Raw genomic sequence first — 105,484 nt, 5'->3', positions numbered from 1 at the left:
GTTTAAAAATGTTAAAATGATGTATGTTCCTCCCCTACATGTTCCTCCATGTCCTCATGTGCAGAATGAGCTCAGACCTGTTCAACTGCCTCTACAATCCTGCACTGTCACTCAGGAAGTCATTTTGACCCGCTGCTACGACACCAGGGGGCGCCCTCAGACACCATGAGTGACAGTAACATGAGGCTAAACACAGTGAGCTCTTTGTTTGCAGTAAAAAGGCTGAGGCCTCATTGCTCTTCAGTCACAGACTGAGAAGTGAAGAAGGAAGTCATGGAGCTTCTGCTTTAGACAGAACTTCAGACTTCTGCTGCATGTGAGAGTCATATCATATTCTGAAACTCAAATATGTAGTAAAAACATAATGTATGGAAAATTATTATTACAATTACAAAAAGAAAAATATTAAAAAAAATGTTGTTTTATTTACTCTCATTCTAAAAACAAAACTAAAAAAAAACAGGTCATTTGTATCTGCTGTAAAGTCCCAGTTCCTCATGGTGGACCATGACAGATGTGGACCATGACAGATGTGGACCGTGACAGATGTGGACAGGACTGTGGTAGATCTATTTTACTTTGGAGAAAATAGTTACTATAGAAACTGTTGAAGAAATGAACCTCATGAGCGTCTTCTGTAACATCTGTCCACATCAGTCCTGCTGCTCCACGACTCAGAGGAACTGGGACAAACATGACTCTAAATCAGATACAAACGACCTGGGTTTGTTTGTTTTTTGTTTTGTTTTAGAATGAGAGTAAATAAAAAAAACATTTTTTTGGATCAGATACATGATTTTCAAATATTTTTCTTTTTGTAGTTGTAATAATAATTTTCCATATATTATGTTTTTACTACATATTTGAGTTTCAGAATATGATATGACTCTCGAATGCAGCAGAAGTCTGACGTTCTGTCTAAAGCAGAAGCTCCATGACTTCCTTCTTCACTTCTCAGTCTGTGACTGAAGAGCAATGAGACCTCAGCCTTTTTACTTGTTAACCCCCACCAGCCAATCAGAATCGAGTATTCACCCAGACCATGGTATAATAAACTTTCAGAAGCTGCTGTGGCTCTGACTCTGCAGGACCTGCTTCACAGCTCCTTTATCTCCTTCTTCTACTTTATCTCCTTTATCTCCTTTATCTCCTTTATCTCCTTTATCTCCTTTATCTCCTTCTTCTCCTTCTTCTCCTTCTTCTCCTTTATCTCCTTCTTCTCCTTTTTCTCGTCCTCACTGACTCTGAGACTCAAACTACTGCAGTAAAACAATCACTGATCCATCTTTACAGAAAAGGATTTATTGACAGTAGAAACATTTTTCCTTCCGGGTCGTAAATAAATAAATAAATAAATAATAAATATAAACATGTGGTGAGCTCAGTCCGAGTGCGGCCTCTTCTGCTCGTCTGCACGGCGCCCCCCGCTGGACACGGAGCGCAGCGCGGCTCGACACAGCAGGAAGAACCAGTGCAGCTGCAGCGGCCACAGCAGCGCCGCGCCCACGTTACACTGCCAGGGGGCGCCAAGGAGCACGGAGAGCAGCGGCAACGCCGAGAAGCTGAGGGAAGAAGAGCCGTTACTGCCAACGCTAAAGAGGTTTGGAGTATTTGTACAAGTGTCACATGAGTATTTGTAGTACCGGCTGTATGCGTAGTACAGAGAGTATGTGAAGTATTGTATGAGTATTTGTAGTACCGGCTGTATGCGTAGTACAGAGAGTATGTGAAGTATTGTATGAGCATTTGTAGTACCGGCTGTATGCGTAGTACAGAGAGTATGTGAAGTATTGTATGAGTATTTGTAGTACCGGCTGTATGCGTAGTACAGAGAGTATGTGAAGTATTGTATGAGCATTTGTAGTACCGGCTGTATGCGTAGTACAGAGAGTATGTGAAGTATTGCAGTAGTATTTGCAGTACCGGCTGTATGCGTAGTACAGAGAGTATGTGAAGTATTGCAGTAGTATTTGTAGTACCGGCTGTATGCGTAGTACAGAGGGTATCTGAAGTATTGCAGTAGTATTTGCAGTACCGGCTGTATGCGTAGTACAGAGAGTATGTGAAGTATTGCAGTAGTATTTGTAGTACCGGCTGTATGCGTAGTACAGAGAGTATGTGAAGTATTGTATGAGCATTTGTAGTACCGGCTGTATGCGTAGTACAGAGAGTATGTGAAGTATTGTATGAGCATTTGTAGTACCGGCTGTATGCGTAGTACAGAGAGTATGTGAAGTATTGCAGTAGTATTTGCAGTACCGGCTGTATGCGTAGTACAGAGAGTATGTGAAGTATTGCAGTAGTATTTGCAGTACCGGCTGTATGCGTAGTACAGAGAGTATGTGAAGTATTGCAGTAGTATTTGTAGTACCGGCTGTATGCGTAGTACAGAGGGTATCTGAAGTATTGCAGTAGTATTTGCAGTACCGGCTGTATGCGTAGTACAGAGAGTAAGTGAAGTATTGCAGTAGTATTTGTAGTACCGGCTGTATGCGTAGTACAGAGGGTATCTGAAGTATTGCAGTAGTATTTGCAGTACCGGCTGTATGCGTAGTACAGAGAGTATGTGAAGTATTGCAGTAGTATTTGCAGTACCGGCTGTATGCGTAGTACAGAGAGTATGTGAAGTATTGCAGTAGTATTTGTAGTACCGGCTGTATGCGTAGTACAGAGAGTATGTGAAGTATTGCAGTAGTATTTGTAGTACCGGCTGTATGCGTAGTACAGAGAGTATGTGAAGTATTGCAGTAGTATTTGTAGTACCGGCTGTATGCGTAGTACAGAGAGTATGTGAAGTATTGCAGTAGTATTTGCAGTACCGGCTGTATGCGTAGTACAGAGAGTATGTGAAGTATTGCAGTAGTATTTGCAGTACCGGCTGTATGCGTAGTACAAAGAGTATGTGAAGTATTGCAGTAGTATTTGTAGTACCGGCTGTATGCGTAGTACACGTATGGGAACAGCAGGACTCGGCAGCAGAAGAACGTGAGGATCATCACGACGCCGTTCACTTTGTGCAGCCGAGAATCCTGTCGCCCGAACTGAACAACAGAGACTTAACGTTATTTAACAAAAACTAAACAGAAACTAAACAGAAACTGAAGAGAAACTGAAGAGAAACTGAAGAGAAACTAAAGAGAAACTGAAGAGAAACTGAAGAGAAACTGAAGAGAAACTGAAGAGAAACTAAAGAGAAACTGAAGAGAAACTGAAGAGAAACTAAAGAGAAACTGAAGAGAAACTAAACAGAAACTGAAGAGAAACTAAAGAGAAACTGAAGAGAAACTAAAGAGAAACTGAAGAGAAACTAAACAGAAACTAACAAGAAACTAAAGAGAAACTGAAGAGAAACTGAAGAGAAACTGAAGAGAAACTAAAGAGAAACTGAAGAGAAACTGAAGAGAAACTGAAGAGAAACTGAAGAGAAACTGAAGAGAAACTAAACAGAAACTAAACAGAAACTAAACAGAAACTGAAGAGAAACTGAAGAGAAACTAAAGAGAAACTGAAGAGAAACTGAAGAGAAACTGAAGAGAAACTGAAGAGAAACTGAAGAGAAACTAAACAGAAACTAAACAGAAACTGAAGAGAAACTGAAGAGAAACTGAAGAGAAACTGAAGAGAAACTGAAGAGAAACTGAAGAGAAACTAAAGAGAAACTGAAGAGAAACTAAAGAGAAACTGAAGAGAAACTAAACAGAAACTGAAGAGAAACTAAACAGAAACTAAACAGAAACTGAAGAGAAACTGAAGAGAAACTTAAGAGAAACTGAAGAGAAACTGAAGAGAAACTGAAGAGAAACTGAAGAGAAACTGAAGAGAAACTAAAGAGAAACTGAAGAGAAACTAAAGAGAAACTGAAGAGAAACTAAACAGAAACTGAAGAGAAACTAAACAGAAACTAAAGAGAAACTGAAGAGAAACTGAAGAGAAACTAAAGAGAAACTGAAGAGAAACTAAAGAGAAACTGAAGAGAAACTAAACAGAAACTGAAGAGAAACTAAACAGAAACTGAAGAGAAACTAAAGAGATCGGGACATGTCTGAACAGAGGAACGAGGGAAAAGTCCAAAGATACAAAACAGGAAACTGTGGAGCAAAAACAGCTGGATGAGTTTTAGGCCAGTCATGATTTACCAAAAAGCGCAGATTCATGGCCAGTTTGGATCATATTTAAAGGGGGGGTATTCTGCAAAATTGACTTTTTCCAGCTTTCCATCATGTTATTCTGTCACTCCCTCATTAAAAACATGCCTGAAGTGTTGCCTTGGCACATTCACGTATTTTTGAGTAATCTGTAAAAACTCTGATGGCGGCCATTTTAGGGATAGGTTTGCCTGAGTCCTCCTAGGAACGCCCCCACCTCCTGGAGACGCCTCCGAGCTTTCGTCACCAGCCGAGTAACCAACCACTGCTCCTCAGCAGAACCCCCTCCCCACTGATGCCACAGACAGCGTGTGGAGGGGGCGTGTCTAAAGGCTCAGAGGTTCTTAAAGAGACAGAGGCCTATTTCAAGACATTCACTACAGCCATTTTGAGAGAGACATTTTATACAAGGCAGTTATCAGAGGTGGGAGTAAGTCACTAAATGCAAGTCTCGAGTCAAAGTCCAAGTCGTGAAGGTCCAAGTCCCAAGTGAGTCCAAGTCAATCGGTCATGGGGTCAAGTCACCTCAAGTCACAAACGCCAGCGTGTCGACTTTTCATGTGTTTAATCTTGAAAATACCAAGTGTTTTCTCAAGATACCGTAATTTTGAAAATTTAGGCTAAAATCAAACTTTTAAAAACTCATGGATTTGGATTTAAAGTCTAATTAATATTTAAACGCCACAACATTCAAAATATATGTGTTATAAATAAACAGTCTATGTACAACATTGCTGGGACAGCATTTTAAGGAAGGGGGCCCGGGGGGGGCGACTTAATAAATATGAAATATAGTATTTTAAATATGAGCTGCTTTTCCCTGCAGTCTGAAACATAAATATAAAATAATACTTTTATTTTTGTTAGTTTCTGGCAGTTTTTCTGTCAGTGGTTCCCCTGTACTGCCCCAGCCCCTGTATATTCGGATTCGCCCCTGCTCAAAATAGATTCCACGTGTTCTTCAGTCCCGCTGTCACTGGGCTGTGGCGGATGCAGAAAATAACCTCTAAATGCTGTAAACTTTGTGTGAACGAATTAAAACATGGAAAAGCCCCGAGATTCCTGTTGATGAATCAGCTCTGACATGGTGGTTCTGGAGGCCCCGTCTGCGCTGCAGGTCCAGAACATTGTTTCAAAGGTTTTCCTGTAAATCTCCTCCTCTTCACTGTCTTTAGAAAACTTTTAATGCACGTATTTCGACCTCGTATTTTCCTCCTGCCTTTTCGCGCTGTATTGATTAGAAGTGCTGTGTCGGGAAACCGAACGCACATGTGGATAATCACCATAATGTAAACAAAGATGCGCCGCTTTTGCAAAATTAATCCTGATCTTTCGACAGTTTCACTCAGATAAATAATAACTGTAAAGTCACAGCGAGTCATTGAGAGTCTTTGGCCTCAAGTCCAAGTTAAGTCTCGAGTCACAAACAGCAAGTCCCAAGTCAAGTCTTTTTGCAGCTTTGGTCAAATCAGTCTCAAGTCCCGAAAATTGCGACTCAAGTCAAGTCATGTGACTCGAGTCTCCCACCTCTGGCAGTTATTCTAATGTACTGCATTTACAGACCAACAGAAGGTTTGTCATCATTGTAGTGTGATATAGACTGGTGCTATGGGACTGACAAAAGCAGAATACCCCCTCTTTAAAGCCATAGTTTTGTCACAGTATTTATCGTAGTACGGAGCCCTGGAAGTGACATTAGACAAAACAAATTTGAGGGGTGAAAAAACTTTATTTTTTTTAAAGAAATATAAAAACTTTAAAAAAAAAAAATCACACCACAAATTACTTCAGGGGAACGTGATAATTATCTCGGGGTAAAAAAAAAAATCCCCCCAAAAAATGTTTTTGGGAAGAAATATGAAAATTATATATTTTTTTTTCCCAAAAAATGATCTCGGGAGAATGTGATAATTATCTATTATAGAAAACGCTATCTCAATGGCCGCCGCCTGGGCGCCGCCATGTTTATTTCCCATACCGACTTTGAAGCTAAGCAGGGAAGGGCCTGGTTAGGACTGGGATGGGAGACCGTTTGGGAACACCAGGAAGCCTGGCGACAGTACTGAGTGTGTGCGTGGTTGGCGGTGCTGCTGTCCCAGGACAACCCGCTGTCACAAAAACGCGAGTGCACGAGATCTGACTGCCGTGCGTGTGCGCGCATCCAAACAGGGCGATGTGCGCGCGCGTGTGTGTGTGTTCGTGCGTGTGTGTATGTATGTGTGCGCGTGCATCCAAACAGGGCGATGTGTGCGTGTGTGCGCGTGTGTGTATGTCTGTGCGTGTGCGTGCGTGTCCAAAACCTGCTCAAACACGAGCCTCTAATCACACGCGCTGCTCCGACTGATTTCTCCTCCGTGTGAGTAAAAGCGAAAATGACACTACAACTTAACGAGCGCATGGCCTGCACTGCGTAGTTTTTTTTCTTTTCTTTTACTTTGCTGCTGTAACATTTGTTTTCTATTTTGCTCTCACGTATTGTGAGCCCAGAGGTACATTTTATTCTAAAGCAGCTTTGAAAGCATTGCCAGTTTTATTGTAAGGTTATAAATACTGTCTAATAACGATCATTAGGCTATTTCAGTTCCAAACCTACTCATTCTTTTTTTTATTGTACACTACCGTGATGGACCAAACCACGGGTCCTGCACCGTGACCCGAACCGTTAGAGCTGAACCCCTAATATTTATCAATAATTATTCCACTGTCTCTTGAATCCTGTTCCCCGAGTTTAGCAAAAATATTGTCGTAGTTTATAAGACAGGAGCACGGGTGCATCAAACACTCCAATTGCAGTTTGTTTGAAATTGTTTTTTGCCTTCATTCTTTTGCTCATTTGTAGTGGCCATAGTTTTTGGAATGGGTTGGGAACCACTGGTCTACAGCTGAACTGTGTGCCGGGTTGGATATTTCTTTGTAATCCCTCACAATCTCAGAATATCAAATGTGGAGACTAGCGAGGCCCGGCCGAAGGCCGGGTCTCAGCTAGTAATATATATAATATATACACACTTTTTATATTTCTTCAAATTATTATTATTTTTTTACCCTGAGATAATTATCCCGTTCCCCCGAGATATTTTGTGGTGTGAATTAATTTTTTTTACGTTTATATATTTCTTAAAAAAAAAAATGTTTTTTTCACCCCTCAATTTTTTTTTGTCTATTGTCACTTCCAGGGCTCCGTACGGTATCATGCAGTTGTAATAAAGAAGAAAGATTTTTCTACTTCCTGACTTTAGCCCCGCCCCTCTGTCCGTCATACTCACCTGCAGACGTTAGCCCCGCCCCTCTGTCCGTCACTCACCTGCAGACTTTAGCCCCGCCCCTCTGTCCGTCACTCACCTGCAGACGTTAGCCCCGCCCCTCTGTCCGTCACTCACCTGCAGACTTTAGCCCCGCCCCTCTGTCCGTCACTCACCTGCAGACTTTAGCCCCGCCCCTCTGTCCGTCACTCACCTGCAGACGTTAGCCCCGCCCCTCTGTCCGTCACTCACCTGGATCAGGACTTTGCCCAGGCAGAGGAAGGGCGTGCTGAGCTCCGGCAGCAGCAGGACGCCCTGGAAGAAATCTCCTTTCCCTCCACGCCAGAACTGTCGACACAGAGACCAGACTGAGACCGGACTGAGACCAGACTGAGACCAGACTGAGACCGGACTGAGACCAGACTGAGACCGGACTGAGACCAGACTGAGGCCAGACTGAGACCAGACTGAGACCAGACTGAGACCGGACTGAGACCAGACTGAGACCAGACTGAGGCCAGACTGAGGCCAGACTGAGACCAGACTGAGACCAGACTGAGACCAGACTGAGACCGGACTGAGACCAGACTGAGACCAGACTGAGGCCAGACTGAGACCAGACTGAGACCGGACTGAGACCAGACTGAGGCCAGACTGAGACCAGACTGAGACCAGACTGAGACCGGACTGAGACCAGACTGAGACCAGACTGAGGCCAGACTGAGACCAGACTGAGACCGGACTGAGACCAGACTGAGGCCAGACTGAGACCAGACTGAGACCAGACTGAGACCGGACTGAGACCAGACTGAGACCAGACTGAGGCCAGACTGAGACCGGACTGAGACCAGACTGAGACCGGACTGAGACCAGACTGAGACCAGACTGAGACCGGACTGAGACCAGACTGAGACCAGACTGAGACCGGACTGAGACCAGACTGAGACCAGACTGAGACCAGACTGAGACCAGACTGAGACCGGACTGAGACCAGACTGAGACCGGACTGAGACCAGACTGAGACCAGACTGAGACCGGACTGAGACCAGACTGAGACCAGACTGAGACCGGACTGAGACCAGACTGAGACCAGACTGAGACCAGACTGAGACCGGACTGAGACCGGACTGAGACCAGACTGAGACCAGACTGAGACCAGACTGAGACCAGACTGAGACCAGACTGAGGCCAGACTGAGACCAGACTGAGACCAGACTGAGACCGGACTGAGACCAGACTGAGACCAGACTGAGGCCAGACTGAGACCAGACTGAGACTAGACTGAGACCAGACTGAGACTAGACTGAGACCAGACTGAGACCAGACTGAGACCAGACTGAGACCAGACTGAGGCCAGACTGAGACCAGACTGAGACCAGACTGAGACCAGACTGAGGCCAGACTGAGACCGGACTGAGACCGGACTGAGACCGGACTGAGACCAGACTGAGACCAGACTGAGACCAGACTGAGGCCAGACTGAGACCAGACTGAGACCAGACTGAGACCAGACTGAGACCAGACTGAGACCAGAATCAGACCAGACTCAGACCAGACTGAGACCAGACTGAGACCAGACTGAGACCAGACTGAGACCAGACTCAGACCAGACTCAGACCAGACTGAGGCCAGACTGAGACCAGACTGAGACCAGACTGAGACCAGACTGAGACCAGACTGAGACCAGAATCAGACCAGACTCAGACCAGACTGAGACCAGACTGAGACCAGACTGAGACCAGACTGAGACCAGACTCAGACCAGACTGAGACCAGACTGAGACCAGACTGAGACCAGACTCAGACCAGACTGAGACCGGACTCAGACCGGACTAAGACCGGACTCAGACCGGACTGAGACCAGACTGAGACCGGACTGAGACCAGACTGAGACCGGACTGAGACCAGACTGAGGCCAGACTGAGACCAGACTGAGACCAGACTGAGACCAGACTGAGACCAGACTGAGACCAGACTGAGACCAGACTGAGACCAGACTGAGGCCAGACTGAGACCAGACTCAGACCAGACTGAGACCAGACTCAGACCAGACTCAGACCAGACTGAGACCAGACTCAGACCAGACTGAGACCAGACTGAGACCAGACTGAGACCAGACCAGACTCAGACCAGACTCAGACCAGACTGAGACCAGACTCAGACCAGACTGAGACCAGACTGAGACCAGACACAGACCAGACTGAGGCCAGACTGAGACCAGACACAGACCAGACTGAGACCAGACTGAGACCAGACTGAGACCAGACTGAGACCAGACTGAGACCAGACTGAGACCGGACTGAGACCAGACTGAGACCGGACTGAGACCGGACTGAGACCGGACTGAGACCAGACTGAGACCAGACTGAGACCAGACTGAGACCAGACTGAGGCCAGACTGAGACCAGACTGAGACCGGACTGAGACCGGACTGAGACCGGACTGAGACCGGACTGAGACCGGACTGAGACCGGACTGAGACCAGACTGAGGCCAGACTGAGGCCAGACTGAGACCAGACTGAGACCAGACTGAGACCAGACTCAGACCGGACTGAGACCGGACTGAGACCGGACTGAGACCGGACTGAGACCGGACTGAGACCGGACTGAGACCGGACTGAGACCGGACTGAGACCAGACTGAGACCAGACTGAGACCAGACTGAGACCGGACTGAGACCGGACTGAGACCAGACTGAGGCCAGACTGAGACCAGACTGAGACCGGACTGAGACCGGACTGAGACCGGACTGAGACCAGACTGAGGCCAGACTGAGACCAGACACAGACCAGACTGAGACCAGACTGAGACCAGACTGAGACCAGACACAGACCAGACTGAGACCAGACTGAGACCAGACTGAGACCAGACTGAGACCAGACTCAGACCGGACTGAGACCGGACTCAGACCGGACTGAGACCGGACTGAGACCAGACTGAGACCAGACTGAGACCAGACTGAGACCAGACTGAGACCAGACTGAGACCAGACTGAGACCAGACTCAGACCAGACTCAGACCAGACTCAGACCAGACTCAGACCAGACTCAGACCAGACTCAGACTCAAACTGAGGCGAAAATATTAACCTCTTAACTCCCGCCTGAACCGAGAGGTTCTTTTTCCTCACGTCGTCAGATTTTTTGCCCATCATTTTTCTGTTGGGGATTCAACTCATATTTGTCACATTTTTGTCATTTTTTCGTCCATTTTTTGTATTTTGGTTTTCAAATTTTTATCACATTTTTGTCGTTTTTTTATCACATTTTTATAATTGTTTTGTTATTTTTTAATCACATTTTAATCAAATTTTTGTCATCTTTTTGCTGCATTCCCTCACAGACTGTCTGACACAGGTAAAGCAGTGGCTAAGCGACAACAGTCTTCAACCGAACTCTGACAAAACCGAGACACTTATCTTTGCCCCTGACAGTGACCCCCCCCCGCCATCAAACAACACTTAGGCAACTTGAGCCTCACGGCAAAAACAAAACTGAGAGATCTTGGCGTCATCCTTGATAAGAATATGTCTCTTGAACATCATGTCAGGCAGTTGGTCAAAAACTGCAACTTCCATCTGCGTAACATGGCTAAACTCAGACCCATGGTGTCCAGAGAAGAACTGGAAATGATCATCCATGCGTTTGTGTCCTCGCGATTGGATTATTACTGCAACAGCCTCTTAAGCGAGAAAGAGCTCGTCTGCAGTCGGTTCAAAACTCAGCTGCGAGACTTCTGACCAGGACAAACAGGAGAGCCCAGGACAAACAGGAGAGCCCAGGACAAACAGGAGAGCCCAGGACAAACAGGAGAGCCCAGGACAAACAGGAGAGCCCAGGACAAACAGGAGAACCCAGGACAAACAGGAGAGCCCACATCACACCTGTGTTGAAGTCCTTGCACTGGCTCCTGTTGAACATCGGGTTCAGTTTAAAATCTTGGTGCTGACCTTTCGAGCTCTACACGGTCAGGCGCCCACTTATATTGCTGACCTACTTAAACCCTACAGTACGTCTCGGAACCTGAGGTCCTCTGGGCAGAACCTGTTGATGGTTCCACGGACACACTTTAAAACTCGGGGAGAAACCGCTCCTTCAAAGCTGTCGCGCCCCGACTTTGGAATAAACTTCCTCTTGACTTGCGCTCACTGGAGTCAGCAGCTGCCTTTAAAAAGCACCTAAAAAACATCTGTTTGAGAAAGCATTTGAGTCCGGCTGATGCAATACTGACACCACTTGTATCATGAATGCTAAATTTTGAATTACTGCAGTGAATATGCTGTTTTATAAGTATGTTTTAACACTGTGAAGCGCTTTGTGACTCTGCACTGGAAAAAATGCCATCTTATCTTAGAAAAATAGCTTGATTTCTACTTGAACTAAGACTTTTGATGCTGAAGAAGAAGAATTAACTTGAACGCTTAAAATAAGACAAAAAAAACTGAAATGAGACAAAATGGTCAAAGACAAGAAAAATCTGTGTAGTTCCATTGGCAATCTTGTTTCAAGACAAGTCAAAACTGCATCAGAAGCAGCACTAAAAGTCTTATTTCAAGCACTTCTAAGTCATTTTGGTCTCAGAAAAGATTTCATTTTTTCCAGTGTGTGTCTGTGAAAGGTGCTATACAAATAAAGTTTACTTACTTTTTTGCCACATTTTTGTCATTTTTTTGTCACTTTTTTGTTGATGTTTTCTCACTTTTTTGTCACATTTCCATCATTGTTTTCGTCTCAGTTTTGTTGCTTTTTTCCAGAAGCTTTTGGATTGGGGTAAAGCCAAACTGGAGCAAATGCTCTCGGTTGAGGGCGGGGGTTAAGGGGTTAAGAACAGAGTTTACCACGGAGGCGGGGAAGCAGAAGACGACCATGAAGATGTGGTGCAGAACGAGCAGCGCCTCTTTCCTCAGGAAGCCAATCACGTCGCTGCGCACGCTCCCTGGCCCCGCCCCCTGCTGACCTTTGACCTTCAGCTTGTGGCGGTGACAGAGGAACATGGCCCCGACATCGTAGACGAAGTACGGCGTCGCGAAGAAAACGTACGCCTCAGCCAGCCAGTGCCTGCGGGAGAGACGAAGGTTAACACGACTGGACCGGGGTCTGAGGGAGAGACGAAGGTTAACACGACTGGACCGGGGTCTGAGTTGGGTATTCAACTCATTTTTGTAACATTTTTTGGTCATTTTTTTTGGTCATTTTTTTTGTCACATTTCCATCCTTGTTTTCGTCTCAGTTTTGTCGCTATTTTCTCACCTTTTTTCCAAAAGCTTTTGGATTGGGGTAAAGCCAAACTGGAGAGAATGTGCTCGGTTCAGGTGGGGGTTAAGGGGTTAAACCATGGGTGACCAAAGTGGGGCCGAAACAATTCTGTTGGCCCGCCAGAGAGTGACCTACTTTTGCGCTGTGGTTAATACTATCTCTCTCCCATTCATTCTCAATGGTAAATATGGATGCAGTACACTTTTTGACCACCAGCTTCAAATTGGGGGCGCTGTTTCACTCCTTTCACGTGTTGTAGCATCAACTTTCACAGTTTTCCAAATTTTATTGCAAAGGTTATCGGCATCAAAAATATATGTTAAAAACTGACTTATAAATGAGGTAAAGTCACTGTAGGTGCTGTAGATGCAGGTGTTTTGTTTTTTTGCACTAAATTGTTACAATGGTTGATTTTGTTTTACTAAAACCAGGCTTTTGCCACAGTTAACATTTGTTTTAATAGAGCATGTTGTTTTCATAGATAGAAAATAATGCAAATGTGGGCTCTCAAAAAAATAAAAAGTTAATAAAATAAAGTAACGTTATAATTTGCAGTTATGTGTTTTTCGTGCTTGACATCGCCGTGTTTGGCCGCGACTCACAGGCACTTTTTAATTTTGGCCTCGGAGACAAAAAGTTTGGGCCCCCCTGGGTTAAACAAACTGAATGATGCTTCAGTTTGCTCGTATGGACTGACACAGACTCAGACATGTTTTCTCTGTATGAGATAAATAAAGGAGGATGAGCTGGAGCAGCTCTAAAGAGAGCATTACAACAGTTCTGACTAAGATCAAGTGAAACAGATCAGTTTGAGCTTTTCATAATAAAGTCGGAGCTTTGTTTCCTCTGGTCGACAGTTCCTCTCGTGACAAATGCTGAGGATGAACATGAAGAGACTCAGACAAAAGTCACTTTAATACAGTTTATTGATGAAAACGTTTCTGCTTCAGACGCTGGTGATAAAACGTACGACTTGTTTTGTTTTGTGGAGACAGAAAAGGGAAAAGGCGACACTGGGGATCGACCAATGACTAAGAGATCGACCGATGACTAAGAGATCGACCGATGACTAAGAGATCGACCAATGACAACGAGATCGACCAATGACTAAGAGATCGACCGATGACTAAGAGATCGACCAATGACAACGAGATCGACCAATGACTAAGAGATCGACCAATGACAAAGAGATCGACCGATGACAAAGAGATCGACCAATGACAACGAGATCGACCAATGACTAAGAGATCGACCAATGACTAAGAGATCGACCAATGACTAAGAGATCGACCGATGACTAAGAGATCGACCAATGACAACGAGATCGACCAATGACTAAGAGATCGACCAATGACTAAGAGATCGACATTTCCAGTCAAGAAAACCAACACCTTCATAGTCCTGTACTTTCAGACACGACCGTCAGCTCCTGAAGCATCACTGAGAAGATCTGAAGCCCCTGCCTTGACTGGAGTCTGTTTGTCTGTAGTTAAAGTCTGACACTTAAACTGTCTGCAGTTTAAGTGTCAGACTTTAACTACAGATGAAGACTCTCGAACCTTTATCTGTGTCTGTAGTTAAAGTCTGACACTTAAACTGCAGAGTACAGATGAAGACTCTCGAACCTTTATCTGTGTCTGTAGTTAAAGTCTGACACTTAAACTGCAGAGTACAGATGAAGACTCTCGAACCTTTATCTGTGTCTGTAGTTAAAGTCTGACTCTTAAACTGCAGAGTACAGATGAAGACTCTCGAACCTTTACCTGCGTCTGTAGTTAAAGTCTGACACTTAAACTGCAGAGTACAGATGAAGACTCTCGTGGCTTCAGATCTTCTCACTGATGCTTCAGGAGCTGCACAGTCGTGTCTGAAGCTCCAGGACGATGAATGTGTTGCTTTTCTTGACTGGAAATGTCTGGTCAGTGTCAGCTTTCAGCCTGTGACACCGACAAACCATCTTCCTACTTCCTTCTCCCAAAAGCCCTGGAGAAGAAGCCTTCACTCTCCGTCCTTGTCTGGTTCAAGTCCTTGGTGTCTTTCAGAGACTCGATCTGATGCAAAAGCCTCTCCTTTGCTTCTCTCCACAGTTCTTCCCTCGCCCACAGGTCCAGGTATTTCTCACCAGCCTCTTCCAGCACCGTTTCCAGTTGTTCCTTGGTTTCCGTCATCTCCGATATCTGGTGGAGAGCTTCTGCTTCATCTCTTCCACCTGCTCCTCCAGTTGCCATGTCTTTTCTCTCTCGGCCGTCAACTTCGCACTGAGGCGAGTCGCCCCATCAGAAAACATTTCCACTCTCCTCTCCAGCTGTTTCTTCTCCTCCTCCAAACGTTCTTGTTGGGCCATCAAAGACTTCTCTCTCTCCCACTGAAACCACCTTATCGTGAGTTCATTCTGTAACTTCCCCCTGAGCTCCAAAACCAGCGCCTCATTGGCTCCACTCGTCTCCTCATTTTCCTCCAGTTCACGTTGTTGCTCTTTCAGATCCTCCACAGTCGTCTTTAGATCTACGTTGTCCTTCTGCTGATCATACAGAAGTGTCTCCATTTCCTGAACCATGTCCCGTTCTTCTTCTAAGGCCTTTTCCATTCGAGCCGCGTCGCCCAGCGCTTTTCCGAGCTGCACTTCAGCTTCGGCGGCTCTCCTTTCAAACTCTTTCCTTTCCTCCTCCAATCTGACCTCGTTCCTCTCGCGTTCCTCCAGTTTTACGCTCAGCGTTTGGAGAGCGTCGTCTTCCCTCTGCTTCATCTCTTCCGCCTGCTTCTCCAGTTGCCACGTCTTTTCTCTCTCAGCCGTCAACTTCGCACTGAGGCGAGTCGCCCCATCAGAAAACATTTCCACTCTCCTCTCCAGCTGTTTCTTCTCCTCCTCCAAACGTTCTTGTTGGGCCATCAAACATTTCTCTCTCTCCGCCTGAAACCACCTTATCGAGAGTTCATTCTGTAACTTCCCCCTGAGCTCCAAAACCAGCGCCTCATTGGCTCCACTCGTCTCCTCATTTTCCTCCAGTTCACGTTGTTGCTCTTTCAGATCCTCCACAGTCGTCTTCAGATCTACGTTGTCCTTCTGCTGATCATACAGAAGTGTCTCCATTTCCTGAACCATGTCCCGTTCTTCTTCTAAGGCCTTTTCCATTTGAGCCGCGTCGCCCAGCGCTTTTCTGAGCTGCACTTCAGCTTCGGCGGCTCTCCTTTCAAACTCTTTCCTTTCCTCCTCCAATCTGACCTCGTTCCTCTCGCGTTCCTCCAGTTTTACGCTCAGCGTTTGGACAATGTGACTCAATCTTTGGCCTTCTTCTTCCAAAGCGTCTGCTCTTTGACCACAGTGTGAATGTAATCTGTGCACGAGCGCTCTCACCCTCAACATCTCCATCTCATCCAGCTGCTGTTTTGTGATCAAGTCGAAATCGCCTGTTGCGGCTCCAGTTTCAGACGTAGATGCTTTGTCCTGTTGTCTTCGTGCGGCTTCATCCTTTTGGGTCGACTCTTCCTTCAAAAGAGCCACCGTTTTCTCCAGACTGTCCCGTTCCTTCTCCAGGACAATGAGCTTTTGCTCCATGGCGTGGTACTTCACCAGGTGCTCCTCAGAGACGGTCGCTCTTTCCTCCAGCCTCTGTCGCTCTTCCCTCCACTCTGCTCTTTCCTTGTTGAAGGTGAGTTTTTCGCTCTGAAGTCGATGGACTAAATATTTAAACTCTTCCTCCACCTCGTGCTCCATATTGTCGATCGTCTGAACCTCCATCTCTTTGGTGCACGGTTTGTCCACGGTTTCTCTTTGAGGACAATCTTCCCGAGCCTCTTCTCGAAGCTCTGTTACCTGACTTTCCAAAAGCTGAATCTTAGTTTCCAGCTCCTTCTCTCGAGCACTAGACGCTTCATCCTTTTGGGTTAACTCTTCTTTCAAAAGTGCCACAGTTTTCTCAAGACTTTCACGGTCCTTCTCCAGAACAGTAAACTTTTGTGCCATGGCCAAACATTGCTTCAAAGTCTCCTGGTGTTGTTTGAGGTCCTCGCACTCTTTCTGCTCGGATTTCTCCTTTTCGAGTGACCGCTCTTCACGCTCTTTCTCCAGCGCCTCCTCTCTCTCGGCCAGACTCTCCTCGGCTTCTTTCAGCTTGGATTCAGAGACGGCCACTCTCTCCTCCAGCTCCTGTCGCTCTTCTCTCCACTCCGCTCTTTCCTTATTAAAGGTGAGCTGTTCGCTCTGAAGGCTCTGGACTAAATGTTTAAACTCTTCTTGCACGTCCTCCACCTCCTGCTCCATGTCTTTGATCGCCTGAACCTCCATCTCTTTGGTGCACGGTTTGTCCACGGTTTCTCTTTGAGGACAATCTTTCTGAGCCTCTTCTTGAAGCTCTGTTACCTGACTTTCCAAAAGATGTATTTTCAGCTCCAGCTCCTTCTCGCGAGCACTAAACGCTTCATCCTTTTGGGTCAACACTCGCTTCAGAAGTGCCACAGTTTTATCCAGAGTTTCACAGTCCTTCTCCAGAATAATCAGCTTTTGTCCCATGGCCAAACATTGCTCCAAAGTCTCCTGGTGTTCTTTGAGTTCTTCGCACTCTTTCTGCGCGGATTTCTCCTTTTCAAGTAACCACTCTTCACGCTCTTTCTCCAGCGCCTCCGCTCTCTTGGCCAAATGCTCCTCCTTCATCTCCAGCTCCTTCTCCTTTTTGAAGTCGTGCTCTTTGCTCTTGTTGGGCGTGAGTTGTTTGTTGGCCTGGCTGTCGTCTGCACAGAGCTCTGACTGAGTCTCTGTCGTGGCTGCTGTTTCAGACGTTGACAATTTCTCCCATTTTCTTTGTGCGGCTTCATCCTTTTGGGTCAACTCTTCCTTCAGACGTGCCACAGTTTTCTCAAGACTTTCACGGTCCTTCTCCAGAACAGTCACCTTTTCTCCCATGGCCAAACATTGCTTCAGAGTCTCCTGGTATTCTTTGAGGTCCTCACACTTTTTTTGCATGAACTCCTCCTGTTCGAGTACCCACTCTTCACACAGTTTCTCCATCGCCTCCTCTTTCTCGGCCAGACTCTCCTCGGCTGCTTTCAGCTTGGATTCAGAGACGGCCACTCTCTCCTCCAGCTCCTGTCGCTCTTCCCTCCACTCCGCTCTTTCCTTATTAAAGGTGAGCTGTTCTTCTTGCACGTCCTCCACCTCCTGCTCCATGTTGTCGATCGTCTGAACCTCCATCTCTTTGGTGCACGGTTTGTCCACGGTTTCTCTTTGAGGACAATCTTTCTGAGCCTCTTCTTGAAGCTCTGTTACCTGACTTTCCAAAAGCTGAATCTTCGTCTCCAGCTCCTTCTCGCGAGCACTAAACCTCGCCCTCTCCTTCTCGAAGTCGTTGCTCTTGTTGGGCGTGAGTCGTGTTTTGGCCTGGCTGTCGTCTGCACAGAGCTCTGACTCAGTCTCTGTCGTGGCTGCAGTTCCAGACATCGACACTTTCTCCCATTTTCTTAGTAAAGCTTTGAAGGGAGAGTTCGGGGTCGACTCGTTCTTCAAAAGCGTTTTCTCTTGACTTTCTTTCTCCTGAACGCGAACCTTTCCACCCATCGCCAGGGTCTCCTTCAAACTCTCCTCCTTGAGTTTGTCACACTCTTTCTGCCTGGATTTCTCCTTTTCCAATGACAATTCTTCACGCACTTTCTCTAACTCTTTCTCTCTCGCGGCCAAACTCTCCTCGGCCTCTTTCAGCTTGGATTCAGAGACGGTCACTCTCTCCTCCAGCTCCTGACGCACAGATTGATCTGGGACTCGGCCGGACTGTTCCGTCCACCGTTCGCTCTCAGCGCTGGATTCTTTGACGACCCCTTCACTGGATTTGATTTCCACGCCGTCTCCTCGCTCTGTGTTCATCTGCTTTTGGTAATTCATAAGCTTTACCTCCAGAAACCTCTCCCGCTCCCTCCACTTGCACTGTCTGACCTCAAACCTCACCAGTTCCTGTTTGCAGTCCTGGAGTCGTGTGGTCAGCGTTTCGATGGAGCCGTTCGTGTCTGCGACTCCTCCCCGGAGGTGGGTGGGTTCCTGCTCCCTCTGGTGGACGGTCTGTGACGTCTCCTCTGTGAGCGACTCTGTGGACCGTCCGACGCTTCCCACTGTTTGACGTTTCCCCGCGTTCATCTCGTACGCTGCCGACTCGCTCTCCACAAACGTCTCTTTCTCAAACGTTAACTTTGCCCGAACATCGTCCACTTTGAGATCTTGTTTCTGTTGCTCCTGCATCGTCTGGGACGTCTTTGTCGAGTCTTTCTGCTTCTCAATCAGTCTGAGTCCAGCTCCTGTCCTGAGAAGCTCTGTCTCTCCAGCGGATCTGAAGAAACTCTGATATAAGTGCTGTCCGAGAAATCCTCGTCTGTGTTTGACTCTGAACGCCAGGCTGGGATAGAATGCTGTTGTTTGAACGTCGCCGTGGAAACCTACCACTCTACAGGAAATGAGAAACATGACGTCATCTTCGGAATCGCCCAAATATGGTCATGTTTTAGTCGAGCAGTTGAAACGAGGAAAAACACTGAACTTTCTCCCTTTACTCACGAACAAACGCTGAATTATGAACATTTTTTATACTAAAGATACAGAGACAACAGCCCCAAAACACATGCTAACCAGGAAACCACGTTAGCTTCAAGCTACATATGCTAATGTTAGCTTTATGCTACATATGCTAATGTTAGCTTCAAGCTACATATGCTAATGTTAGCTTCAAGCTACATATGCTAATGTTAGCTTTATGCTACATATGCTAATGTTAGCTTTATGCTACATATGCTAATGTTAGCTTCAAGCTACATATGCTAATGTTAGCTTTATGCTACATATGCTAATGTTAGCTTCAAGCTACATATGCTAATGTTAGCTTTATGCTACATATGCTAATGTTATCTTTACGCTACATATGCTAATGTTATCTTTGTTATATATGCTAATGTTAGCTTGAAGCTACATATGCTAATGTTATCTTTATGCTACATATGCTAATGTTATCTTTATGCTACATATGGTAATGTTATCTTTATGCTACATATGCTAATGTTATCTTTATGTTACATATGCTAATGTTAGCTTGAAGCTACATATGCTAACGTTATCTTTATGCTACATATGCTAATGTTATCTTTATGCTACATATGGTAATGTTATCTTTATGCTACATATGCTAATGTTATCTTTATGCTACATATGCTAATGTTATCTTTATGTTACATATGCTAATGTTATCTTTATGTTACATATGCTAATGTTATCTTTATGTTACATATGCTAATGTTAGCTTGAAGCTACATATGCTAACGTTATCTTTATGCTACATATGCTAATGTTATCTTTATGCTACATATGCTAATGTTATCTTTATGCTACATATGCTAATGTTAGCTTGAAGCTACATATGCTAATGTTAGCTTCAAGCTATATATGCTAATGTTAGCTTTATGTTACATATGCTAATGTTAGCTTTATGCTACATATTCTAATGTTAGCTTCATGATAAAAATGCTAAATATTTTTTCCTGAATGTTTTTTCTTTTTCTTTGAGTAAAAGTGTCTCTGAGTTAAAGGTTGAATGAAATCCCTGAAGTCGAGTCTCAAACAAAACGACACTTTGACTTTCAAATGAGGCATTTCCCACAATGCACCGGGGCCTCGCCCACAATGCACCGGGGCCTCGCCCACAATGCACCGGGGCCTCACCCACAATGCACCGGGGCCTCACCGGTCGTGGACGAGGTCGGAGCAGGAGGCGACGATGACGAGTCCGGCGGCGGACGCCATGATGGACTGAAGCGACGACACCAGCCTGAACACACCAGAAACACACAGAATATACTATATACATATATACAAATAAAATTTGATTGATTGATTGAGAATGAACCAGAAACAGTAGTTTTACAGTGATGGGTTAGTTTTACAGTGATGGTTAGTTTTACAGTGATGGTTAGTTTTACAGTGATGGTTAGTTTTACAGTGTGTGTTAGTTTTACAGTGTGTGTTAGTTTTACAGTGATGGTTAGTTTTACAGTGATGGTTAGTTTTACAGTGTGTGTTAGTTTTACAGTGTGTGTTAGTTTTACAGTGATGGTTAGTTTTACAGTGAGGGTTAGTTTTACAGTCAGGGTTAGTTTTACAGTGAGGGTTAGTTTTACAGTGAGGGTTAGTTTTACAGTCAGGGTTAGTTTTACAGTGAGGGTTAGTTTTACAGTGATGGGTTAGTTTTACAGTGATGGTTAGTTTTACAGTGATGGGTTAGTTTTACAGTGAGGTTTAGTCAGACTGTTTTAGACTTTAGAGAAAACAGGAAGTAGAGAGCGACCGGTCTTTGCTAATTGGTCAAATGGCACAGAGGCGGTATCTGTGATGTCGGTGCTCTCCTCTGATTGGCTGAGTGAGGACCACATGCTTCTTTACCTGATGCTGATGAGCAGTTCCCCATAACTCACCGTGTGGCGGCGATGAGAGCGTCTGATTGGCTGCAGCCGAGCGTCCGGTGCAGCAGGAGTTTGGAGACGAACAGGAGGGCGGGGAAGAAGGCGGAGCCGGCCAGAAGCAGCGACCTCATCTCTGCCGGGGCTCACCAGGCTCACCGCAGTTAGAGCTGGACCAAACGGCAAAGATAAACATTCTTTTTCTTGTATAGGCCATCGGCTCGCTCTCAGAAAGGGCTTAAAAATTGATTTTTGTTCCAGGAAATAGGAAATACTTTTGATTTTGATTTTTATCAAGTACAATAGTTAAACTTCTTCCACAAAAAGTTCCACACGCAGACTCCCTGCAGGTAATGAGAAATTGGTTGTTGATGTCGTCTACATAACAATAAATAAACACGTGTGGGGAACGTGAAGCTCCACCAATCAAAAGCCTCGTAGTAGATCATGGGACTCCCGAGCATCCTGGGTAATGTAGTTCTAGGACAAAAGCTCGCAGTTAAACTAGATGGATCTCAGACGTGCTTTCTTCACCTGCGTCTGACTCTGCGGTCGCTTTAGAACCACAGAGCTGGATTCAGCCCGAGAGTTAAAGACTTTATTCCAAATCAATACGGCCTCAAAGCAAGGGGGGGTTTACTACCGGACCGGAGAGGAGGCGGGACTGTGGAGAGGAGGCGGGACTGTGGAGAGGAGGCGGGACTGTGGAGAGGAGGCGGGACTGTGGAGAGGAGGCGGGACTGTGGAGAGGAGGCGGGACTGTGGAGCTCTATAGAGTTCAAGACTGTGATGTCATATCGCTAAGCCTCATGGGACTTGTTTGTTTGTTTAGGCTGTGTCTGGAACCATCAGATTATCGCCTCTAAACTCTAACACCAGCAACTAACTCCTCATAGTTAGCATCAGAGGTCCCTATGCTAAAGTGGCTATGATAGTTAGCATCAGAGGTCCCTATGCTAAAGTGGCTATGATAGTTAGCATCAGAGGTCCCTATGCTAAAGTGGCTATGATAGTTAGCATCAGAGGTCCCTATGCTAAAGTGGCTATGATAGTTAGCATCAGAGGTCCCTATGCTAAAGTGGCTATGATAGTTAGCACCAGAGGTCCCTATGCTAAAGTGGCTATGATAGTTAGCACCAGAGGTCCCTATGCTAAAGTGGCTATGATAGTTAGCACCAGAGGTCCCTATGCTAAAGTGGCTATGATAGTTAGCACCAGAGGTGCCTATGCTAAAGTGGCTATGATAGTTAGCATCAGAGGTCCCTATGCTAAAGTGGCTATGATAGTTAGCACCAGAGGTCTCTATGCTAAAGTGGCTATGATAGTTAGCATCAGAGGTCCCTATGCTAAAGTTTTTTATTGCTTCGTAAATTTGGGTAAAGCCGACCTGGCGGGGTCAGAGGTTAAAGAGGGAGGAGCTTGAGTAAATGTTGATGAAAAGAGTAACTTTAACACTGAACATGATCATTGTAAACACGTGAATCCCGTCTCTGCCCAACACTGACCCTGTGGAAACACGTCATGATTATTTGAAAGCTCATGTAGCGGGGTCGGCCCTTCACTTTGCACGACCACCAGCTAGTTGAACTCTCTGCGTTGTGTCATAGATGGAGCCGTACACAGGGGTTTGCTGATGAGGGGGGGCTTTACTGTGTGAAACAAAACACAAACATCCAGTACAGCCTCTCCACTACTGCGTCTCCCCTCCGTCCTCCTCATCGCAACTCACATAAATACAAATTACAAATTACAATATAGCCTACAATGCACAATAATATACAATATACAATTTACAATTCTTTACATAGTGACCGTATTACATTTCCATTTTAATCCATAAATTCCCCATCAAATGACATGTTTTAGATTTCTGATAAAAAATAGATTTGAGAAAAAAATAAATAAATACATTCAAGAAACAAAAATAAATAAATAAATAAATAAAATAAACATTGCCACATACCTGTGTGAAAGAAAAAACAAACATCCAGTAACTCTCCACAACTGCGTCTGTTGAACAGAGAAAACGCCGCACGCGCATGAGCAACGGTCGCTTCAGTTGATAAGTAACGTTTTCTTTAGAGAGATGTACTAAACATAAAAAAAAAACTCTGATTCACACATTAACTGGCAGGAAAACGTGCCAAAATACCTTTCCAACAAAGATCTAATCTATTTTTAACATAAATATAATTTTTAGTGACATTTCTTATATTAACTGATTAAGAGAAACTCCGGCGGCTCACCTCCCCTCCGTCCTCCTCATCGCAACTGAGGAGACGAGCGCAAAGGGACCGGAAGTAGCACGCGCTGCCGCTATCAAAATAAAAGTCTAGATTGGAAAACCTATGTACATTTTACAAAATAAAACCACAAAGGAAACAGAAAAGACAGACCAAGATTTTAACGAAATTGACAGACACTAAGACCACACGGGCTACACTCAGAACCTCCTGAAGCTGAGTTTATTTGGGGACAAAGCAGTGATGGAGAAACAGGGACTTCATCACAGTAAAACTACACACGCTGAAACAAACCAGAAACTCTGAAACTAAACTATAGCAGAAGTAAAAGTAAAGTAAAGACTCTCACCTCGACTCCTGGTTCAGATGAAGACTCTGGAGAGAGACCAGAGAGACTGCAGAGACCGGAGAGAGACCGGAGAGACCGGAGAGACTCGAGAGACTGGAGAGACAGGAGACTGGAGAGGGAGAGACTGCAGAGACTCCCCCCCCCCTGTGCGAGTCCAGCTCTGCTCCTGAAGCACAGATTTAACTTAAGTCGGATGAAGCCCTGGGGGCGGGGCTTAGGCCACCTGTCACGGTCCGAGCGCAGGCTGGGATTGGCTCATTTGAATTAATTTGCATAAAGTTTGAACCACAGCAGCTCCGGACGCACGAGGAGAGTTCAGGATCAGCTCCCTACATCCCATTGTAGAGACCTCCCACTACAGCCGGAGCCTTGTAGAGACCTCCCACCACAGCCGGAGCCTTGTAGAGACCTTCCACCACAGCCGGAGCGTTGTAGAGTAGAGACCTCCCACCACAGCCAGAGCCTTGTAGAGACCTTCCACCACAGCCGGAGCCTTGTAGAGTAGAGACCTCCCACACTCGTCGTGCTTAGGGAGGCGCCGATCCGATACCGGTATCGGATAAAGATCGAATAAATGAGCTCAGTCAGAGTTCGCTTTTTCAGACTCACTGCTGCAATGCTTCTTCACCACCAGATGGCGCCGATGAGACACTGCACGATACAGTGTGAGTTTCATCTACCCATCACTAATATCGGCCGATACTCAAACCCCAGTATCGGCATCGGAAGCAAAAAAGATGGCCGCCTTTGTGAGTCGGTGTTTTTAACCTCTTAACTCCCGCCTGAACCGAGAGGAGCTTTTTCCATCATTTTTTTGTTGGGGATTTAACTCATTTTTGTTATTTTGTCTTTTTTCTTTCTTCATTTTTTGGTCTAATTTTAATCAAATTTTTTTGTCACATTTTTAGAATTTTTTTGTCACTTTTTTATTTATTTATTTTTCGTCAATTTTTAATCAAATTTTGGTCATTTTTTTGTCAGTTTTGCAATTTTTTGGTCGAATTTTAATCACATTTTTTGTCACGCTTTTTTTTTTTCTTCATTTTTTCGTCAATTTTGTATCAAATTTTGGTCATTTTTTTGTCACATTTTTTTCACATTTTGTCACATTTTTGTAATTTTTTGTCACGTTTTTTTTTCATTTTTTCATAAATTTTTCATCAAATTTTGGTCATTTTTTTGTCACATTTTTGTCATTTTTTTTAATTTTCTTGTCATTTTTTCGTCATTTTTAATCACTTTTTTGTCACATTTCCATCATTGTTTTCGTCTCAGTTTTGTTGTTATTTTCACAGCTTTTTTCCAGAAGCTTTTGGATTGGGGTAAAGCCAAACTGGAGAAAATGTGCTCGGTTCAGGCGGGAGGGGTTAAAGTAGAGAAAGAAAAGATCTACCCATCACTAATATCGGCCGATACTCAAACCCCAGTATCGGAGGCAAAGAAGATGGCCGCCTTCGTGAGTTTTTAACGGAGAGAAAGAAAACCCGGAGTCCGGTTTCAGTCCAGTGTTTATTGTTTCTACTTTTGTCTAAAGTTTAAACAGTTTTTAAGAAATTCAAGTATCATCGAAGTCCAACAGCGTAACCGTGACGACCGGGGCCAGTGTTCACCAACTCCAAACCATTTACAAAAACAAACAAAAAATCCAAAAAGCAAAGTCCTAAACGCTGAAAAGGCCTAAAATAAACCCACATGCACATGTACACGGCGCCCCCTGGAGGCCCGGCCCGGCTCCGGCTGAGCTGCTGTTCGCCTCACGCTGCGTCGCACACGTTTCTCCCGTTTCTTTGTTGCTTCTTATTTTGTTTTTATTTTCTTTCTTTACAAAAACATGCAGGATGTGCGGAGCGCGGTCACATGCTTCAGGGGGCGGGGCCAAGACGAGACGCCGCAGAGAGGCAAGGGCTAATCGAGGAAACGTGAGGGAAACGAGCCACATCTGCTACGATACTTATTCGATACTTATTCGACAGCGATACTAAATTATTTGTCATAAAACCATAATAATGTTCCTTTTCCTTCCATTTCATTTTTTACATTTGTTTGAAGTGAAACGACCAAGAAAGTTCCTTTAACGACGAAACACTTCACAAGTTTTTCTTATTTTCAAGATTTGATTTTTTTCCCCTAAATTGTCCATTTTTTTTCCACTTTTTTAAAAAAATTTCTGCGTGTTTTCCCCCCAAATTGTATTTTATTTATTTCTTTGTTCACATTTTCCCCCCAGTTTTGCCCAAATTTATTCCATTTTTTTTTTTTCCTTGTTTTCTTTTACAAAACTTGAATATTAAGATTTCCGGTTCCTGCTTTTGCCGCTTGTAGAACCTAAACCTTTTTGTCGACACCAGACCAGGGTTTTAGCATAAAAATGTCCTAAATTTGCAGATATTTTCAGCGACAAAATGTAAATAAAGTTCAGATCCAGGTTTAAATGTGCAGTTTTGTTTTGTGATACAGTAATAAAGATTTGCTCATTTTGGATGTGGTTTAGTTTCTGAATAAAGTCGATCTGACAGTGATTATGATAAATCATACGTGACCTTAAAATGTGTTAAAAGAAAACAGTCGTGTGTTTAAAGTTTATAAACCAAAGCCCAGGTGAAGAAAAGCCCGAATGTAACTGTGACTGTGGGTGATAAAAAAGGTAAAGTTGTTAGTGAAAAAAATCTGTAAAATTCAAATTCATCCTTGTTTTTTTTGGGTTCAAAGCTCAATAAATCTGTAAAAATGTAAATAGTTTGTTTGTCGATGCAAATTTCTCCCGTGTTTAAGACCAGGGAGCAAACGATAATTAATGATAATTAATACATTAAACAATCAATGAGCGAAACTGTCAGACACAGTTTCACACAATTTCAAGACCAGGGAGTTTCAACATTTTCAAAACTTTTCCAAAATTTCTTAAACTTTTATAAAAAATCCCCCCAAAATCCAAAACATTTCAAATAAAATTCAAAAAAATGTAAAATTCCCCCAAAATTCAAAAAAAAAAAATCTCCCAAAAATGCAAAAAAAATCCAAAAATGTCCCACAAAATATCTACAAATTTACCCCAAAAATAAAAAACAAAAACAAACAAAAATATCTAAAAAATTCCCCCCAAAATTTCCAAACAATTAAAAAAAATGTCCCAAAAAAAATTCTAAAAAATTCCCTAAAAAATAAACAAAAATGTTCCAAACTTTCACAATCTTCAAAAAAATTCTAAACTTGTCCCAAATTTTTCAAACTTTCCCTAAATTTTCTAAACTTTTATAAAAAAAATCCCCCAAAAATCCAAACATTTCAAATAAAATTGAATAAAGAAAAATTTGTAAAATCCCCCCCCCCCCCCAAAAAAAAATTAAAAAAACAAAATCCCCCAAAAATGCAAATAAAAATCCCAAATCCAAAAATGTCCCACAAAATGTCTACAAATTTACCCCCAAAAAATAAAAAATAAATAAAAATAAAAATCTAGTAAATTAAAAAAAATGTCCCAAAAAAATTCTAAAAAACTCCCCAAAAAAATAAACTAAAATGTTCCAAACTTTCACATTCTTCAAAAAAATTCTAAACTTTTCCCAAATGTTTCAAACTTTTTCCAGACTAAATAAACCCGGGGAAGAGTCTGGGGGACGTTCAGGAGGAAACTCGTTCCACCTGCAGAGTGGAAGGTTTTTTCACAGGACAAATTTGACAGATTTTAAGACTAATTTATTCAAAATCTAAACCAGAGTAAATCTTTGGAACTAATAAATAAAACCCACACATTTAAATCTGAAACCTCTACATTTTCACTCCTCGCTCTGCTGCTGCGTCTCGTCTCACATTCACATCTAAGCTTCAGTTCTTCTCTCGCCGTGCGCTGCCGCCTCCCGCCACACGAGGCAGCGCTCACGCCTCAGACGCTTCTCTTTTCTTCATTCCCCTGTGATTTCCGAGCGGCGGGAGCTCAGCCCAGGCCTCCGTAAAAACCTCGAGGTAATGTTTCTTTTCTTAAATTCATTAAAAACCAAAAACACAAAAATCCGTCACATTCGCACTTTTCTCTCGCACTCACGCAATAAATTATACGAACACTGAGGTTTCCGCTAAACGACTCCGCCTCCAACACGTAAATAAAAAAAAAACAAGTGTAATCTTCAGCGAGACGTGGGAACGAACCCGGAAGTGTGTCGCCGCTACATCAGACACTGCAGTATCTTTACATTATTCAGAATATTCAGGTTACTATGACACAGTGAGAGGCTGAGGAGGGAAAACCTTGGCAACGTCGGGAAATCCTGAAGTTCATCCATGAGCCGCGTCCAAACTGAGGAGCCTCTGGGAAACCCACACTTACACGGGGGTCTTTCTGAGCAGAACAACGGAAATGCACTATTTTCAATGGATTTATGGCGTAAAAGGTGAAGCTGTTTTGTTAAATCGAGAGAAATGTGGATTTAACGCCTGCCGGAAACAAAGACATTTAAGGCCTTCGTGATTCATTAACCTCTGAACTCCCGCCTGAACCCAGAGGAGCTTTTTCCTCACGTCAGATTTTTTTCCATCATTTTTTTTGTTGGGTATTCAACTCATTTTGTAACTTTTTTGTCATTTTTTCGACATTTTAAAATAATTTTTGGGTCTTTTTTTGTCATATTTTTGGCATTTTTTTGTCCAATTTTTATCACATTTTTAAAAAAGTTTTGTCACGTTTTTTTTTTTTCTTCATTTTTTTGTCGAATTTTCATCACATTTTTGCAAATTTTTTTGACATTTTTTTAAATCATTTTTTGGTCTTTTTTGTCACATTTTTGCCACTTTTTTGTCACAAAAATTTTATGAAAATTGGACCAAAAAAATGCCAAAAAAGTGCCAAAAAAGTGCCAAAAATGTGACAAAAAAAGACAATTAAAATTATAAAATATTGTCAAAAAAATGCCAAAAATGTGATAAAAAATTGACAAAAAAGTTGCAAAAAATTTGATGAAAATTTGACCAAAAATGTGCCAAAAATGTGACAAAAAAGACAAAAAAAATTATAAAAAAATGTCGAAAAAATGACAAAAATATGACAAAAAAGTTAAAAAAAAATTGATGAAAATTTGACCAAAAAAATGACAAAAGTGTAATTTTTTTTGTCACATTTTGTCACTTTTTTTTTGTTTTGTTAATTTTGTTGTCAATTTCTTGTGACATTTTTGTGACATTTTGGCCACTTCTTCATCAATTTTTCGTCACTTTTTTGTCACATTTCCATCATTGTTTTCGTCTCAGTTTTCTTGCCATTTTCTCACATTTTTTCCAGAAGCTTTTGGATTGGGGTAAAGCCAAACTGGAGAAAATGTGCTCGGTTCAGGTGGGAGTTAAGTGGTTAAACGATGCTTTTCTGGCCCTGCAGCCGCTCTGCTCCGAGCTGGAGGAACTCTGTATCTGCGATCTTCAGGTGAGGAACGTAGATCAGCTCCTCCTTCACCACATCAGTCCGACACAGCGACCCCGAGACACTTGACCTCCTCTCCACTTGAGGCGAGGACTCCCCACCGCCCCGGAGAGGGTCCTGCAGAGAACCATGGCTGCAAACCCCCCCCAGGGCAGCTGAAGGTCTGACGGAACAACATCATCTACAAACAGCAGAGTTGATGAACAGAACCGGGGACAAAGGGCAGCCCTGGGGGACCCCGGTCTGACCGACTGCTCCCACAGCGTCACACGGGGTCTCATTTTTACATTTAGGGCAAAGTGACCCTGAAAAGTGAGTCGTGAAATGTGCAGATAAACTTTTCTCTGAGACTCATTTGGACAAAATATGTTTGGAATGTTTGGAACGACACAGTAAAAGTTTGTTTGCCTTTAACCTTAGCCTTATACAGAGGCCCCGAACCCCCAGAGATAACCTGTGTCTCTGTGGCTGAAATGCTCCAGAGTGGCTTTAATATATATATAAAAAAACATATATATATTGTATAATTGTAGATATTGTAGAAGATAATCTGTGTTTTCTGGATCCTCGTCAGTTCAGTCTCAGAGACAAAGAAATGATACTTTTGGAGCAGCTTTATCACACAGTACTTCTCCTCCTGAGTTACTGTCGCGGCTCCAGAGCTTCAGTTTGGACGCGGCATCGGTTTGTCGACGCGAGGACGAGGATGAGGAGGAGGAGGAAGATGAGGAGGATGAAGAGGAGGAGTATTGCACAGAACTGGAATGACTTCAAACTCAAACTAACCTAAAAACAAAACGTCCTAATGAAAAACCTCTTTTACAGAAAACATCGACACGTCCACGACTTTGTACCTGTTTCTTTAAACTTAAAACACAGAGTCCAAACCGGGCCAGGCCGGGGCCGGCGCGAGGCCTGGGGGGGGGGGGGGTCAGGGCGAGGGCTGTACATGTGGCCCCGCAGTGACCCGGGCCGGGCCAGCAGGAGGATCCTCATCTCTCCTCTTTCCGAGAGACTTTGGACGAGTGCCAGGCCGTCGACCTGAGGACAGAAACCAGAGTCAGCTGTGGTACGGGCCTGTGGTACCGCCTGGGCCCTGTGGTACAGTATGTGGTGGTACCTGATGAAGGTCTTGAAGGCGGCGCTCTGAGGGTTGATGCACAGCGGGACTCTCTTCCCCTGTTGATGCTCCGTGATGAAGCGGTGGATCAGCTCTGACAAAACAAACAGCACCAGGTCAGAAAACTGTTCTTTCACATGAAGGAAACGAGAAGAAGCTGCAGGTCAGGGTTTAAAGGAACAGAGATATGTTCTTACCTAACCTTAGCCGAGTTAATATATCCCCGTCTGGTCTTTGTCCGTGCGCTCACACATACGCAGCCTCTCCCACATGTCACATAGCTCCAAAAAAGCTCACGATAGAAGCTACCAAGCTCTTCCACGTGTTCCCTATTTAAATAAAGTTACGTGAAGTGTTTTCATGCGAAGTATATTTACACAGAAATGTAACGTGTCGATTTTATAAGCAGATAAAAAGGGGAACTATATTGTGAGGCGTAATGATACAGGAGCACAGCGTCCGCGCAGTAACTCCTAAAGACTTCCCCGCTCACTTCCGTCAATAGAAGCTGCGTGACTTGTAGAGCAGCAGAGAACAGTTGAAGAAGCGTGGATAACTTGTGAACGATGCCTTTTACGTGCATCGTGCCGGGCTGTGATAACAAGCAGAAAGTATATAGTGTAGTAATGTTTCACAGATTTACAACTCACCCTGGACGACGACACAGGACTCAGGAGCTCCACCATGAGGTAGGAATGCGAGAGCACTTTACGAAAATATATTTTCTGCTTGTTGTAAAAGGCTCTGTACAAGTCACGCAGCTTCTATTGACGGAAGTGAGCGGGGGAGTCTTTAGGAGTTACTGCACGGACGCTGTGCTCCTGTATCAATACGCCTCAAAATATAGTTCCCCTTTTTATCTGCTTATAAAATCGACATGTTACATTTCTGTGTAAATATACTTCGCATGAAAAGACTTCACGTAACTTTATTTAAATAGGGAACACGTGGAAGAGCTTGGTAGCTTCTATCGTGAGCTTTTTTGGAGCTATGTGACATGTGGGAGAGGCTGCGTATGTGCTCCGTTTGCGTGACAGAGCGCACGGACAAAGACCAGACGGGGATATATTAACACGTCAAAGGTTAGGTAAGAACATATCTCAGTATGTAAAAACGCTGGCCTATTCCTAGGTATAAGTTTCATCAAAAAGTAACTAAGTATTAATATTTCAAAGCATTAACTTGAGGTGAGTAAGAGAGGGTGAATAAGGTGGGGCCAAGACGAGACCCCTGAGGCACCCCGTTCATCTGCAGACTGTTCTCTCCTGTACCACAGACTGTTCTCTCCTGGACCACAGACTGTTCCCACCTTTGCCCTGCCACACGGACAGCAGGCTGTTCTCGTAGCTGTGGCTGAAGGGTCGCTCCGCCACAGGTTCGAAGTCTCGGGTGTAGACGCGCCCGCTGGGCACAGAGTAGCAGCACTGGCACATGCAGGTGTGGTACCGCAGGCGGCCCTCGTCCAGGTACGGGTGGGAGAGGGCGTCCGAGCCGGAGATACGCTTCGACTGGGGGGAGGAGAGGAGGCGTTAGAACCTCACAGAACATCCTGCCTGTATGACCTCATGAGGAGACACTGACCGGGTCGAACACCAGCATCCGGCACAGCAGGTGCACGGCCTCGTGAGTGGCTCCGTCCGACAGCATGTAGAGCACGGACAGAGACGGCTGCGGAACACAAGAACACACAGTGAGGAACGCGGGGGCCCCGAGCCACACAGGGCACTCCAGAGGGTCCGCCTACGGCCTGAGCTCCTGAAGAACCAACTGAATAACTCAGCTCTATCACACAGCGCCCCCTGCTGTCACAGTCCAACACTGACACATTTACTTTTAACCCCTTAACTCCCACCTGAACCGAGCACATTTTCTCCAGTTTGGCTTTACCCCAATCCAAAAGCTTCTGGAAAAAAGGTGAGAAAATAGGAACAAAACTGAGACGAAAACAATGATGGAAATGTGACTAAAAATGGATGAAAAAGTGGCAAAAATGTCACAAGAAATTGACAAAAAATTGACCAAAAATTGACAAAAATGTGACAAAAAATTGACAAAAAATTGACAAAAATGAGTTGAATACCCAAACAAAAAAATGTGACCAAAAAATGACAAAAATGGGATAAAAAATTGACAAAAAAGTGACGAAAAATTGACAAAAATGTGACAAAAATTGACAAATGACAAAAATGTGACAAAAATTTGACCAAAAAAAAAGGACAAAAATGAGTTGAATACCCAAACAAAAAATGATTGAAAATGTGACAAAAAAAATGACAAAAATGTGACAAAAAATTGACGAAAAAATGACAAAAAATTACAAAAATGAGTTGAATACCCAACAAAAAAATGATGGAAAAAAATGTGATGACGTGAGGAAAAAGATCCTCTGGGTTCAGGCGGGAGTTAAGAGGTTAAACATCAGCATCGGCTTTAGAAAAACCCATGAGTCGACCTGATAAAGAGAATGGACAGAGTCTAAGACCAACTGATACGGGAAAAGCTTTGTGTTTTTGAGACACAATTAAAGTGATAAAGTGAATCAGTATTTGGTGTGTTCTTAAAGAGGGGGTATTCTGCAAAATGGACTTTTTCAAGCTTTCCATCATGTTATTCTGTCACTCCCTCATTAAAAACATGGCTGAAGTGTTGCCTTGGCACATTCACGTATTTCTGAGTAATCTGTAAAAACTCTGATGGCGGCCATTTTAGGGATAGGTTTGCCTGAGTCCTCCTAGGAACGCCCCCACCTCCTGGAGACGCCTCCGAGCTTTGGTCACCAGCCGAGTAACCAACCACTGCTCCTCAGCAGAACCCCCTCCCCACTGATGCCACAGACAGCGTGTGGAGGGGGCGTGTCTAAAGGCTCAGAGGTTCTTAAAGAGACAGAGGCCTATTTCAAGACATTCACGGCAGCCATTTTGAGAGAGACATTTTATACAAGGCAGTTATTCTAATTTACTGCATTTACAGACCAACAGAAGGTTTGTCATCATTGAGTGAGATATAGACTGGTGCTATGGGACTGAAAAAAGCAGAATACCCCCTCTTTAAGTGCTTTGAGTAGATGTTTATGTCTGAATGTGAACGGTCCGGTCCACAGAGGGGAGGGCTCAGACCCTGTGGGGCCGTCACTCACCGGTTTGTGCGCCCCCCGGAGGATGTGGGCCCGCGCCCCTTCACAGGCGGCGGACAGAGCGGAGAGAGGAGGCGTCCCCAGCAGATCAGTGATGAGGTCCAACTGGAACAGCACATACAGGGTCAGGAGAGGGAGAGGAGGAGATGCTACAGATGTTCCAGATGCTACAGATGTTCCAGATGTTGGATACCTGCTGGATGGGGCTCTGCGCCTGGAAGAGGATCCTGCGGCCCAGCAGCTCGGCGAAGATGCAGCCCACAGACCACACGTCGATGGCGGAGCCGTAGTGCCTGCAGCCCATCAGCACCTCCGGGGCGCGGTAGTACTGCGTCACCACCTCCTGGGTCATGTGACGCGTGGGGTCGGGCTCCTCCACCCGCGCCAGCCCGAAGTCGCAGATCTGAGCGGGAAACACGGGACACGCTTAGAGGAGCTCACTGTGAGGACGGTAAAATCACTCACGCTTCTCCTGTGGGTCTAAACTCAGGCTTAAAAATACTTCAGTCGTTCTGCCGCCCACAGTGCACGAGTCCAGTGTGAGGCCGGTTTCTCTGCATCTGCCCCCCACTCGTCACGACTGACCGTTACTCACGTCCCGCATGACGGCAAACTGAGAAGGGCTTTCTGGTCCAAGGGGGAGGAGTTTACTTTCACATGTCACCCTATCTCCCCTCACTTTGCAAACTTACAGACCATCACTTTAAGTGCACAGATGTTCTGCCCTATGTAAAAGTGCTTCTTTAAAAAATGGTTAAAAATGCTTCTTAATAATTTAGGAATACATATGTTGTAATTCATCTGTTGTAATTCATGTTAAAAATAGTAATTTGGTTAAAAAGATCATTTCTACATTCACAGTCAGCATTGGTTTAGCTGAACTTTATTTTGAAGGCTCAGTCAGTGGATGCAATGCATTATGGGTAGCAGAAGCGATAGCCAGACGAGTAGAATGTGGTGCTAAAAAACCTCCTGTCTGTCCAGGCCCTAACCTGATCCTGAGTTCTTCATCTTTATTCACACCTTCGAAAGCCATGTCTGTAAGTTTGATGTGTTTAGTGAACTTTAGAAATGTCTGAGCTGAGAGGACTGTGCTAACGATCTAATTAGCAAAGAAAAAGATCGTGAAAAATGCTAGTTAGCAACAGCTATGCTAACTTTCTAGTTTGCTAGTTTCTGGCATTAGCCATTTTGTGGTGTATTTATTTTATTATGGTTTTGCATTGAAGTTGATGCTTATTTTATTTCTGTTTATTTCAGTTTCACTCGGGTTTTCAACGAGTTAAACACACTTGTAAAGCTGTATTAAAGGAGCGAGACGCTCAGTTCCTCCTGGCTCAAGGAAAAACGAGTTTGGCTTAGACCTGCGTTCACATACACACTGTATCAACACGTAGCGATAACAGTACAACAGATATTTTCGTCAACTAAAAAAAAATGAAAAGAGACTAAAATCATCTGAAAGAGCCTCAGATCCTTTAATCCTCTGCCAAAGGAACAGCTCTGAGCTTCATGTGGGGGAAGAAACATGAAGCAGAGGACCTGATTAAACATGATAATAACTATTATTAAAGGGCGGGTATTCTGCAAAATGGACTTTTTCAAGCTTTCCATCATGTTATTCTGTCACTCCCTCATTAAAAACATGGCTGAAGTGTTGCCTTGGCACGTTCACGTATTTCTGAGTAATCTGTAAAAACTCTGATGGCGGCCATTTTAGGGATAGGTTTGCCTGAGTCCTCCTAGGAACGCCCCCACCTCCTGGAGACGCCTCCGAGCTTTCGTCACCAGCCGAGTAACCAACCACTGCTCCTCAGCAGAACCCCCTCCCCACTGATGCCACAGACAGCGTGTGGAGGGGGCGTGTCTAAAGGCTCAGAGGTTCTTAAAGAGACAGAGGCCTATTTCAAGACATTCACTACAGCCATTTTGAGAGAGCAAAGTCGACAAAATGTGTCTTTAATTTTGTTGACTAAAGTTACTTGCAATTTTAGTCGACTGAAACTAGACTAAAACTAAATGAACACTGATCTCTGGTGTGTTTAATGTTTCCGGAATGTGTTTAGAACAAAATGTCTGCTCAATTCCCTTCTCAATAAAGACTTTTCATCCATCATGTTGTATCTAAATGAGGCGGGAGACCTCACCTGGACCTCACCTGAACCTCACGCGGGCCTCACCTTGAGCAGACAGTTGCTGTTGACCAGCAGGTTTCCTGGTTTGATGTCTCTGTGAAGGATTCCCGCAGAGTGGAGGTACTTGAGGCCTACAGAGAGAGAGGACAGTTACAAACACAAACTCCTCCCCCTCTCTCCTCTCTCCTCCCTCCTCCTCCTCCCCCTCCCCCCCCTCCTCCTCCTGTGAGAGCCTGTACCTCTGAGGATCTGGTAGAGGAAGACCTTGATGTGGTCCTCCTCCTCCTCCCCCTCCCCCTCCTCCTGTGAGAGCCTGTACCTCTGAGGATCTGGTAGAGGAAGACCTTGATGTGGTCCTCCTCCTCCTCCCCCTCCCCCTCCTCCTGTGAGAGCCTGTACCTCTGAGGATCTGGTAGAGGAAGACCTTGATGTGGTCCTCCTCCTCCTCCTCCTCCCCCTCCTCCTCCTCCCCCTCCTCCTCCTGTGAGAGCCTGTACCTCTGAGGATCTGGTAGATGTGGTCCTCCTCCTCCTCTCTCCTCCTCTCTCCTCCTCCTCCCCCTCCTCCTCCTCCTCGAGCCTGTACCTCTGAGGATCTGGTAGAGGAAGACCTTGATGTGGTCCTCCTCCCTCCTCCTCCTGTGAGAGCCTGTACCTCTGAGGATCTGGTAGAGGAAGACCTTGATGTGGTCCTCCTCCTCCTCCCCCTCCTCCTCCTCCCCCTCCTCCTCCTGTGAGAGCCTGTACCTCTGAGGATCTGGTAGATGTGGTCCTCCTCCTCCTCTCTCCTCCTCTCTCCTCCTCCTCCCCCTCCTCCTCCTCCTCGAGCCTGTACCTCTGAGGATCTGGTAGAGGAAGACCTTGATGTGGTCCCCCTCCTCTTCCCTCCCCCCCCCCCCCCCCCTCCCCCTCCTCCCCCTGTGAGAGCCTGTACCTCTGAGGATCTGGTAGAGGAAGACCTTGATGTGGTCCTCCTCCCTCCTCCTCCTGTGAGAGCCTGTACCTCTGAGGATCTGGTAGAGGAAGACCTTGATGTGGTCCTCCCCCTCCCCCTCCCCCTCCTCCCCCTGTGAGAGCCTGTACCTCTGAGGATCTGGTAGAGGAAGACCTTGATGTGGTCCTCCCCCTCCCCCTCCTCCCCCTGTGAGAGCCTGTACCTCTGAGGATCTGGTAGAGGAAGACCTTGATGTGGTCCTCCCCCTCCCCCTCCTCCTCCTCCCCCTGTGAGAGCCTGTACCTCTGAGGATCTGGTAGAGGAAGACCTTGATGTGGTCCTCCCCCTCCTCCCCCTGTGAGAGCCTGTACCTCTGAGGATCTGGTAGAGGAAGACCTTGATGTGGTCCTCCCCCTCCCCCTCCTCCCCCTGTGAGAGCCTGTACCTCTGAGGATCTGGTAGAGGAAGACCTTGATGTGGTCCTCCCCCTCCTCCCCCTGTGAGAGCCTGTACCTCTGAGGATCTGGTAGAGGAAGACCTTGATGTGGTCCTCCCCCTCCCCCTCCTCCCCCTGTGAGAGCCTGTACCTCTGAGGATCTGGTAGAGGAAGACCTTGATGTGGTCCTCCCCCTCCTCCCCCTGTGAGAGCCTGTACCTCTGAGGATCTGGTAGAGGAAGACCTTGATGTGGTCCTCCCCCTCCCCCTCCTCCCCCTGTGAGAGCCTGTACCTCTGAGGATCTGGTAGAGGAAGACCTTGATGTGGTCCTCCCCCTCCTCCCCCTGTGAGAGCCTGTACCTCTGAGGATCTGGTAGAGGAAGACCTTGATGTGGTCCTCCTCCTCCTCCTCCCTCCCCCTCCCCCTCCTCCCCCTGTGAGAGCCTGTACCTCTGAGGATCTGGTAGAGGAAGACCTTGATGTGGTCCGTGGTCAGGGGCTGAGGGGAGACGATGACCTTGTGGAGGTCGCTCTGCATCAGCTCAGTGATGACGTAACTGCTCCAGGGTTAAAGGAAACACTGGGAAGATCAGCAATCCAAATATGGTCATTTCCTGTGGAGACGGGAGGAGCATCCACGGGGCGTGTGCAGAGAAAGGACTAAACTTTAGGCTATTTTCATTCCACCACACAGGCTCTGAGTGAAGGATACATTTCCTCAAAGCAGTCGATCTGCGGCGGCTGCAGGATGTCCAACGCAGACAACACCTGGAAAACATCAGTTTAGATTACATCCCTGATTAGTATGTGTAGTAGTATTTGTAGTAGTATGTAGTAGTATTTGTAGTATTTGTACTCACGTTGTCGTGTTTGAAGAAGCACAGCATGTGTAGTAGTATGTAGTAGTATTTGCAGTATTTGTACTCACGTTGTCGTGTTTGAAGAAGCACAGCATGCGCAGTAGTATGTGTAGTAGTATTTGCAGTATTTGTACTCACGTTGTCGTGTTTGAAGAAGCACAGCATGTGTAGTAGTATGTATACTAGTATGTAGTAGTATGTAGTAGTATTTGCAGTATTTGTACTCACGTTGTCGTGTTTGAAGAAGCACAGCATGTGTAGTAGTATGTAGTAGTATTTGCAGTATTTGTACTCACGTTGTCGTGTTTGAAGAAGCACAGCATGTGTAGTAGTATGTAGTAGTATTTGCAGTATTTGTACTCACGTTGTCGTGTTTGAAGAAGCACAGCATGTGTAGTAGTACGTATACTAGTATGTAGTAGTATGTAGTAGTATTTGTACTCACGTTGTCGTGTTTGAAGAAGCACAGCATGTGTAGTAGTATGTAGTAGTATTTGCAGTATTTGTACTCACGTTGTCGTGTTTGAAGAAGCACAGCATGTGTAGTAGTATGTAGTAGTATTTGCAGTATTTGTACTCACGTTGTCGTGTTTGAAGAAGCACAGCATGTGTAGTAGTATGTAGTAGTATTTGTAGTAGTATTTGTACTCACGTTGTCGTGTTTGAAGAAGCACAGCATGTGTAGTAGTATGTAGTAGTATTTGCAGTATTTGTACTCACGTTGTCGTGTTTGAAGAAGCACAGCATGTGTAGTAGTACGTATACTAGTATGTAGTAGTATGTAGTAGTATTTGCAGTATTTGTACTCACGTTGTCGTGTTTGAAGAAGCACAGCATGTGTAGTAGTACGTATACTAGTATGTAGTAGTATGTAGTAGTATTTGCAGTATTTGTACTCACGTTGTCGTGTTTGAAGAAGCACAGCATGTGTAGTAGTATGTAGTAGTATTTGCAGTATTTGTACTCACGTTGTCGTGTTTGAAGAAGCACAGCATGTGTAGTAGTACGTATACTAGTATGTAGTAGTATGTAGTAGTATTTGCAGTATTTGTACTCACGTTGTCGTGTTTGAAGAAGCACAGCATGTGTAGTAGTATGTAGTAGTATTTGCAGTATTTGTACTCACGTTGTCGTGTTTGAAGAAGCACAGCATGTGTAGTAGTATGTAGTAGTATTTGCAGTATTTGTACTCACGTTGTCGTGTTTGAAGAAGCACAGCATGCGCAGTAGTATGTGTAGTAGTATTTGCAGTATTTGTACTCACGTTGTCGTGTTTGAAGAAGCACAGCATGTGTAGTAGTATGTAGTAGTATTTGCAGTATTTGTACTCACGTTGTCGTGTTTGAAGAAGCACAGCATGTGTAGTAGTATGTAGTAGTATGTAGTAGTATTTGTACTCACGTTGTCGTGTTTGAAGAAGCACAGCATGTGTAGTAGTATGTAGTAGTATTTGTAGTAGTATTTGTACTCACGTTGTCGTGTTTGAAGAAGCACAGCATGTATACTAGTATGTAGTAGTATTTGCAGTATTTGTACTCACGTTGTCGTGTTTGAAGAAGCACAGCATGTGTAGTAGTACGTATACTAGTATGTAGTAGTATGTAGTAGTATTTGCAGTATTTGTACTCACGTTGTCGTGTTTGAAGAAGCACAGCATGTGTAGTAGTACGTATACTAGTATGTAGTAGTATGTAGTAGTATTTGTACTCACGTTGTCGTGTTTGAAGAAGCACAGCATGTGTAGTAGTACGTATACTAGTATGTAGTAGTATGTAGTAGTATTTGCAGTATTTGTACTCACGTTGTCGTGTTTGAAGAAGCACAGCATGTGTAGTAGTACGTATACTAGTATGTAGTAGTATGTAGTAGTATTTGCAGTATTTGTACTCACGTTGTCGTGTTTGAAGAAGCACAGCATGTGTAGTAGTACGTATACTAGTATGTAGTAGTATGTAGTAGTATTTGTACTCACGTTGTCGTGTTTGAAGAAGCACAGCATGTGTAGTAGTACGTATACTAGTATGTAGTAGTATGTAGTAGTATTTGCAGTATTTGTACTCACGTTGTCGTGTTTGAAGAAGCACAGCATGTGTAGTAGTACGTATACTAGTATGTAGTAGTATGTAGTAGTATTTGTACTCACGTTGTCGTGTTTGAAGAAGCACAGCATGCGCAGCTCTCTGAACACGCGTTTACACGACACCAGGTTCTGGAAGACGTTGGGCATTTTCTTCAGAGCCACTTTCCTCCCGTCTCGAGGGTCCGTCACCGACCTGAGCCACAAACACACACGCCAATGATCAGCGGCCATTTTGAATAACGGAGCAGCATTATGCAGGACGACAACACGTCACAACATCTCTACCCCCCCGGAGACGCACGTTTATGTCATATAACAGTTTGTCATGGCAACAGAGTCTCAGTCTGAGCATTTAGCTTCAACACGATAAACACGTGTGTCTCACATCTATGAACACTGAGGAAATACTACAGTGACATCTCTGACCTCTGACACATGTTGCATCCCAGGCCAGATGTTTGTGGTTCAGGGGCTTTCTCCTGGAGAGGTCGGAGCTGATGAAGCTAAATGCTAACTGGTAGCATGCTAACATCTTAACCTCTTAACTCCCGCCTGAACCAAGGATCTTTTTCCTCACGTCATCAGATTTATTTTCCATCATTTTTTTGTTGCGTATTCAACTCATTTTTTTGTCACATTTTTTTCATTTTTTGTCATATTTTTTTTTATTTTTTCGTCCATTTTTCGTCCATTTTTTGTCACATTTTTGTAATTTTTTTGTCACATGTTTGTAATTTTTTCATCAATTTCTTGTGACATTTTTGCCACTTCTTCATCAATTTTTCGTCACTTTTTGTCTATGTTTTCTCGCTTTTTTGTCACATTTCCATCATTGTTTTCGTCTCAGTTTTGTTGCTATTTTCTCACCTTTTTTCCAGAAGCTTTTGGATTGGGGTAAAGCCAAACTGGAGGAAATGCTCTCGGTTCAGGTGGGCGTTAAGGGGTTAAACAGTGACTCACACGCGTCTCTGGAGTCGTGTTTTTACTGTTTTCTTCATGAGCGATGATTACGAGTCATAAAAATGTCACGGTCGATCAGTCGTCTTTCGTTTATACGCTGGTACTGTTACATGTTGTAGTACTGCATATTTCTACTTTGGTATTCAAGGTATTTCCCGTGACTGCAGTTCAGTCTCTCACCACACGACTCCGAAGGCGCCGTAGCCGATGGGGCGGTCGGGCTCCATCTCCGCGGGGCTGGGCACCTCGCTGGCCGCGTTGGTGTAGGGCTGTGGCACGGCGGCCCCGCCCCCTCCGCCCGCGCTGCCCCCCAGAGCCGTGGGGTGTCTGGGCACGGGCGCCGGCGCCGTGGAGCCCGCGAGGCTGGAGCTCAGCGCCGAGGCGGGGGCGGCGCACGACGAATTCACGCAGAAGAACTTCGGACCGAGGTCTGAGCCAGGAAACACGTCCACGGGCTGACGGGGAGCGCCGCTGTGGAAGGCCATGCTCCGAAACACGACTCTGAGGAGAGAGGAGGAAACATGACTGAGGAGAGAGGAGGTCGTCTGTGAAACATGACTTAGGAGAGAGGAGGTCGTCTGTGAAACATGACTGAGGAGAGAGGAGGTCGTCTGTGAAACATGACTTAGGAGAGAGGAGGTTGTCTGTGAAACATGACTGAGGAGAGAGGAGGTCGTCTGTGAAACACGAGTCTGAGGAGAGAGGAGGTCGTCTGTGAAACATGACTGAGGAGAGAGGAGGTCGTCTGTGAAACATGACTTAGGAGAGAGGAGGTCGTCTGTGAAACATGACTGAGGAGAGAGGAGGTCGTCTGTGAAACACGAGTCTGAGGAGAGAGGAGGTCGTCTGTGAAACATGACTGAGGAGAGAGGAGGTCGTCTGTGAAACATGACTGAGGAGAGAGGAGGTCGTCTGTGAAACATGACTGAGGAGAGAGGAGGTCGTCTGTGAAACACGAGTCTGAGGAGAGAGGAGGTCGTCTGTGAAACATGACTGAGGAGAGAGGAGGTCGTCTGTGAAACATGACTGAGGAGAGAGGAGGTCGTCTGTGAAACATGACTGAGGAGAGAGGAGGTCGTCTGTGAAACACGAGTCTGAGGAGAGAGGAGGTCGTCTGTGAAACATGACTTAGGAGAGAGGAGGTCGTCTGTGAAACATGACTTAGGAGAGAGGAGGTCGTCTGTGAAACATGACTGAGGAGAGAGGAGGTCGTCTGTGAAACATGACTGAGGAGAGAGGAGGTCGTCTGTGAAACATGACTGAGGAGAGAGGAGGTCGTCTGTGAAACACATTTTTGTCATTTTTTGTCACATTTGTCAGGTTTTTTTTTTTGTCACATTTTTGTCATTTTTTCATCAATTTCTTGTGACTTTTTTGCCACTTTTTCATACATTTTCCGTCACTTTTTTGTCACATTTCCATCATTGAGGAGGTCGTCTGTGAAACATGAAACACGACTGAGGAGAGAGGAGGTCATCTGTGAAACACATTTGTCATTTTTTCGTCACATTTTTGTAATATTTTTGTCACATTTTCGTCAATTTTTTGTCAAATTTTTGTCATTTTTTTGTCACATTTTTAGCAATTTTTTTGTCCCATTTTTGTCCCATTTTTTTGTCGTTTTTTGTCACATTTTTAGCAATTTTTTCGTCCATTTTTTTCGTCCATTTTTTGTCACATTTTTGTAATTTTTTTGTCCCATTTTTGTTGTTTTTTTGTCCCATTTTTGTCCTTTTTTGTCGTTTTTTTGGTCACATTTTTGTTAATTTTTTGTCAAATTTTTGTCAAATTTTTGTCATTTTTTTGTCACATTTTTGTCGTTTTTTGTCACATTTTTTGTCATTTTTTTGGTCGTTTTTTTGTCAATTTCTTGTGACATTTTTGCCACTTTTTCATACATTTTTCGTCACATTTCCATCATTGAGGAGGTCATCTGTGAAACACGACTCTGAGGAGAGAGGAGGTCATCTGTGCGAGGACGACGTGGGCCCGCCCTCCTGTGGACCCACCACCCGCAGAGGGATCCGTAGGGGTCGGGTACCTCGAAGACCTGGTCCGCGTGCGTCCAAAATTTACCCCAATATTTACTTTTTTTGAAAACTTCTTTTTACTCAAATTTTCTATTTCCCCCCAAAGTTTGTCATTATTTTTTCCACTTGTTTACCCCACAGGACACAGGAGGCCTGGAGGAAACTACAGAGGAGCCTGGGATGTGTAGGAAGGGGACAGTGGTGTCTCATGGAAGTGTCTGTGGGCTCTTACCTGCTGCTGAAGTCCCGGTCCCTTCTCTGTCAGACTCCAGTGAAACTCATCCAGGAGGAGAACCAGGCCAGAGGGGGGTCCAGCTCACTCCCACAGCCGCAGAGGAGCTACTGCAGCCCGGACACTGAGACAGGAATCACCGCTGTGTCCATCACTGACCACGCATCTGCTCTGAAACCTCCTGACCAGTGTCCACAGTGGATTCACACTCGGGAAATCAACCAAAACCTCCGGGAAACGCGCTAAAAGCTTAAAACACCTTCATAAAACCACATTTAAAACCAGTGGCCTTTAAAATGTCCACTTTTACCGACCAGATATCTTTGTTTGTAGCAGCAGCTGTTCATCAGCTTAGCACAAAACTGGCCATTTATCCGCTTAAAAATAAAAATCACTCAAGACTCGACGCTGTGTCCGCTCACTACAGCTGCATAAACGCTTTCTCTTCAAAATAAGTGACTGTTATTTGATAAATCTGTGGGAAACTGCAGGCGGGGAGCGTTAGCTCCGATGCTAACCAGCTGTTGGTGCTAATCGGCGGAGTTAACCCAGTGATGGCTCTGACCCACATACGGCTCCAGCTTCTGCAGTGACCTACATATCCCACAGAACCCGCTCTTTACAGCAGTTATGGCTTCACCACAGCCCGAAGCAAGCGTGGCTAAACGGGCGCGCTTTGTGGCAAAGATAAACCCCCAAATAATGTCCAATAATCCCTCCGTTTGCAGCGCGTCTCTGGATGATTAGCCCGTTAGCTCCGCGGCTAGCCTCCTCTCGTTAGCCGCTTCTAAGGCGTTAAAATCCTCCGTTTCAGGGTCTTTTTTTGGGATATTCTTCAAGGCTACGGGTGGGACAGTCCCCCTCGGTCTCCCGGTGATGGGTGTCCGTGCAGTCCCGTTAGAGGAGTCTTTTTTTCCCGGCCCCGTGTCGGTAGAGCTGCCGGGGCTAACAGGCTAACGGCGGGGGAGGAGCTGCAGCAGCGGGTGGGGGAGGGTTAATGTCCGGGGCTGTAAACAATGCTGCCCCCCCGCTTCATCCGATTCATCCGCTTCATCCAACACGGAACATTATTATGCTGCAAGGTGGCGCTGTTGCGCCATGTTATTTCCCCCAATATGAAACACATTTAAATACATTTTTCACCAAACCTGAATTTTGGGCAAAGTTTGGTGAGTTTTCAGGACAAATCCAGCTCTTAGAGCAGAGGAGTAAAATGTTGTAATTTTTGCCAAAAATATAGCCTACGTTTTTTCGCGGTGAAATCAAATTATATATTTTTGGAAAGATCTAAATGAGCCCCACAAGACACAGGCCACAGACCCCTCATGCAATATTAAGTCTAAAGGAGTGCCCAAAGTGGGGCCCGCGGGCCAAATTTGGCCCGCCGAAACAATTCTGTTGGCCCACCAGAGAGTGACCTACTTTTGCGCTGCGTGCGGTAAATAATAACTCATCCTTCATCCTCAATGGCAAATATGGATGCAGTACACGTTTTGGCCACCAGCGTCAAATTGGGAGCGCTGTTTCACTCCTTTCGCAAAAGTTAAGGAAACACTGTTGTGGTGTAGAAAAAATATTGAGGATGTGCTCACCAGGATCTCAATTTGTAAATAGATCGGTGCTCATCGAGGTTCCAGCGTGGGTCCAAAATATATACAATGAAAGAAAGTGGGAGCGAGGCACTCGCTTTCCCAGTTCTCCAACTTTTATTGCAAAGGTTGTTGACATTAACAAAGGTACATGTTCAAAAATGACTGGTAAAAGAATTGATGCTGAACGGCCACTTTCAAAATGACCTAATGTTGCATTTTCTTTGAGTGAACAAATTTTGAGGCAAAATCACTGTAGGAGCTGCAGACACAGGTGTTGTTTTTTTTTTACATTTTGCACTAAATTGCTTCGATTGTTGATTTTGTTCTACTAAAACTAGGCTTTGGCCAGAGTTAACATTTGTTTTAGATAGAATCTTAGATAGATAGAAATGCAAATGTAGGTCTATCGAAAACTAAAATAAAGTGACTATTATTATATGCAGTTATATGTGCTTCACGCTCGACATCGCTGTATTTGGCCCTCTACCCACAGCCACTTTTTCATTTTGGCCTCGGAGACCAAAGGTTTGGACACCCCTGGTCTAAACTCACCATACCAGAGTGCGGTGAGTTTATGTCTGACATAACTTCAGCAAAGTTGACCTTGAGGATCCACATGATTGACTCGGGGGACAAAGAACACGGAGGTAAAACACTGGGAGGCGACATTGATTCAGTTTGGCTTTAATACAGTAAGTTCTATGCACTATGCGCTGATACAGTCTGCGCAGCCACAGACAGAAGTCACCAAAGAAGCTACGAAGAACATGACCGGTACAAATCATCCGAGACAAAGAATATCCCAAAGTTATGCACATTCAAAACGTTTGATGGAGATTTACAGCTCGCCGTCGTCGTCCCGTCCGCAAATAAATTAAGTCCGTACGAATCCAAAAGTCTGACGAAATCATGATGGGCTGCGAAAAACAAACGCCAACAGAGGAGAAGGATGGCGCCGTGAAAGGGTTAAAAATACACTTTTGTATGAGTCCGTCGTCCGAGCGCTGGAGTCGTTTCACTCAGATATATGTACAAGAGTTTAGAGTTCTGCCAAAGCCGCGGTCCTGAACCAGGCGTCTGCCAAACCACCTGCGGAAACACAGAGTCAGAGAGGCCACGGCAGCATGTAGCATGTAGCATGTAGCATGCACACTTTCAGACACAAATCTAATCTACATTCAAATCTAATAATTAGCTCCTAGTGTTTATGTCTTTGACTGAACATAATAAATAGACCTGAATGTCCTTTAGAAGCAGATCGAGCAGAAACATCTGTGTTTGAATGTAAAATGCCAACTTTAGCTTCTAATTTCACCCAAAGCTAAATCTAAAACCTCTTGCATATTTATATGTAGGTGAAATAATAGGAACTAATGTAATGCCTTTTATCGACACACGGTGGTGCTATTTCCTCATGCGTGAGTTTCCTGAGTCTCACCTGGTTCTCTGATAGCTGTGGGCGTGGCCTGTGTGGGCGTGGCCTTTGTGGGCGTGGCATGTGTGGGCGTGGCCCGTGTGGGCGTGGCATGTGGGGGATTGGTCTGTGTGGGGGCGTGGCCTGTGTGGGCGTGGCCTGTGTGGGCGTGGCATGTGTGGGCGTGGCCCGTGTGGGCGTGGCTCACCTGCTTCTCTGTTAGCTGTGAGTGTGGCCTGTGTGGGCGTGGCATGTGGGGGATTGGCCTGTGTGGGGGCGTGGCCTGTGTGGGCGTGGCATGTGTGGGCGTGGCCCCGTGTGGGCGTGGCTCACCTGGTTCTCTGTTATCTGTAAGGGCGTGGCCTCTGTGGGCGTGGCCTGTGTGGGCATGGCCCGTGTGGGCGTGGCTCATGTGGGCGTGGCCCGTGTGTGGGCGTGGCTCACCTGCTTCTCTGTTAGCTGTGGGCCTGGTCGCTGATGGAGGAGCAGTCTGTCACCAGCAGCTCCACGGCGCTCTGGGCCACGCTCGACTCGCCGCTGGTTCCCACGGCAATGGTTCCCATGGGCACCGCCTCCACCGCCACGCCCACGCCGACCTCGCCCACGGCCGCCACGGTCACCGCCTGGATGCCCGGGCCGTCCCGCGCCTCGCTCTGAGCGTGCGTGCCCATGTGACCCTGCAGCTGCGTGGCCGTCTTACACTGGACGCCGCACAGCTGGCACAGCAGCACGCCGCCCGCCGCCCCCCCGAACGCTCCCCTCGCCCCCCCGCTCTCCTTCCACTCCTGCCCGTGGTGCTTCTGGGCGTGGACGCGCAGGTACGTCAGTGTGGTGAAGCCTGGGAGGAGGAGGGGGAGAGTTCAGCCACAGGGCAAAGAGGAGAGTCATGAATGAAGCAATGAAGTAGTAGTAACAGTAGTAGTAGTAGTAGTAGTAGTATAAGTATAAGTACGTAATGCGGTTGCACAGGTGGCAGGAGTGGCAGTAGTAGTAGTATTAACAGTAGTAGTAGTAGTATAGTAGTAGTCTAAGTATAAGTACGCACTGCGGTTGCACAGGTGGCAGGAGTGGCAGTAGTAGTAGTATTAACAGTAGTAGTAGTAGTATAGTAGTAGTCTAAGTATAAGTACGCACTGCGGTTGCACAGGTGGCAGGAGTGGCAGTAGTAGCAGTAGTAGTAGTAGTAGTAGTATAAGTATAAGTATAAGTATAAGTACTTACTGCGGTTGCACAGGTGGCAGGAGTGGCAGTAGTAGTAACAGTAGTAGTATAGTAGTATAGTAGTATAAGTATAAGTACGCACTGCGGTTGCACAGGTGGCAGGAGTGGCAGTAGCAGTAGCAGTATAGTAGTATAGTAGTATAAGTACGCACTGCGGTTGCACAGGTGGCAGGAGTGGCAGTAGTAGTAGTAGTAGTAGTAGTAGTAGTATAAGTATAAGTACGCACTGCGGTTGCACAGGTGGCAGGAGTGGCAGTAGCAGTAGTAGTAGTAGTAGTAGTAGTATAAGTATAAGTACGCACTGCGGTTGCACAGGTGGCAGGAGTGGCAGTAGTAGTAGTAGTAGTAGTAGTAGTAGTATAAGTATAAGTACGCACTGCGGTTGCACAGGTGGCAGGAGTGGCAGTAGCAGTAGTAGTAGTAGTAGTAGTAGTATAAGTATAAGTACTTACTGCGGTTGCACAGGTGGCAGGAGTGGCAGTAGTAGTAGTAGTAGTAGTAGTAGTAGTATAAGTATAAGTACTTACTGCGGTTGCACAGGTGGCAGGAGTGGCAGTAGTAGTAGTAGTAGTAGTAGTAGTAGTATAAGTATAAGTACTTACTGCGGTTGCACAGGTGGCAGGAGTGGTGCTGTGATTGGTTGTGGACCCTCATGTGATCCGTGATGTAAGCGGCCGACAGCAGTTTTCCGCAGATGTGACACGGGACCTTCTCCTCGTGCCGGATCAGGTGGGCCCGGAGGCGGTCCCGGGTGGCGAACGCCGACGTGCAGGTCTGCGGGGGGGGGAGGAGCCAGGTCAGAGGTCAGAGGTCACACGGAAACACCAGAGAATAAAGACAGAGACGAGCGTACGGTGCATTTGAAGGGCCGCTCCGTGGAGTGGACCTGCCTCACGTGGCTGTTCAGGTGGTCCGGCCTGAAACACAAACACCAGCGTTACAGCGCCCCTGGTGGTTCACACGAGGAGCTACAACCTCCGCCAGCGTTACAGCGCTCCTGGTGGTTCACACAGGGAGCTACAGCCTCCGCCAGCGTTACAGCGCCCCTGGTGGTTCACACGAGGAGCTACAACCTCCGCCAGCGTTACAGCGCCCCTGGTGGTTCACACGAGGAGCTACCACCTCCGCCAGCGTTACAGCGCCCCTGGTGGTTCACGCCAGGAGCTACAGTCAGACCGAACCTCCTCGTTTCAAACGCAGGATGAAAATGCAACAAAAAAGCCTCAAAATGAACCAATGAAAGTGAAGTGAAGAAGTGGCAAAAATGAGATGGAAAAATATCCTTAGCTTTCAAATGAGGCGTTACTCTGGCCTATAGGCTGTAAACTCCAATCAAGAAGTGCCTGCACGCCAAAATAAAAGACTGAAGAGTTACAGCTTTGCTTCTGCATTTGTGCTGAAGCTGCTCATGAGTTCAGGCTTTTTTAGACTCACTGTGGATCATTTATTGACGTTTGGAGAAAAAGTACAGAAAATTAGCACCGAAAAAAACAGGGTTTTCGATACCGCCCTCTACTGGAGCTTTTTGGTCAGTACCAAGTAGGAACCGTTTAACGGTACCCAGCCCTGGCTGTGACCGTTGTGAAGCTCAACTACAGTCGATGTGTCTTTGATCATTTAAAAAAGCCTCGGCTCTCCCGGCGCCGCCGTAGATTGTTATCGAAGGGACTTCTGCAACACGTGACCACATATAAGCCATTCTGATGAAACGGATCTGTTTGAGTGACCGATCTCCCCGTGTATAAAACAGAGGGGGTCGTTGGCGAGGGGGGATGTGCTCAGTTTAGTCAGGGGGGTGATAGGGGACTCTTTTGGCCGTGTTATGGAAACCGTGATGTTACCGTGAGAAGGCCTTGGCGCAGTGCGGGCACACGTAGGGCTTCTCCACGCCGCCCTGGTGCGAGCGCACGTGGTAGCTCATGCGGTCCTTGCGTTTGAAGCGCTGCTGGCAGATGGGGCAGGAGTACGGCTTCTCGTCCGAGTGGGACAGGCGGTGGCGGTTCAGGTGGTACACGTCCCGGAAGGCCTTCCCACACGCCTCACACGCGTGGTTCTTCCGGACGGCGGGGGCGCTGGGGGCGGGCGCCGGCGTCTGCGGGAGGAGAGTCACATGTCGTATGTTTCTTTAAGATTTACTGTTGTTTAGCCTCCTAAGCCCCGCCTCCACCGAGCACTTTACCCAAACTGAAGCCTCTGGAAAAAAGCCTCAAAAACGATGAAAACTACAGGTCGACCGGAATATACATATGGGGATTTTACAATATCGGCTTTCGGCCGATCAAGCGCCGATTAAAGCCGATTTCTCCTGAGGTCCTGTTTCGTGCAAAGTCGGGGCTTTAGAACGAGTCCTCCCACGAGTTTGTTAAATATAAGTTTCACTAAACCTGCAAGTCATTATGAAGCTCCGTTAGTTTGAACCTCCACAATTGTATTTTTGATCACCGCGCAAAATGCAGCGGCTAGCAACAGTATGCTAATGCTAACGGCAGCATGCTAAAGCTAACGGCAGCTAATCAAAGCTGGGGCAGAAACTACTTAATCACCTAAAGCAGGGGCGGACTGGGACTGAAAACAAACAGCCCTGGACTCGGACCAGCCTGGCCCAAATCAGCGTAACTGTGCACTTGCACAAATACATATTTTAACCTCTGACCCCCCGCCTAAACAACAACGAGTGCATTTTCCCCAGTTCGGCTTTTTATTATTATTTTTTTGATCGGCATCATCAGCAAAAAGAGCGGGAAAGGCGGTCGTAGAAACAGAAGCAAAATCAGTCATATAAATAATAAATAATAATGGTCCCAAAATTGAACCTTGTGGTGCACCATACTCCACGGAATTCCTTTTAGATTCATGTTTTTTTATACTGGGCTTTACCCAAATCTAAAAGCTTCTCGACTGGAGAGCTTCTCGTCACGTCGCCACATTTTTGTTGTTTTTGAAATTATTTTTTCTATCATTTTTTGTTGTGTTTTTTTGTCCGTGTTTTTCTCATGTTTTCATCCTCTTTTTGTCGCTATTTTGATGCTTTTGTTTTTAGCTTTTAGATTTGGGTAAAGCTCGGTTGAGGCGGGACCGGTGGCCCTTCTGTGCTCTTCCAGAATGGACATGTGGCCAGTCCGCCCCTGACCTAAAGTAATGAAATAAATCAGCCTCTGGAGCCAAGTGTTCATGTTTTTACAGGATTATGAACCCGACATTTGGAAAAATCGGCCGAAATATCGGCCGAGCAGATTGACATCGGCCTGAGAAAAACCACATCGTCGACCTGTGCTGAAACACAACAAAAAAAGGAAAACGATCTGCTGAGATCAGGTTTGTGGGTCTTAGCTTTCAAATGGAGACTGGATGAATGTGCTCGGTGAAGCCGCTGACGGTGAAACAGCCACAAGGATAAAGTGCAGATGTTTACAGGACCTAACCCCTGTGCCACCGCTCACCTGCTCCACGGAGCCCACCACCACCACGGCGGCCTGCAGCGGCTGAGGGAGGGGCTGAGGGGGCCCGGCCATGGCCACGGTCGCCGGGGCGATGGAGACGGTCGCCGGCGCTAGCGAGACGGAGACGGCATCCATGGTGACGGAGACAGTGGGCGGGGCCTGTGTGTGTCAGAGACAGAGCAGCGTCAGTGAAGCAACGAGAAACAATGGCTGTGTCCGAATGTCCACACTATCCCCTAACCCCTCATTCACTACATAGGCCCGCACTATATAGTCGACTATATAGTCACTGATTCTGTTGGCGATTCGGACACAAGCCACGAATTTCACCGCGCTGCGTGACGTCACGCGCTGCAGCTGCAGATATGTTTTTTTAAATTTTTTATCTGAATTTATTTATTGTTACGTTTATTTTATGAAACAGAACAACTGTTTTGTCATTTTTACAGGCGTTACTATCATCACCAAAAAAGCAAAAAAATAAAAAATAAAAAGTCACCCCAGCGTGAGCTCAGAGACGCCGAAAGTAGGTCACAGGCAGGTGTCCGAAGCGCCAGCAGATTGAGTGACTACATCTGCTAAAAGTTCGCGAAACTCCTGGAATAAAGTATTTCTGCGATAAAGACCAACCAGACTCATGAAGACAGTGGAATATTTATGGATAAATACGAGTCAGATACGCTTTTACTTCACATGGATTTTACGTGAATATCTTGGATTATTCGAGAGGAAGCTGTCAGTCATTTAACAGCGCAAGCTAAAGGTAAGCAGCTAGCGTTAGCATCTTTTCACCGTATCCGGTTATATTAAGGTCATTTATTCATGACAAATACGCAACACACGACTGAAACAGCTGATTTACTTCAGTCGTGTTTAGTTCACAGACCTGTCTCTGTCAGGCTCTTCTCCCACTCTCGCAATGCATTGTGGTCTATATTGACCCGTTTAGTGACCATCGATGCTCACTACTTTTCCAGATGCATTGTGGGAAATTTCGAGTGCACTACTTTTTTCTCTCTGGACATTCGGACACCCCTACGACATGGCGTGAGCACTATATAGTCACTATATAGGGAATAGTGTGGACATTCGGATACAGCCAATGTGTGTCCTCACCTGCGTGTGCGTGTGTACGGGGCGTGGCCTCACCTGCGTGTGCGTGTGTGGGGCGTGGCCTCACCTGCGTGTGCGTGTGTGGGGCGTGGCCTCACCTGCGTGTGCAGCGTGTGCGTGGGCAGCGTGTGCGTGGGCAGCGTGTGCGTGGGCAGCGTGTGCGTGGGCAGCGTGTGCGTGAGGGGCGTGTCCTCACCTGCGTGTGCAGCGTGTGCGTGGGCAGCGTGTGCGTGAGGGGCGTGTCCTCACCTGCGTGTGCAGCGTGTGCGTGGGCAGCGTGTGCGTGGGCAGCGTGTGCGTGGGCAGCGTGTGCGTGGGCAGCGTGTGCGTGAGGGGCGTGTCCTCACCTGCGTGTGCAGCGTGTGCGTGGGCAGGGTGTGCGTGAGGGGCGTGTCCTCACCTGCGTGTGCAGCGTGTGCGTGGGCAGGGTGTGCGTGAGGGGCGTGTCCTCACCTGCGTGTGCAGCGTGTGCGTGTGTGGGGTGTGGCCTCACCTGCGTGTGCAGCGTGTGCGTGGGCAGCGTGTGCGTGAGGGGCGTGTCCTCACCTGCGTGTGCAGCGTGTGCGTGGGCAGGGTGTGCGTGAGGGGCGTGTCCTCACCTGCGTGTGCAGCGTGTGCGTGGGCAGGGTGTGCGTGAGGGGCGTGTCCTCACCTGCGTGTGCAGCGTGTGCGTGTGTGGGGTGTGGCCTCACCTGCGTGTGCAGCGTGTGCGTGGGCAGGGTGTGCGTGAGGGGCGTGTCCTCACCTGCGTGTGCAGCGTGTGCGTGTGTGGGGTGTGGCCTCACCTGCGTGTGCAGCGTGTGCGTGTGTGGGGCGTGGCCTCACCTGCGTGTGCAGCGTGTGCGTGGGCAGCGTGTGCGTGTGCAGCGTGTGCGTGGGCAGCGTGTGCGTGGGCAGCGTGTGCGTGGGCAGCGTGTGCGTGGGCAGCGTGTGCGTGGGCAGCGTGTGCGTGGGCAGGGTGTGCGTGAGGGGCGTGTCCTCACCTGCGTGTGCAGCGTGTGCGTGGGCAGCGTGTGCGTGTGCAGCGTGTGCGTGGGCAGCGTGTGCGTGGGCAGCGTGTGCGTGGGCAGCGTGTGCGTGAGGGGCGTGTCCTCACCTGCGTGTGCAGCGTGTGCGTGGGCAGCGTGTGCGTGGGCAGCGTGTGCGTGGGCAGCGTGTGCGTGAGGGGCGTGTCCTCACCTGCGTGTGCAGCGTGTGCGTGGGCAGCGTGTGCGTGTGCAGCGTGTGCGTGGGCAGCGTGTGCGTGTGCAGCGTGTGCGTGGGCAGCGTGTGCGTGGGCAGCGTGTGCGTGGGCAGCGTGTGCGTGGGCAGCGTGTGCGTGTGCAGCGTGTGCGTGGGCAGCGTGTGCGTGTGCAGCGTGTGCGTGGGCAGCGTGTGCGTGGGCAGCGTGTGCGTGGGCAGCGTGTGCGTGGGCAGCGTGTGCGTGGGCAGGGTGTGCGTGAGGGGCGTGTCCTCACCTGCGTGTGCAGCGTGTGCGTGAGGGGCGTGTCCTCACCTGCGTGTGCAGCGTGTGCGTGCGGGGCGTGGCCTCACCTGCGTGGGCAGCGTGTGCGTGAGGGGCGTGTCCTCACCTGCGTGTGCAGCGTGTGCGTGGGCAGCGTGTGCGTGAGGGGCGTGTCCTCACCTGCGTGTGCAGCGTGTGCGTGGGGGGCGTGTCCTCACCTGCGTGTGCAGCGTGTGCGTGTGCAGCGTGTGCGTGGGCAGCGTGTGCGTGGGCAGCGTGAGCTGCAGCAGACTCAGAGGCACCGTCTGCTTCTCGGCTCGCGGTTTAAGCCCCTCCTCTTTCTCCCGCGCCGCCCGGTCCTTCATCTTGATGCCCGTGTGCACAGACTGGTGCCGCCGCAGGTTGTAGCTGTTCTTGAACTCTTTGTTACAGGTGGCACAGATGTGGGCGGGGCGAGCCGGCTTCGGGAGCGGCTTCACTGCAGAGACACGTTTACAAACTTCATAAGCATGTCCCAGGGTCATCCTCACACACACGTCTGAAGAAAATGTCTCAGTTTTACATTTTGTGTAAATTTTGTCCGAAAATCTAAAAGTCCTTCTGGAGATACTTTGGTGGAGTTCAGAGGTCGGTGTTTCGATGGCAGAAGTCTGGCCTCACACACTGACCTGGCAGCGGCTCCTCGCTCAGCGCCGCCGTGTCCACGGTGGACGGGGGGCTGACCAGCTGCTCGTCCGCCGGGCCCTGAGTGTCCAGCTCCGGGAGCAGCTCGGACTGAAGCGGGGCGTCCGTCTGTGCCTGAGACGACGACGTCTGAGGGGAGAGTTCAGCGTCACAGGACTGAAAACATCGCCAGGAGTACTTTGGCATCCGCACAGTAAAGTGAAGATTACTGCGCGGATTTCAAGCTACTCCTGGTATTATTACGCCTTACAATATAGTTCCCCCTTTTAACCGCTTAGAAAATCCACATTGTTTAATTTTGTGTAAATATACTTTGTAGTGGAACACTTCACGTAACCATATTTAAATAGGGAAAACGTGGAAGAGCTCGGTAGCTTCTATCTTGACCTGTTTTGGAGCTATAGAGGAGAGAGGGAGAGGCTAAATGCTAACGCCGTCTGCACTGTGTTTACGTGACTGAAGATCAGACAGGTCCTAAAGAACTCGTCAAAGCTCAGGTAAGAACATATCTCAGTATGGAAAACGCTGGCCTGTTCCTTTAAGGTAGGAGTGACTTTTGAATATATTATATCCTGCTTAATCATAGCTACAAGTGATATTGGGAGAACTTTCACAATCTGTTTGAACTTATTGTGGGTGCATCTAATTTGAAATTTGTCAACACATTAACACTTGTATTAACACGTGTATTAACACGTGTTAATACAAGTGTTAATACACGTGTTAATACAAGTGTTAATACACGTGTATCACCCCCACAGGAACTACTAGTGCTGCTTTAAAAATATGTTTATTTGAGTTGGGACGAGAGATGGGACGATATGAGATTTCCACGTTTCACATAATCATGATATCGTTATATAACGTATGTCGTTAAATTTGATGTTTAATACTGAGAAACAAAGAACAGGGCCATATTCAACATTTACGACTAGCTATACATTTCCATACAGGTAATAAACAATAAACCAGGGGAGGCGAGTCTGCGTCGTGAACGGCCGATTTTCATCATTCTCAAAACACCCAAGGGCTGTGTTTCCCAAGAGGCTTTGGGTTCCACCGTCACCCTCGGACGACCAGCCCAGGACCCAAAGAAAAGTGTAATTTGTCATGTATCGTATCAAATATTGTATTTTCTACACACGTTTTTGTTGAACAAGCAGCAGATTTCCCTTTAAGACTGAATTTATGATCAAAACAACCCGATAACATTCACTTTAACCTGGGACCTGATCAGGGGGTTAGAGTTAGTTAACCCTAACCAGGATATGATTAGGGTTAAGAATGGCAAATGTAATGTATGTTGTTTCATCTCACATTTGCAGAAACTAGAAGGGCTTAGCTTTCAAATGAGGCATCACACTGTAGGCTGTACGGTCTCCAGTCATAGTGGTTCACCCGAACCCAGTGTTTTTCAACCACTGTGCCGTGGCACACTAGACAAATGCATTATTATCCACAAATAATGAACCGTTGGAGTGTCTGTGCTGTCCAGTGATCGGCAGAGTAACCAGATAATACTCTTCCATATCAGGGAGTTCATTTCTTTGAGAAAAGAGAATTAGTGATGTATTGAGGCTTTGTTACTAGCGAGACTACACGGTGTTCCTATTCAAGACACTCTGATGACTATAGGCTACAGAGTTACACTTTTAACATTTTCTGCTGGTGCCTCGTGATATTTTCAATGAAAAAAAGGTTGAAAAACACTGGCCTCCCCTCACGCTGAGCTGACAGTAACAGGTGAACAGACACAGTGAGTGTTTCCTGCAGTTTCAGATGGAAAATACTGAATAAAAGTTCCCTATAGACTCGCGACTCACTGAAAATGGTTCCGTGACCCACTTTAGGGCCCGACCCCCCAGGAGAGAATCACTGTTTAACATTATATATGACCAAGCGGGACATGTTTAAAACACTGACACTATTTCTCGCTTTTTAAGACTTACTTTAACAGGTATTTTATCTCTTATTTGTATAATAATATTTCTCAAAATCATCATGGGAGCCAGAGGTTCTGTGCTGGAGGGCCGGATTTGACGTTACCTACCCCTGCAATAAAGTGTGATATTATGAACCAATTCATAATTTTAAGAATCACTGGTCAACAGATCATTTTCACGATTCATGGATTCATGGCTTGGCTGTGAAAGGTGTAAGAACTGTTTGCACCCGGAGTGATCTGACTGAGCCCAGCGTGTGCACACACTGAGGTGAGGAGGATTCGAACTGCCGACCCTCCGGTGACTTGACCCGCTCTGCTCTCTGCGCCACAAACATGTATGAACTTAACAACGTACAAAACACTAAACCCTCACTTTAAAAACACCTGAGCCTTTCATCAGGAAGTAAACGTTCACGTCAGTACTTCTTACAGTAGTTTTATCATTCATTACTTTTACTGAAATACTGCATCGGTTTCCTGTGTTTCATGTCGATGTATAAATAGATGGAGTTCACCTCGTGCTCCGCGTTCTTCCCAATTATTTAGTTTTCTGTATTTTCTGTTACTTTCTTGGAATGTTCTTTGTAAAAAAAAAAAAGGATTTTATGTTTTTGTTTCACACAATTTATGGCGTCATTGAAAATGACATTGTTAACTGAGCACATTTTCTCCAGTTTGGCTTTACCCCAATCCGAAAGCTCCTGGAAAAAAGCAACAAAACTGAGACAAAAACAATGATGGAAATGTGACAAAAAAGTGACAAAAAATTGACACAAAAATGACAAAAATTTGATAAAAAATGACAAAACTGTGAGAAAAATGTGAGAAAAATGTGATACAAAATTGACTAAAAAAATTACAAAAAAAATTACAAAAATGTGACAAAAATTTGATAAAAAGACAAAAAAATGACAAAAAATTGACAAAAATGTGACAAAAAAATTACACAAAAAATGACAAAAATGTGAGAAAAAATTGATACAAAATTGATTAAAAAAAATGACAAAAATTTGACAAAATTTTTATTTTATTTTTTACAAAAATGCGACAAAAATGTGACCAAAAATTGACAAAAATTGATAAAAAAATTACAAAAAAATGACGAAAAAATGACAAAAAAGTTACATAAATGAGTCGAATACCCAACAAAAAAATTGATGGATAAAAATCTGATGACGTGAGGACAAAGATCCTCTCGGTTCAGGCGGGAGTTCAGAGGTTAAAGGACAATGAAGTCAAAAGGGAAACTTCGCTCACATTGATTTTCTGTTTGATAATGAAACAGAAATGTCCCCAATGACATTGTTCACTGAGCACATTTTCTCCAGTTTGGCTTTACCCCAATCCGAAAGCTCCTGGAAAAAAGCAACAAAACTGAGACAAAAACAATGATGGAAATGTGACAAAAAAGTGATAAAAAATTGACACAAAAATGACAAAAGTTTGATAAAAAATGACAAAACTGTGAGAAAAATGTGAGAAAAATTTGATAAAAAGACAAAAAAATGACAAAAATTGTCAAAAATGTGACAAAAAAATTACACAAAAAATGACAAAAATGTGAGAAAAAATTTATTTATTTTTTTACAAAAATGCGACCAAAAATTGACAAAAATTGATTAAAAAATTACAAAAAAATGACGAAAAAATGACAAAAAAGTTACAAAAATGAGTCGAATGCCCAACAAAAAAATTGATGGATAAAAACCTGATGACGTGAGGACAAAGATCCTCTCGGTTCAGGCGGGAGTTCAGAGGTTAAAGGACAATGAAGTCAAAAGGGAAACTTCGCTCACATTGATTTTCTGTTTGATAATGAAACAGAAATGTCCCCAATGACATTGTTCACTGAGCACATTTTCTCCAGTTTGGCTTTACCCCAATCCGAAAGCTCCTGGAAAAAAGCAACAAAACTGAGACAAAAACAATGATGGAAATGTGACAAAAAAGTGATAAAAAATTGACACAAAAATGACAAAAATTTGATAAAAAATGACAAAACTGTGAGAAAAATGTGAGAAAAATTTGATACAAAATTGACTAAAAAAATTACAAAAAAAATTACAAAAATGTGACAAAAATTTGATAAAAAGACAAAAAAATGACAAAAAAATTGATTAAAAAAATTACAAAAAAAATTACAAAAATGTGACAAAAATTTGATAAAATGACAAAAAAATGACAAAAAATTGACAAAAAATGTGACAAAAAAATTACACAAAAAATGACAAAAATGTGAGAAAAAATTGATACAAAATTGATTAAAAAAAATGACAAAAATGTGACAAAAAATTTATTTATTTTTTTACAAAAATGCGACAAAAATGCGACCAAAAATTGACAAAAAAATTACAAAAAAGTTACATAAATGAGTTGAAAACCCAACAAAAAAATGATTAAAACAATGTGATGCCGTGAGGACAAAGATCCTCTCGGTTCAGGCGGGAGTTCAGAGGTTAAAGGACAATGAAGTCAAAAGGGAAACTTCGCTCACATTGATTTTCTGTTTGATAATGAAACAGAAATGTCCCCAATGACACTGTTAACTGAGCACATTTTCTCCAGTTTGGCTTTACCCCAATCCGAAAGCTCCTGGAAAAAAGCTACAAAACTGAGACAAAAACAATGATGGAAATGTGACAAAAAAGTGACGAAAAATTGACGAAAAAATGACAAAAATGTGATAAAAAATTGACACAAAAATGACAAAAATTTGATAAAAAATATGACAAAAAATTGATACAAAATTGATAAAAAAAATGACGAAAAAATGACTAAAAATTGATAAAAAAATTACAAAAAAATGACGAAAAAATGACTAAAATGTGACAAAAAATTTGACTAAAATGTATTAAAAATATGACAAAAAATGCCAAAAATGTGAGAAAAAAATGACAAAAAAGATACATAAATGAGTTGAATACCCAACAAAAAAATGATGGAAAACAATGTGTTGCCGTGAGTAAAAAGATCCTCTCGGTTCAGGCGGGAGTTAAGAGGTTAAAGAGTTTTTTGTAGTTTCTCGCACATCTGTGACCCCGGAAGTCGAGCTGTGACGTCACCACTTAACAAACGTACATTACATATATTTCTGTGAGTTTAGTGTGAGCCGTCGTCATCCTCGTCGGGGCGTCGGACTGGGGGGGTAAAGGGTGCTGAGTACCCAGGGCCCAGAGCAGGGGAGGGGCCTCAGAGTGCTGCAAAAAGCGTTCTGTGTTGTACTTTCTAAGTTTCCTCATAGTTGACACTATAAGAACTGAACACAAGCGAGCTGTTTTCAACAAATTAATGATGCTAATTAGCCGCGCGCATTTGGATTCACGTATTTTAAATGCGCAGCTTTGGAGACGAGTTAATGTCGTTCTAGTGAAAGGTGGAGCTCGAGCCGTTTAGCCGATTAGCCAAACAATTTACTGACAATACACTTCAAGGTAAAGGCTTCAGATGTGAGAGACTAAATCAGACAGACCTTGAGTTTTGTGTTCAGGCCTGTGGCCACAGAGACGTCATAGTATCATCATTTTGTGTAAAATAGCATTTTAAAGCCTATTTTAAAGTCTCACATGTGTTTTTCAGCACAAATATCCCCTGTCCTGGTGCAGTCGTCCTGTTTAATGAGATCTGCTAATGCGCCCAATGAAAGTAGAATATTCCCCCCTAATCTAAATATCTGTCACTACAGGATTAAAGGTTATTACATTTCTGTAACTGAAGCCAAATCAGATGCAATTACAGGTCAAACATTGACTTGAAACAAACAAACAAACAAACAAACAAACAAACAAACCATGACCTCAGCACACATTGTATTGGATGTGTTTGTGTTTGAAGCACTTTTTTGGCCGACGCATTTTTTCACTTAGTTAATGTATATATAATAAAGTTATAATAGAATATAAATGAACTGCACTGTCAAGCCACTAAACCACTGTTATCACTGTCATGTGGTCAAAGAACATAGAATATGAAACGTGAATTTCATATGGGGGGGAGGGGGATAGTTTGTACCCAGGGCCCAGACTGTGGTACTTCGCCCCTGCTCGTAGTCACAAAGTTGCGAGTGAAATGCCTCACGTCAACGTTAGCAAAAAGTTAGTTTACGTGATTTTTAGCTTTTGAGATGCTAACACGTTTAGCTGATTAGCTCAGCTAAGCGCTAATCAGGGATAAAAGACCGTTTTTATTTGATAACATCAAAATCCACACTTTCCCCCCCAAAAAACTACATGGACACACCATTCATCCAAGTACTTTTATACATGTACTTGATCGTTTGAGTCACTACTTTGTACTAGGGATGGGCGGATCGATACCAAACGGCTATTTTTTAAGTATCGATATTGGGCAAAAAGTGTCTACTAATATTAGTGTATACTAATTTGCATATATAAAAAGAAGGCGGGGCAGCAGTTATCAACCCAAAAGGATGATTTATTTCTTTGTTCTGAGTCAAAACTGTCACAACAGCAAAGGATTGAACTGAGCCGGGCTGATCATTCTGGTTTAGGTTCTGTTTGTCATTTAAGTATTCATTTAAAATGTTGTTTAATTTCACATTAGTATTGTTTAATTGACCAGTTAAAGTAATATCATTTTAATTGACCAGTTAATTATATACAATAACCAGTTTTAGAAATGCATATTGATTGAAATACATTCACCCATATGAAGTGACCAGTATCGGTATCGACAAAAATGACCCCAAAAGTATCGGTATCGTATCGATTCCAAAAAATGTGGTATCGCCCATCCCTACTTTCTACTTGTACTTAAAGGTGCACTGCGTAACATTTTGGACTGTACTGTTGCGGCAAAACAAAACATGCTCCTGATGACACAGCTGTTACTGCAGCGTGTAATAAAAGAACGGACTTGGATGAGAAACTAACCTGTTTAAATCTCAAATCCCACTGCCTTTCGTCACATCTCCATGGAGACGAGCTGGAGACGCACCCGCTCCCGGTAAAGTTGAAAATTCTACACGGTGCGGCTTTAAGTAAAAATGATTTCAAAGTCCGTAAACCGGAGGGAACAAGTGGGGGACGTGCGCCACAGAAAGGCCCTGTTCCCCTGGGAATCAAACCCACGACCTTCTTCCTGTGAAGCACTAACCACTGCGCCACCAGACCAGGAAAAGGGGAAACTTTAAAGAGACTAAACACCGGGACATGAGTTTTACTGTGGAGAATAAAGCTTACAGGAGGATAATGGTAAAGGCTGTCATGTAGAGCCCACCCCCCCCTCCCCCCCTCCCCCCCTCACACACACACTTTAAACTACAACACAGACTCCCCCAAACCCCACAGGAGCCACAATCTGCAGATTTGTACCTGAGTGCTGTGATCTGACCCCCCAGACGGAGCAGCCAGGAGAGGGGACATCTGCCCAAACCCTGCCCGGGCTGTGACCTCCCCCCTCCCGCATCCACACCGGCCCCCAGCCCCCCTGCCCCTTCGGTGGGTGCTCCTCTCCCCCCCACCCCCCCCTGCCCCGACCCATCCGACACTCACCTGGAAGAGGAAATTACTCCACGACGTGTCCATGGTTCACCGGGCTGAGAGGATGAGGGGAGGCGGCAGGCGGAGGGAGCAGTGGCCGGGGAGCAGCGAGGGGAGAGCGGCTACAGCGGAGCTCGAAGCGCCGCCGAAAGAACCACACAACCCCGTCAAAAAATCAACAAAACCGGGGAGAGAGTAGCTCAGTAACGGGCACGGAGACACGGAGGGGGGCCTGGCGTGTGTGTGCCCTCAGTAATAAGCTGAATATTAATCTCAATATTGACGCAGTTATGAATAATTATGGCGGTAATGGAGGAGCGGACGGGCTAATCCGCGGGAGCCATGCTTGTCCTTCGATTTAATGGTTCATTTTCATACATTTGCTTATGGCTAACTGGTGACAGGGCATGCAAGTGATGTCACGATGAACAAAACGCAGTCAAAAGCATCGTTCAAAGCAGCGGAGGTGTGTTTTATTGAACCGCTAGCCCGCGCCGAGGCCCACACGTCAGCGCCGCGGCCTCGGCCTCGCCTGGTGGCTGTCCCCGCGTTCAGAGCGCTGCTGGCCGGCCTCCGTCCCTGACTCCGCCCCGCTGCAACGACATGTTTTTTTTTTCCTCTCCGGGTTTTTTTTTTTTTTTTTTCCTTTTTTTTTTTTTTCAGACGCGGCGCCCTCCTCCCTCCGTTTTCTTTTTTTACCGCGTGTCTTCAGCCCCTCGCAGCTTTAAAGGGAAAGGATTTGGTGAACCCTCCCCACTCCTCCTCACGCCGCCCGGGCTGCCTCTCCGCTGGCCCCCGCTCCTCCGGGCTCCGCTCGCCCCCTCTCGGCTGCAGCTCGAACCGAACCTCCTCCCCGGTTGGCGCGAACGTGACGCTGTGACGGGCTCCACGGCTGTCGGTGCTCGGTAAACGCGTCGGTAAATGTCGGGGAAAATGGTGCCCGCTGCGGTGAAGTCCTCCGCGTCTTAAAGATAAACGACGCGCAGCTGCGGCCGAGGTCAGAGACACGGGCCCGGGCCACGTCCACCGACTGCCCGCGCGGTCCAGCCCAGTCAGGAAGACTCAGAACCCGGGGGAACCTGGGGTCACCGAGCCCGACGGCCCTGGGGGCTCCGCGGGAGGCTCTTCAGGGGGTCCCGGGGGCGGCTCAAAATAAACCCTTCACTTTGTTTGGAGAAGCGGGTTCATATTTACGATTAAATTACTGTTTTTCTATTGTGTCAAATTTGAATTTTGTTCTTTCTAAGCCCCTCCCTGATATATTAGTACAAACAATGAAAATAGGAACCGACTCCATTATGTGTCCACACTCATTCCTAACTTTTCAACTTCCATAATCCAGTCTTTAACCTCTTAACTCCCACCTGAACGGATCCCGTTTTCTCCAGTTTGGCTTTACCCTAATCAAAAAGCTTCTTGAGAAAAAAGCACCAAAACAGCCACAAAAAATTAGAAGAAAACAAGGATGTAATTGCAACAAAAATGTGACAAAATTCAACAAAAATGTGACAAAATTCAACAAAAATGTGACAAAAATTCAACTAAAAAGTGACAAAATTTCAACAAAAATTCAACAAAAAAGTGACAAAAATTCAACAAAAAAGTGACAAAAATTCAATAAAAAAGTGACAAAAATTCTACAAAAAAGTGACAAAAAATCAACAAAAATGTGACAAAATTCAACAAAAATGTGACAAAATTTCGACAAAAAATCAACAAAAAAGTGACAAAAATTCAACAAAAATGTGACAAAATTCAACAAAAATGTGACAAAAATTCAACTAAAAAGTGACAAAATTTCAACAAAAATTGAACAAAAATGTGACAAAAATTCAACAAAAAAGTGACAAAAATTAAATAAAAAAGTGACAAAAATTCAATAAAAAAGTGACAAAAATTCAATAAAAAAGTGACAAAAGTTCAATAAAAATATGACAAAAGTTCAACAAAAATTCAACAAAAAAGAGACAAAAATTCAACAAAAAAGTGACAAAAATTCAACAAAAAAGTGACAAAAATTCAACAAAAAAGTGACAAAAATTCAACAAAAATTTACAAAAATTCAACAAAAATGTGACAAAATTTCGACAAAAGTGACAAAAATTCAACAAAAAAGTGACAAAAATTCAATAAAAAAGTGACAAAAATTCAATAAAAATATGACAAAAGTTCAACAAAAATGTGACAAAAGTTCAACAAAAATGTGACAAAAATTCAACAAAAAAGTGACAAAAATTCAATAAAAAAGTGACAAAAATTCAATAAAAATATGACAAAAGTTCAACAAAAATGTGACAAAAGTTCAACAAAAATGCAACAAAAATGTGACAAAAATTCGACAAAAATGTGACAAAAACTCACAGCAACAACGTGAGGAAAAAGATCAGTTTTGTGGGTCTTAGCTTTCAAATGAGGTGTTACACAGGCGTTTAGCCAAAGAGGACAGTATGCATTCGGTTTAGGCGGGTGGTAAGAGGTCAAGTTCATGAAATTGGTACAAAAGCTTCATAATTAGGTTATTACAATGAACTAAAGGAAAAACATCGATCAAATATTAGAGTTTAATCAGACCATGGGCTTCAGGTGCAACAGTGTCATTGAGCAAGACACTTCACCCAACTTGCCCCCGGTGTCTGACACTGGTGCGTGAGCCTAATGAACGCCGAAGAGCACCGTTTAAAAGAGCCCATTTATCGGCGGCTGGACCCTAATCGGAAATGGAGTCTATGGGCTTTCCTTCGAAACTTCTTTAAGTCATTCTGACCTCACATGTTTGTCTTAAAGGAACAGGCCGGTGTTTTTCCAGACTGAGATATGTTCTTACCTGAGCTTAGACGAGTTGATACGTACCTGTCTGGTCTTTGTGTGTGCCCTCAGTCACGCAAAACAACCAAAGATGTTGTTAGCATTTGGCTAACAGTGTATTCTTATAGCTCCAAACGGGGGTGAAGGTGGAAGCGACCACGCGCACAAAGCCCCGACAGGTACGTATCAACTCGTCTAAACTCAGGTAAGAACAGATCTCAGGCCTGTTCCTTTAACACGCGCGACATCGCCCTATAATATCTTTTTATTTTCACCCCAAATAATGGAGCCAAACTGCAGCATGAGAGCTCCATTAGCCTAATGCTAACGATAAGGGGAACTGGTAAATGAGTTTCCTTCGCAGGGTGGCTGGGCGCACCCTTCGAGATCGGGTGAGGAGCTCAGTTACCCGGGAGGAGCTCGGAGTAGAGTCGCTGCTCCTTCACGTCGAAAGGAGCAGCTGAGGTGGCTCGGGCATCTGTTCCGGATGCCTCCTGGTCGCCTCCCGCGGGAGGTGTTCCAGGCATGTCCTAGTGGGACAAGGCCTAAGACCCAGGACACGGTGGTGAGACTATGTCTCCGAGCTGGCCTGGTGTGGCCTCGGGGTCAGAACAGCTGGAGGAGGTGTGGCCTCGGGGTCAGAACAGCTGGAGGAGGTGTGGCCTCGGGGTCAGAACAGCTGGAGGAGGTGTGGCCTCGGGGTCAGAACAGCTGGAGGAGGTGTGGCCTCGGGGTCAGAACAGCTGGAGGAGGTGTGTGTGGATCAGGAAGTCTGGGCATCTCTGCTGAGACGTTGCCCCCGCGACCCGGCCCCGGATAAAGAGGAAGAAAATGGATGGATGGGTAAATGTTCCCCTTTTCCCCTGACCTTCAACATGCAAGTGTCCCAGTTCTATCCTTTATTATTGCCAGATACGTTTGTTAACTCCTTAACCACCGGTCGAACAGATTCCCGTTAAACCCCTTAACCCCCGGTCGAACCTGTTGTGCCTGGCTAACTAAAGGTGCGTACACACCAAAAGCGTCCACGCCTCCAACTTCCATGTTAACCCTATGTAGAGGCGCTTCAACGCGCTTCGAAATGCAAGCAAAGCTGTCCGCGCGTATTGAGCGTAGCAAACGCGAGCGGATGAGGAAGGACGCGCGTCAAAGCCAGGGAGAACAGCGCGGTGAGCGTACAGGGAGGCCGCGCCCACTGCTTCATGCACTCAAGGAATCCAATCTACACGTGCGTTCATTTATGCCTTGTGAACCAATCAGGGACGCTGACTGGGCTCAGGCGTCACCTGTTACCTGCAACAAACCATGCCCGAGTCGGACTCGGTTCCGGACTTTGGCCGCTTGGAGGAGGGGGGGCGGAGCGCGGCTCGGTTGCTCGTGTTTGCGCACACGCACAGATACAAGCGGCTGTTGTATGGGCGGGTGCATTTGTCACGTAAAACAGTGAGAAAAGGCTGTATTTATCAAACAGAGCAGCGGCTGCCTCGCTCTCGTCTCCCCGGCCCCGACCGCTTCGCTCCCGGGCGGCTCCCCGGACCCCCGGCCACAAACCGCTCGTCTCCCCGACCGCTCACCCCGACGCCCTGGCCGCTTCACGCGCGTCTCGGGCTGACTATACGGGGAGCGGCTGCGCTTCTCCCGCCCTCTCTGCTACTGTACCCGGTTTGGCCGCAGGCTTTAGTGGGACAGATAAAACCTGCAGGTGCATTTAGATCACTTGTGATTTTGGTGCGTTCGTGTTAAGTGCTTTGTTGTAACGTAAAGCGTAGACTTCAGGAGTTCACCAACATAAAGCTGTTTAACCAGTGGCTGAAGCAGCAACGAATGACATAAACTGAGAGTCAGATCTTCTGTTCAGGCTGTATATGACTCCAAAGCAAGGCTCAGAGCGGCAGGTGCTGCTGCTCCAACCCCGTCCCCCCCCCCCCCCCCCCACCCCCCGCCTCAGCTGAGCGGGACAGAGGGACGCGCACTTCTCTATTTCTCTGCTTTATTAAAATCGATTGTTATTCACCACAGCCCTTTTTGTTAAACTGTAGGCCTAGTAAAATGCAAAGAAAAGTGGAGTGAAGAGATTTGACAGGGCTCATAGTAGACATTATTTCACGCAGCTTAGGTTCTTTTTTTCTTCCGCATTATGTTGCGCTGCTGCTGCTCACGTGCACTTGTAAACAACTCCTCGTGTTCGGCCACGGCTCGGTTCGTTTGTGTAAGTGTGAGCGCGGGCCGTTCGGGGCATCCAGGCCTTTCCTCAAACGAGCTCGAGAGTGGCAGGTTCGGATGTCAAGTGTGAGTGCGCCCTCAACAACCGGTGGCCAGACACGCCTCCCATGTATGACGCTTGCCAACCTTCACGCGCCAGCAAACAGGCGTTTGTCGCGTGTGTGAAGCGGCGTTGTTTGGCGTCCAACGAGAGGCAGATGGGGCGTGGACGCACGTTTGGTGTGTACGCACCTTAAGAATAACTTAGTCCGTGTTATACTTTTAGTTCTTTTATTTCAGCCTTTTAACCAGTGCCTCGTAGGTACACTTTTTACAAATAGCAAGCTACATCTTGTACAACCGTTTTTTATGGACTTCCGGTTTTCAAAATAAGAGTCCAGTGGAGCAATATTACGAGAATGTTACATCTCCCTTCAACAAATTTGAGTAGTGCTACTGTATGGCAAAATTATGAGAATGTTACAGAACCGATTCCCGTTTAACCCCCGGGAAAACCGATTCCCGTTTCCCCGGGGGTTAAACTGGAATCGGTTCGACCGGGGGTTAAGGGGTGACGTCACAGCTCTACGTCCGGGGTCACAGATGTGCGAGAAACTACAAAAAACTCTTTAAAACCACAATCAATATTTGTGAAACTCCACAGAGAGTTACTGAACACACTTATTTATAGAACCATGAGCCAAACATGAACCTGCTGCTGTAAAAGTCATATTTATCAAAATCACCACATCTGGGTTAGCGGAGATAAATGCTAACGGCGCAGCAGCTACGCTAATCCCGGAAGTGTCTTTAGTAAATATGACTTTTTCAGCAGCAGGTTCAGCATTTCTGGCTGATGAGTCTGAGAAATAAGTCGGTTCAGTAACTCTCTGTGGAGTTTCAGAAATATTGATGGTTGTTGAAGAGTTTTTTAATGTTTATTAGCCGCTCTGCTCGGACCCGGAAGTGGAAGTCGTGACGTCACACTTAACAAACGTTTTCTAAATAATGGATCTGGCCCAAAACCCACAGAACAGCTTGGAAGAATGAAAAAATGTGAAAAGACAGAGCCGTATTTCTCCATGATTTCCCTCCTGTCACAGAAAGATAAACATTTATTTTTAGGAGGAAAGTTCTTCACCCAGAGTCCAAACAAACAAAGCATCTTTAATATCTTTACAGCAAAAATACAGCAGATATAGATACATATTTAGGCCTTAAATAAGACTTGGTTTCGCCGGAGCTTCATAACTTTTAATATTTATACATTCAAACCAAAACCATAAAATGAAGTGCACATAATGAGCTGAACTCATCGTGGAATCAACAAAGATTACATTTTACCTCAAAGCAACAAAAGCATGGAATAGATATTAAAATGATCATAATAAAAACACCACGAATGGACAAAAACCTACAGATCTAAGCTCTTACTCTGCGTTTACAATAAATTAACACGTGACTCGTGGAAAAGTTCACTCAAAGATTTGCAGGTTTTGTTTTAAGCCACGGATAAACCCTTCAGACGGACAGAGGTGGTTCAGTCCGGCTCTTTGACCATGGAAGGGTGATCATCTGTGGCTTAAAACGCTCCACATTTGTACAAACAGTGCCTGACTGGAACAACCCTAACGTTTCTAAGAAAAAACATCACCTCAGATTTACTTGTAAAGCTCCTTTATCTGCACATTTTCATCACAAAATACTACGTTACACCTTTAGGCCTCGGACGCAGACGGAGTTTCTCTAAGAAAAACTTTGAGGATTTAACAATGACAATTATAACCAGAACGAAGCGCTGAAACCGTAGAAGAAGAAACAAAACTATGTAATAAATACTGCTCCAGGTTTAAAGACAAATATACGTCCACTTTAATGAAGTGTGTCAAAACCTATATCATCCAAAATCGACTTTTTGGAGCCTTTGCCGTGTTGTTTTGCTATTTCCTGATCAGAAACACCCCCGGACTGTTTCTTGGCTTAAAGCTGGGGTACCTGATTTTTTTGTGTTGTGGAATACATTTATTTTTGCCACCTCAGAGTATGTTGTAAACTCAGCAAAACACAGACCTTGTTGTATTTTCTTCACCTAAAGCTCCATTGATAGAAGTCTAATCTAAACTAGTGGAATTTATCTTGGGGGTGGCCGCCCCTGCTTCACTTTGTCACCACTCAATGCTGTGCACAGGTCTGAAATGTGCTTATAATTACATTCTTTGAACAATTTGAATATACGGGAGGGACTGTGAGAGCTAGAAATAAGTTTGGGACAAAACAAAAAATGTCAAAGAACAGGAAAAATCAGGTACCCCAGCTTTAATTCACACAGTTCTCAGTAATCCTCCTGAATCCCGCCCCTGCTGGTGAACCACTGACCTGCTCAGTCGTGTCGTCAGAGACGGAACGGAGGAGCTCGGCGTCTGTAATGTAATGTTTTAATTCTATACTTACGGCCTGATTTTAATTTGTAAAACAGCTTTTTCATTATTGCTGTTGTAAGAAAGAAAACAGGAAGTGCCCGAGGCGTCAAACAAACGCCCCCTGAGCGTCTGAACACACGTCATGTTTGCTCTGAAAGGAGCAAAAGGAGCTCTTTCTAACTCTGGACACGCCTGTTCTTTCTTACCTGACGATAATGTGGCGGAAATGCGTTTGTCCACGAGGACTTTGTTTACCCTTCCTAAAGAAGAGGCCATGCGTGTGTGTGTTAGCGTGTGTGTGTTAGCGTGTGTGTGTGCTAGTGTGTGTGTGTTAGCATGTGTGTGTGTGTGTGTTAGCGTGTGTGTTAGCGTGTGTCTTAGCGTGTGTGTGTGTGTTAGCGTGTGTGTTAGCGTGTGTCTTAGCGTGTGTGTGTGTTAGCTTGTGTGTTAGCGTGTGTGCTAGCGTGTTTGTGTTAGCCATTTATGAAGCTGTGTTGCAGATGTCGACTCCTCATAACTGCAGTGTGAAGTAACTTCACTTACTGCTGTGATATTTATATTTCTGCTGCTGCTAAAGTTGTATGAGCGTCTTCCGGGTTGGAAAAATACCTCCAGAAAATACTGCAGCGCGTGTCGCTAGCTCTTAGCGTTACCGTGGAGATGTGAGCAACTCGGCCGCGCGGTGAGAGTTTCCTGTGTTTATTTGACACTGTTCACGGCAGCATTAAATCTAAATTAGTTTGGGAATATTATCACTGCTTGTGATGGGAGGCGGCTGTGGCTACAATAGCGGCTCACCAGCATGAAGGGAATGACTAATGGAGGATTTTAAAGCTCATCACAAGAGCCGCCATTATTGTTTTTATAGTGATCCAAGTGTGACCTCTTTCTGCCGTTTGCACGTCTTTAGAAACTGTAAAATACGTTTATGTTTGAACATTCTGAAACGTGATCTGGATAAACCCTGATCCAACACTTCGGTAACACAAAAACAGACGTTTGTTTCCTTTAATAACCAACAAAGACTCGTGTTTTGTTTATCTCGCCTGAGTCCGAGGCCTCGGTTTCACATCGAGCTGCTCTGACCTTTGCGAATGTGGTGAATTTGGTCGTTTCCAACTCCTCCTGGACGAGTGAGAGCTGCAGTTAAAGGGGCTGTACCCAGATGTTTGTGTCTCTTTGTCTGTGTATATGTGTCTCCCACAAAGGCGTCATCTCGGTCCTGTCCTGCTACACGTGGATACCAAACATGTCAGTTAGAGGTCGGCCGATGAGAAGATTTAGATTTGGGTAAAGCTCGGTTAAGGCGGGGGGTGAGAGGTTCTAACGTCTGTAATCCTGAAGCTGTGTCAGTGTTGAGCTGTGACCACAGGGGGCGCTGTAGGAGGGGAGTCATTCAGAAGGAGCTCCGTAGTGACACAAAACTCAAAAACAAAATATATAAAAACAAAAAGTCTCTGTGTCTTATGATTGTGAAAAATCTACACTGTCTCTAATTATTCAAAAACTACTTCAACAAACGCTGAAATATGAATATAATTTTCTACTAAATAAAGATACAAAGACATGGGGAGGAGCAGAGTGGTTCAACAGCCCATAAATACATAAATAACGGAGAATGCTAATGCTAACGCTAGCTACGACTTAGCTTCTACTGAACAATCTGCTGTGAATAAACATCCATATGGACCTGACTCACACTTTACTTTATTTATGTGATAAATAAGAGTGGATAATTGTGTTTTCCAAAAGATTCCGTCTTCCCCCTCCGCGAGGCCACGCCCCCTGTATCTATAAGCCACGCCCCTTCCATGGCGCACTGCCGTCTGTATCTACAGGCTCTTTAGAAGGAGGTGACGTCACGTGAACGACACCTGTGCAAAAAAACACAAGTCTCTGAGGATCTCGGCCCGATATATCGGTCGACCTCTAATGTCAGTGTTTGGGAAAGACCAGGGAGCGACGCCGCCATGTTGGAGTCACTTCCTGGATAAATGTCAGAGAATAAACAAACTGGGTACAGCTCCTTTAAAGGGACCGGCCCGGGTTTAGTCACGTCTGTCACTTTCATCACAATGTCAGAGGCGGGACTAAACCCGGAGCGTCCCGCGAACCTCGTCCCGGCGCCTCAGCGTGGCTCCGTGACGTGTCCCGTTGTCGTCTCACTGCTTCTTGTTGCTCTGCCGCTCCGCCGTGTCCAGGGCGGCCATGTTCTGCGACGCGGTGACCAGATGCACCGCGGAGATGGCGGCTTTGGCAAAAGAGATGAGGGCGCAGACGAACAGCAGCGCGTACAGCCATCCTGTAACAGAACACGCTTTAAAACACGCTTCATAAATGACGCGCTTTACACACGCTTCATACACGACACGCTTTAACCTCTTAACTCCCGCCTGAACCGAGAGGATCTTTTTCCTCACGTCAGATTTTTTTTCCCCATTAGTTTTTTGTTGGGTATTCAACTCACTTTTGTCATTTTTTGTCATTTTTTTGTCATATTTTTTGTCATTTTTGTCACATTTTTGTCAGTTTTTGTAATTTTTTGTCAATTTTTTATCACATTTATGTCACATTTTTTTAATTTTTTCGTCATTTTTAATCAACTTTTTGTTCATTTATTGTCATTTTTTTTGTCACATTTTTGTCAGTTTTTGTAATTTTTTGTCAATTTTTTATCACATTTATGTCACATTTTTTTTAATTTTTTCGTCATTTTTAATCAACTTTTTGTTCATTTATTGTCATTTTTTTTGTCACATTTTTTTCATATTTTTGTAATTTTTTGTCACATTTTTGTAATTTTCTGTCACATTTTTGTCCATTTTTCCCCACATTTTTTTTCACATTTTTTGTCATTTTTGTCACATTTTTGTCCATTTTTTGTCAATTTTTTATCACATTTATGTCACATTTTTTTAATTTTTTCGTCATTTTTTAATCAAATTTTTGTCATTTTTTAAACTTTTTTTAAAAACTTTTTTGGTCATTTTTGTCACACTTGTGTCATTTTTTCGTCAATTTTGTCAATTTCTTGTGACATTTTTGCCACGTTTTCATCAATTTTTTGTCTCAGTTTTGTTGCTATTTTCACAGCTTTTTTCCAGAAGCTTTTGTACATGACACGCTTTATCTGACATTTTGGCCCATTTCTTTCTCCATGTCTGCTCTATAATCCTGTGTGTGAACGTGTCACCAGCAGGGGGCGCTGCATGTGTTACCTGCGGGCTCCTCGATGTGGTGGAGGAGGTAGAGCAGACAGAAGAAGAGCTCGTTTCCAGCGCACATCACAAACAGGACGGGCTGGAAACAGGAAGAGGAGAATCAACGTCAGAATATCGGTAGTACAGTAATAATATTGTAGTATCATAGCAGTAAAAGTACCTTAGATGTGTAGTAGACGCGGAGGATGGGGTTTCCCGACAGGTCGATGCTTTTGTGACTCGTTGAGCCTTTGATGGTGGAGCTGAGGACAGAAAACAGTCTTTACGCCGTCAAGAAAACCAACAAATGACTGAAATCTCCTACTTTAAAGGACCCTGTCTCAGCGGTGCAGGGGGAGGGGCCTGTGTGTGGGGGCGTGTCTCACCTGCACAGGGGGAGGGGCCTGTGTGTGTGTGGGCGTGTCTTACCTGTGTAGGTGGAGCCAGTGGCTGCTGATGTCCAGACACATGCTCACCTGAGGGGAAATAAACAACAGACTTCAGACGAGTCACTGCAGTTTAACCTTTGACCCCTCGCCTGAACCAAGTGCACCTTCCTCCAGTTCGTTCTTTTAGATTTGGGTAAAGCCAAACGTGTTGGGTCCAGGTGGGGGTGAAGGGGTGAAAGGGTACCTGGAAGAGGAAGGTGTAGGCCGGGTACAGCAGGGACAGGTTGACCAGCAGACACATGGTGGCGCAGCGGTCAGTCAGCATGTCCATCATCGCGCCGAACTTCGTCGCTACGGAAACAAACCACACACAGAGTCAGGGCTTTCACTTCCCCTTCCCCTGGGTAAGGACGGTCGAACTGGGCAAATGCTGCTGAAGCTCTAGTTCAGTAACTCATAGATCTGACAGTCCATGAAAGGTTAAGGGTCAGCTGCTCGTGTTAGTGGAGCATGTTCCTAATAAGGGCATAAAGGATCTTCACTTCACCTTCAGCTCTAATGCTAACGCTAATGCTAACGGTCTGTCAGCCTGTCAATCAAAGTCCGGCCCTCAGTAGTAGGGCTGCAACTAACGATTATTGTGTAATCGATTGATCTATCGACTACTTTTATGATTAATCGATTAGTCGCTTGGCTATGAATGGTGTAGGAAAATGTTGTTTTTTCCATGTTTTTAATCACATGAAGCTAAAGTGGATCCGCTTGAGGACATGTTGATGGAGTAAACGTAAAGTAAATGTTTGTTGGAGGCTCTTGGTGCTAATTCTGCTTCTGATCGGACGAGACAAAAACAGATATTCAGGAAATTTACAATGTACAAAGTGCACTACATACACTTGCTATAAAACAAAGTAGGTTTTCATCAATAATACTACATTAAACACTAAAATAGTTGTCGACTACTTCAATAATCGATTAGTCGTCAATTAAGGCGAGACACTGCAGGTGAACAGGGGAAAATAAATAAATGTAGAGATGTCAATTTGAAACTTTTGCTGAACATCACAGATATAAATATGAGAAAAAAATGTGTTGCATTTTTTCTGTCATTTTATGATTTCACATAAAAAATAAGGCATTTTGAGCATTAAAATGGCCAAAATTGCCAATTTTTTGGGCAACGAAATCAAAATAATGAATTGAGCCAGATTAAATGTTATGGTTTTATTTTATTGACATATTAGTAACTAAGATTTTTTAAGAGGGGATTTTGGATATTTAGTTTAGTTTCAATAAACTAATCATCAAATTCCGCCTGTTTGTTTGGTTTCAAAGCTGAATAAATCAGGTTTGGAATTAGATATTAAAAAATCCCTCTGAAAAAACCTTCTAAACCTTGTTGTGTCTCAGCCTGTAAAGTTTGGAGTCTGTGGGAGCTTCTATAAGGGCTCAGGCTCTGCCCGAGTGCAGCTTCTCTCATTCAGAGAAAACCAGCCCTGAAGTTTTGTAGCGAGTGCGCATGCTCGGCCCGTTCTTCCACTTTTCCGCTCCAGCGTCTCGTAGGAGGAAAAACACCATATTTGGGTGAAAGCGTCATCACGGGGCCCCTTAGCAGGACACGTGGATGTCAAATCTGTCAATATTTATGAATGAAAACCCGCGGGAAAGACGGCCCTTCTACTTCCGGGTCGCCCCCACCTCGCAGACAAAACATCATAAAATAAACATCATCATTTTTATACTGACATGAAAACTAAGATGTAAAGGGAGGAAAATAGATACAAATCTCCACTTCCACCACTGCGTGAAAAATCAATACTTTCACCTAAAGTGTCTCGCCTTAATAAGATTAGTTGTTTCAGCCCTACTCAGTAGTATACGAGATTTCGACAAACCAGGCTTTACAGTTGCTGAAAACGTGTGGAAAGTGCAATGCTAACGGAAAGCTAGCTTGTTTTATATGGAGGTACTGCAGCAATGGCGGCCCCTTAGCGTCGCCGTCATTGGTTGCGGCGAGTGGCAACGGGGGTGAGTGACGGCGAGGGTGAGTGACGGTGAGGGTGGGTGACGGTGAGGGTGGACTCACACTGGTTGAGGGCGCGGGCGGCGTGTCCATCGAAGGCGTCCAGCAGCGCGCTCAGCAGGTAACAGAAGACCGCGGGCCACGGGCAGCAGGGCATCAGGAAAAAGGAGATCAGAGCCAACACCACACGGGCATAACCTGAGAACACACCAGGAAACCAAATCAAACAAACCCACGGAACACCCACTTCTCATGCTCTACAAGCTCAGAAAAATCAGCCGTTTGCCCATCAGTCCCCAAAACAGAAACAATAACATCGATCCTCTCCATAATGAAAGTCACTACAATGATGACAAACCTTCTGTTGGTCTGTAAATGCAGTAAATTAGAATAACTGCCTTGTATAAAATGTCTCTCTCAAAATGGCTGTAGTGAATGTCTTGAAATAGGCCTCTGTCTCTTTAAGAACCTCTGAGCCTTTAGACACGCCCCCTCCACACGCTGTCTGTGGCATCAGTGGGGAGGGGGTTCTGCTGAGGAGCAGTGGTTGGTTACTCGGCTGGTGACGAGAGCCCGGAGGCGTCTCCAGGAGGTGGGGGCGTTCCTAGGAGGACTCAGGCAAACCTATCCCTAAAATGGCCGCCATCAGAGTTTTTACAGATGACTCAGAAATACGTGAATGTGCCAAGGCAACACTTCAGCCATGTTTTTAATGAGGGAGTGACAGAATAACATGATGGAACAATCAATATTTGTGAAACAGAGAGTTACTGAACAGACTTATTTATCAGGCCCATGAGCCAAACATGAACCTACTGCTATAAAAGTCATATTTACCAACATCACTACTATATAAATAAAGATCTTCTTCTTCTTCTTCTACATCCGGGTTAGCGGAGATAAATGCTAACACAGCTACGCTAACACTGGAAGTAGTGACTTTAGTAGATAATACTTTTTTAGCAGCAGGTGCTGCATGTTTGGCTCATGAGTCTGAGAAAGTAGGTTCAGTAACTCTCCGCTGAGTTTCACAAATAGAGTTCGGGAAATTCCACAGTTACCATGGAGATCTGCCATCTTTGCAGCTGTTAGCATGCATTTCCATTGACGAACATTAGCTAAAAACAGTATAAAAAGAAAATAGCCCTAGAACAGCTGCCGAGTTACTGCTGGTAAAAACATCTAACTCACTGTGGTGTCCAAGTGTTTTAATGTGAACAATAACTCCAGTATTTTAACTTTTAAAATCTCCATTAGTTTATAATTGATGCTCATCCCATAATGCTCAGCGATATGACGTCACATTCCCGAACTCTATATTGATGGTGGTTTTTAAAAGTTTTTAATGTTTTTTTCTTACATATTTTCCGGTCTGCTAGGACCTGGAAGAAGAAGTTGTGACGTCACGCTTAACAAATAGCATTAGCACGATGCTAACATGTAGCATCATGTTAGCATTCTCCGTTATTCATGTATTTATGGGCTGTTGAACCTCTTTGCTCCTCCCCATGTCTTTGTATCTTTATTTAGTAGAAACTATATTCATAATTCAGCGTTTGTTACAGTAGTTTTTTAATAATTAGAGAAAGTGTAGATTTTTCTCCTTATTGTTTTCAAACATGACCATATATGGGCGAGTCCAGAGGTGCGTCTGTATCTATGAACAGCTGATCGTTGTGACGTGGTGGACGTGGTGGACGGTGTGGGCGCATGTGAACTCGGACCGACCTGTGTGAAAACACCTCAATTCAAAACAGAGCAATTATACGTTGTTAGATCTGGGTAAAGCCGAACAGGGGCAACAGGTGAATCCTCCAGCTGGGTGGTCCTGGTCCCCGGGCCACTGCTCCCGTCGGGGCGTCCGGCGGCGTTGAGGGAGGGGTTAACCTCTTAACTCCCACCTGAACTGAGAGGATCTTTTTCCTCACGTCATCAGATTTTTTTTCCATAATTTTTTTGTTGGGTATTCAACTAACTTTTTGTCATTTTTTCATCATTTTTTTGTCACATTTTTGACACTTTTTCATAAATTTTTCATAACTTTTTGTCAAAGTTTTCTCGTTTTTTTGTCACATTTCCATCATTGTTTTCGACTCAGTTTTTTTTGCTATTTTCACAGCTTTTTTCCAGAAGCTTTTGCATTGGGGTAAAGCCAAACTGGGAGAAAATGTGCTCGGTTCAGGTGGGAGTTAAGGGGTTAAAAGCACAGGACACATAAGTTCATGTATAAGACAAAAAAAAGCAACAAACAAACAGGTTAAAGCCTGTGTTTGGATGAAGGCGGGACTTTGGGGAAACAGCTGCTCTCGGCTTACGCAGGGAATAAATCTATAAATATACAGTTCTCCATTTAAATCTGATAGAATTTAACCCCTTAACTCCCACCTGAACCGAGCACATTTACCCCAGTCCAAAAGCTTCTGGAAAAAAGGTGTGAAAATAGCGACAAAAACTGAGACGAAAACGAGGATGAAAATGTGAAAAAAGTGATGAAAAATAGATGAAAAAGTGGCAAAGATGTCACAAGAATGTCACAAGAAATTGACAAAAAATTGACAAAATAATGAAAAAAATGTGACAAAAAATCACAAAAAATTGATGGAAAAAAAATTGACGTAAAAATGTGACAAAAAAATTATAAAAATGTGACAAAAAATTACAAAAATGTGACAAAAATGTGATAAAAAATGACAAAAAATGTGACAAAAAAATTACAAAAATGTGACAAAAATGTGATAAAAAATGACAAAAAATGTGACAAAAAAATTACAAAAATGTGACAAAAAAATTATAAAAAAGTGACAAAAAATGAACAAAAATTGACGAAATATTTAGAAAAAAAATGGATGAAAATGTGACAAAAATGTGATAAAAATTGACGAAAAACTGACAAAAATTGACAAAAAATGAACAAAAAATGGACGAAAAAGTGACAAAAATGTGACAGAGAAGTTACAAAAATTGGACAAAAAAAATGAGAAAAAATTGACGAAAAATTGACAAAACTGAGACGACTGCCCAACAAAAAAAGTGATGAAAAAAATCTGATGACGTGAGGGAAAAGATCAATTTAGTTTTGTAGGTCTTAGCTTTCAAATGAGGCGTTACAATGGCCTACAGGATTTGGGTAAAGCTGAACTGGAGAAAATGCTCTCGGTTCAGGCGGGAGTTAAGAGGTTATGAAGGAGGAGATGACCTAATGTTGGGGCGGGGGGTCAAAGGTCGACATGACTCTCCAGGACCAGCAGAAGATACATTTCGTCCTAATGTTTACTGTGGCTGTGAGAGGAACCCCGTGACCTAACCCCCCCCGTGCCCCCGCCCTGTCACTGTCCGGACAAACCCTCGGATGCCCTCCCTCCGCTCGCACTGATTTACTCCTGAATTCCTCCATAAACGAGCTCTTCCTGATGAGGAGCTAACGCTAACGCCGCCGTGTCTCAGCTTTAAAACTCACCGATGAGGTTTGGCACGAACAGGAAGATGTTTTCCTCAGACATGTCCGCGCGTCAGGCTCCGGGTCCCGCAGGAGTTCAGTCCGAAGAGACGGTTTCACGGGGGTTTCTACGAGTCCAGGAGGAGAAACGGGGGATTTTTCAACCGCGGTTCACTTCCGGTGTTTACAAGAGTCGAACATCCGGTCTGACCTTTCGCGGTAAAACTTCACAAACAGATGCATTTTTACTTCCGGTCTGACCTTTCACGATAAAACTTCACAAACGAATGCATTTTTACTTCCGGTCTGACCTTTCACGATAAAACTTCACAATATAAACGAACGACCCGTCACTGAAATGTACAAATACGTTTATTAGAGCTCATTTTGATGGCTTTGTAAATCCTATATGTAAACAAAATGGATCCCTATGAGTAGAAAACAGTTTTTCTGTTACCGTATAAGTACATTCTCAATAATAAGGTTAAAGAGTGCTTAAACCGCAGCTCTCAGCTCATGCAGGGAATTAATATATAAATATACAGTTTAACCCCTTAACTCCCGCCTGAACCGAGCACATTTTCTCCAGTTTGGCTTTACCCCAATCCAAAAGCTTCTGGAAAAAAGCTGTGAAAATAGCAACAAAACTGAGACGAAAACAATGATGGAAATGTGACAAAAGTGTGAAAAAATTGACAAATAAGTGACGAAAAATGGATAAAAAAGTGGCAAAGATGTCACAAAAATGTCACAAGAAATTCACCAAAAAATGACCAAAAAAATTCGTCAAAAAAATAGCAAAAATGTGACAAAACATGACCAAAATTTGATTAAAAAAATGCCGAAAAAATGACAAAAATTTGACACAAAAGTGAGAAAAAATTGCCGAAAAAGTGACAAAAAAGTCACGAAAATTTGGCAAAAATGAGATGACGGCCCAACAAAAAAAGTGATGAAAAAAAATCTGATGACGTGAGGAAAAAGATCAATTTAGTTTTGTAGGTCTTAGCTTTCAAATGAGGCGTTACGCTGGCCTACAGGATTTGGGTAAAGCTGAACTGGAGAAAATTGCTCCTTTTGTCAAGGTGATGGTGAAAGTATTGAACACTTATTTGTCTGCACTTTTTGGTCTGGAGCAAAACGTCCGCGCAGTAACTCCTAAAGGTTATTGACGGAAGTGAGCGGGGGAAGTCTTTAGGAGTTACTGCGCGGACGTTTTAGTCCTGTATCATTACGCCTCACAATATAGTTCCCCTTTTTATCTGCTTATAAAATCGACATGCTACATTTCTGTGTAAATATACTTCGCATGAAAACACTTCACGTAACTTTATTTAAATAGGGAACACGTGGAAGAGCTTGGTAGCTTCTATCGTGAGCTTTTTCGGAGCTATGTGACATGTGGGAGAGGCTGCGTATGTGCTCCGTTTGCCTGGCAGAGCGCACGGACAAAGACCAGACGGGGATATATTAACTCGACTAAGGTTAGGTAAGAACATATATCAGTATGTAAAAACGGTGGCCTATTCCTTTAAGGGAAAAAAAGAAAAAGGTGATTCATTGGTTTTCATGTCAGTCACTGTGCTGCTCCTCTGTGAGTGCCTGGAGAAGCCCCGCCCACCTGGCCCAGAGGGACACATGTTCCTACAGCAGGGTTAGGGTTATCGGTCAGAGTTAGGGTTTGTGCTGGGGGGGCTGGGGGCCTACAGTTCTGTTGAAGCCCCGGGGCCTCTGGGTACATGAAGCAGCACCATCTGAACCTCTGCATCAGGACAAAGTCAGGACAGAACGTGACTCTGCATCCACATGTTTGCACAGATGTGTCCTTTTAAAAACAAACTATTCCACTTTATTTGTTGTTTTCAGTAAAAGACTTCCTCCTCGTTGCAGGTTGGAGTTCGACTTCCAGATCCAGCAATGAAAATTGTGACTTTTTGCCATTTTTGCCAAACTTAACAACTTACCAGGAGCCTTTTCCACAGAGATATAAAACCAGATTCCACGTAGCACCAGTCTATAGCACACTGCAATGATGACGAAACCTTCTGTTGGTCTGTAAATGCAGTAAATTAGAATAACTGCCTTGTATAAAATTGCTCTTTCAAAATGGCGTTAGCAAATGACTTGAAATAGGCCCCTGTCTCTTTAAGAACCTCTGACCCTTTCAGACACGCCCCCTCCACACGCTGTCTGTGGCATCACAACAACACTGCGCTCGTTGTCTCAACTGTATTGAAACTACGATTGGTGCATTTTAATTTTTATTGTTGGAAAGGAGCTACTGTTTATCACTTTGTGAACAATGACCACACAGGATATGATTTGGAAACGAACCTTCCACACCGGACGCTTGGACGGGGCTCTTGCCTGAAAAATAACTGCTGTTTGGAGGCTCTCTCTTTGCATCTGCCATGCCCTATGGATCTCTAACTATACCCCCATGGACGACACCAGGATCTGCAGGAGCCCATACGATTCAAAAGCCGGACATTATCTGTGCAGGTGGACAATGGTTTTTCGAGGTTACCCGTTAGCTTGTTATAATCGACTACAGCTCATTGTTGATGAAAAGTCTGCAATAAACCACAAATGTGTAAAGCCAGGCTCATTGTGTGATCATCGTAAAGGCTGCTTCGAGTAGTTGCCGGCTTTATTGACGTTATTTGTGCATAATATGCTGCCTGTTTTCAATGAATGTTGTGAAGGTGAAGGTTGTTAGCTTGTCGCGGCTAATAGTGCCTTAGCTCCGGGAGAAACCACTCGGCTACGACTCACTGTAGATGAAATGTGAGCAATAAACTACGAAATCAACAAGCCTGGCTCCGTGTGTGATCATCATAAAGGCTGCTTCAAGCAGTTGCCTGTTTTAGTGACGTGATAAGTGCATAATAGGCTGCTTGCGGCTAACTGCTAATACTTGTTAGCTCCGGGAGAAAACCACTCGGCTATGACCCATTGTAGATGAAATGTGAGCAATAAACTTCCAAATCAACAAGCCTGGCTCCGTGTGTGATCATTGTTAAACGGTTCTTTATGTGTGTGGTGGTTTTATTGACTTTATTTGTGCATATTTCTCGTTTTCACTTGATGACTCGAGGTTTAGCTTAGCATTAGCTTTCTCCGGAGGCTCTGTGCATCATCAAGGCCCTAAGACATTCCCAGCTCAGAACCAGACACTGAAATAAGTGTTCTTGTCACCGGTTTTAATCCTGGGTGTTTCGGTAACAGTAACACTGATGTGTGTCTTTGTAAAAGTCTGCTGTGGCTCCGGTTCACGACACATGAAGCTAATCCTCCATGATGACTCTGTTTACATCTTAGGGCTGGACACTGCGGGGAGGGGGTTCTGCTGAGGAGCAGTGGTTGGTTACTCGGCTGGTGACGAAAGGTCGGAGGCGTATCCTGGAGGTCGAGGGCGTTTCCTGAAGGAATCAGGCGTTTATAATAGATCCATGGTTTTATCCCTAAAATGGCCGCCATCAGAGTTTTTACAGATTACTCAAAAATACGTGAATGTGCCAAGGCAACACTTCAGGCATGTTTTTAATGAGGGAATGAAAGCTTGAAAAAGTCAATTTTGCAGAATACCCCCCTTTTAAGTTCATAATGAGATGCACCGTGTTGATTTGCTGCTGTGAGTGTCTCAGACGGACGTGTATCTGAGGAACATCTGCTCGTTGGCCTCTCTCTGCAGCTCTCTGACTCTGAAGGAGGATGTGGAGCTCTCTGACTCTGAAGGAGGATGTGGAGCTCTCTGACTCTGAAGGAGGATGTGGAGGAGGCGCTGCAGCAGCTCTGTGGTTTCCTGCAGAAGGTGACGGCGCTTTACCGTTACAGCCAGGCCCGGCGTGGAACAAAAGGCTCCAGCTCAGACGGGCTGAGGAGGGTCTGGTGTCAGGGCGACAGCAGTGACGGGGTCTTCTGCTCCTCGGAGTCGCTGGGCGGACTCGCCGGCGTGTGATTGGCTGCTGACTCACAGGAAACGGGCCCCTCTTCGTGAAACCTCCGAGGCGTCAGTTTGAAGCCGCTCGCCGTCGCAGTCAGGCCTGAAGTCTCTCAGGTGAGTTCAGTTTCAGCTCCTCCAGAACATCAGGTCAGTTCTGCTCCAGGTTTCTCTTCTCTGACGTGGAATCTGATGTGTTTGGTGTTTGGAGACAGGATGTTTGAGTGAAATGAACCTCATTCACCTCCTCCCTCGAGATCAGACCTGTAGGCCTTAGCTTTCAAACCAGGCCGTGAGCTCCAGGCAACAAGCTTAGATTTGGGTAGAGCTGAACTGGAGGGAATGTGCGGGTTGAACTGCAGATTCTGTGTCCGAATGTCCACCCTAGTCTCTAACCAAGGCCGGATTTATGAAGGGGCTCACAGGGGCCCAGCAGGTTGAAGGGGCCCCGGGCATACGGAGAAAAATGTGTCTAAACCAGGTCTAAACCAGGTCTAAACCAGGTCTAAACCAGGTCTAAACCAGGTCTAAACCAGGTCTAAACCAGGTCTAAACCAGGACTAAACCAGGTCTAAACCGGGTCTAAACCAACGGTGTGAGCTGGTTCATTGAGCTGATATTGTTCTGTTAAAATGCATGAAAAAGATCTCAGTGGGAGGATCCCCAGACCCCCCCTTTTAAACGAGTCCCCCCACCAGTCTGGCAGCAGCAACGAGGGCCACGGAGCTCAGTCGTTTCACAGATTTGTCCTTTTTTTAAACTGGTGCTGTTTTAGAAGTTCCTTCTATGTTCAATTAAAAAAACACCCTTTCATTGTAGAGAGAGAGAAATCAGACAGACAGACAGACATGTGGGGGGCCCTGAAGAAAACTTAAGCCCCGGGGCCCATTTTACTTAAATCCGGCCCTGACCCTTCATTCACTACATAGGCCTGCACTATATAGTCACTATATAGTGACTATATAGTGACTATATAGTGACAGATTCTGTTGGCGATCGGGACAGAAGCCACAACTCTGACCTGTGTGACGAAAAACAGCAACACCAAGAGTATTTCTGCGACAAAAAACAAACTCAGACACGGTGGAATAAATATGAGTCAGACACTTTTATTTAACATGGATTTACATCAATGGCCTGGATTATTCCAGAGGAAGCTATCAGTCATTTAGCTCGAGCTAAAGGTTAGCCGCTAACGTTAGCGTGAAGCTATCAGTCATTTAGCTCGAGCTAAAGGTTAGCCGCTAACGTTAGCATGAAGCTATCAGTCATTTAGCTCGAGCTAAAGGTTAGCCGCTAATGTTAGCATGAAGCTATCGGTCATTTAGCTCGAGCTAAAGGTTAGCCGCTAACGTTAGCATTTTTCACTGTTTATATTCAAGTGGTTTATTCGTGAGAGAAACAGCTGATTTACTTCAGCCGTGTTTAGTTCAAAGACCCGTCTCTGTCGGTTCTTCTCAGACTCTCCCAGTGCATTGTGGTCTAGCCTGACAGAATGCATTGTGGGAACATATAGTCGATATAGGGACGATATAGTTGCTATATAGGGAATAGTGTGGACATTCGGACACAGCCTTAGTTATTGGTTAATTTAGAATCCAGTTTATAACACTTTTAAAACTGCTCTATTCACGTGTGAAGCTAAACAATACGTTTTTATCTGAAAGAGGAAAATACAGTTTAAGGGGCTTGGATCAGTTTAAAGGGGGGTATTCTGTAAAATGGACTTTTTCAAGCTTTCCATCATGTTATTCTGTCACTCCCTCATTAAAAACATGTCTGAAGTGTTGCCTTGGCACATTCACGTATTTCTGAGTAATCTGTAAAAACTCTGACGGCGGCCATTTTAGGGATAGGTTTGCCTGAGTCCTCCTAGGAACGCCCCCACCTCCTGGAGACGCCTCCGAGCTTTCGTCACCAGCCGAGTAACCAACCACTGCTCCTCAGCAGAACCCCCTCCCCACTGATGCCACAGACAGCGTGTGGAGGGGGCGTGTCTAAAGGCTCAGAGGTTCTTAAAGAGACAGAGGCCTATTTCAAGACATTCACTACCGCCATTTTGAGAGAGACATTTTATACAAGGCAGTTCTTCTAATTTACTGCATTTACAGACCAACAGAAGGTTTGTCAAAGCTCGGGGAGGGTTCAGGGGGGTTCGGGGGGGTCAGAGTTCACAGAGGGTTCAGGGGGGTTCAGGGGGGGTTCGGGAGGGGTTCAAGGGGGGGTGGTCAGAGTTCACAGAGGGTTCAGGGGGGGTTCAGGGGGGGTTCAGGGGGGGTCAGAGTTCACAGAGGGTTCAGGAGGGGTTCAGGGGGGGTTCAGGGGGGGTCAGAGTTCACAGAGGGTTCAGGAGGGGTTCAGGGGGGGTTCAGGGGGGGTCAGAGTTCACAGAGGGTTCACAGCTGTGTTTGTTTCCAGGATGTTTCCGGTTCTGCTGCTCGGTCTGTCGGTGCTGCTGTGCCTGGTCCTGCTCGCGCCGCTGTGTGTGCGCTGCCACCGCCGGCCCCCCAGTGAGGATACGTGACCTCTGACCTCAGACACGTGACCTCTGACCTCAGACACGTGACCTCTGACCTCAGACACAGACGTGACCCTGACCTCAGACACAGACGTGACCCTGACCTCAGTCCCAGGTCACTCCACTGACCTCAGTCCCAGGTCCCCCCCCCCTGACCTCCTCCTCTTGTCTCCTCAGGGTCCATCAGTCAGACGCACACCTCTGAGGACACCTACATCCCGTCAGTTCTGCTCAGCATCAGCCTCACAAAAACACCTTCACTTTATTTCATGTTCTCTCTCTTTTGTTTTTCCCGTCAGGCCGACGCAGTTCCGGATCCACCGACCCGGTGAGTCCAGCTCTGTCTCCTCCTGCTCCTTAAAAGGGCAGAAAGGCGGGGCCTCACGGGGTGGGCGGGGCCTCCACAGAGCTCCACACCTGGATTGACTTCAATAATACTCATATTTATCATCTGTGTAGGCTCTCAGTCGTGCAGGAGTTATCCATCCTCAATGAAGGTTCTTGAGGCCTCGTCTGTACTCTGTAGTTGAAGTGTCGAATGTTTCGCCTCTTCATCCAAAAGGCTTCATCAGTGACACTAAGGTTCAGCTCAGTCCAGATAAAGACCACAGGGAGGAGGTCACCTCGGCTCCTCCCCTCTGTTAAAGCGAGGAGGACCAGTCTATATCTCACTACCATGATGACAAAACCTTCTGCTGGTCTGTAAATGCAGTAAATTAGAATAACTGCCTTGTATTAACCTCTAACACCCGCCTGAACCAAATGCATTCTGTCCTCTTTGGCTGTAGGCCTGTGTAACACCTCATTTGAAAGCTAAGACCCACAAAACTGATCTTTTTCCTCACGTTGTTGCTGTGTTATGTCACCTTTTTTTTTTTGGGTCACTTTAGTCAAGTTTTTTCTCATTTTTTGGTTGAATTTTTGTCACTTTTTTGTTGAGTTTTTGTAATTTTTTTGTTGATTTTTTTGTTGAATTTTTGTCACTTTTTTGTTGATTTTTTGTCACTTTTTTGTTAAATTTTTGTCACTTTTTTGTTGATTTTCTGTCACTTTTTTGTTGAGTTTTTGTACTTTTTTTTTTTTTTTTTGTTGAATTTTTGTCACTTTTTAGTTGAATTTTTGTCACTTTTTTGTTTGAGTTTACATCCTTGTTTTCTTCTCATTTTTTGTGGCTGTTTTGGTGCTTTTTGATTCGGGTAAAGCCAAACTGGAGAAAATGGGCTCCGTTCAGGTGGGAGTTAAGAGGTTAAATGTCTCTCAAAATGGCTGTCGTGAATGTCTTGAAATAGGCCTCTGTCTCTTTAAGAACCTCTGAGCCTTTAGACACGCCCCCTCCACACGCTGTCTGTGGCATCAGTGGGGAGGGGGTTCTGCTGAGGAGCAGTGGTTGGTTACTCGGCTGGTGACGAAAGCTCGGAGGCGTCTCCAGGAGGTGGGGGCGTTCCTAGGAGGACTCAGGCAAACCTATCCCTAAAATGGCCGCCATCAGAGTTTTTACAGATTACTCAGAAATACGTGAATGTGCCAAGGCAACACTTCAGCCATGTTTTTAATGAGGGAGTGACAGAATAACATGATGGAAAGCTGGAAAAATACCCCCCCTTTAACACTCTCAACTGTGGCGGGGCCGGATTTACGTAAGACGCGCCCCAGGGCTAGAGTTTTTTCAGAGCCCCCCCTTATACTGCATGTCTGTCTGTCGGATTCCAATGAAAATGTGAAGAGGGTCGGGAGCCACGGATCCTTCAATCGCTTCACTACTTCCTGGACGACTGAGAGCCTCCACAAACACATTCAGTTTCTCACGACTTGCAGAACTTATTCATCTGTTTGTGTCCCAGGACAGACATCCACAGACCAGAACTACACCCATCATCCATCCAACCACCCGTCTCTACAGTGAGTACTTCTACTACTACTACTACTACTACTACTACTACTACTACTGCTACTACTACTGCTACTACTACTACTACTACTACTACCAGGGGCGGTCTGGCCATATGTCCTGTATTCTGGAAGAGCACAGAAGGGCCACTGGCTCTAGGGTCACTGGTCTGGCCTCTCACTTTACCTTACCCTTACCCCCGATAGTAACCGAGCTTTACCCAAATCTAAAAGCTTAAAAGAAAAGCATCCAAAAACAAAAATGTGCTGGAATAGCAACAAAAATGTGACAAGAAAGTGAGAAAAACACAACAAAATGTGACGAAAACGTTACGACAAAGCGATGAAAAGAGCGATGAAAAAAAAAGAAAAACAAGAGACGAAAACACAACGAATAAGTGACGAAAAAGTGACGAAAAAGTGACAAAAAAATTACCAAAAATTACCAAAAAATCCTAAAAATTAGACGAAAAATTTGACCAAAAATTTGACCAAAAAATGACAAAAAAAATGACAAAAAATGACAAAAATTAGACGAAAAAATGACAAAAATTAGACGAAAAAATGACAAAAAATGACCAAAAAATGACAACAATTAGATGAAAAATTTGACAAAAAATGACAAAAATTAGACGAAAAAATGACAAAAAATGACAAAAAATTGACCAAAAAATAACAAAAATTTGACAAAAAATTGACCAAAAAATGACGAAAATTTGACAAAAATTTGACCAAAAAATGACAAAAAAGTGAAGAAAAAGTGACAAAAAAGTGACCAAAAAATGACAAAAAATGACCAAAAAATCATAAAAAATTAGACGAAAAATTTGACCAAAAATTTTACGAAAAAATGACCAAAAAATGACAAAAATTAGACGAAAAATTCTACCAAAAATTTGACCAAAAATTTGACCAAAAAATTGACCAAAAAATGACAAAAAATGACAAAAAAATGTCAAAAAAGTGACGTAAAAGTGACGAAAAAGTGACTAAAAACACGCCAAAAAGCCACAAAAAAAGTAATGAAAAATGCAGCGACAATGTGACAAAAAGTTACCGTCACTTTTCTAGATTTGAGCTTTCAAATGAGACGTTACAGTGTTGCTCTCCAGTCAATCAGCCTTTAGATTTGGGTAAAGCCGAACTGGAGAAAACGCTCTGGGTTAAGGCGGGGGGTCAGAGGTTCACATGTGTATTTGTGGAAGTGTCGCATTTACGCTAATCTGGGCCAGACTGACCAGAGTCCAGGGCTGTTCTTCTGTCCCAGTCCGGCCCTGACTACTACTACTACTACTACTACTACTACTACTGCTACTACTACTATTACTACTACTGATACTACTACTATTACCAATAATGTACATGTCTGTCTCGGTTTTTTTTCTTATTGTGGAATTTTATACATTTTTCTAGTATCTCTATGAACAGACCGAGCTGTCCATCCTTCACCCCCACGGAGACAGGTACTGCAAATACTACTACTACTACTACTACTACTACTACTACTACTACTACTACTACTACTACTACTACTACTACTACTACTACTACTACTACTACTACTGTCTCCTTGTTGTTTTGGATCTTGAAAAATCCCGTTGTACCACGTGGGGTCTGCTGATGACGTCCCTGGTACTCGGACCCCGCTGTACTTGTACTAATACCGTAGTACTTGTGGTATTTCTGAAGTAACGTTTGTTCTTGTGTGTTTGAACAGAGAGTAACAACGACTACGAGAACGGTGAGGACCCGACGACAAACACGAGCTCGTTACTCAGTCACAGTCACAGGCTTCGTTTACGCGGAGACAGAATCTGATCCTGATCTGATCCTGATCTGATGAATCTGATCCTGATCTGATGAATCTGATCCTGATCTGATGAATCTGATCCTGATCTGATGAATCTGGTCCTAATCTGATGAATCTGATCCTAATCTGATGAATCTGATGAATCTGATCCTGATCTGATTAATCTGATGAATCTGATGAATCTGATCCTGATCTGATGAATCTGATCCTGATCTGATGAATCTGATCCTGATCTGATGAATCTGATCCTGATCTGATGAATCTGATCCTGATCTGATGAATCTGATCCTGATCTGATTAATCTGATCCTGATCTGATGAATCTGATCCTGATCTGATGAATCTGGTCCTAATCTGATGAATCTGATCCTAATCTGATGAATCTGATCCTGATCTGATTAATCTGATGAATCTGATGAATCTGATCCTGATCTGATGAATCTGATCCTGATCTGATGAATCTGATCCTGATCTGATGAATCTGGTCCTAATCTGATGAATCTGATCCTAATCTGATGAATCTGATTAATCTGGTCCTGATCTGATGAATCTGATCCTGATCTGATGAATCTGATCCTGATCTGATGAATCTGGTCCTAATCTGATGAATCTGATCCTGATCTGATTAATCTGATGAATCTGATGAATCTGATCCTGATCTGATGAATCTGATCCTGATCTGATGAATCTGATCCTGATCTGATGAATCTGGTCCTAATCTGATGAATCTGATCCTAATCTGATGAATCTGATTAATCTGGTCCTGATCTGATGAATCTGATCCTGATCTGATGAATCTGATCCTGATCTGATGAATCTGGTCCTAATCTGATGAATCTGATCCTGATCTGATTAATCTGATGAATCTGATGAATCTGATCCTGATCTGATGAATCTGATCCTGATCTGATGAATCTGATCCTGATCTGATGAATCTGATCCTGATCTGATGAATCTGGTCCTAATCTGATGAATCTGATCCTGATCTGATTAATCTGATGAATCTGATGAATCTGATCCTGATCTGATGAATCTGATCCTGATCTGATGAATCTGATCCTGATCTGATGAATCTGATCCTGATCTGATGAATCTGATCCTGATCTGATGAATCTGATCCTGATCTGATGAATCTGGTCCTAATCTGATGAATCTGATCCTAATCTGATGAATCTGATTAATCTGGTCCTGATCTGATGAATCTGATCCTGATCTGATGAATCTGATCCTGATCTGATGAATCTGATGAATCTGATGAATCTGATCCTGATCTGATGAATCTGATCCTGATCTGATGAATCTGATCCTGATCTGATGAATCTGATCCTGATCTGATGAATCTGATGAATCTGATCCTGATCTGATGAATCTGATCCTGATCTGATGAATCTGATCCTGATCTGATGAATCTGATGAATCTGATGAATCTGATCCTGATCTGATGAATCTGATCCTGATCTGATGAATCTGATCCTGATCTGATGAATCTGACTCTGACGTGAATATAAACGGGTCAGATCGGATTATTGGGTGATCTGACTCCTCTAAACGCTGCCTGTAGACCAGTTTGTGCAGCAGGGGGCGCTGTGTGAAACCTGCAGCTTCAGACCTGGAGCCGTTAGTGTCAGGACTGCCCCCCCCCCCCTTTAGCTTTACCTCGGTCAGACCACACCAGACTGGAACCTTCTCCGCTCCACATCCAGGACAGTGAGAGTCATTTGTAGTTTCATAAATAAGTGCCAGCTCGTTGTATCAGACCGACAGCGCCACCTGCAGGCCCACCTCTTCAGAACTGGGTCCCAGGTGTGGGAAAGTGGCTCCGCCCCCTCGTCCCGGTTCACAGTCTGGGGCGTTGGGGAAGCTGCAGACCCGGAGCCGAGATACATCCACCGTGAGACAGATCCACCATGATACTGCGCCCTCTGCTGGTCAGAGCGGATCCACAACGGCATTATTTGTTCATAATTTATGTTTTACAATAATTGTTAGGTTAAGTTTAAAGGAACAGGCCAGCGTTTTTCCATCCTGAGATATGTTCTTACCTGAGCTGTGACGAGTTCTTTAGGACCTGTCTGATCTTCAGTCACGTAAACCCAGCGCAGACGGCGTTAGCATTTAGCCTCTCCCTCTCTCCTCTATAGCTCCAAAACAGGTCAAGATAGAAGCTACCAAGCTCTTCCACGTTTTCCCTATTTAAACATGGTTACGTGAAGTGTTCCACTACAAAGTATAAACAGTAAAGTGAAGATTACTGCGCGGATTTCAAATTACTCCTGGTATTATTACGCCTTACAATATAGTTCCCCCTTTTATCCGCTTAGAAAATCCACATTGTTTAATTGTGTGTAATTATACTTTGTAGTGGAACACTTCACGTAACCATACTTAAATAGGGAAAACGTGGAAGAGCTTGGTAGCTTCTATCTTGACCTGTTTTGGAGCTATAGAGGAGAGAGGGAGAGGCTAAATGCTAACGCCGTCTGCGCTGTGTTTACGTGACTGAAGATCAGACAGGTCCTAAAGAACTCGTCACAGCTAAGGTAAGAACATATCTCAGTATGGAAAAACGCTGGCCTGCTCCTTTAACTTTAAATTATGAACAAATAATACTGTCGTGGATCCGTCTCGGCTCCGGGTCTGCAGTGTTACTGTTCCTGAGCCTGGGGGGCGTTTCCGGATCTCGACAACTTCTCTGGTCCAGCAGTGGTTTTCGTTGCTCTCATGGCCTTGTCCTGGTCCATGAGGAGGTTCTCCCTGGTCCATGAGGAGGTTCTCCCTCTCCCAGTGCCCGACCTCAGCTGCTGTTGTTCTGCTGCTTTAGATCTTTCCAGGGGCTGGACTGGGACTGAGAAACAGCCCTGGACTCTGGTCAGTCTGGCCCAAATTAACGTCCACAAATACACATGTTAACCTCTGACCCCCCGCCTTAACCGAGAGCATTTTCTCCAGTTCGGCTTTGCCCAAATCTAAAAGCTTCTTGACTGGAGAGCAACACTGTAACACCTCATTTTTTCGTTGTGTTTTCGTCTCTTGTTTTTCGTTTTTTTTTTTTCATGTTATTGTTGTTTTTTCATGGCTTTTTTTCATTGCTTTGTCGTCACGTTTTCGTCACGTTTTGTCACTTTTTTGTTGCTTTTCCAGCGCATTTTTGTTTTTGGAAGGTTTTCTTTTAACCCCTTAACTCCCACCTGAACCGAGCACATTTTCTCCAGTTTGGCTTTACCCCAATCCAAAAGCTTCTGGAGAAAAGCTGAGGAAAAAAGCAACAAAACTGAGACGAAAACAATGATGGAAATGTGACAAAAAAGTGACGAAAAATGTATGAAAAAGTGGCAAAACTGTGACAAAAAAATGACAAAAATTAGACGAAAAAATGACAAAAATTTGACAAAAATTGGACCAAAAAATGACCAAAAAACGACCAAAATTAGACGGAAAAAAAAAAGACCAAAAAATGACAACAAATGACAAAAATTAGACAAAAAAATGACAAAAAATGACAAAAAATGACAAAAAATGACAAAAAAATGACAAAAAAATGACAAAAAATGACAAAAATTTGACAAAAAATGACAAAAAAATGACAAAAAAATGACAAAAAAATGACAAACAAATGACAAAAATTAGACAAAAAAATGACAAAAAAATGACAAAAATTTGACAAAAATTTGACAAAAAAATGACAAAAAAATGACAAAAAAATGACAACAAAATGACAAAAAATTGACAAAAAATTGACAAAAAATTGACAAAAATTTGACCAAAAAATGACCAAAAAATGACAAAAAAATTACACAAAAAATTACAAAAATGGGACAAAAATTTGACAAAAAAATGACAAAAAAGTGACAAAAAAATGATGGAAAAAGGTCCTCTCGGTTCAGGCGGGAGTTAAGAGGTTAAGCTTTTAGATTTGGGTAAAGCTCGGTTTCGCCCGGGGGTGAGGGTGAGGTAACGTGAGAGGCCAGACCAGTGGCCCTTCTGCTCTTCCAGAATACAGGACATAAGGCCAGTCCGCCCCTGGATCTTCCCTTCTTCCTTCTCTGTCCTGAGCAGCTGTTGTTGTGTTGTTGTGTTGTTGTGTTGTTGTGTTGTTGTGTTGTTGTGTTGTTGTGTTGTGTTGTTGTGTTGTTGTGTTGTTGTGTTGTTGTGTTCTTGTGTTCTTGTTGTGGCTCCAGCAGGGGGCGCTGTCCTGCACGTCTGACCGTGTGATGTCGTTACAGTGTCGTCACACGGAGACTGTGAGGCGGCTCTGGAGGACATCGCAGACCCCGGATACATGTGAGGCTTTACCCAAATCTAAACACACACACCTGTAGGCCAGAGACACGCCTCATTTGAAAGCTAAGACCCGCAAGACTGACTGTTGCTTTTTAATCACATTTTTGCCCATTTTTCATCACGTATTTGTCGTTTGTCGCGTTTTCATCCTCTTGTTTTCCTCGTTTTCGTCACTTTTAGCCACATTATCTCTGGACTACACAGGGAACAGACAGAGTTTGTGCTGTTTGTTTTCCTCTGACAGACTTTGTGCTGTTTGTTTTCCTCTGACAGAGTTTGTGCTGTTTGTTTTCCTCTGACAGACTTTGTGCTGTTTGTTTTCCTCTGACAGACTTTAAGCTAAACGTCTCACCTTCACCCTTCATGATCTGACTCATGATCTGCTGTTGTTTTGCAGAGAGGTACTTCCTGAAGCAGCGCCCCCTGTGGACAACGACAGCAGACCGTCCTCCCCAGGTACGCACTCCTCTGAGCTCCCCCACAGACCAGTGCTACGCCTGATTTGAAAGCCCAGGGCTGGACTGGCAGAAAAAATCGTCCCGGGACTTTTGAGTCAAGATCGTCCCTCTAAAAAAACAGTCATATTCAATGCAATAGTGGAGGTGATGAGCAAAACAATGAGCCCTTGGCTTGAACTAAAACAGTATAAGCTACGAATCGAGGACAACATTTTGTTTCTGCTGAATAAAAGCTCACGCCTCAGAGACTCAACACTTTCATCTTTTCATTTATAACTTGAAGGAACTTTTGTAAAACGACTTAACAATCTTAAAATGTGCGTTCCGTTAATGAAGTTCCTCTCGCCACTGCAAAACTCTAAATTTACATAAGATCTGACTCCATAAGATCAATTTAAACACAGTTAATTAGCCCCTTAACTCCCAGACAGTTTGGCTTTACCCTAATCAAAAAGCTTCTTGGGGAAAAGAAGCACCAAAACAGCCACAAAAAATGAGAAGAAAACAAGGATGTAAACGCAACCAAAAAGTGACAAAAATTCAACAAAAATGTGACAAAAATTGAAACAAAAATTGAAACAAAAATGTGACAAAAATGTGACAAAAATTCAACAAAAATTCAACAAAAATGTGACAAAAATTCAACAAAAATTCAATAAAAATTCAACAAAAATTCAAACAAAAATTCAACAAAAATTCAACAAAAATTCAACAAAAATTCAACAAAAATTCAACAAAAATTCAACAAAAATTCAACAAAAATTTAACAAAAATTCAACACAAATTCAACAAAAATTCAACAAAAATTCAACAAAAATTCAACAAAAATTCAACAAAAATTCAAAAAAAATTCAACAAAAATTCAACAAAATTCAACTAAAATTCAACAAAAATTCAACAAAAACTCAACAAAAATTCAACAAAAATTCAACAAAAATTCAACAAAAATTCAACAAAAATTCAACAAAAATTCGACAAAAATTCGACAAAAATGTGACAAAAATTCAACAAAAATTCAACAAAAATTCAACAAAAATTCAACAAAAAATCAACAAAAATTCAACAAAAATTCAACAAAAAACGAAAAACCGCAGTTTGGGATTCTCTGATTTGTGAAGTGAATGTAAACACGTCAGATCTGATTATTGGTTATCTGATGACTCTGTCCATGTAAACACAAATAAACTTCTCAAAACCAACCACATGATCCGACTGTGGATGAAGATGAGACGGTAAAACTCACCACAGAGTTACAGACGTGAGGAGTGAGAACAGAAATCACAAAAAAGACCAAACTTTGTAAATCCTTTCAATGGAAACTAGAAGAGTCACCTGACAACTCCCAGCATGCACTTCTTTGCAAACATTTGTCTGAAACAGGGGCGGACTGGCCACATGTCCATTCTGGAAGAGCACAGAAGGGCCACTCAGTCCCGCCTCAACCGAGCTTTACCCAAATCTACAAGCTAAAAAGAAAAGCAGCAAAATAGCGAGAAAAAGGGGATGAAAAGTCAACAAAAACCTGAGAAAAACAACAAAAATATGACGTGACGAAAAGTTTCCATCACTTTTGTAGGTCTTAGCTTTCAAATGAGGCGTTACGTTGTTGATCTCCAGAAGCTTTTAGATTTGGGTAAAGCCCAGTATAAAAAAACATGAATCTAAAAGGAATTCCGTGGAGTATGGTGCACCACAAGGTTCAATTTTGGGACCAATATTATTCATTATTTATATGAATGATTTTGCTTCTGTTTCTACGACCGCCTTTCCCGCTCTTTTTGCTGATGATGCCGATAAAAAAAAATAATAATAAAAAGTCGACCTGGGGAAAATGCACTCGTTAATGTTAAGGCGGGGGGTCAGAGGTTAAAATATGTATTTGTGGAAGTGTCACAGTTACGCTAAAGTGGGCCAGGCTGGTCAGAGTCCAGGGCTGTTTTTCAGTCCCAGTCCGGCCCTGGTCTAAAATGTATAAAAAATCGAGGTCTGAGGTTCTGTGGGTCCTGGAGGGAGTTACAATAAACTATTTCCTCTTATATTCACAATGTGAGGGGCATGAGTGTGATGTCCCAGAGGCTCATCGCTCATTATAGAGATTATGTGTGAACCATGACTCAATAAAGCGCCACCAGAGGGCGTCACGTCCCTCTAGTGGAGGAGTTGTGTAATTGCATCTACATAAAGACAGATAATCCAATGGCTTTTCCCGCTAATTATAACGGACCTTAAAAAATGGACAAAAAAATGACAAAAAAATGACAAAAAAGTGACAAAAAAAGTGACAAAAAATGACAAAAAAGTGACAAAAAAAGTGACAAAAAATGACAAAAAGTGACAAAAAAACGACAAAAAAATGACAAAAAATTGACAAAAAAATGACAAAAAATGACAAAAATTAGATGAAAAAATGACACAAAATTGACCAAAAAATGACCAAAAAATGACAAAAAAGTGACAAAAATTTGATAAAAATTGACCAAAAAATTACAAAAAAATTACAAAAAAGTGACAAAAATTAGATGAAAAAATGACCAAAAAATGACAAAAATGTGACAAAAATTTGATAAAAAATTAACAAAAAAGTGACAAAAAAAGTGACAAAAAAGTGACAAAAATTTGATAAAAATTGACAAAAAAAATTATAAAAAAGTGACAAAAATTAGATGAAAAAATGACAAAAAATGACAAAAAATGACAAAAAAATGACAAAAATGTGACAAAAATTTGATCAAAATTTAACAAAAAAATGACAAAAATTAGACGAAAAAATGACAAAAAAATGACAAAAATTAGATGAAAAAATGACAAAAAAATGACAAAAAATGACAAAAATGTGACAAAAAATAACAAAAAAATGCTGGAAAAAAAATGATGACATGAGGAAAAAGATCCTCTCGGTTCAGGCGGGAGTTAAGAGGTTAAGCTTTTAGATTTGGGTAAAGCTCGGTCACGCCCGGGTGTAAGGGTGAGGTAACGTGAGAGGCCAGACCGGTGGCCCTTCTGTGCTCTTCCAGAACACAGGAGTTGTGTCATTGCATCTACATAAAGACAGATAATCCAATGGCTTGTCCCGCTAATTGTGGGCCGGCGTTAAGGTATAACGGGCCTTATCTCGGTCTGACCGGCCCAAAAGCACGTCGGCCCACCGGGAAAACCCCCCAATCTCCCGATGGCCCGTCCAGCCCTGCGGACACCTATGAAACAGAGGCTTTTTCCACGTTTTTGTCGCTCTTCTGCTGCTTCTTTGTTGCTTTTTGTGTCACTTTTTTGTGGCTTGTTCTGTTTTCATCCTCGTTTTCGTCGCTAGTTTGACCCTTTTTGTGGAGAAGCTTCAGATTTGGGTGAAGCCAAAGTGGAGAGAATGTGCTCGGCTCTGGTGGGGGTTACGAGGGCCAGAGCTCTTTTGTTTGTTGGCTCCATGCTAAATGCTACATGCTACATGCTAAGCGCTAACGGCAGCAGCGGTAGTGATGATGTCATTGCTCTCTGCAGAACACCCGTACGTGAACGTGGACTCAGGTGAGCCCTCGGCCAATCAGAGCGGCTCGTTTCAGGGGCCAGACTTAAACCCGTGTTTTTGCTCCTCAGACTCTTCGGATTATCTGAACGTGACGAGCGACGCCCACCGTAAGTCCCGCCCCCTCCACACACACTGCTTCACCTGTACCAGTATTACTGAAGTAAAAGTACCCTTTAAATGAGAAGCCCGAGCTGAGATGTTGTGTTTCTGTCCTCAGATAATTATCCAAAGGACGACAGTAAGTCCCACTTTGCCCCCCCCCCCCCGTCGAGCTCCTTTAACTCTGGTGTTTTCAGGCAGCGACAGCGACAGCAGCGACGACGGCGAAGGCGACTACGTCAACCAGCCGTCTGTGAGTGAGAACCCCAAACTGAAACTGTTCTGTGAGTGAGAACCCAAAACTGAAACTGTTCTGTGAGTGAGAACCCCAAACTGAAACTGTTCTGTGAGTGAGAACCCAAACTGAAACTGTTCTGTGAGTGAGAACCCCAAACTGAAACTGTTCTGTTCTGTGAGTGAGAACCCCAAACTGAAACTGTTCTGTGAGTGAGAACCCCAAACTGAAACTGTTCTGTGAGTGAGAACCCCAAACTGAAACTGTTCTGTGAGTGAGAACCCAAACTGAAACTGTTCTGTGAGTGAGAACCCAAACTGAAACTGTTCTGTGAGTGAGAACCCCAAACTGAAACTGTTCTGTGAGTGAGAACCCCAAACTGAAACTGTTCTGTGAGTGAGAACCCAAAACTGAAACTGTTCTGTGAGTGAGAACCCCAAACTGAAACTGTTCTGTGAGTGAGAACCCAAACTGATGTTCTGTGAGTGAGAACCCAAACTGAAACTGTTCTGTGAGTGAGAACCCCAAACTGAAACTGTTCTGTGAGTGAGAACCCCAAACTGAAACTGTTCTGTGAGTGAGAACCCCAAACTGAAACTGTTCTGTGAGTGAGAACCCCAAACTGAAACTGTTCTGTGAGTGAGAACCCCAAACTGAAACTGTTCTGTGCGTGAGAACCCAAACTGAAACTGTTCTGTGAGTGAGAACCCCAAACTGAAACTGTTCTGTGAGTGAGAACCCCAAACTGAAACTGTTCTGTGAGTGAGAACCCCAAACTGAAACTGTTCTGTGAGTGAGAACCCCAAACTGAAACTGTTCTGTGAGTGAGAACCCCAAACTGAAACTGTTCTGTGAGTGAGAACCCCAAACTGAAACTGTTCTGTGAGTGAGAACCCAAACTGAAACTGTTCTGTGAGTGAGAACCCCAAACTGAAACTGTTCTGTTCTGTGAGTGAGAACCCCAAACTGAAACTGTTCTGTGAGTGAGAACCCCAAACTGAAACTGTTCTGTGAGTGAGAACCCCAAACTGAAACTGTTCTGTGAGTGAGAACCCAAACTGAAACTGTTCTGTGAGTGAGAACCCAAACTGAAACTGTTCTGTGAGTGAGAACCCCAAACTGAAACTGTTCTGTGAGTGAGAACCCCAAACTGAAACTGTTCTGTGAGTGAGAACCCAAAACTGAAACTGTTCTGTGAGTGAGAACCCCAAACTGAAACTGTTCTGTGAGTGAGAACCCAAACTGAAACTGTTCTGTGAGTGAGAACCCAAACTGAAACTGTTCTGTGAGTGAGAACCCCAAACTGAAACTGTTCTGTGAGTGAGAACCCCAAACTGAAACTGTTCTGTGAGTGAGAACCCCAAACTGAAACTGTTCTGTGAGTGAGAACCCAAACTGAAACTGTTCTGTGAGTGAGAACCCCAAACTGAAACTGTTCTGTGAGTGAGAACCCAAAACTGAAACTGTTCTGTGAGTGAGAACCCCAAACTGAAACTGTTCTGTGAGTGAGAACCCAAAACTGAAACTGTTCTGTGAGTGAGAACCCCAAACTGAAACTGTTCTGTGAGTGAGAACCCAAAACTGAAACTGTTCTGTGAGTGAGAACCCCAAACTGAAACTGTTCTGTGAGTGAGAACCCCAAACTGAAACTGTTCTGTGAGTGAGAACCCAAAACTGAAACTGTTCTGTGAGTGAGAACCCAAAACTGAAACTGTTCTGTGAGTGAGAACCCCAAACTGAAACTGTTCTGTGAGTGAGAACCCAAACTGAAACTGTTCTGTGAGTGAGAACCCAAAACTGAAACTGTTCTGTGAGTGAGAACCCCAAACTGAAACTGTTCTGTGAGTGAGAACCCCAAACTGAAACTGTTCTGTGAGTGAGAACCCCAAACTGAAACTGTTCTGTGAGTGAGAACCCCAAACTGAAACTGTTCATGAGGCTGAGTCACACTTTACTTTAGCCGGACCGACATCTTTTTCCTCGTGTTGCGTCACCTTTTTTTTTGTTGTTGAATTTTTGTCATTTTTTTGTTGAATTTTTGTCATTTTTTGTTGAATTTTTGTCACTTTTTTGTTGAATTTTTGTTATTTTCTTGTTGAATTTTTGTCATTTTTTGTTGAATTTTTGTCCTTTTTTTGTTTAATTTTTGTCACATTTTTGTTGATTTTTGTCATTTTTTGTTGAATTTTTGTCATTTTTTTTGTTGAATTTTTGTCATTTTTTGTTGAATTTTTGTCATTTTCTTGTTGAATTTTTGTCATTTTTTTTGTTGAATTTTTGTCATTTTTTTGTTGAATTTTTGTCATTTTCTTGTTGAATTTTTGTCATTTTCTTGTTGAATTTTTGTCATTTTTTTGTTGAATTTTTGTCATTTTTGTTGTTGAATTTTTGTCACTTTTTTGTTGAATTTTTGTCACTTTTTTGTTGAATTTTTGTCACTTTTTTGTTGAATTTTTGTCACTTTTTTGTTGAATTTTTGTGATTTTTTTGTTGAATTTTTGTGATTTTTTTGTTGAATTTTTGTCACTTTTTTGTTGAATTTTTGTCACTTTTTTGTTGATTTTTTGTCACTTTTTTGTTGAATTTTTGTCACTTTTTTGTTGAATTTTTGTCACATTTTTGTTGAATTTTTGTCACTTTTTTGTTGAGTTTTTGTCACTTTTTTGTTGCGTTTACATCCTTGTTTTCTTTTTTTGTGGCTGTTTTGGTGCTTCTTTTCCCCAAGAAGCTTTTTGATTAGGGTAAAGCCAAACTGTCTGGGATCCGTTCAGGTGGGAGTTAAGGGGTTAACTGTTTAACTGTGTTTAAATTGATCTTATGTAAATTTAGAGTTTTAATATTTCCTGTGAAATCGCCCACACACAGTTTTCTCTGGTCTCATGAGGCTTTTCTCTCATGTTCTTAGACATGACACAGTTTCATATAAAAGACTCACATGTGTCGTGTAGCGTGTATTATGGATTTGAGCGATAATGTTGGAGACTTAAAGGGGGGGTATTCTGCAAAATAGACTTTTTCCAGCTTTCCATCATGTTATTCTGTCACTCCCTCATTAAAAACATGCCTGAAGTGTTGCCTTGGCACATTCACGTATTTCTGAGTAATCTGTAAAAACTCTGATGGCGGCCATTTTAGGGATAGGTTTGCCTGAGTCCTCCTAGGAACGCCCCCACCTCCTGGAGACGCCTCCGAGCTTTAAGTAACCAACCACTGCTCCTCAGCAGAACCCCCTCCCCACTGATGCCACAGACAGCGTGTGGAGGGGGCGTGTCTAAAGGCTCAGAGGTTCTTAAAGAGACAGAGGCCTATTTCAAGACATTCACTACAGCCATTTTGAGAGAGACATTTAACCTCTGAACTCCCACCTGAACGGAGCCCATTTTCTCCAGTTTGGCTTTACCCCAATCAAAAAGCACCAAAACAGCCACAAAAAATGAGAAGAAAACAAGGATGTAAACTCAACAAAAATGTGACAAAAATTCAACAAAAATGTAACAAAAATTAAACAAAAAAATGACAAAAATTCAACAAAAAAGTAACAAAAATTCAACAAAAAAGTGACAAAAATTCAACAAAAAATGTGACAAAAATTCAACAAAAAAATGACAAAAACTCAACAAAAATTCAACAAAAAATGTGACAAAAATTCAACAAAAAATGTGACAAAAATTCAACAAAAAAGTGACAAAAATTAAACAAAAAATGTGACAAAAACTCAACAAAAGTGACCAAAATAAAAACATACAAAAGGTGACACAACACAGCAACAACGTGAGGAAAACGATCAGTTTTGTGGGTCTTAGCTTTCAAATGAGGTGCTGCACAAGCCTATATAACAACCAAAGTGGACAGAATGCATTTGGTTTAGGCGGGGGGTGAGATCTGATGACTCTGTCCATGTAAACCCTGTGAGAATGTGTAAAACACTCTTTACCTCCCGAACAGAAATGTGCCCCGCCGGCAGCTTGGCCGTGAGCTGGAGGAGACGGTGAGTTCCTGAATCACAGGACGTCTCCCTGAACGTCTTAACTCCTGTTTCCTGTTTCAGAAGGAGGAGGATGAGGAGGAGGATGAGGAGGAGCCAGGTGGAGCCAGGTGCATGATGGGATTATAGTTTTTCTGACACTTCCTGAGAATGCTTCACTTTGTTGTTTAAATGAAGTGAACACAATTGTTTTTGTTTCTTTGTCTGTTTACATTCTTGCTGAACTTGATGGTAATAAAACTTGAAATGCTTGAACGTTCCCTCGGCCTGGTCTTTGGCGCCGCCTGCTGGACAGACGTGCATCAACATCACTTATTCTCATCTGAGTGGATTATTTTGATCCTCTGCCCGGCTCAGGTCACATCTGGTCTGAACACGGGAAACAGTAATAAAGACATAAACACGTAGAATAAGTTTGTAAATAATGAAATACATCCATCACTTAAATAAGTAAAAGATCATGTATAGAACGCTACTTAGTTGAAGGCGCAGTTGGAGAAATGGTGGTGAATCTCTGGGTAAGTTGAAAGTCAGACTCACGCTAACTTCACGAGCGATTCCCCGACTTCTCTCGCAGTGACGGGACAGATAGTGTCGCTACTACGTACGCGTGGAGTGATATGAAAACACCAACTCCGGTGCCATTGGCAGCGTCATTATTTTTTTCAGAGGTCCTTTATCAGAAAATAATGACCGGTAGAACGTTGGGAAATCCCATTCAAATCAACGGAGCTTCTACTTACGTTGTGAAGAGCCGGATAATAAATTACAGTAATAAATACAGCAAATGAAGTCCTTTCTCCATGAAGCGCTGACATTTCACATTTACAAATCAAACCACAGATTTAGTTTTTCTATCGACTAAAAAAAGACAAAAACCTGAAATTCATTCTTTGACTAAATCTTTTGCTTTTTTGCAACTGAAACAAACACTGGCTCTTTATCCCAGACTTCCCGATACACGCACACCTCCTCCAGCTGTTCTAAGGGGACCCGACCTCCTCCAGCTGTTCTAAGGGGACCCGACCTCCTCCAGCTGTTCTAAGGGGACCCGACCTCCTCCAGCTGTTCTAAGGGGACCCGACCTCCTCCAGCTGTTCTGGGGGGACCCGCCCTCCTCCAGCTGTTCTAAGGAGACCCGACCTCCTCCAGCTGTTCTAAGGGGACCCGACCTCCTCCAGCTGTTAGGATTTCCTCAGTGTTCATAGACATGAGACACACATTTGTTTATCGTGTTGAAGTCATTGACAGTTGATTGATGACAGTTGCTAACCGGTAGCATGCTAACGTCTTGAGCAGCTTAAACACTGACTGAGACTCTGTCGACAAACTGTAAAAATCACAGGGAAAGGGTTTCTGTTCCCTCTTTGATGTGTTCATTTAGTCTTCAGAGTGAAGCAGATCTTTAGTAAATCCTACTCTTGACAATGGAGATGAACCTGTTATTGTAAATCTGCAGATCTTCCACACATTATTGTTCTGGTTCTGGTTCTGAATGACAAACATTTGAGTGTCGTTCAGGTATCGGTATTGAAAAAACAAATGAACCGTACACGGCCCTGTGACCGAACAGCAGGGCTGGACGGGCCATCGGGAGATCCGGGGGTTTTCCCGGTGGGCCGACGTACTTTTGGGCCGGTCAGACCGAGATAAGGCCCGTTATACCTTAACACCGGCCCACAATTAGCGGGAAAAGCCATTGGAGAATCTGTCTTTACATAGATGCATTTACACAACTCCTCCACTAGGGGGATGTGACGCCCTCTGGTGGCCTTTCTTGAGTCCTGGTTCAGATAATCTCTATAATGAGCGATGGGCCTCTGGGACATAACACTCATGCCCCTCACACTGTGAATATAAGAGGAAATAGTTTATTGTAACTCCCTCCAGGACCCACAGAACCTCAGACCTCTATTTTTATACATTTAATACAAATGTTTGCAGAGAAGTGCATGCTGGGAGTTGTCAGGTGACTCGTCGTCAGTGCAGTTTGTAAATCTTCTAGTTTCCATTGAAAGGATTTACAAAGTTTGGCTTTTTGTGATTTCTGTTCACACTCCTCACGTCTCTGACTCTGTGGTGAGTTTTACTGTTTCATCTTCATCTACAGTCGATCATGTGGTTTGGAGAAGTTTATTTGTGTCACAGTCGCGAGAGGAACTTCATTAACGGAACTCACATTTTAAGATTGTTTAGAAGTTTTACAAAAGTTCCTTCAAGTTATAAATGACAAGATGAAAGTGTTGAGTCTCTGAGGTGTGAGCTTGAATTCGGCAGAAACAAAATGTTGTCCTCGATTTGTAGCTTATACTGTTTTAGTTCAAGCCAAGGGCTCATTGTTTTGCTCATCACCTCCACTATTGCATTGAATATGACTGTTTTTTTTTTTTTACAGGGCCGGTCTTGACTCAAAAGTCCCGGGCCGATTTTTTCTGCCAGTCCAGCCCTGCCTAACTGCATGTGGAAAGAATTGACTGTATTTCACACATTTCTCAGAACTCTAACAGGCATTTGATTTTCAAAATCATTCAAAACTTCCTGAGGGCCAGAGGTTCTGTGCTGGAGGGCCGGATTTAGCCTGCGGGCCATACGTGGCCTACCCTTGTTGTATTCCTTAACTACTGAAAAAAGTAATACAGTTTTTAACCTCTTAACTCCCGCCTGAACCGAGGTGATCTTTTTCCTCACGTCATCACATTTTTTGTTTTGTTGGGTATTCAACTCACTTTAGTCACATTTTTGTCATTTTTTTGTTACATTTTAGTAATTTTTCAGTAAATTTTTTGTCACATTTTTTGTAATTTTTTTGTAATTTTTTTGTAATTTTTTCGTCCATTTTTATCACATTTTTATCACATTTTTTGTCACATTCTGTACATTGTTGTCATTTTTTGGGTCATTTTTTTCATTTTTTTCGTCAATTGTTTTTTTTTGTATCAAATTTTTGTCATTTTTTGTTACATTTTGATCATTTTTTGCTCACATTTTTGTAATTTTTTTGTCAAATTTTTATCACATTTTTGTAATTTTTTTGGTCATTTTTTGTCCCTTTTTTTTTTTTCGTCAATTTTTTGTCCATTTCCATCATTGTTTTCATCTCAGCTTTTTTCCAGTAGCTTTTGGATTGGGGTAAAGCCAAACTGGAGAAAATGTGCTCGGTTCAGGCGGGAGTTAAGGGGCTCGCTCGCTGATGTGATGACCCAGTGTGTCCGGAGGGTGGCGGTAGCGCGCTGAGTCCGTCCGCCTCCGCCGAAGAAGAAGAAGAAGAGGCCAGGCTTAGCAACACTCAGATTTAGCAACAACAACAAGCTTTGACAAAATGTGCTTTTCTCCGTGAAACTGGTGCCAGAGCGGGACTCATGGAGGACATTCACCCCGAGGAGCGTGCGTGGAGCCCGGGCACATCTCCCCAGGTAACCCCCCCCCCCGCGAATCCCCCCAAAACAGCCCCTTAAAACAGCCCCGCATCCACAGAGCAGGGCAATAACCGTTAGCCAGCAGGTGCTAGCCGTTAGCCGCGTTAGCTCCCCGTAAACCTCCCGTGTTTCCTCCGGGTGAGTCGGTGTCGCGTCATCCCGCAGAGAGGACCCCCGGGGGGGGCGAGGGGGGGTCCCGGCCCGGGGTCAGAGCGCGACTCCCGGGGTTAAGCTCGCTCCCGGGCGTTAGCATGCTGAAGCGAGGTGGACCCCTGTTAGCATCGCGGCTAACGCTGGTTTAACCTCTTAACCCCCGCGTTAACCGAGCGCGTTTCCTCCAGTCCGGCTTTACCCGAATCTAAGCGAAGCGTCCTTTGCTCCTGCTCTGCTTTACCCAAATCTAAAGGCGTGTAAGTAAAAAAAACATCAAAATAGGAAAATAAAGTGTTAAAGAATCAATGTAAAAAGCAGCTCTGACATGAAAACATGACCACTTTGTAAGTCTAAGCCTCTCCAGTCCAGAAGCTCTTTAGATTTGGGTAAAGCTGAAGTGGAGTTTACTGTTTATTTTGCACTGTGTGATTATGAGACGGTTTTAAATCAAGTTTAATGAGCCTCCTCTGAAACGATGCAGCGTCTCCCGGGGCTGTCCCTGTGTCAGAGCGTGGTGTCCTGCACTGATCGGCTCCTGCGCAGCTCCCTCCGCTCCACCACTGTGCATTTTGACGGCATATTTTAACTGTTTACGAAAGTGTAATTCAATTTTAGTCGAGATTTAGTAAAAACATATCTTAAATTTGAGTCTAGTTTTAGTGGATTTTGAATAATCTTCATTATAATCATATTTAATGTTGTTCCTGCTCCTTTAGAGGATTTAATGATCGGAGGCTCTTTCAGGCGGACAATAGATAATAATGATTTGATTTATTTGAGTCATTATATTTACATTGTTTACATTATTTACATTACTTAGTCACAGAACAGAAAAACTCAAAGGGAGTCGGCCGAAGCAAGAAAGCTTATAGGTGCCTACCCCGAATTCAAGATTCTTTTTACTTTCCAGCTGCGGTCCCCAATGGGGTGATAATAATAGTGTTACAACACACATTACAACACATTATTACTTATGGTTGTTATTGTTATTATTGTTTTCATGTTTCTTTCCCATTCACGAAATACCATAACCAGTCATTACTTATAAAACCCCGTCACCATTCTATTGATTTACATCATTCTTTAAGTATTGCATTTCTTATATTTTTATAATATACATATATATGTGCATACATACATAGACATATATACACACGCATATACATACATCACTGATGCCTTGTATTTTACTATTTTCACCATCACCTTAACAATGATGATGATGATTGCATTCTCCAAAATATCATGTTTCTTCTTGCTGTCATTTCCATGACCACATTGCCATTGCAATAGTGATTTATCTACTTATTTATTTGTTTTCATAATTATTATCATTATTATTTTTACATGTTTTAGTGTTTTTTGATTGA

At 44.2% G+C, this 105,484-nt stretch overlaps 5 protein-coding genes across 5 annotated transcripts; 1 reads left to right on the top strand and 4 right to left on the bottom strand.

Annotated features, from left to right (window-relative positions):
* Positions 1-1,381: 1,381 nt before the first annotated feature.
* Positions 1,382-21,214, bottom strand: LOC306969157 (ceramide synthase-like; the record flags this gene model as incomplete). Its single annotated transcript, XM_079564757.1, has 6 exons — positions 21,081-21,214; positions 20,354-20,437; positions 12,224-12,443; positions 7,640-7,735; positions 2,932-3,041; positions 1,382-1,562 (listed from the first exon to the last, which is right to left on the bottom strand). Exons 1-6 carry the CDS (start codon positions 21,197-21,199, stop codon positions 1,382-1,384), a joined length of 810 nt encoding a protein of 269 aa, XP_079420883.1. The 5' UTR covers positions 21,200-21,214.
* An 8,552-nt stretch (positions 21,215-29,766) lies between these two features.
* On the bottom strand, positions 29,767-43,988 carry nlk1 (nemo-like kinase, type 1). Its single transcript, XM_079564079.1, has 12 exons — positions 42,985-43,988; positions 40,903-41,223; positions 39,826-39,955; positions 37,535-37,590; positions 37,273-37,379; positions 35,498-35,583; positions 33,511-33,720; positions 33,321-33,422; positions 31,766-31,852; positions 31,494-31,692; positions 30,185-30,278; positions 29,767-30,105 (listed from the first exon to the last, which is right to left on the bottom strand). Exons 2-12 carry the CDS (start codon positions 41,205-41,207, stop codon positions 30,057-30,059), a joined length of 1,425 nt encoding a protein of 474 aa, XP_079420205.1. The 5' UTR covers positions 41,208-41,223; positions 42,985-43,988; the 3' UTR covers positions 29,767-30,056.
* A 1,262-nt stretch (positions 43,989-45,250) lies between these two features.
* Positions 45,251-62,475, bottom strand: LOC306968708 (myc-associated zinc finger protein-like). The gene is made up of 9 exons (XM_079564188.1): positions 61,348-62,475; positions 53,877-54,021; positions 53,427-53,686; positions 50,652-50,810; positions 49,053-49,303; positions 48,065-48,128; positions 47,814-47,985; positions 46,435-46,828; positions 45,251-45,665 (listed from the first exon to the last, which is right to left on the bottom strand). The coding sequence occupies exons 1-8, from the start codon at positions 61,378-61,380 to the stop codon at positions 46,446-46,448; spliced, it is 1,467 nt and encodes a 488-aa protein (XP_079420314.1). The 5' UTR covers positions 61,381-62,475; the 3' UTR covers positions 45,251-45,665; positions 46,435-46,445.
* Positions 62,476-70,778: 8,303 nt separating this feature from the next.
* cdipt (CDP-diacylglycerol--inositol 3-phosphatidyltransferase (phosphatidylinositol synthase)) lies at positions 70,779-78,017 on the bottom strand. Its single transcript, XM_079564855.1, has 7 exons — positions 77,832-78,017; positions 74,438-74,572; positions 72,596-72,702; positions 72,392-72,438; positions 72,144-72,225; positions 71,981-72,062; positions 70,779-71,064 (listed from the first exon to the last, which is right to left on the bottom strand). Exons 1-7 carry the CDS (start codon positions 77,872-77,874, stop codon positions 70,925-70,927), a joined length of 636 nt encoding a protein of 211 aa, XP_079420981.1. The 5' UTR covers positions 77,875-78,017; the 3' UTR covers positions 70,779-70,924.
* Positions 78,018-81,877: 3,860 nt separating this feature from the next.
* LOC306969156 (uncharacterized protein) lies at positions 81,878-96,617 on the top strand (the record flags this gene model as incomplete). Its single annotated transcript, XM_079564756.1, has 12 exons — positions 81,878-81,903; positions 84,172-84,263; positions 84,449-84,491; positions 84,571-84,599; positions 86,113-86,170; positions 87,572-87,621; positions 87,876-87,899; positions 92,191-92,248; positions 92,646-92,704; positions 96,199-96,333; positions 96,444-96,464; positions 96,523-96,617. The coding sequence occupies exons 2-12, from the start codon at positions 84,173-84,175 to the stop codon at positions 96,615-96,617; spliced, it is 663 nt and encodes a 220-aa protein (XP_079420882.1). The 5' UTR covers positions 81,878-81,903; position 84,172.
* Positions 96,618-105,484: the final 8,867 nt, after the last annotated feature.

Source organism: Gobius niger (genome assembly GCF_951799975.1).
Source record: "Gobius niger genome assembly, chromosome: 10".
NCBI classification, from domain to species: domain Eukaryota; kingdom Metazoa; phylum Chordata; class Actinopteri; order Gobiiformes; family Gobiidae; genus Gobius; species Gobius niger.
The sequence above is the reverse complement of the archived record's forward strand: the minus strand, read 5'-3'. Positions and strand labels throughout refer to the sequence as shown.

Excerpts from the sequence above, each read along its gene's own strand:
- cdipt (XM_079564855.1), bottom strand. The coding sequence starts at position 77,874 with ATGTCTGAGGAAAACATCTTCCTGTTCGTGCCAAACCTCATCG. Across the intron at positions 74,573-77,831 it reads GTTCGTGCCAAACCTCATCG|GTTATGCCCGTGTGGTGTTG; the intron begins GTGAGTTTTAAA and ends GTGTGTTCTCAG. Across the intron at positions 72,703-74,437 it reads CGCCCGCGCCCTCAACCAGT|CGACGAAGTTCGGCGCGATG; the intron begins GTGAGTCCACCC and ends TTGTTTCCGTAG.
- nlk1 (XM_079564079.1), bottom strand. The coding sequence starts at position 41,207 with ATGGCCTTCCACAGCGGCGCTCCCCGTCAGCCCGTGGACGTGTTTCCT. Across the intron at positions 30,279-31,493 it reads GTCCGTGTGGCAGGGCAAAG|AGCTGATCCACCGCTTCATC; the intron begins GTGGGAACAGTC and ends TTGTTTTGTCAG. Across the intron at positions 30,106-30,184 it reads GCCTTCAAGACCTTCATCAG|GTCGACGGCCTGGCACTCGT; the intron begins GTACCACCACAT and ends TTCTGTCCTCAG.
- LOC306968708 (XM_079564188.1), bottom strand. The coding sequence starts at position 61,380 with ATGGACACGTCGTGGAGTAATTTCCTCTTCCAG. Across the intron at positions 53,687-53,876 it reads GAGCGAGGAGCCGCTGCCAG|TGAAGCCGCTCCCGAAGCCG; the intron begins GTCAGTGTGTGA and ends GTGTCTCTGCAG. Across the intron at positions 48,129-49,052 it reads TGCGCCAAGGCCTTCTCACG|GCCGGACCACCTGAACAGCC; the intron begins GTAACATCACGG and ends TTTGTGTTTCAG.